General features: G+C 40.2%; 1 protein-coding gene across 3 annotated transcripts; it reads right to left on the reverse strand.

The window, feature by feature from the left end:
- Positions 1-7,776: 7,776 nt before the first annotated feature.
- LOC121519000 (polypeptide N-acetylgalactosaminyltransferase 10-like) lies at positions 7,777-113,332 on the reverse strand. 3 transcript variants are annotated; one of them, XR_005992681.1, is made up of 14 exons: positions 113,135-113,332; positions 80,073-80,175; positions 76,998-77,136; positions 68,692-68,858; positions 37,288-37,473; positions 34,028-34,211; positions 28,423-28,540; positions 22,205-22,312; positions 17,150-17,371; positions 10,947-11,063; positions 9,372-9,521; positions 8,882-9,058; positions 8,256-8,398; positions 7,777-8,163 (listed from the first exon to the last, which is right to left on the reverse strand). XR_005992681.1 is itself a non-coding variant. In XM_041801738.1 (13 exons), exons 1-12 carry the CDS (start codon positions 113,291-113,293, stop codon positions 8,894-8,896), a joined length of 1,818 nt encoding a protein of 605 aa, XP_041657672.1. In that variant the 5' UTR covers positions 113,294-113,332; the 3' UTR covers positions 8,167-8,398; positions 8,882-8,893. The 3 variants fall into 3 exon arrangements, 1 of the variants encoding a protein (XP_041657672.1); XR_005992682.1 differs by having other exon boundaries at positions 8,256-8,403; XM_041801738.1 differs by lacking the exon at positions 7,777-8,163 and having other exon boundaries at positions 8,167-8,398.
- Positions 113,333-144,179: the final 30,847 nt, after the last annotated feature.

The following is a 144,179-nucleotide window of genomic DNA, read 5'->3' on the forward strand; positions in this document are numbered from 1 at the left end:
ACACAACAGGAAATCAATGAAATATCAAAATATTCGTCAGAACCATGACAAACGTGTCAGGCTCACTTTCTTTTAGGTGAAAATACAATTGAAAAGCTCTATGTTGTATTTTGATGAGTAAAGGATGTCATCCTAGTTCTGCTCTGCATGCTTGGTGCTTTGGTGTTTTCTGTCGGACACGGAGGATGGATTCACAGAATTCTGCATGCAGAGTCTGCATCAGCGTTAGTATCTCACTGCTAGTTTGCCATGATATGAATGAATAACTGACTGCTGATTAACCAAGGAATAAATTAGTGAATAACTGCTTGTCAACCAGGGAATAACTTAGCACCACCAGATGGTTAACCAGGAAAAACCTAAGTTGCTCCCAATTAATCAGGGAACTGAGTAAGCATCTGATTGATAACCAGGGAAATAGTGAGCCGGGAACAAAGAAGAACCGTTAGTTCACCATGAAATTAATTTTTAAAAAATCAGTCAGTCTTTGTCTGTTCAGTGCCAATGTATAACCAAAGTTGTCTCAAGACACTTTACAAAGAGGATGGGTCTGGACCATTCTCTCTGATGTGGCCTGTTATTATAAAGACCTACATTAATCACCATGATCTCAGCAGTATCAAGCCTCATTACAGCAGCAAGAAAAACCTTCCCCTTAACGGGCAGGAACCTGGAGCAGAACTAGACACATGCTATCAGCACTCTGCCGAAGCCACGCTGGGGTTAGAAAGAGGAGGGTAGGGGGTGGTGGAGGAGCAGAAGGAGAGAAGAGGGAGATGCAGAAAGCAGAACAAGAGAACCAACAAAACAACAAATGAAAGACAAATTTATGTCTGTCATGGCTATGAATGAATCTCCCATTTAATAGAATATGGCCATAACATCAGTCATGATGGAAGCAGTGTGTGAAGAATTAACAAGAACAACCATGACTGATAGAAAACAGATCAGTGCAGCATTAGCATTGAAGCTAGGACGATGATGATGAAATAGAGAGAAAAACAAGTAGTAAAATGCAGGGAAGTGGAGTTGTTCTTAAATAATAACAAAACTACTAATTATAATAATAATGATGATATGATAATAATAAAATTATGATAATAATGATAATAAATATTATTATTATCATTATTATTATTATTATTATTATTATTATTATTATAACAACAACAACAACAACAACAATAATAATTATTATAATAATTTTGATTTTAGCAATGTTGCAAAGGTGAATGAAGGCGGTCTTGTAATTGGCGAGCCCAACTTTCTGCCAGATAAGGTAGTTGTCCATTTTTTGTTTTTTTCTCTAAAGCAAAGTCCTCCTCCTCACATACAAATCTGTCCATGCCCTGGCTCCTCAATACCTCTCTGATCTCATCCATCCATATACACCATCTGGGAACCTTTGGTCTTCAGACACTGGCCTGTTTTCCATGCCCAAAACCAAACTCTGAACCTATGGAGACAGCCTTCAGCGCTGCAGCCCTCACCCTCTGGAACACTCTGCCTGCAGACATCCATAGCGCTCCATCTTTGGAGGTTTTCAAAAAACATCTCAAGCACCACCTGTTCACCACAGCCTACAGCCATCACTAAACTACCCCATACACTCATCTTATTACCTCCGCTGAGGAGGTTATGTGATCGGCAGGGTTTGTTAGTTAGTTTGTTTGTTAGTTTGTTTGTTAGCAACATAACTCAAAAAGTAATGGACGGATTTTGGTGAAATTTTCAGGAAATGTCAGAAATGGCATAAGGAAGAACTGATTAGATTTTTGGAGTGATCCAGATCACCGTCTGGATCCAGGAATTTTTTTAAAGGATTCTGTACTATTGGGAGATAGGGCCACTGGCGGAGGTCTGCGCTCTCCGAGTGCTTTTCTAGATCCTAATATAGTCTGTCTATCTCTTATGTGTTCTTGTAAAGCATCCTTTGGTTCCTTGGAAGGTACTAGATAAATCCAAGGTATTATTGTCATTATTATTATTATTATTATTATTATTATTATTATTAGTGGTAGTAGTAGTAGTAGTAGTAGTAGTAGTATTAATCGCATGAGCTTCTGAAGGATCTCATGTCTGTGTAGTGTGGCATATGGAGAATTACTTTGTTTTCCTCATGTCTGTGGTCTACCACAATTTTAAAATCAGTTAAGATTTTAAAACCACCTCATGCACAGGGTCAACCTTACCATACAAAGGAGATCCAAAGGTGTAAAGAGCTGTTCTGAGACCTGTTTAGTTTGTTCCCCTGTAACGTCCTCACATCAGAGCTGCTTTTAGCGCCGACTTCATGAGGACAGTTTAATCAAGTCAAAGCTCATTTCCACAACTTTCCTTTTGTGCACTGTTTCATATAAATTAATTTAATTACTTTTAAGCCCCTTTTTAATTAAGTCTTCCCTGATTGAAATCCCCTATTACACACCTAATTGAGTTTTGACTGTTCACCCCGGTAATGAAAGGTCTTAATGTGATGAATGTTTATCACTGACTGCAGGGCAGCAGCAGCGTTCAGCGTTCGTTTATGTTCAACATTACACGATAGCTGCTTGGAACAATTTACTTTCATGGCCTTTGAAAAGAAAACTGAAGTGACCTTTTGGTTAGCAGTCATTAAGATTTATGAGAATTAAGATAGAATTATGAGAATTATATAAATATAATATTATGGAACAAACAAATCACAGAATATGAGTGAGGACTGTTCCAACACTGCAAGATTTCAACAGCTAAAATTAACCCTTTATTTATCAAGTGGATAAACCGTCTCTCTTTAGCTGCATTGGGACTGGAGTGGCCCAGCTGGGGCAGTGATTTAAAGTGCCCCCTTTCTGATCCCTGGTGTTTTTGCATATTTATCACACTCAAATATTTCAGATCATCAACCCAATTTTATATTTTACAAAGACAGTCCAAATAAATAGAAAGTACACTTTCTAAATAATGATTTTATTTATTAAGGAAGAAAAAATCCAAGCCTTTCTGGCCCTAGGTGGAAAAGTAATTGCCCCCTGAACCTAATAACTGGTTGTGCCACCCTTGGCAGCAATAACTGAAATCCAGTGCTATGTGGATCTTGTAATTGTCAGCAAAGCCAAATTATTCACCCATAATTCCGGGGTGTCAAACTCAAGGCCGGGGGGCCAAATCCAGCCTGTGGCACAGTTATACCCGGCCCACCACATCATATCATATTTTTATCATAACTGGCCCACCAGCGGGAGGTCTGCAGATTTCCTCCAGTGTAACAATGTAAACTTAACCTTGATGATTGAAAAGTCCTCGTTAAGTCATAAGAATTAGAAAGAGTCAAGAGTTAAATTTAAGAGTAAATGTATTACATTTAGAAATTTGTGTTTTCATTTCCTATTTTCTAATTTGCATCTCACAATTATGACTTAAATTTATGGTTTTGACTTTTTATATCATATTTTGATCATTTGGATTCATGATTTAAATTCTGTACGACCATTGTCAGAGCTTGGTCCGCATTGCCGGAGGTAAGTCGCACTCATTTCTGGTGCAGGTTGGACTCTGCCAGGGCTGCCCTTTATCACCGGTTCTGTTCATAACTTTCATGGACAGAATTTCTAGGCACAGCCAGGGCATTGAGGGCGTCCGGTTTGGTGGCCTCAGGAATAGGTCTCTGCTTTTTGCGGATGATGTGGTTCTGTTGGCTTCATCAGCCTGTGACCTACAGCTCTCACTGGCCTTCGCAACCGAGTGTGAAGCGGCTGGGATGAGAATCAGCGTCTCCATATCTGAGGCCAAGGTCCTCAGTTGAAAAGGGTGGAATGCCCTCTCCAGGTTGGGAATGAGATCCTGCCCCAAGTTGAGGAGTTCAAATATCTGAGGGTTTTGTTCACGAGTGAGGGAAGAATGGAGCGGGAGATCGACAGGCGAATCCCAGTGGCACCGGCAGTGATACGGTCTCTGCATCGGTCTGTCATGGTGAAGAAAGAGCTGAGTCAAAAGGTGAAGCTCTTGTTTTACCGGTCTATCTATGTTCCTACCCTCACCTATGTTCAAAAGCTGTGGGTAGTGAGTGTAAGAATGAAATCACGGATACAGGCAGCTGAAATTAGTTTCCTCCGCAGGGTGTCTGGGCTCTCCCTTAGAGATAGGGTGAGAAGCTCGGCCTTCCGGGAGAGACTCAGAGTAGAGTTGCTGCTCCTCCATGTTGAGAGGAGCCAGATGAGGTGGCCTGGGCATCTGGTCCAGATGCCTCCTTGACGCCTCCCAGGTGACAAAATGTCATCCAGGAAAAAACAAACTCCGGTCTGAAGAAAGACAAAGGTTTGAGCTGGTTCTGCTTTGGCATCAGTAGTTTGTTTGTCTGACCTAGATGACATTAGAGAGCCAATATCTGCAGACTCATACTGGCAGTATTGGATTTGCCACTCAGGTTGATGACTCACTCTATCAATAAGAAAAAGTGAAAGTGGCAAATGATCTTTGGTCCCCGGCAGCTGCTGTCCTTTGTGGGGAAATGTTGGCCGGCTGTGCAGGTTGCTTCTCCAGACTGAGCCCAGATGATGAGTTTGTTTGACCCCGGCTTTATCACATTTCCAATAAGATGTCTTCTCCCATATACTGTATAGGGGCTGAGTCACAGACCTGAGCGGCCAATCACACAGAGCTGAAGAAGGCTCACTGTTTGCAAAGCACGAGTGAAACACTATATTGCCAAAAGTATTCGCTCACCTGCTTAGATTCGCATATGAACCTAAGTGGCATCCCATTCTTAATTTATAGGGTTTATCATGACGTCGGTCCACCCTTTGTAGCCATAACAGCTTCAGCTCTTCTGGGAAGGCTTTCCACAAGGTTTAGGAGTGTGTATTATGGGAATTTTTGACCATTCTTCCAGAAGCACATTTGTGAGGTCACACACTGATGTTGGATGAGAAGGCCTGGCTCTCAGTCTCCACTCTAATTCATCCCCAAGGTGTTTTATCGGGTTGAGGTCAAGACTGTGCAGGCCAGTCAAGTTAATCTACACCAAACTCTCATCCATGTCTTCATGGACCTTGCTTTGTGCACTGGTGCACAGTCATGTTGGAACAGGAAGGGGCCATCCCCAAAGTGTTCCCACAAAGTTAGGAGCATGGAATTGTCCCAAATCTCTTGGTATGCTGAAGCATTCAGAGTTCCTTTCACTGGAACTAAGAGGCCAAGCCCAGCTCCTGAAAAACAACCACACACTTTAATCCCCCCCTCCACCAAACATTACACTTGACACAATGCAGGCAGACAAGTACTGTTCTCCTGGCAACCGCCAAACCCAGACAGCGCGATCCACCACCAGAGAGAACGCATCTCCACTGCTCTAGAGTCCAGTGGCGGCGTGCTTTACACCACTGCATGTGACGCTTTGCATTGCACTTGGTGATGTATGGCTTGGATGCAGCTGCTCGGCCATGGAAACCCATTCCATGAAGCTGTCTACACACTGTTCTAGAGCTAATCTGAAGGCCACATGATGTTTGGAGGTCTGTAGCGATCGACTCTGCAGAAAGTTTGCGACCTCTGTGCACTATGCGCCTCAGCATCCGCTGACTCCATGGCCTACCACTTCATTGCTGAGTTGCGTTGTTCCCAATTTCTTCCACTTTATTATAATACCACTGACAGTTGACTGTGGAATATTTAGGAGCCAGGAAGTTTCACCACTGGACTTGTTGCACAGGTGGCATCCTATCACAGTACCACGCTGGAATTCACTGAGCTCCTGAGAGCGACCCATTCTTTCACAAAAATTTGTAGAAACAGTCTGCATGCCTAGGTGCTTGATTTTATACATCTGTGGCCATGGAAGTGATTGGAACACCTGATTTCAATTATTTGGATGGGTGACTGAATACTTTTGGCAATATACTGTATTTTAGAAAATATTTCTAATTATTTTTCTTTTTTTTGTTATCATGTGAATGTAGTTGAGCTTCTTTTAATCCCAATTTTATCTTGTACTTCTTTTTGACGACTGAACTTATAAAGTCTTCAAAAACAAGGGTATTAGTGGTTATATCTGCACAAACGTAAGCGAAGCAGATGGCCTAAACCAAATTTTCCACATACTCTGTCAACACAATGATCCACTTTCAAAGCACTATCTGGGGCAAATCATTCTCTTTCTAGTCAACCTTTGCAAATCCACAGCATGCACACTTGTCTGTCACTCATGTAGTCCAGAAGCACCGCTCAGAGCTGCTCAGTGGTCAGTGCTGAATGCATCAATCCGTATTGAGCATATTGACCCCAACAGGAGGACAAATGTGCAAAGCATCTGGTCTGAGTCCCAATAATAAATCTCATCTCTCATTGTTGCACAAGCCACAAGTCATCAGTCGGTCAGGGAATCTCAAGGGTAATAAGACACCAGTGACAACGTTTGTTTTTGAGGTGGAAAATCACACCTCACCCGCAATCTCCACATATGAGGACTGCACCTCTCACTGAAGCGCTACGGGTTTACTCCGATGGAAGGCAAGCGACCTCGCCCACTGGACAGCATTAGGTATACTGTCTCTAAAAGACATGAGGTGATGGCTGTTTGAAAGAAAAAACTAACCTTGCAAAGCAGATGGATACGCCCGTTTCCATGTTTTTCGCTGGCGAATCCATCTTGCAAAGCTCTCGTCTGAACCGTTTGGGCCCGGTTAGAAACTGACAGGACCAATCAGCAAGGAGGGGCAGTACTTTCAGGCGCGGTGGAGTCATGACGCAAACAAGCAGCAGCAAGAGGCCGGTCCCGGTGGAGGAAGAGCTTAGCGTGGATGCCGCTAAAGCGCCAGTTTTATCAGAACTTGACAACATTTCTTCGTTAAAAGAAGAACAAAGACAGCGGTGAGTTGTTTTCTTTTCAAAAATGACGAAAGTCGAGTACTTACATGTCTATAGTGGCCATGTTTTGCGTTATTCCTCGGCAGCTGCGCATGCGCAGCTCGATAGTGGCTACGTCACGTGTTTTGTTGCTCTGATTGGCCCATAGAGATGTGAGACAGAACGTTCATCCAACCACACTCCAAGCTTTTTTCAAAGCCTCTGCCTTTTCCCAAACATTTCCTATTGAAGCTTTCCCAGATTGATGTGTGAAACACATCCATCTGGCGTGTCAGGTTAAGAAAAAACTGTAGCAGGCCCATTCGACCACGCCACAATCCGACATGCGCCAAGCCCCAATGTGCCTGAAGGTGTGAGGGCCCATTTAGTGCTGCTTGCTGCCCTATTTCTTTTTGTACCCAGGTGAGTAAGAGTTTACAGGTCGGCCAATCTGCCCGTTTGTGAATGTTAACTTTTTTGAGTAAAATTCTCATTTCAGACACATTCAGATATCACAGTTCTTGACATTGGAGTCATACTGTTTACTACCACTTAAAGGGTCTATAGAGGAAAATGTCCTCAATTATGTGCTCAAAAAGAACTTTTTAAAAACCTTTAACAGTCTAAGTAAGTCTTATTGCAGCCCACCAAGCGTCTGCTTCCAAATGACTGGAGAACAACGTTGAAGTATGTTGTTTCAAAATGGATATGTGGTGTGCTACCTCTATGCTACAGTAAGATATGACAACATAAGAGCTCTCCACTATGAACGTGATGTCACAGGAACACGGCTGCTGTGGGAATCCACTGTAAGACAGTACATCACCGGTAAAAGAACAAATAAAGGGTATAATGTTTGTTTTTGTACAACTTTATTGCTCTGTATAAAAATATAAATTTGCACTTAGAATACATGATTGTACAAGACTGCTTCGTCACTTACAGGCATTTTCTTGCAGCGTATCTGTGCAGGAATACGTCTTAAGTTTTCAGAGATTTTCCTCCAGCTCTCACAGAGTTACAGCTTACAAAAACAAGAGACCACATATGCTACCAAATGCTCTTTTGGTATATTTTTGCACAAAAGGGGCTGGTATTTCCCAAAGTTGGACATGTATAAGGCATAAGGCAACCATTGAAAAAGGCATGATGAAAGAGGCATTGTAATAGACAATCTATTGAGTCCAGCAGTGTTCGATGGATTCAAACTTGCAATGAAAGACAGGAGCATCTTCACAAAATAAAATCAACTCTTTGGAAACACTTGATGTCCAAAAATCAGTCTTTGTGGGATCTGTTTTCTGCAGGACGATCAGGTTTCACCGTGGCGCTCCCATCCTGTGGAACAACACAAGACAGAAAGTAAATGCCCTACAATTACATATTTCAATCTTCCTTTAAGTGGACTGTAATCAAGTCTTTTCTTTTACCCCTTTCCTCATCACAAGCTCGTGCTGTATGATTGTAATCTGGATGTTGTTGCATGTGGTCCGACTGTCTCTTCAGCTCAGCCAGTGCACAAAGTCCCTGCCGATCCACATTTAATGTTGCTGAGGCAGCTCATTATCTACTTCTGTTCTGGTCAAAAGCAAAAAACAAAAAGATAATGAGATATCTTACAGCTGAAGAATTATTGTTCGAAAAAATTGTATCTTAAGAGTTGACATGAAATGATGTACATTACCTAAAAATATTTTAAACTTTCATTGATTTTAATCAATCATGGCCAAAGGAAATCAGCTTTTTTACCCCAAAAAACTCTTCAGTGTCAAAATGAAATCAGATTTCTTCAAAGTTATTTCAGTGATAAAAATCTGTGAGTGACTGCATACATATGCACTATATCATTACACTATAGTCACGTAAGACACATTCACTGCACTCAGACAATCAACATTTCACAAATCTGTCAAATAGGAATAGTTAAAAAATTCCAAATTATATAAACTATGATTGATTTACAAAATCATTACGCATTATTTAGAGCATTCAAGGGGGTGATTACTTTTAATAGACACTATAGAACAGGGGAGTTATCATAATGTTGGTCATTCACCTTTTAGCAGCCTCAGTTGGCGCCCCGGTTGAAGTGCTCCAGTACGGTTGCGTTGGTTTTCTCAAACAGCCACTGCTGACTCAGAGAGGATGGGTCACACGTGTTCATGAAGACTCGCCGCTCACTCGGGCTACAGTCGATGCAGCTGTTGCTGACGGGGTGATAGAGACTCTTATCCTGGAGGAAAGGAGAGGGAGTGGAGAGGACAGTGGTCAAGGATAGTTGTGTAGTTTAGTGTCCTGAATAGGTAGGTTTCAAACCTCTCCTTGCTGGTTTGTGGTTTATCTCTAAATCAAATTATCAGAAATAAGCAAAACAAGCAGAGTGGACTATTGCAGAGTACTGCAGAGCAATGCAAACACAGATAAATCTAATAAGCTGTCATGGTTGTATAGTGTGATTGCATAAGATATAAACCAGGTGTAAGAAAGAGGACAGGCATTAGTAAGAACCCCCTTTTACCCCAGGCACCTTCCATCATCTCTCGTACCTTTCTGTATCTCCACAGCTGGTTCCCCTTCATGCCGTGACAGTCATACAGGGTGACAGGGCTGCTGTGGGAGACGGCGTCAAAGCAGACTTTCCTTGTGTGCATTGGGTCGCCCACCCGGATGTCCTCCCTCCAACCAAATGTCAGCACCTGCAGGAAGAGATGAGAAACTTTTATTTAAAGGGAGCAATAGTAGAGGTTTTCTTAAGGAAGGTACGTTATCTGTTGGGCAAAAAGATAAACAGTCTAATGTTAAGTTTTAGGCACAACTCTTAACATATTCTGTTCGTCACAGTGGGTTTGCTTTGAATATGAAGTGGGATAATTATATTCATTGGTAGGAAATGACTGGTCAAACTGTCTTCAATGAAAACATATTTTTCTAAAAGATGCTCATGCTTTCCGTCCCTCACTGCAAATGTCAAAATCTGCCTCCCCTCCATTGCATCATGACCCAACCCAGTGTTACTCAACCCAGCTCAACCAAGTGGTGAAAAGTGGCAAAAACAGCTTCAAGTAGCAATAAAAATAAGTTAAAGGTAGCAAAAATTGTCGAAAAGTCGCAAAACTGGGTGAAAAGTGGCAAAAATGGGGAGAAAATTTGAAAAATGGTCAGAATGTAGCAAAAAACGGGTGAGAGGTGACAAAAAAATAAATTACAAGTGGCAAAAACATAGCAAAAAAATTAGTGAAAAGTAACTAAAATGGGCAAAAATCAGTCAACATTGGCAAAAATGGGCAAAAAAAAAAATAGGAAACAAGTGGTATGTAATGGAAAAAGGTAAAATGTGACAAAAACTGGTGAAAAAGGGCAAAAATGGGCAAGAAATTGGCAAAAATTTGTAAAAAAAAAGGAAGCAAGTGGTATTTAATGGGGAAAAGTAGCTTATTTTGATGAAGAGTGGCAAAAAATGGTTAAACAAGGGCAAAAATGGGATAAAAGTGGCAAAAATGGGGAAAGTGTCAAAAAAAGTTGCAAAAATCGGCAAAAAACACAAAAATAGGGGTATTTAATGGCACAAGGTAGCTTAAATGGGCAAAATGTGACAAAAACTGGTGAAAAAGGGCAAAATTGGGCAAAAAATTGGCAAAAAGAAGAGGCAAAAATTTTGGAAAAAAGGAAACAAGTGGTATTTAATGGCACAAGGTAGCTTAAATGGGCAAAAAGTGGCAAAAAAATTGTGAAAAAGGGCAAAAATGGGATAAAAGTGGAAAAAATAGGGAAAAGGCAAAAAGAAGTTGTAAATTGGCTAAAAAATAGCAAAAGAAAGGGGGTGTTTAATGGCAAAAATAGCTTAAATGGGTGGAAAGTGGTCAAATGGCAAAACGTTTCCCCTTTTTAAGGTTTTCTAGGGGAATAATATTTAAGATTAAGACATAAAAGAGCCACAAATACTCACAAAAGAGCCACACGTTGAGAATCACTGATCTAAACATTGACCTCCAGTGCGTGAGCTCACTTACAAAGGTCCTTTCATATGCAGCACATGAAGTGCAGCTTGCTCTTTTCACCATAAAGGAGTACATCTGAGCCTCAGGAGAAATTTTTAAGAGAGTGTAGCGAACGACCCTCACCTGTCCATGACTCCAGCCCACCTCGCCTCGTGGTTTCACGCAGCTCTCCAGGCGGATTGGACTCCCTGACACGAACCGTTTGATCTCCATACACATCCCACTTCCCACGTTTCTTATCTACAAAAAAACACACACACAAAAACACCCAGTATAGTCCTAATGGAGTCACTAAGGCATGGAGTGCTCTTAAAAGAAAACACTAATGCACAATATATCATTTGTGGCTCAAATACAACCTCTGTTTATTGTTAATGTAAACAACCAAAACCATCAGATATAAATTTATCTGTGGCTGGATTTAGAAAAAAAAAACTTAGCACATGAGCTTGCATCAGATCAAAGCAAGTGTTAGCAATCAGCCACTGAGTTATTTTTATTTGATAGAGTCAGGTTTGATTGAAAAGCCATAATTGGATCATTTCAGAGACATCTCACTGGTGATTGTCTCATTCATCACGGGCCAATCACAGCAATAAAACATGTGATTTAGTAGGTACAGTATGCACGGACTTAACGACTTAAAATTAGCTCAGCAGGCAGCCGAAGTTGTTGTTGATTAGTGGTGGAGATTGGAAGTGAATCAAACTCCTGCTCAAGTCTTTTGGGAGAAAAGCAGAGGCTTAGGGGTCATTCTCTTGTTGGTATATGAACCCACGACCAATCAGATTCAGTCCAGAAGGGATTCCATGATGCAGTAAGATGTTGTGGTAGACGTTCTTGTTCATGATACCGTCCATTTTCACTCATTTGCCCATGCCATATCCACAAATGGAACCCCATACCATAATGGAATCTCCACTGTTTCACTGTGGGTGCAATGCATCTGGCATCAAAACGTTCTCCAGCTTTTCTGCAGAAATAAATTCTACCATGCTGACCCAAGAGTTCAAACTTGGACTCGTCCGTTCAGAGTACCTTCTTCCAGTCATCAACAGTCCAGTGTTTGTGCTCCCTGGCAAATCTGAGGTGTTTCTGGATGTTTGCAGGCTTCAATAATGGCTTCTTAGCAGCTATTCTTCCCTTTAAGCCTTGTTCCGTCAGTCGTCTGCTTATGGTCATTCTGGAGACTTTCTCAGACTCTGATCTAGAAGCATTCATCTCTGCCTGAAGATCTGTCTCTAGTACTTCAAATCTTGAGGTGTCTGACATCTGCTTCAGTTAACTTTGGTTTCCTGCCTCTTCCTTGGCACATTTTCCAAGTACCAGTCTCAGCAACTGACTCCAAAGCATAATTGATCACACTGTGAGAACACTTTATGTCTTTCTCTATTTGTCTCAGTGACCATCCAGCATCATGAAGTGCTTTAATGCGGACCACGTTTTACCATTTTGAACAGGAATGAGGAATTTCAAACTGAATTCACCCAAATTTGAGCTGGCTCACTGGACTTCTCTGACAAGTCAGAAATGAATCAAGCATAACATTCAACCACTAAAACTCATTTTTCTCTTCAGGAATGCAAGTAAATAACTATAATTTGACATATTAATCAAGAAATAATTATGTGCTTTACTATTATTTCAGTTTTTTTGTAAATCAGTAAATTTAGAAATTCATGGATAAAAATAATAATTATATTTTAGCATTAAAAATATCATTTTGGTTAAAGAGCTTCTACATATTGGTGTATTAACCATTACAGAAACATAAAAATTATTTTGGTAATTACCAATGCTGTTAATTTAGGGCAGCTGTGGCATAAACCTTACTTTGGGTGGTGGTCTAATAAATTTGTTAAGCAGTGTAAGTGTGTAAAATCATATAAATATAATTTCTACCCATGTAGCTGAACATTTTTGCATATCACCTCTTGGTTACCCGATCTAGTGCAGGACTTCAAACATTGTATTTTTGGTGAGCTAATGTTAAGCACCAGCATTGCATTACATTGTGCTGTGTTGCATTGTGTTGCTTTTGGTTGTATTTGGTTGCATTGCATTGCATTGCTCAACATTGCATGCTTGATTTCTCCATTAGATCCTTTAAATATCAAAAATTATTTAATTCTCTCCCTTCTGGCGCTTTCATTCTGAATAGGGATGAACAACAGTGTGGCCCTTTGTATTGGATCTGGGCATAATTAACATGCAATTGCCTATCCACATGGTAAAGCAGGCTAACAAGCTCTGTGAATGTGAGAAGTGAAAGAAAATCAAGGAAATATTCCTGTTCAACACTCCTGATGCCTTGTCATCCCTCTCTTCCCTTGTTCGTCAACCATCTCAACATGAAAAACAAAAAGTAAAATAGGAGCGGGGCAAAAAATGTTGCACCAAGTCATATTGTGTTGTGCAGTATTGTGTGCTGTCAGGATGCTACAATAGGAATCAGTAAAATCGAGTTTATTTTGTCCCTGATGCTCGCTTGTGTCATGTTAAGAGTTAGTTAGGAGACAGTGTAAACAGATGCATCATAAAGTGCTGCTAAATAAAATAATTGAACTTAATGCAAATGCTAAAAGCATAATTTATTTGTATGACTAGTTGCATGAATGATACAGTACAAAGTAATACAGTTCCTTTGTAAATGTAAATACATTGACTTTTACCTCAGGCTGGAATAAATATGTTAAAAATGAACATTAATATGTGTTATTTATACAAGCTGGGATAATCGACCATGAATGACAACCAGGAACGGGGTAAAAGCTAACTTTAGCATTGATCTGATGGAAAATAGTGGGTTAAAGAACATCTTTTTTTAATATATGGTCCAAAATTGCTCAGGATTTGCAGCATCCACTGTTGTCACTTTCTCTTAAATCAGGGAAAACAATACAGTTCTGAATCTTGATGTTTATTTGACAAATGACCTGGAATTTAACAGAATGACTTGTGTTCCCCACCCTGACTCTCCTTCATATGTCTGTGTAAAAAAATATTTATTCTTACCTGTTTTTTAATTAATCACTATTTTTTCAGAGTATGACTGAACATAAAGCTGTGATCCAGAGTATCCTGGGCTGTCAACGTGCACTCAGCAGTCCAATGTTTTTTTTTCCACTTTGGCCCCTGGGTCTGAGGCAAGAATGACCTGTCAATAGTAGCAGCATGATGGAGGAGGGGGCAGCGACCTGTGTTATTGCAAACCGGTTTCATCATTGTGTTTTTTTTTTTGTCTGTTGTTTCACTGGGAATTTTGCAATCAGTTTCTTTCGCTGATGCACAATCCCACTTGAGTTTCATTTTAAAATGGTAACACTGGTTTTTTTGTTATGAGCCTTGTGATGGTCAGCTTTGTATGGGATGTTTATTTACAGCATAATCACTTTAAAAATTAGGAGCCTCCAAAGGATCGATATGAAAAAAGGTGGATCGCTGTTGATTGAATAGAATAGGCCTCAACTACTCTCTGCTACTGAAACAACTTTCATGAACCATTTAGTAATTGTGTTATATTGATTTTATGTGCAAATCTAATATTGACAACCTACATTCACTAGTGGGAATCCAGGCCTGTACTGCTTTTCACCTTTTTCTTTCTGATAAATTACTCCTGGGATCCTGCATACACAGGTGAAACTTAGACAAAAGGAATACTTCAAACAAGTTATTTTTTTCCTGTGATTTTATCCAAAAAGAGGAACACCCTTATATTCTAGATTCATAAAACCTAACTGAAATATTTCAATATTTTTTTTTGTTTTTATGTTGACGATGACAACGTAAAGCTCACAAATATCAAAATCCATCATCTCATACCATTAAAAAAAAAGAAGGATGTATGATACAGAGATGTTGACCTTGTGAAAAATTCTGTTCATTCATGCATTCAGTACTTGAAACAACCAGGCACGCTCACATTCACACTTACAGCCAAATTAGAGTCACCAATTAACCTAACAAGTGTGTTTTTGGTGGTGGGAGGAAGCCGGAGTACCCGGAGAGAACCCATGCGTGCACACGGGTAGAACATGCAAACTCCGGACCACCAGCAGCAGATGATGGTACCCCAAACCATCACTGACTGTGGAGACTGAAAATACTGGCCTTCAAGCACCTTGGATTCTGTGCCTCTCAGATCTTCTTCCAGACCTTCATTAGCAGTCTTCCTCATGATTATGGTTGTGTGTACTGAACCAGAGTACAAGAATGAAGGCTGAAGAAACCTTTGCAAATTGGACTTTTTAAGTGATATTTTGACCTTTTAAGCAATTATTTTGTATTTTACCTCAAATTTTTTACTTCAAACTTTGACTTCATAATCCCATAGTTTGACCTTATAGACTCACAATTTAAAATCTGAATCCTAATTTCACTTTTAATTTCATGATTATATATATTTTTTTAACATTTTGACCTTTTAAACTCGAGTTTGACTGCTTTCTGATATATTTGCCTTTAAAAAACATTTTTCAATTTCATGTTTTGACCTTTTTGAACTAATAAATTTACTTTTCTCAGATTGTGAGCCTTTAAACTTATCTTTTTAACTTTTTAAATGTCAAAATCATTTATCAGTAATAAGTTTTTTTCATATGTTCTTACTGGTGAAATGAGGTTGAGAGTTTCTGGTTAAAAAGGTGACCCTGTTTGGCCCTCAGGTTGGACCTGAATCCAGAATCCGGCCCCTGCTGTGATTGAGTTTGACACCCCTGGTTTAATTGTTGTTTTCAATAAATTGCTCTCTCAAATGTTTTTTTGTCTCACTTCCACTTCTTCTTCTTGGATTTTGAACTGTTGAAGCTCTAACAGCTCCAACAGTGCAAAAAACAAATTCTTGCAATTTTTCAACTGGTCTTAAAATTTTGAGTGTATAAACACTTTTAAAATGTTTAACCCTTTGTTCGCCAGAGTTTTTTCAAGAAAATATTCAATTTTGATTTCAAAGATTTCAACATTTTAGATTTCAAAAGGCTCTAGCTAAAAATTGGTTAGAGAAAAAGGCATACTGTAAATGAGAAAAATTTTCAGTATGACCCAAAGTTTGTGAAGGGAGTACATTAACTCATCTAATTTGCATATTCTGATTTCACCAGGCGGCCTCCACCGCCATTGGCTGTACGTTTTCTCCCACGGATTCTACTACGTCTGCCCCTTCCTCCGTGTTTATTTAATTCCCGCTACCTCCGTCACTACTCACGGTGTTTTGACCCATAATACCCCCACCATATCCCCTCCTTTGTTGATTACTCCCACCCCAGCCACGGTGAGGCAAAGCATTGGCTTCGGTATGTGCTGTTTGTGAACTGTCATGGCGCACGGACTCTCTGTCGCTGCTCACAGACGCAACGTCAGTCTCACCCACGGTTTCATGTCAGAGGGTGAATATTCCTCTATTCCTCCCAGCATTGTGAGTATTCTCGCTACAATTTGCTCTCTTTCTCTCTGTTATGCTCCGACTACAACAACTACAACTACTACCATGTCCACATCTCCTTGAATGGGTGTGCCTTTAAAACTCTATAAACTCCAAAACTATGAATAGAAACACACCCACAAATGCTGCTGGGATTAAAGTTACTGATGTCCGCCATTTCCTGGTGTAAAGTGGTAACAACATTAGGCACCATATATGCAGCTATAGCCTGTTTAATTCAGCAAAGATGCTATTTGACTTTACAGCTCTTCAGTAGCTACACAGTACTTAAAGTAAGCTTTAAATGATGCGTTCAGTTGATGATTTTGATGTGAATATAGGGAAACTGCCATCAGTCCACATGAAAGGTGGTTGCTGCCTTCTTTTTCATTATATTTCATAACTTCTTTAGTATGTATACCCTTCTTATTTACTTTCTGAACTTTTCTTTCTATTCTTGGATCTTAAGAAGGTAGAGGATCTTCATCAGTCATTATCAAACTTACTTTTCCATGTAGAATAATAATATATTATTATTAACTCTGGGGTATTAAATGTAAGTGCTGGTGGTTGGAGATCATTACACCTTATTCACAACCACCTGTCAGTCAGGTCTGCATAAGACTAAAAAAATACATGGAAATATTAGGTGTGCTCTGCAAATACATATTAGCTTTGTACCAAGTTTAATAAGTAGTGGTGGAATTTTTCAACGTCTAATCCACTCAAGAGTCCTTCAAGTGTGGATTATTATTCCAGTTAAGAACTACTTTAGATGAGGTAATCAGAGAGAGATCATTTTTTTCAGGGCAGTGAATTAAAGAATAAGAATTCATAGCACAGAGGCCTTTGCTACAGTATATTTCCTCCCTTAGTCCAAGCAACACCAAAAACAGATCCTTACCCATCCCCAGGCTGCAGCAGGAGGCTCCACAGGTGGGTAGTGTTTGGGCAGATCCCAGGCCACCTCGCTCATGAACCACTTAAAATTTTTGCAGTTCAGTCGGCTCCTCAGCTCCTTCTGGGCCGTCATGTCTCCTGCAGAGAGGTGGCGATACTCGGGCCGGCGCTGGTAGACGTACTCAGCGTACTCATCCATCCAGACCTCCGCCACACGTTTCAGGTTCTGAAATCAAAATAGAAATGGTGGATGGATTTGAGCTTGTAGAGTGCTTTCTAATCTTCTGACTCAAAGCGAATTCTGCAAATGCAGGTCACTCTTACACATTCACTCCACATCCATACACTGATGTGGAAGGCCACTATAGAGTGTTCCTCAGTATTAACTAATCGCATTTAAACACATTCACATGCAACTGATGCAGCAGTGGGAGCAAATACGGGTTAAGAGTCTTGGTCAAGGGCACATTAACATGTGACTTCAGGAGACTGGGATTGAACTCAAGACCTTTCTGCATAGAGAGGACCGACTCTGCCTACAGAGCCACAGTCACCCAAAATGAAAACTAGAGAGGTTAAAAAAGCATTGACTAAACATTTTAGCTTTCTCTTAAGTCTTAGTTTCAGGTTAGAGCGGCGTCAACCTTGGATCCGCACTGCTCTGACTTCATGGTGGCCATTGTCCAGGCCTTCACCAGTCCCATGCCTCATCTATCTGGATATTCTTTTAGCTGACCCCTCCACAACACACGTAGCCATCCCCAAGGTTTGGACCAGCCAACCAAGTCCTTGGGACCCAGTATGTGGTGAGCTGGGTCAGGCCAGGAAAGTGCACCAGGTGCCTGTAGAAGTGCAGCTGCAGCTTCCATATCAGACAGCCGACCCTTCACCATCCCCACTCTCCTGAGCACATCAGCATTAGACACACGGTCTTGCCAACCATATTAAAAAAACCCACTGAGGAGAAGTTGTCCCACAGGAGTCCAGCTGGTTAATGTCCAGGAGTATAGTGAGACCGGGAGGACCAAGGACTGAAAGACTGACAGTTACAAGGAGCACCACACTGTCTTGCTCAGCAAAACCATCGATCAATGTGCAAGTCCAAGTCTGCAGTTGTGGATCAACTCACCTATCTTCACAGCAGAAAAAATTGATCCTCTGATTGCAAGGTTGAGCACCACTTGGTTGTTAATCCAAGTTAATAGCATTAAAGTTTGACACTCCTGATATAATGTATACAGAATAAGCAAAACTTGGGTCACTCATTCATTTGATATGCAGGAATGTTTCAATGACTGTAATTTCCTTTTTATTTTTCTAAGCAGGAATCCAAACTTTCTATGAGCCTCCTATAGAAAAGCCCACAGTCCCCTGGCACTGGAGATAATCTACTAGAAGCACTGTTATATGAATATAAATATTGACCTCGTCTGCTGTAAGTCGTTTTAAAACTTCTTGCAGAGTTTGCCTGACAGAGGCATCAATTTCTTTTCTTAAAACCAAACATCCAGCAAAACTTAACTTTGCTGCAGCTGGTACTAACTTCCCCCAGTAGAAAGCAATCCAAACTCCAGGCGACCTTTTCTGTTGCTCTGCTTGAATGTAGAACACAAAAGCATTTAAACTGAAATAAAACAATGATTGTGAAACAGCAATGTGAGTTTTGTGCGCAGAAGAGAAAGGTTAACTCAGAGCCATCAGCATTCGCCTGATGTCCCGTTTAAAGACTGTGGGCCGGAATAAAAAAATCTAAACAAAGGCCAGTGCCTCTGAGTTGCATACTGAGCCAACCAGAGCCCAGTTCTTGGCTGCTGCGGTGGAGGCATACATAATGAATGGTGCTCAGCTACAACCCCGATGATTTAGCTCTTTTAGACAATTTCTCATTCAGTGGAGGTACTTTAAAAGAGTATAGAGAACAAAGAAAGTTAAGCTCATTCTTCACAGTAACACCTGCAAAGGCTAGGAGTTGTAGATAGAGGATAGACTGCAAACTGCTGCCTCTCATCAGGTGGTCTTTTGTTAGGGGGAGCTGAGCCGACTGTGAAGTGCTCTCTAATGCATTCAGAGGAGAAAGAAGAGGGCACTTAGTCCAGGGTGTAGGGAACAAAATGCTGCCATTTTATTGGTCTTGCCCCACTTGCACTCTTGCTTTAACAAGATAGAAATTTGCATGTACCTGCCCTTCCATACTCGAGGAGCCCAATTCCCAAAAATCTTGGGACATTATGCAAAATGTGAAAGAAAACAGGACAGTAACTTTCAAATCCTTGTCAAGCTTTGTCCAATTAAATACAGCACAAAGACATGACAGTCAGTCATGTTACTGATTTTTGGAAGTATAAGCACATTCTGGTTTAAATGTCTTCTGCATGTCCCAAAAAATTTGGTACAGAGGCAAGAAAAGGCCAAGGAAGTTGTTGAGTGTTAAAAATAAGCACCTGTAACACTTCACAGGTAAGTTAGTAACATGATTGAATATAAAAGGAGTACACAGGGGGCAAGGCTGAATAATCAACATGGAATTCCCATGCCTCTAAACCATCAGGCAACACTGCATTAAAAAAAACGTGTCATTCAATAGAATAAAAATGTGTTCAAGAATAAGGTGACTGCATAAATATTCTCCTGCTTTAAAGAGACTGACCTAATTCCACAGAGGTCCATAGGCAAGTGGAAGAAAGTTCTTCGGTCTGATGGCACCAAATGCTGCACATCACCACAAACAAACGATCCCCACTGTGAAGCACTGTGGTGGCAGCATCATGCTGTGGGGGTGCTTCTCAGAAGCCGGCCCTGGAAGGCTTGTACAGTTAGAGGGTAAAATAAATTTGGCAAAATATGGTAAAATCCTGGCTGACATTCTTATTCAGTCTGCGAGAGAGCTACAGCTTGGAGGAGATTTATTGTCCAACAAGACAATCACCCAAAGCATACAGCAAAAGCCACACAGAAATAGTTGAATGTTCTGGAATGGTTGGGTCAACGACCAGCCCTCGGTCCAATAGAGAATTTGTGGCTTGACTTGATGAGGGCTGTTCACGCCTCATCCCTGCAACCTGACAGAGCTTAAGCAGTTTTGCAAAGAAGAATGGAGTGAAATTGCAGTGTCCAGATGTGTGAGCCTGACTGACACTGATCCACACAGACCCAGAGCTGTGATTGCAGCCAAAGGTGACTCTACTAAAATTGAAGGGGGTAAATATTTATGCAATCACTTATTTTAAATTACATATTTTTTAACAGAAATGACTTAGTAGAAAGCTGTTTTCACTGTGACAGGTTTTTGGTGATTGGTGCAGCATCAGCTGTTTTGCAGGTGCTGCCTGATCGTTGTGGTGAAGAGGCCGCTAAGCCGAAAGGCAAAGCTCTCAATTTACCGGTCAATCTATGTCCCAACCCTCACCTATGGTCATGAACTCTGGGTAATGACCGAATAAATGAGGAGATCGGCAGGGCTCAGCCTCAGGGATAGGGTGAGGAGCTCAGACATCCAGGAGGATCTTAAAGTAAAGCCCCTGCTCCTTCACATTGCAAGGAGCCAGCTGAGTTGGTTCGGGCAACTGATCAGGATGCCTCCTGGGGGACTTCCTGTGGAGGTCTTCCAGGCACATCCAGATCCTGAGGCAGACCCAGAAAACTGGAGGGATTATATATCCCATCTGGCATAGGTGCGCCTTGGAATCCCTCAGAAGGAACTGGAAAATGTTGAGAAGGAGTGGAACATCTGGGTTGACCTTCTTCGCCTTCTGCAACCGCGACCCGACCACGGATATGCGGAAGTAGATGGATGGATGGATATGCGTACATCTTGTCTTTTAAAGTGAGGGCTCTGATTATTTCATCGACACAATGCCAAGGAGAGCCAAATTCATCGCGCTCACAAGTCAAGGTGCTTGGACCTTGAACTCCACTTCCCTGAGGTGGTACTATCCACATCCCTGAGACCGGACATGGTCATATGGTCACCAGAAGGAAAGAAGATTCTGTTGGTGGAGTTAACGGTACTCTGGGAGGATGGCTGTGAGGAAGAAAGCAAAGTACCAACAGCTTGTTCAGGACTGTCAGGACAAGGGTTGGGTAACTTTGCTGAAGACTGTGGAGGTAGGATGCCAGGGATTCCCAGCACAATCTGTGTGGAACCTCATGACTGAGAGGCCATGAGAGGAAAGCTGCCATTTGTAGGCTGGGGGAAGCAGCAGAGAGAGCCTCCTGCTGGCTCTGGAATAAAAGGGAGGACACAAGTTGGACGCCTGGAGGAGACCTGGCCAGTCACTGCGGACCCGCTAACCAGAGGGTGTTGTGGTTAAGGGTCAAAACACCCCATAAAGGTTGGGGACCACCTGATGACCTCTCTTCCAGGTCCCGGATGTAGACAGGGTCTAGACTAGTCTGTATGCAACCAACACAAGTCTACCATTAAGACTGTATGCTGCATTATCAAGGGAGGGTAAAATATGACAAAAGAAACCCCACACTGTTAAGCAACTTTAGATATACCACTTTCAATCCTTGAGTGGCGTCTTCAGTCCCCAGACGCTCAGAGTATAGTTGGAGGAGAAGGTGATGCAACACAGTGGAAAACATGCCCCTGTCCCGGCTTTTTTGGAAGTTGCTACATGCATTCAGTTTAGAATGTGTATATTATCCAAAGAACAATACATTTCACCAGTTTGAACCTTGATTACGTTATCTTTTTGCTGTATTCAATTGAATTTAGTTTGAAAATATTTAGCAAATCACTGATTCTGTTTTTCATTCACATTTTACACAATGACCCAACTTTTTTGGAATTGGGGTTTGCATAGAAAACAATCTATGCTAACCAGCGCATATTCTTTTCTTCCGATTCTTCCGCCTATTAATCTTCTGCAGTGATTTTGACTTCTGATATCATGTAATCCATTGTCGTGGCTCAGCTGTTGGAGAAGTGATGTGACAGCATTACGCCAACTTAAACCCCTGTATGAGGGAGATGTAGAACACAAAACCCTGTGACTAATCTGCTGTATTGTGTGTATCGTCACGAGCCAAGCAGGCGAATGAGATGAAGGATTACCTTTGCCAAGCTGATCCCACCAGGGACTTTGTAGGGGACGTACTTCCTGTAGATGTGCCCTACCCTGGAGCAAGGGATGTCCTCCATCCGACCACCGCACATCCACACCTGCAGAGAAACACAGGAGGAGGAGAGAACGCTCTTTTATCACACATCCAACTCTACGTTTGAATAGAAAGTTGTGAAAAGTTAAAGAAAGGGGAAGGAGGAATATGCTCAAGCTTGATGAGATGAGTCATCGACAGATGGCTAAGAAGAAGAAAACAGTATGAAGTGCTGTGGTTCTTACAGGCTTTAAATCCCCTGAGACAGAGGAGAGGGAAATGAATCAGACACGATGAAGTTACAGGATAGAAGAGGAAGAACAGGAGACCTCACCTGGCCTGCAGCATTGGAGTCAAGAAGCACAGAGCCCCTGGGTAAAGTCACAGCATTTATCACAGTGCTTAACTTTATTTCTAATGGCAAGACAACTACATGACCCTCCACCATCTCTCTAAAAAGATTAAATGATACAGCAAGATTCCAATATGTTCTAAGCCCCCTAATGGACTTGCTTTGGTCCATGATAACCCACCTTTAAAAGCACTTCTGTGCTGTTTTTATGACTTCCCCTTCCTTATCGCACATAATACAGACATCCAGCAGTCGTTCCTCATTTAAATCCACAAACTATAACGAGCACAAAAGCAGCGATTCACTTTTTTGGCTTCCACTGTTGAAAATAAACCCTGAGAAAGGAAGTGAGGCCACAAAGAGGATGAAGGAGAAAGAAGGACTTAGAGGCAGCGGGCGAGATGGAAAATGGGTTTTGTTTAGGAGACAATGGCGGAATGAAAAGTGGGGAAAAGAAACGCTGGATTTAAACATGAAAACAAACAAGAATGGAGGAAGAGGTTCAAGGTTTAGAGACTTTTTCTCTTTATTGGAATTAAATGGAAAGACAATTTTGCTGCTTGAAGATTAGACACGGAAGGAAGTTGTTTTAAGAACTTAGGCAGACACTTATAAACGTGGAGCACAGGTGTCAAACTCAAGGCCAGGGGGCCAAATCCGGCCTAGGAGATGATCTCATATTTCTGTTATAACTGGCCCATCAGTCTGAGGTCTGCAGATTTCCTCAAGTATAAAAATGTGAACATATCCTTGATGATTTAAGATATCCTTGTGAAGTCACAAAATCAGAAAAAGTAAGGAGCTAAAACATTTAAATAAGAAGTCAGGAGTGTGGGAAAAGAAATCAATTTGTGTTTTAATCTCATATTTTCAATTTAGCATCTAGCATTTAGGACTCAAAATTAGGATTTTGACTTTTTATTTCATACTCTGAGCATTTCAACTCATAATTTTGACTTCTCATAAAATATTTTGACCTTTTAAACCACTTATTTTGTATTTATCTCAAATTTTCAACTCCAAACTTTGACCTCATAATCCAATAGTTTGCGCTTTCAGACTCACAATTGAATAATTTGAATCTTATTTTGACTATTAATTTCATGAATTGAAATTTTATGTCATATTTTGACCTTTAAAACTCATGATTTTGACTTCTTTCTAATATATTTGCCTTTAAAAAACATTATTTTTTAACTTCAATTTTGGCTGTGGGCTGTGTTACTCAACTCTGCTCAAACAAAGAGCAAAATTGTTGAAAATACCCTTGCAAGAGCCACAATCTAAGTCGTGAAAAGTGGCAAAAACAGCTTGAAGTAGCAATGAAAAAAAGTTAAAGGTGGCAAAAATGGTCAAAAAGCAACAAAAATGGGTGAAAATGGGGAGGAAAAGTAGAAAAGGGTCAGAAAGTAGCAAAAATTGGTGACAAGTGACAAAAAAATGAGTGAACAGTGACTGTAATGGGCAAAAGCAGTCAAGAATGGCAAAAATGGGCAAAAAAAAAAGGAAACGTGGTATTTAGTGGCATAAGATAGATGAAATGGTTGAAAAGAGGTGAAAAAGGGCAAAAATGGCATTAAAGTAGCAAAAAGAAGTGGCTAAAATGGGCAAAAACTAGGAAAAAGTTGTATTTAATTAAAAAAGGGTTGCTTAAATGGGTGAAGATAAGGAGAAAAATGTGTGAAAAAGGGCAAAAAAGGGATAACAGTGGTGAAAAATTGGTAAAATGTTGCAAAAACAGTGGCAAAAATGGCAAAAAAGTAGAAAAAAAGTGGTATTCAATGGCACAAGGTAGCTTAAATTGGTGACAAGTGGGAAAAATGGTGAAAAGGGCAAAAAAAATCCCCTTTTTCAAGGAGTTCTGGGGGAATAATATTTAAAATTAATACATAAAGAAGCCACAAATAATCACTGAAGAGCCACATGTGGCTCTGGAGCCACGCGTTGAGATTAAGAGCTGTTGAAAACAAGGGCAGTCACTTGAGCTCTATAGTCCAGGTGTCAACACCAGGCTGAAAACAAAAATAGTCTTAGAGAAACATCCAGTACTAACTTTGGACCATCAAAGAACCCCTATGATTAATACTGCCAGCCTTTGGTTGAGTCATTATTGATGTGGAAGAACCAAACAGAGTTGAAATATTGTATGAACTGAACTGTATGCATGTATGTTTTATTTATCCAGCGACACCGGAGGAGACAATCCAGGTTCTAGTTGCACTTTTAGTCTTGGTTGGATTTTTTTGTCTTCAAGCAACATGTTTTATTCATGCAGCTGGAGTGAATTCTGTTGTTCCATAGTTTTGTTCTTTTGTGTGATCTGAGTCTTTTTGCTGGCGTTGGAGCTTCATCTGCAGCAGACTGGGGAGACCAAGGCTGTGCTGCAGTAAAAATTATGGCAACACAGGGTGTAAGGGCTGGATATGCTTCTCTGGTTTAATAGCCTTTGCAGCGAGTATATTTTCGTTATGGTCTGCATCTTACTGCGCTACCTCCCTCATGTCATCTACTCTGGCTGTGGTGTTCAGCCCCAAACCATTTGGATGCTATAAATGTTTAAAAAGAGAAAACAGTATGCATATACATTACAGTTTATCAGAATCTAGTGTTTTTGCCAAGTAAGACAAGAAATTTGACTTGGTGCTTGGTGCATCATCGTACATAGATGAAGAACAAAGGGGCTTTAGAAAGGGCAGCATAGACTACTTTACCGACTCATATATAAGGAAAAATAAATCTATGCATCTTCAAAATACAATGTACTTGAGGAAAAATAGATGTTGCAGGCACTGATTCTTAAATTGCTGCAAACAAGAAAGTATAAACAACGACCTTTGACAGTCGTTTGACTGGTTTGGCGTCAGTAGATGGTGGAAATTCTGCTGTTGACATTAGGCTTCTTTGCATTTTAGTCAATAATTACATTCAATTTGCATTTTTAGAGCCATAAAAGTCACAGAGAGAAAAACAATAGATGTGTTACATACTTCAGCTTTCTGCCATGGGCATCACCGTATTGTTTACCTGCAATGTGCTCTGGGAGTGGCTGTCGACCAATGGCAAGCTCTACTGCTTTGAGGAATGGCACAAATGAATCAAACTGCAAAAAAGCGCATGGACTTTTTTGTATATATGTGTATTTTTTAAAACTGTTAGTTGCAGAATGTTCATTTTTTCACTATTTTATCCCAGAGAGATGGGAACCAGTGGAGACAGACATGACATGGAGGCTGTAAAATCCATCGGCTTTCCAAGGTTAGGTTTGAACATTATGAGCTTTATTTGGCACATGGAAATCTGGTAGTAAGCAACACCTAAGTCCACCTCATCAACCCTTCCTTTTGTTCGTCCTTGCATTGTTCAGTAGTGATGTCATGAAATCCTGACTCTGAGAGGTGATGAACTTTTGAGGCAACATTTTCCTTTTTTCTGACTCCTACAGTCATGAGTGAAAAAAAACATTATGTAATGAATATTTTAATGTGAGCTTTTATAAAAAGTTTGTTCCCAGCCAACTTTTGCTCTGAATAACTCATTCTTCTGGCTCCATCCATGGAGGTTTAATTATTTTTGCCTCCAGAGCGGCTCTGTATCTGAGAAATGTTTGCATAACAGAAAGTCCGATCTTCCGCTGCGAAATAAAAAGAAGATCCACCGCCAGTTTTATGGCTCGTATTTTCCTCCTGCTCGGCCCGTGAGGTCAGATTGCCTCTCTGCTCTTTGTGCTCGTATGTACTGAGATGATTTCACTGTGGGAGCAGGAATTGTCCAGTGTTCCCATACCAGTGTGGCCAGGATGGAGCTTTTGATTAAGTGTACCAGTGGAAGCCATGATTGTGTTTCACATGCCAGCAGGGTCTGGCTGTCCGTGGGAGCAGCACTGTAAGGATTAGTATGAGAGCTTGTTAATCTTCTCACCTCAGGAGATTGGATGTCTGCGCCGTATCAGCTAATGGGGATCTTAATAAAATGGAAACCAAATTGAATATCGGAGGGCAATAAGGAGACTTAGGAGGCACAGCTAGGCATGTGCTGATAGCAGGATAATCTTTGCCAAAATAATAGCCCTGGCACAAGATATTATCTCAGTAAATTACTGATATAAGCAGAAAAGCTTCAAAAAAGAAATAAATCATGAGAGGTTTTTGAACCCCACTCAATGACAAGGTCACAGCTGTCAGGGTTATCAGTCCCCTGCAGCGTCATATTAATGAAATCTTCACCTATAGCTCAGGGTATTTTAAACAAGTGCAGAGTTGTCTTTTATATTTAGGGTAAAAATTAAATTAAGCTTGAAATCACAGAAGGTCAAGACTGTCCAGACCAAAATGCAACTGTTTGCATCAACTCTGCTGCAAGTGTTTACACCTGAGTGGCTGCATTTTCATGCATGGAGCAAATGGTAAACTTCAATTACTAGTGACCTTTGGCCTCCAAAATCCAATCAGTTCACCCTCAAGTCCTAGAGTAGGTTTGTGCCAAATTTGACTAAAACCACTCAATGCCTGTTTTAGATATGCTGAGGAGACTTGGGGTCACAGCAACTCTGACCTTTAACTCTAAATGTGTTCAGTTCAATCTAAGAGAACATTTGTGTAAAGGTTGAAGAAAATCCCTCAAAGCGTTCTAGAGATAATGCATTCATCAGAATAGAAAAACAAAAAACACAAATTAATACTTACATCACGTTCCACATTATTATACAAATGACATGTTTCTCTTATTTTCCTAAATATTCATGCAAATGACAGTCAGAATATTTTTCAAGTCATCCACCGTTAGAGCATAATTCAAATGTTTTTGAACAGACTTTATAATGTTAACTGTTTTTTTTTTTTTTATAAAAACTTTCAAATGTACTGTTCCACATTATTATGCAAAACAGAGTTTTAAAAGATCTTATAGGTTTTAAAGAACTGAAAATGGTCATTCAGGTCATATTTACTGAAATCAAAGCTATTTCAATCAAAAACATCTTAACAGGCAAAGTTACATGTTAACATAGAAGACATCTGTGGCTGATTCAGAGCACAGACATGTTCATGCAGATAAAGGCATAACGAGGAAGGTTTCTAACAGACAAATACATTGGATTAAGAGAGCAGCTGCTAAAATGCCATTGTAAAACAGCAACCAGGTATTTGAAGCTGCTGGTGCCTCTGGAGTCCCACCAACCTCAAGATGTAGGATCCTCCAGAGGCTTGCAGTCGTGCATAAACCTACTATTCAGCCACCCCTAACAAATGCTCACAAGCTGAAACGGTTGGAGTCATGTTTGGGGCCAGATTCATGAGGATAGAGCTGGTAGGCCCCTTTAGGGTCCCTGAAGGCGTGAAAATGACCTCGGCAAAGTAGAGTTTCTGACTGACCACTTTCTTCCATGTTACAAAAAGAAGAACCGTGCCTTCTGTAGCAAAATGATCTTCATGCATGACAATGCACCAGCTCATGCTGAAAGAATCCCTCTGTGTCATTGGCTGCTATGAGCATAAAAGGAGAGAAACTCATGGTGTGGCCCCCATCCTCCCCTGACCTCAACCCTGTTGAGATCTATGAGGGTGGGAGTTAGTTCACATCAAAACAGCAGCTCTGGGAGGATATTCTGACATCCTACATAGAAATTCGTGCAGAAACTCTCCACCATTATAAAAAAGCAAGGTTCTCAATGACAGAAAATGATAAAATCCTTTGCTTAGGAAGAGATTTAACATCCTAAAGCTCATATTTATACCAGAGTACAGTCTTTAACCAAGATGTAGTGACAGATGGCTTCGATGGAAGTTCATGTAACTGTCTTATTATCCAAAGATTTAACTTTTTACCTTGAAGGAGATCTCGTACTGCTCTCCTCCCCAGATCTCCAGACCTGTGTCGTATCCTCCCAGCTCCCAGAACCACTTCCTGTCCACAGCAAACAGTCCTCCTGCCATAACAGGAGACCTGCAGGACACAAAATACAACACAGACGATCACGACCATTACAGGGGGATCCATCAGCTTATTACTTAGTCACAGAACAATGTTAGAGAAAGCAACAGCAGCAGTATGAATAATTCTTCTTTGTCTACAAGAGAATCCAAATCAGATAACAGCCATATTCTCCTGTGAAGCACTCTCTGAAATATGTCCTTGAATCTTCCTGTATTTGTTGTATAAGAATCTTTTCACAGATCAAATAGAAAATGATAACTGTGCAAATTAAGCCTAGATTTGAAAAAAAAAAAAACATGCAACATGCAACTGCTCCATTGTTGCTTTTGAAAAAGAATATTTAAATGGAAATAAGTTCATCAACTGTCAGAAACATTGAATTGATGACTCTAAATTGCCCGTAGTTGAGAGCGTGCCTGGTTGTCTGTCTCTATATGTCAGCCCTGCCAGTCCAGGGTGTTCCACCTCTCGCCCAATGACAGTTGGGATAGGCTCCTACCGCTGCGACCCTCAATGTGATAAGTGGTATAGAGAATGGAGGGATCGATAAAGTGGCTGTTTAGACTCACCTTAACCACATCTCTAAATTAAGGCAGAACAACAAATCAAAGATTGAAACATAACAGTTTCAGTGTTATTTGATAAATAAAAAACAATAACATTTTAAGTTTAAAACAAGTTTTTGAAAGATTTCTAAAATATTTATGTTTTCTCATTTTTATGACAGGTGGTCTAATAAATTTGTTAAGCGCTGTACCTAAAAATTTTGAAGCAAAGTTTCCCCAGATAAATAAAATTTCCCAAAAATTACAAATACATCTCCTGAATTAACACAAAATGACAATCCTCAAACAAACCTCTGCATATCCCTGGAAAAACAATAAAAGTTTTTCATGCAATTATTTCAAAATTTCAATGCAAAAACACTTCCAATAAGGCTGTCAAAAATATACAAAAATCTTCCAAATTTTTCATGAAAATTCTGGAAATGTTCCAGGATATATCCCCAAAATTCACAATGAAAATTTCTGAAAATTTGATAGCAAATTCTCACAATATTTTAAATGAATAACTTAAACTTCAATGGACAGTACAGACATTTTTCTCAAAAAATTCTAATGGTAGAAATTGCTTTTATGTTGTCAGAGGGCCAGGATGAAATGTCCTCATATGTGCACGCAGGATCTTAGGAGGTTGTGATTCTAATCATGATTTTAAAAATATATAATCCTGACAAAATCAGAGGAGACAGGGTCCCACGCCACCCTGAAATCTTTAGGGGTGCCCAGACTGCAGGTTTAGAACCGCTGATTTAAAACATACATATCCACTTTCTCACTATAAGGAAGCAAAAATATGAGACAAAACTTCTCTAATCTTTCCTGCAGCAAAATCTATTTTAAACATTTTTAAGTCTGATATAATCAATATATACTGTCTCCACTGTTTTCCAGATTTCTGCATTGTTGAAGCGACTATTGTGTGGAATGAACTCCACATATAAGCAGTTGATGGACCTGCTGTAGGGTTTGACTGCGGGTTTTGCATATGCATGTTCTCTGCTGTGACTCTGGGTCTTGGATTGATTCTACTGTAAGTTTTCAGAGCCTACAGGATAAAGAAATTGAAATGACAGGAAGCCAAAGTCAGAACAAGAGCAAGAAAACAATCTACAGAGCCGCAGACAACGAGTCAGAGTTCATGCATTTACCGTGGCTCTATTTCTCTGCAGATAATGAAAATGCTCTGAACGGTGCCGAGCCAATTAACCCACTACAGAGCAATGTGGCTTGTGTCTGCTGTGACAAGCTCTGTGCTGCTGAGTGCACGCCTTGTTAGCTGCTCTATCACTGCTGCACTCGATTTAAGCCGCGGCACACCTGAGGCGGAGGAACTGGGGCAGCAGGTGCAGACACACACAAATATATATTTGATTTCTTTTGAGGAACCCTTCATTCTTCGCCACATGCCTTCCTTTAACCCGATTAATGGAACACTGATCTCAGCAATCAATCAAACACAATTGGATTTTTCTCATCTTTTCCCCCAAAAAGAAACACAACCCTCTTCAGCGCAGAAACACCACAACACACACTAACAGGTTGTCATAGCTACAAGCTTTTTCATCAGGTAAGAAGTCGAAGGCAGGCAGCCAGCAGGTAGTCTGCTCTCGCCAAAGTCGTCCCCGAGGAGGATCAATTAGAGGCAAACAGGGCAGCTCCTGTACAGTCAGCAGAGAGAAACACTCGGGGGCTTCCCACGCCTCCTGAGCAGTGAGCACACGTACCAGTCCCGTGGTGATAGCCGCCGGGTTTCTGCAGTTTTCTTCTGCACAGGTGAAAAGGTTGGAGTGAATCTAGCTGTGACGACAAAAATCCTCTTTATCTTCCTCTAAAATATATTTTTTTTTCAGTGTGTTAAATTGGTTCATCCTCAGGATATCTGTCTCAAGGAAACTGTTGCAGTAACAGATTGGACTGCAACACTTTTATTTCCCCCAAGGGGAAAGTTGGTTCACCACAGAAGTCCACACTCTCTTTACAGGTCATAAAAACTGCACAAAGATATTTGGAAGTATGTTAAAGCCCATAGGTGTCAACCTGAAAGACATGCATTAAGATGCATGTCAAAACTGCTGCCACATTTTAGTGTTTCTGATTGTGAAACAAATTTTAATGTTAGACGAAAATAACATGAGTAAACACAAAATGCAGTTTCGTAAATGTTGATTTCATTTATTAAGGGAAAAAAGCCATCCAAACTTTCCTGGCCCTATGTGAATAGGTCATTACCCCCCGTGTTAAATCATAAATTAGCTGTGATTGGCCACATTATTTTCTCAATACACTATATTGCCAAAAGTATTCACTCACCCATCCAAATAATTGAAATCAGGTGTTCCAATCACTTCCACGGCTGCAGGTGTATGAAATCAAGCACCTAGGCATGCAGACTGTTTCTACAAACATTTGTCAAAGAATGGCTCGCTCTCAGGAGCTCAGTGAATTCCAGCGTGTTACTGTGATAGGATGCCATCTGTGTAACAAGTCCAGTGGTGAAATGTCCTGGCTCCTAAATATTCCAAAGTCAACTGTCAGTGGTTTTATAAAAAAGTGGAAGTGATTGGGAACGACAGCAACTCAGCCACCAAGTGGTAGGCCATGTAAAATGGGTCAGTGGATGCTGAGGCACATAGTGCAAAGAGGTCGCAAACTTTCTGCAGAGTCAATGGCTACAGACCTCCAAACTTCATGTGGCCTTCAGATTAGCTCAAGAACAGTGCGTAGAGAGCTTCATGGAATGGGTTTTCATGGCTGAGCAGCGGCATCCAAGCCATACATCACCAAGTGCAATGCAAAGCGTCAGATGCAGTGGTGTAAAGCACGCCACCACTGAGGACTCTAGAGCAGTGGAGACGCCTTCTTTGGAGTGAAGAATCGCGCTTCTCCATCTGGCAATCTGATGGACGAGACTGGGTTTGGCGGTTGCCAGGAGAACACTACTTGTCTGACTGCATTGTGCTAAGTGTAAAGTTTGGTGGAGGGGGCATTATGGTGTGGGTTTGTTTTTCAAGAGCTGGGCTTGGCCTCTTAGTTCCAGTGAAAGGAACTCTGAATGCTTCAGCATACCAAGAGATTTGGGACAATTACATGCTCCAAACTTTGTGGGAACAGTTTGGGGATGGCCCCTCCCTGTCCCAACATGACTGTGCACCAGTGCACAAAGCAAGGTCCATAAAGACATTTGGTGTGGATGAACTTGACTGGCCTGCACAGAGTCCGGACCTCAACCCGACAGAACACCTTTGGGATGAATTAGAGCGGAGACTGAGGGCCAGGCCTTCTCATCCAACATCAGTGTGTGACCTCACAAATAGGCTTCTGGAAGAATGCTCAAAAATTCCTATAAACACACTCCTAACCTTGTGGAAAGCCTTCCCGGAAGAGTTAAAGCTGTTGTAGCTGCAAAGGGTGGACTGATGTCATATTAAACCCTATGGATTAAGAATGGGATGTCACTTAAGTTCATATGTGGGTCAAGGCAGGTGAGCAAATACTTTTGGCAATATAGTGTAGCTGATTAAATTCTCCATGAAGAGGGCTTTGCCCTCAAGTGACCCTTACTTCAAGTCAGTGTTAAAAATCTTTCAGCAAAGTTCAACAATCTTTCTTTCATATATCAAAATTTCAGCCGATTACATCTGATATTTTGCCTGTGTATTTCTGCATATAGGGACTGTAAATTTTTTCCAAGTATAATAATAAATTGTTGGAGTTTTAGGCTGAACCAACAGACCAATGTCAGTTGAGGTATTTTTCTTTATTTATCCTTATTCTTTAAACTTTAAAGTGTTTTTTAAGGACCAAAGTTTGTTTCCTTGGTCATTCTTAAACCTTAAAGTGTGTCCAAAAGGACTGAAATTTCTTGTCTGTAAAGGATATTTAAATATCAGTATCAGCTAAAATGAATCTATGTCAGCATATCTGATATCGGCAAAAATCCAATATCATGCATCCCTAGTGCAGACTTTAGACTCTGAGGATCTCCAAAAGCTTTGCTCATCCATTGGGTAGTCATGTTTGTGCATCTGCTTGTCATCCTAACTGCTTTGTTAATAACAAAAAACAGATTCCTCAGGGTTAATCAGGCTTGGGCCAGTGATTGGATGGCCTGCAAAAGAATGTGGCCTGATCTAAACTCCTGTGACCAACATATTCCATCCATGTCTGTACGGTTGCTTCATTATGGTTTTAATAGCAGCTTTGACTTTGCCCTAACTTTGCAAATGGAATGGGAATCTGAAAACAGAGAGTGGGGTAAGGCATGCACTAAATTGCGTCAAGATCAGTTTTCAAACTCTCAGGGACTACAACCTTCACGCAAGGGCGTCTGCTCCACCTACCAAGCCAAACTAGCACGACCAGGCTTTTTCTAACCAAATCAGACGGATAAGTTGTAAAAACGCTGTTAGAGCTACTTCTGCTTGTTGGGCGTGTCTGCTCAAGATGGCAACTGATATGTTTTGTAATGAAATATGTTGCAACACTTGGGTTTTGCACTCACTTGCATCACTTCTAGTAGCAGTTGCTGGTTCACAAAAAATATAGTTAGGAGCTTTGCTACAGAGAAAAACAGAAACTTAAATTATTTGGTGGCTCTATCAGGAAAGGTTTTGAATAGATGATCAGGGCCAATCAAAAGTGATGCCTGTATGAGGATTATATGGCCCTATAGACCATGATTCCATGTAGTTTGGCTTGTCCTTTGACAATAATGCCAAGATGGTAATTTTATCAAGATGCATCTATCATCTGTTGGTCTCCATGAAAACACTTGAAATCAATAGAATGAATGGTAATCTTGAGTTTATGGAAAAAGTCCCCTCATAAAAAAGCCTTTGAGCTGTTCAAAGTGCAGATCATTGTTAATACTTGCATCAGCAGTAGAATAGCGATGTAAAAGACGACTCAGTCTCAGAAAAGTGGTGTTACTCACTCAAAGGGTTCACTGGGGTCATCCCTCTGCAGCTCTGGAGGGATGGGGATCCGCTTGTAGTACATTTCCCAGTCAAAGGCTCCTCTCATGGCGTCCCCTGCCTGTGTGTCGTAGCCGAAGTTGTCGTGGTCGATGACATCGATCATTGGACACACAATGGTCTTCCTGTTCTGTGCGATTCGATCTGTGGAACACAAAGGAAGGAAGATGAGTTTGTGCAGTGCACTTTTTAAACAAAAGCATGGTTTTATGCTTCAATTCTTTTTTATTAACAGACTGGAAAGTTGAGAACAACAGTAAAATAACCTCATTAAATAAAGCCTTTTTAAGGGTACAGTAAAGCAGATGCAGATGTTATAACCTGATTCGCTATGATTGGATAGCAGCCAACATATCTCCAAAGGTTTGCATCACTCACTCCAACAATCTGCTCTGTCTTAAAGTCTAATAGATTAAAGAGTCAAATATACTCAGACTCAGAAATGCCTCTAACGTTGCCCTGTTCTGTTCAGTTTGGCCTTTTGTGAAAGAACTGCATGTGCAGAGGATTTGTCTGGCGATAATAATCAGGATATGTGTATCAGGTAAAGCGCAGGGTTTGAGTTTGCATGGGGCAAGGGCAGCATGTACAGCATTCCCTAACTGCAGCAATGAACGCAGGGCATCAGCAATAAAATCTGCTTGATTACATGAATTCCTACATCTTAGCAGGATGTTTTTTGCCCATCAACCCAGTCCTGTTTATCTCTATTTTTCTCCCTTGCATTGAGATGGGCTAAGAACAATGAAAAAGGAAGATGACAAGGGACCAGGAGTGTCTGACAAGAAGATTGTCCTCATTGTTTTTCATTTTCTTATGTACCAAGCTTGCAATATGGCTTTTTAAAAGAAAAAAGACATCAGTGCATCAATGATACCTCTATCCATGACTCATGTAACTTGACACACCAGATGGATTTGTTTCACACATCCATCTGGGAAAGCTTCAATAGGAAACGTTTGAGAAAAGGCAGGGCCTTTGAAAAAACACTCAGAGTGTGATTGGATGAACATTCTGTCTGTTACATCTCTAATGGCCAATAAGAGCAATAAAACACATGATGTCGAGCTGCGCGTGCGCAGCTAATGAAGAATAACGCGAAACATGGCGACTGTAGACATGTAAATACTCAACTTTTGTTGTTTTTGAAAAGAAAACAACTCACTGCTGTTCTTGTTTCTTCTTTTAACAAAGAAATGTTGTCAAGTTCTGATAAAACTGGCGCTTTAGCAGCGTCCACACTAATCTCTTCCTCCATAACTGCACCAGCTCTTGCTGCTGCTTGTTTATGTCACGACACTGCTTCGCCTGAAAGTACTGCCCCTCGTTGCTGATTGGTCCTGTCACTTTCTAACCGGGCCCAAACAGTTCAGATGGGAGCTTTGCAAGATGGATTCGCCATTGAGAAACATGCAAACGGGCGTATCCATCTGCTTTGCAAGGTTATGACTCATTTGGACCTGTGTTAAAACACATTAACCGTCAGGCATCACTTTAATTTACCCTTTAGAGTCATTAAGGACAAAAATGTCCACTTCCAAAAAACTGCTATAAAAATTTAACAAATTAATATTTTTTCTGCTTTTTTTGGATAAAGCTCTTAAACAACTCCAGCTGTGCTTAAACCTATTAAACATTCAATGATTTCTAGAATTTTAACCCTTTAAATGCCAGTTTGATAACTTCAAGTCAATGTTGTTTTTTTTATGAAAAAAAATGCAAAAAATGTGATAGCTTCCTTAAACCAAATGTTGGATGGCTGGGGCATTATTTCTAAATCCAGCTTGGACATGTCAATCATTAGCCGAAATATTGACTGTGATGCATTATTAGTTTTTGTGTAGCATCCAATTTAAAATTTACTATCCTCTCAAGTTACTTTTGGACAAAAACGTCCCAATGACTGGCATTTAAAGGGTTAAAATCCTGATAAATATTAATGTATACTGTTTTTATTACAGTTTTTGGAAGTGGACATTTTTGACCTTAAAGGGATATTTAGGATTTTTGAAGTTGGGTCATATGAGGTGCTTGGCTATAGTAGTGGCATTAGCCTCCAGTGATTTCTGTGTAATTTGATCCTGTTGTTATTACGAGCTCGGAGAGAGCTGGCGCATTGCGTTGTAGTAACCGATGCTTAACCCCGCTACACTGCGACCCACACAGCTGACCAGCAGATGTGTGAACCATAAACAGTGTGCAGAGGCGGAAGGATACAAAATGGCAAAAGCTGCATCGTAAATTAGTGCCTGACACAGAGGGACTTTTTGGGAGAGATGAAGTGCTGTGTACGTTTTCGTGATTCAACATATTTTCTTGGCCCATTTATCCGTAAAACTCGTTAATTTACACGGGCAAAATGTTCCCATCTACAGCCGCTATGCGCCAGCTCTCTTTGAGCTCGTAAAAACAACAGGATCAAATTACACGGAAATCACTGGAGGCTAATGCCACTACTGTAGCCAAGCACCTCATACGACCCAACTTCAAAAATCCTGAAACATCCCTTTAATGATGGCTGTAGCCTTTGAGTTGAGATGCAGTTATTGTGTTAGCTGTGATGGATGCCATCTTTGTATTGAAAAGGTTGGTGAAATTTCATCCCTGCTGAATATTCCACAGTCAACTGCAAGGGATATTATTGGAAAGTGGAAGAGTTAAGGAACAACAGCAACTCTGCCATGATGTGGAAGACCACTAAAATCACAGAGCAAGGGCTGCTAAGGTGCATGGCGAGTAAAGTCGCCAACGCTCTCCTGATTCCATAGCTGAAGAGCTCTAAAATGTAATAAATGACATCCTTTGGGTGGAACAAAAGTCTAGGCACGTTTTCAGCACACAGAATGCACACTGTTCAATCAGATAACTTGCTCAGAAGTAACTGTAGCAGAGCTGACGGTTGAAACACAGTCTTAGGATTGAAGATCGGGACAGGGGTTAAAAATGTTCCTAAGGACCCCCTCTATAACAGAAGTTACTTAACCATTTGTCAAAAGTAAGTAGCAGCCTGGGGCATCCTATTTAAGGGGCCTCTAGCTTGGTGAAAAGAAAATCGATTATCTTCACTTATTATGACTGCTTTAGCTGAATTGGTGAGGGCCTCAAATCCGTCTCTGCCTGATCCTCCAAAAAAAACTCTCTGAGTGCAGACACACAGAAGTGTGTGTTTAGTGTGTGAATGATTGATTCTGGTGAATCAGTGTTTGTCCGTGTCTCTCACCCAGCAGTGGAGGCAGCCAGTTGACATTGGCCTCACAGTGGGAGTCCAGGAAGGTGATGACTTCTCCTTTAGCAGCCGCAGCTCCCAGAAGACGAGTCCTGATCAGACCCTCCCTCTTCTTAGTCCTCAGGATACGAACCTTGGGCATGCGCGTCATGTACTCTTCTAGCGCCACCTTTAGGTGCTCTGTGGAGAGGGAAGAGAGAGAGGAAGAGGTTGAGCTCACCAGTCCAGATTAGTCTCTTTGTTCAGGTTATTTTGTTAAGTTGTAAACTTGGCTGTGCCCTGCAGTTCATCTCAGACTGAGAAGCTAAATCAAGTCCAGTTGACCCCTTCAGACCGAGTTTTTAATTCATCAGACAAAATGACCGGAGCGAAGCTACTCTCATAAAAAAGTTTACACTCTGCTGCAGTGGTTGCTGCAGCACTTTGTGATAAACTGGCCCTCTTTCCGGGTTGCACCTTTCCTCTTCTTGCCTACTGCAAGCTGGCAATTTTGGATATTCTCCAGCCCGCTGCCACTCTGCACCAGATAAGCGGTTTTAAAGAAAATGGATGAATGAATGCTGCAGTGAAGGACAGAGTCAGGAGGATGGGAAACTTTTGAAACTACAAAACTTTCCCTGTATCCCTAATTTCTCTCACAAGCCTCTCTAGTAACAGAAGAATGACTGCTCTTCAGTGGCCTGTGCTAAAATGCAGATGCAGGTAGGGCTGTTGATCAAATGCGTAGGACTAAAAAGCACCATAGAATTGTAGCTTTAGGATCCATAGTTTGGTAAGCAATAGAAAAACTGAAGCGTTGGGGTTTGAGTTACCTGAGACCAGTAGCAGCTCCAAAAATGTTGCATTGTTTGCTCCTATCTTCACCTTGTAAAGGTCTAATTCACAAAGCGCATAGACCAGTGATACTCAACATGTGGCTCTGGAGCCACATGTGGCTCTTCTGTGCTTATTTGTGGCTCTTAAATGTCTTAATTTTAAATATTATTCCCCCAGAAAATCTTACAAGAGGGTAACTGTTCTGCTCTTTTTCACCATTTTTGCTACTTTCATCCCATTTTTGCCCATTTAACCTACCTTTTGCCATTAAATACCACTTGTTCCCACCCTTTTGCCCATTTTTACCACTTTCTTCTAATTTTTGCTAATTTTATCCCATTTTTTTGCCAATTTAAGCTAACTTTTGCCATTAACTACCACTTTTGTTCCACTTTTTGACACATCTTTTGCAAATTTTTGCCCATTTTTTGCCACCTTTCTCCCATGTTTGACCCTGTCCATCATTTTTTCTCCCCATTTTCACCTATTTTAGGTACCTTTTGTACATGTCTTCTTTGTTTGTGCCCATTTTAGCCACTTCTTTTGTGGCAATTTTATACCATTTTTCCCTTTATCACCATTTTTTTGCCACTTTTCAACCAATTAAGCTGCCTTTTAGCATTAAATACTACTTGTTCCCTCTTTTATTGCCTGTTTTTGCCAGTCTTGACTGCTTGTTCCCCATTTTAATCACTTTCTATTCATTTTTTGCCAAGTTTTTGCCACTTTTCTTGCCACCTGTAACTCATTTTTTGTCACTTCTCACCCATTTTTGCTACTTTCTGACCCTTTCTCCACGTTTTCCTCTCCATTTTCACCCCTTTTTCACCAATTTTTGTTGCTTTCTGACCATTTTTGCCTCCTTCAACTTATTGTTATTGTATTTCAAGCTTTTTTTTGCCACTTGTCACCACTTAGATTGTGGCTCTTGCAAAGGTATTTTTCAACAATTTGGCTCTTTGGTTGAGTAGGGTTGAGTAACACTGATGTAGACATTATGACAATCAGAGAGAAACACATACAGCTGTCCTTGGGTTTGTTCTTATTTAGGGTCTTACTGCAGAGAGGAGCTGTTGGTTTTACTCTCATGTTGATGGAGAATGAGAATGAAACAAACACCAAAGAGTTGCTACTGAATATTCCCCTTTTTTACATGCATGCAGACGGTACAGCTGAACCCAGACTGTTGGCTTGGCTGAACAGTTTGTTCCAGTTTCCTCTTTGCATATGCTTTGTGAGCAGACATTGTCTTTTTGAATCCAGAAACCCTTTAAATAGAACCCGTCAAAGTGAAGCAGGCTAAAAGATCTCAAAAAGCAACACATCATGGCGCCATCTAAAGAAATTCAAGAACAGATGAAAAACAGAGTCAATGACATCACTCAGTCTGGAAAGGGTTACAAAGACATTTCTAAGGGTAAACCACAGTGAGAGCCATTATCCACAAATAGAGAAAACTTGAAGCAGTGGTGAACCTTCCCAGGAGTCGCCGGCCCACCAATATGACTCCAAGAGCAAATCAGCGACACATCCTGGAGGTCACAAAAGAATCTGCAGGCCTCACTTGACTCAGTTAAGGTCAGAGGTCATGATTCAACAATAAGAAAGAGTCTGGGCAAAAATGGCATCATGGGAGAATTCTAAGGCCCTGCTGACCAAAAAAGCATCTAAATAGCAACCTAAATCTTGTGGAAAGCCTTCCCAGAAGAGATGAAGCTGTTATAGCGGCAAAGGGTGGACCGACGTCATATTAAACCCTATGGATTAAGAACTGGATGTCATTTAAGTTCATATGCGAGTCAAGGCAGGTGAGCGAATACTTTTGGCAATGTAGTATAAGTGCTCCTATCTAACTGTGTTGACTGGTAGAGCTAATGGTTTTGAATCAACCAGTTATTACAAGGGCTGATTTGCATACCAGGGTGAGTTTTTGCCCAGATGGTTTCATACTGGCTCATTTACTGGGAAACAGAGTTTGGTCTACATCACAGATAAGGCTGCATATAACCCATGCATGAGTTTTGGAGGAAAATGTGTCACTGGATTCAGTTATGCAGATTTTAGCAGGAGCCAAAGCTGCACAATCCTTTTATAACTCAGTCCCTCTGTTACCTTTCTTCTACATTTACATCATCATAGACATTTTTCATTTTTAATCCATGAAAAGTTTTTCCACATACTTGAAAAAATGCATGCTCTTACGCTCTTGCAGAGTACGTGTGACATAAATGGAGCTTTAATTTTGAGGACAATCATTTGCCCTTTGATTTCCTCTGCAATCAAATCACATCCATCACTGCAATCAAGTCAGAGAGCTCTCTGAGCACAGTTTAGCTCCCATTACTCATAAAGGGATGCTGCTGTAATGGTCTATAATGGAGGAAAGGCTTTCACCGCAGATTAGATTTCATTTTTTTGTCTTAATGCTTTTAATACGAGGATTTAAGAGCTATAATTCTCTATAAAATGTTCTGCATCTCTTTGGTCAGAGAATCATTAAATCTAGATGTTTTTACGTCAGATTTCATTCGACCTTGGAAGAAGAACAAGATTCTTTATCAGCAATGCCAAAGCATGCGAAATGAAAGGACATCTCCCTTTGCATTATGTTTTCTGTTTGCCTCTAAGTGTCGTGAAGGAAACGTTTGCTCTGACTCTGATACTCCCACGATGATAGTGAAATCCACCCCATATCGATCAAAGAGAAGGTAAGAGCCTCTCCTCCAGGTTCTTGGAGAGCGTGAGCAAATTGGATTGTCTACACATGAATCTCATTCTTGAGGGTTAAAGCACGAGTCCTCGCAGCTCTGAATAGAAATCATTTCTGAAGCAGTCAAAACATGAAATGTAACTTTGACAGCTTCTTTACAAAAAGCCACAATGCTGCCTGTCGAGAGCCAGAAAGAGAGACAGGGAGAGAAGCTGCGGAGTTGAAAAGTCGACCTTTTAACTTCATCCGCTGGAAACTTTTCTTCGCTTTCATGTCAGCGGCAGATAGAAGGGAGCTGGAGCTGACAGCATAAACAGAACGAGAAAATACTGTCAAAGATTACAGTTTGAATAAAGATGCAGGCGACCTGCAGCAACAGAGAATGATTATATTTCATTTGAGGGAAGAATCAGATAGAGCATCTGAACAATGGGCCTCATTCAGACTCTTCTGAGCAGGAAAATTATTCAGAAAACCCACAGATGGAGTTTCTAGAACAAAGATGTCAAACTTAATAACAGCAGGGGCCGAATTCTGAATTTGGGTCCAACCTGAGGGCCAAACAAGGCCAACATTTAACCATAATCTGTCAACCTCATTTTCACCAGCAATGAATTATGGGGGCATGAGAAATAATGATAGATGATTTTGAAATTTAAAAAAAGTAAAAATGGTAAGTTTAAAGGCTCAAAATATGAGATAAAAATTCAGACTTACTAGCCCAAAGGCATTTAGAGTCAAAATCATGTTATTAAAAGGCAAATATTTAAGAGAGAAATTTAAATCATGATTTTTAAGGATCAAAACATGAGATGAGAAGTTTAAAATATGTGACAAAATGTCAAAATAATAGATTACAGACCCTGTTAAGTGAAATCTAAAGTTTTTGCCTTAACACTCTAGGTATGGTCGCTGTAAACATGTGAAAACACTGAGATCTACATGTGACTGAATCCAGGATTTAGACTGTTAGAGAGTTTTTCATCTCTTTCTTGGCCTGGTTTCATGTGGGCGTGGCCAATATGTGGGCTCATGATGTCATGGCCCCGCTCCTCTAACACTAAAATATAAAATCACAGAGCAGTTCATCTCAGTCCAGTCTGCTGTTAGCTGATGTCATTGCTTTTATTAAAAGTTAACAGTCAATTAAATGCTGTTTTTTGTTCATTGTGAGGTAAATCTATCAGCCACACTGGTCTATGGATCATTTAAAGTTTCATAACAGAGATTTGAGCCAGAAAATGGACTTCGTCTCTTCTTCTAAGGTCAACAAAAGGTCAAGAGGCAGGGTAATAGCATGAGTGCTTTCCTCAATTCAGATTTCAACATTTCCTAAATGTGAGAGGATCACATGTGACCGAAGCCAGATAAAGTTTCTGCAAGTCGGCATTCCGATGGTTGAGAAAAATGGATACAAAGTTGTTTTCTTCAAAATGATCATTTTTTGTTTTTTATCATTTTATGCAAGTAACACAAAAAAGTCACAAAAATATGATATTTAAAAGCGTTCATTTTATGTTTTGAAATGCCCTGTTTTCGGAGTTTCTGCAGGGAGATTTAGGGGAGGGGAAAGCGAAACTGCTGGGTGATAAATGGCCACTGAGCCTGCCATTGTTCCCAGTTTTGCCCATTGAGATGGACAATAACAAACACCGCATGGCTCAAATGCCACCCCTCCCCCGGCACGTAAATACAGCTGTTTCTAGTTATCACCTTTATCGGCAAGCTTCAAGATGCACCCTGCAGCGAAGAAAAGTAGAAGAGACGATGAAGAAGCGGCAAGAATTATCAACAGACTTGGGACAACTTCAGGATCACTCAACAGTGAAAGTTTGATGAAGGCGGGTTTCCTATGGGAATATTTTGATGAGCGTCACCAGTCCGGTTCAGAAGCTTGGTTTGGGTGGACTTTATGTAAATGTGGCCCTGTTGTTCACGCCCATTACCTGGCCTGCCTGAAGGAAAAGTCCTGAAACTTTGAGCCTGGTTCTCTCAAAACAAACAGAAACTAGAAGTTAATCTACACTTTCATACTGTGTTAAAAACTCAAAAATGACCTCGGACAACTTGCAGGAGTTTAAACCAGCTTTGGTCACATATTTCTCCCTAGTAGGCGTGGCTTCAGCTCATTCAACAGACACGCCCACACCATCCTGGATCCAGATTTTACTACCTCGTTTTCATGATGTTGAAGCTTAATTTTAAAACCCCACAGATGTTTTATCTGACTGAAATTTGGCCTAGAGGTTCATAACATAGTGACCCGTCATACAACAAACCTAAACACAGATTTATTTCCACTTTGCAGGGTCTTTAAAGCCATAACTGTGCAATGCAAAATTGAAAATATGAAATGACAACACAAATGAATGTCTTTTTTCACATTTCTTTTTATCTAATTATTTTTACTCTTGTTTTTTCACATTTTTATGACTTAAGGATAATTTATATCTTCAAAGTTAAGTTTACATTTTTATACTGGAGGAAATCCACAGACCTCATATTTTAGGGCCAGTTATAATAAGACAACAATATGATCTCGCGCGCCAGATGTAATTGTACCACGGGCCAGATTGGGCCCCCAGACCTTGAGTTTGACACCCCTGTCCTGGACCAGACTTGAGTGCGAGAAAGGGTTAAATTATCAAATGTCTACATGAACTAATTAAAATGTGTATTTTTTGTTTCATTTCATTTTCAAAAAGGATTTCTCAGCACAATAAATATATTTCTAGTTGTAATGGGTAACTATCATAAGAGATAACAGAGTCTGTAATCTGGCAGTGTCACATTGTCGCTAGATTTGTGATTTTGGACTGTCTGGTGTTAAAAATGCCCTTTTTTTGCAAAATGCATGAGTCTCCTGATCACATCTGATATATAATGTCCACTGTGCTATCTAAGGATGCAGGACAAGTGTTTGACAGAGAATCAAAGCCTCCACACTGCAGTCAGTTCATCAAATCACCCACCTTCACCTTTCTCAGCCCTGTGTACATTTCTGATGTTGTTAAAGCCATCACCTTGTTTTTATCTCTCACCCTTTACTTTTGAATCACCCCATCAAAGAGAGATCACCTCCCTCATCCCTCCATCCTTGACTTTCAGATTTATGTGGCATCCTTTTCTGGATCTCTTACAGCAGTCAAGGTCAGCCATTTGTATTTTGTGTGGCTGTGTTTATTGTGTTGCTCAGTGGCTGACCTACAGGCTGTAAAGTGTGACTTTGCAACAAGGGCAGAAGGTCTCCGTAGGTTGGCATCAAACTGCGAGGAAAAGGCGAGCTGTCCCGCCTGTGTGTTCCTGCAATAAATCAAGCCATTAAAAAGTGACCGTTACGAGGCCGGCTCCGGCTCTTTATAAACGCCTGCCCTGAGCAAAGTGACGCTTACATCATCCGGCTAATGACAGGAAGCCGGGCAAAATTAATCAAGGAACATTCGCCCTGTGTGTGAAGAGAGCTTGTACAGGAAGAGGTTAGGGGGAGAAAGATCAGAGTGTTTAATTATGATTGGATAATTTTCACTGAATAAATTGGAATATGGCTCACACTGTTTACCAAACGCAAGGAGGCAATTAATCACGCTAATGAGAGCGAGCTGGTGTCGGCAAACACATTAGTCTTTATTAGAACGTGAGGCGGAGGAGACTGGAGGGCTGATGACTCCAGGATGTCGGTCCGTTTCACAGCATGAGGCGCAGGCATGTCTGGTGATAAACACCGGTTTGAGTCGACTTGAACTCACCTGCACTTGCAGCATGTTTGTCTGTCTTTCTGTCTGTCTCCCTCCCTGCAGTCCATCACTCATTTATTTCTCCCGTGGACGGAGCAGGAGCGGTCCTGCCCACTTTCATCTGCTCACACGGGGCCAGACTCAAACACGAATTAGCGGTTAGCAGATGAAAGGCGCGGCGGTTGGCCCCGGGCTCTTGTCAAAGTGTCGGCATGCATTTAAAATGTCATTGATAAAATGTACATGTGTTTTGAGCTTATGCTTGTCTCACTTTGATGTTCAGTGACCTGAAACCACACCAGCTGATGGAGAGGTAGTCTGTGAAATCAGCAAACACTGTTACTGCAAAATACCCTTTAAATTGAGCCAGACTCTTGAAAAAAAGGAAGACAAATCTTCCTGTGGGCAAATCTGACTTTTTTTTTTTTCCAATAACCTCCAAACAATCATAAACATCTTAAAGGCCTATGTCTAATGGTTTCAAGTGAAAAATGCAATACCAAGGCTCGATAATCCAGTTTTATGTGTGTAAGATGTACCGCTTCTGTCAGCAGATCTGGAGATCTAAACCCTCAACCCCACTCAGCTCGGACCAGATCAACAGCAATGGAGGGCTACTCTCTTTCTTTACCTTACCTAACCTACCAAATGGTGATCACAGTCCACACAGACCCAGGCTCTAAAATGAGTAAAAAAATAACTAAAATTGGAAAAAAGCACCAAAAAGGTGAGTGAAAATGAGTGAAAAATTACTAAAATTGCCAACAAGCAGCAAAGAGGTGGGCGAAAATGAGTGAAAAATTACTAAAATTGGCAATAAGCAGCAAAAAGGTGGGGGAATATGAGTGAAAATGACTAAAATTGGCAAAAAGCACCAAAAAGGTGGGGGATGTTAAGTGAAAAATGACTTAAACGTGGCAAAAAGCAGCAAGAAGTGGGGAAAATAAGTGAAAAATGACATAAAATGTGGCAAAAAGTGGGGGGAGATGAGTGAAAAATGACTAAAATTGGCAAAAAGCAGCAAAAAGTCAGGGACATTGAGTTAAAGATGACTTAAATGCCCCAAAACAGTAGAAAAGTGAGAAAAGTCTGAGAGCTTTGAAAGAGAACAGGGGAAAAAAGAGCAGGACTAAGGTACCCAGTTCATACAGATGGGAATCAACTGGTTCCATTGGGCACAGATGGTCTAGTTCAGTGTTACTCAACCCTGCTGAACCAAAGAGCCAAATTGTTGCAAAATTCCTTTTCAAGAGTCACAATTTAAGAGGTGAAAAGTGGGTGAAAGTGGCAATACAAATAAGTTAAAGCTGGCAAAATAGGGAAAAAGCTGCAAAAAAAGTGGCCAAAATGAGTGAACACAGGTTAAATAGGCAGAAAATGAAAAAAAAAAAAATACTGGGTGAAAAGTGACAAAAAATGTGGAGACAAAGTGGCTGTAATGTGTGAGACATGACAGAAAAATGACTTACAGGTGGTAATGGTTAAAAAAAAGGGCAAAAATGTGGCAAAAAGCAGTAAAAATGTGAGTAAAATGAGTGAAAAGTAACTAAAATTGGCAAAAACAGCAAAAAGGTGGGGGAAAATGAGTGAAAAGTAACTACAATTTGCAAAAAGCAGCAAAAAAAAAAGGGGGGGGGGGGGATGCAAGAGGAACCTTAAATGGGTAAAAAGTGGCAAGGGGAAAATTTTTTTTGCAAAAGGCAGGATTAAAGTGGCAAAAAGGGTTGGGGGGGCAAAAAATTGCAAATAAGGGCAATGGAAATATACAGACAAAAAATAAAGGTTGAAAATTAAAGCCTACTGTACAAGTGTGGGGAAAAATTACAATGGATAATTCTGACGTCAAAGTTTCCCTTTTTGATTTTTTTTTTCCCCCAGGTAAATAATATTTCAAATTTAGACACAAAAGAGCACATGTGGCTCTAGAACCACGCGCTATCACTGGAACTAGTGGTTTAAGGTGCACCCTGTGCATGCAGTCAGCCTGGGTTGGCACTTCTTGCATGTCTCTCCCAAGCCCTCTTATCCCTGTTTCTGATTCTGTTCACTGTCCTCCCCTGTTAATAAAGGCATAAAAAGCCCAAAATAAATCTTTATATATATATATATATATATATATATACAAATTTTAAGTTGAGTTGTATAAGGTATTAAGTGATAGCATTAGCCTCCAGAGATTTTACTGTGCATTGACCCTTTAAAGACACTGTAAAGTGAAAAAAGATCTTTATTTAGGTTTTGTTGTATGGTAGGTCACTGTGTTATGAACCCCCAGGTCAAATATCAGTCAAATAAAACATCTCTAAGTTGATAAAATTAAGCTTCAAAATCATGAAAAACGAGGCTGTAATATCTACTCCAGGATGGTGTGGGCGGGTCTGTTGAATGAGCTGAAGCCACGCCCACTCAAGAGAATTATGATCCTCTCCAATTCTATATAATGCTACAATCTGAATAGAGCAAAGCACTTACACCATTATTCTGCCTCTTGAGATTTTATTTTTTTACCTTAGAAGAAGAGACAAAGTCTGTCTTCTGGACTTAAATGATCCATAGACCACTGTGGCTGATAGATTTACCTCACAATGAACAAAAAAAACCCAGCATTTAACTGACTGTTAACTTCCAGTAAAGGCAGTGACATCAGCTAACAACAGACTGGACTGAGATGAACTGCTCTGTGATTTTATATTGTAGTGTTAGAGGGGCGGGGTCATTCTCCATCTTTGTGGGCTCATGATGTCACAAGCCCACATATTGGCCCCGCCTACACAAAACCCCCACAGAAAAGAGGTGAAAAACTTTCTCAATGCAAAATTCAGTCACATGTAGATCTAATTGTTTTCATGTTTATAGCAACCATATTCCTACATATCTAGAGTGTAAAGTCACACATTTTGGATTTACAGGGTCTTTAAAAAATGGAGGCTAGTACCACTACTACCACTAGATACCAAAGTATCTTTTACAATAAAAATACCCAACTATCTCTTTAAGCTGACACTTGTAAATCTCGGGGTAACGGTTTCTGGGTAAGGTGAAAACAGAGAAGAAAAAAGTAAAAATCCAGTCCTGTATACATTCATGATTTTTTTGCATCTGTTTTTATTGTGCAGGTTTCAGCTCAGTAGCAGCACCCTTCATATCCTGCATGGTACCCACACAGGGAGGTTGTAGTCGGTCCTGCATGTGTTAAGCTGTGTTAAGCTGCAGGCCCTGTGGGGGCAGACAGCCAGATTGTGTTCTATAAAGGTTTCCTCTGAGCTCTTCTGATGTGAGCTGAACAAATGTGTTGTGCCACCTACCTGGAAAGACTCCAAAATCACAAGTGTGCCAAAAAAGCAAGATGCTGCACCGAAATATTTCTGAATTTTACTGCAGGGATATCAGCCCTGCTAAGTTCTCATGCTCATGTCATAGCTCAAACAAAATAAGGTAACTAAATCTGTATTCTAAATATATCTGAAGCTGCAGATTGATTACATATGCATGAACCAAAACAACAGGATGGGGCCCCATTTCTTGGGAAGAAATGTGTTTACCAACACAATCTAATAAGGCTGGTGTCAAAGACATTTGGGGTTTGACTCGGCCAGTTTGAAATCTAATGGCCAGAGAGATAAACATATGACATAAGACGTTTATAAAGGAAATCACTGATGTACATAAGAGTGTGTTCAGGCTCCCTCTGTCAAACTGGACAAACAGTCCCATCTTGTGACTGGTGATCTCATTAACCAAAATCACATACCTTATGTGAGTTGGACTACAGCTCCTGCTGTCACAGAGCAATAGCTAGCTTAAAGGTGCAGTGTGTAATATTTAGCCTAGTAGCATTTGGCTGAACAAACTTGGAAAAATAAAGCAAAACATTTGTAAGACGGTCTATCTAAATAAGTGTTTAGTCATCCAAATTCAAAAATAGCTATTTTGAAAAAAACAACTCAGAATAAACCTTAATTCATACATAGGGAGGGTCCCCTCAATGGATGCCGCCATCTTGGATTTTTACATTTTTCAGTGGTAACATAGAGGAAAAAAGGAAAAAGGATAAAGAAAGTTATTGTTTTGTATTGTATTGTATTGTATTGTATTGTATTCACATTACAGATACACATTAAAATTCAACTGGTTTCCACAGTTTCAAGCAGAGAAATGCAATCTAGAACCCACTTCTAGATGTTGATATTCAGTTTTACACACTGCACCTTTAAAGTGATCAAGAACACAGCATCAGTCCAACATTTTGCCCACTTCAGTCCTCTCTTGCTACCTTGCAAAGCAGATAGATAAGCCCGTTTCTGCATTTCTCACTGGCGAATCCATCTTGCAAAGCATCTGACCCATTTGGGCCCTGTTAGAAGGTGACAGGACCAATCAGCGTCGAGTGGCAATACTTTTCGGGTGTGGCAGAGTCGTTGCATAAGCAAGCAGCATCAAGAGGCCGATGCAATTATGGCGGAAGACACTAGTGTGGATGCTGCTAAAGTGCCAGTTTCATCAGAATTTGACATTTTTTTGTTAAAAGAAGAACAAAGAACAGCAGTGAGTTGTTTACTTTTCAAGAACAACAAAAGTCGTGTACTGACATGTCAACAGTCACCATGGTTCGCGTTTTGCAGTTCTTTATGGACTTTAATCCTTCGATAGGGGCACAGGCACAGCTCGTTTGTAGCTACGTCATGTGTTTGTTGCTCTGATTGGCCCGTAAAGATGTGTCAGAGTGTTTTTTCAAAGGCTCTGCCCTTTCCCAAGCACTGTCTATGGAAGGTTTACCAGATGGATGTGTGAACAAATCAGTCTAGTTATATGTCGACTAAACCACAGCAGATCCATATCTTAACATTCACTTAGACAACAGGGGACTGTGTTAACAGGTAGAGAATGATAGGTCACCTAAATATTTAAAACTTAACTCTGCATTTAACAGTTGAAATTAATGAATGGCTTTAATAAGCAAATCTTTAATTAGCACATACTAACAAAGGGATATTTTTTTAACTTCAACTTCATATATAACTGGGGCAGAAAAAGTACACCACTATTGTACTAGGGCTGAACGATTTGCAAAAATAATCTTAGATTTTTTTTTCCAATATTGCAGTTAATTATGCAATTCTTAGTAGGCTCCTCAACTTATGCATTTTTCAACAAATTCAAGTTATAAATAATTCTACATCATAACCACTCAGCCAGGAACAGTAACCATACATTTAACTATTTTATTGCAAAATGGATCTACATTTTAACTTGGTGGAGAAGGCTCTGCTCTAAAGACACTCCCTGGGTTAGCCAAGCAGCATGCTTTGATTTTTCAGGGAGTGCATGGAAACTCCCATATGAATAAATACATAAATGACAATGTGCAATGAACACAAAGAAATTATTTTAGAAGCAATTAATCCACAGTAGCATGAATCTGAATATGAGGGTGCAACAGGCTCTAAGCTATAAAGGAGGCAGCTGAGGTGGGGGAGGAGAAGTTAACTGCAGCTGGGGGTATGAACTAATAACAAGCTTCATCAGTATTAGACAGAATGAAGTAGTTATTTCTGCTCATATTGCTCATTTGATAGCCATGGCTTTATTGAAAGGAATTATCATTTTTAAGTCGCTCATTCTGACTAAGGCCGGCCACACACTAGACGATTTTTTTAATCTGAAACGACTGAGAGACCACAGACTTAAGGAAAATTTCCAAAGATTTTTCATCTTTAATCCTCTGAACGCACACACTAGACAACTCAGCCAGACTGTCAGATCACTAGACCACACACCTGCTGACCTGCCTACCTGCCTACGACCTCGTGTGATCACATGACCTCAGAAAAAAGCCACAGATATCTGTCGATACCGTCTTGCTGTCTCTCCACACCAGGCTGTCCTGGCACATGTTACAGGTAAAGCAAAAATCATAAATCAAGGGAAAGACTAGGGATAAAATCATGGCTAAAATTAAGGTACAGTTCTGTTTATGGTTGTGAGCGGTGAATATAATCCAGCTGTGACGCTCATCTGCTCGCTCTTATTGGTTGTTGTGGGTTATCTGCCAGAGGCACTACGACCGAGAATCGTAAATATCAAACACGTTTGATATTTACGATTCGGGATTTTTGACGCTGCAATGCAATTTGAAGCAGTAAAACAATCGTGCTGACACCACACACATGCAGACGACTCAGACAAACAGTCGTTTGTGACGAGGCTCCTCTCAGGATATGCCCCCACGATCGTCGGGGAGTCGAATCTTGCCCCGAATCGGGCTTAAAATCCTGTAGTGTGTGGCCAGCCCAAAACAAAAACACATGAAACTCGAAAAAGAGGATTCTTGTAAAACATTAAAAAAGAATTGACACTTGAATTATCGTATAATGTGCATAAAATCTCTGCCGCTGCAAAAAATAAATGTATTGAACTGCCATTTTGATATATTTCAAGTTAAAGGAATATTGCAACTTCTGTGATTCGTAAATTGGAAATGTGATTTAATCTAATTTGTGATTAATTGCCCAGCCCTACGTTGTACTCCAGAAAAAAAGTAAAGTTGCTCTGGTTAAAATGTACTGAGTACAGATTTCAAAATGTACTCTCAAAGTACAAGTACCCCCAAAAAACTGTTCAAATACAGTAATTTGAGTAGAGGTTTAAGTAACTTTCCACCTCTGTTTACAACTAAACTAATGTCTTTGAATATATCATATGAAGAGCTGTAAAGAGAGGAAAGTGGACATTGGAAATTAAATATTCTCGTACCCAACTCTCCTCTTCCCGACAGACCAGCAAATATTTTATAAATTCAAATTCAGTCTTGTTCCTCCTATTAAAAGCTTTTTAATGATTCTGCAAGCTTTTCACAGGGACTTTTATTGTGGACAAATTGAAAAGAACAAAAAAATCGTCCTAATAGAGATAACCATTACTTCATGTGCAGCGAATGCCAGACCAGACACAAATTGCTAAGTGCCTTTCAATGAAGCTGCACACAACATTTTCAGGGTTATAACTTAATTCAGAGGCCAATAAAAATGTTACCAGAGCTACAGTGTGTGATCTTTACTGTGTCCTCTCACAATAAATGTGCCTCATCCGGTCGTCTCGGCTTCAGAGAGACGTTCGAATCGATCAGCTCCCGCTGATGGCTCAACATCTCTAAATGGCAACACTTAATTAGCTCCTTTTGTCCTCCCTCGTCTGTCTCCCTCTCAACCCCCTCTTCATATCGCTCCCTCGCTCGTCTCCCCGTCACACTCCACTGAGCTCCATTACCTCATTATCTCCCTCCACCCTCAGCCACATGCACAAACAGAAGCACGCAGACATGAATAAAAACATGCTGAACTTCGCTCAGCCTCTCTCTCTCCATGCATCCTCGCCTCCATCGCTGCCTATCACACCAACCGTCCCCTATCTCCTCATCAGCACCACTCCCTCTCGCCACGTCTCCATTATGCAGATGGTTCGGCTTGATAAGAGCGCTCAAAGTCGATCTATACTGCTGACAGCAGCTCTCTCAGGAAGCCAAACCAAGTAAATTATTAATGAAACTGTCGGTGAATTAACAAAGTCTATACAGCACTGTTGGAGTATGGCCATTTATACACATAGAGTGATACCCACAAAACTGCCTAAAGATGAGAATAGACTGTCCAATGTAAAGCACAAACCTGTTTGAAAATAAAGCAAAGGATTCCAGCAGAGAAAATGAGTAAATATGTGTTTATAGCCTTCATTTCTCTGACGTCAAGCTCACAGAACAGAAGTGAACAGATCCTGTGTTCTACATGTCTGGAGATTTGAAAGACCCTGTAAGGTGAAACCAAATTTTTTGTCTTAACACTCTAGATATGTCGGAATATGGTTGCTGCAAACATGTGAAAACACTGAGATCTACATGTGACTGAATCCTGGATTTAGACTGTTAAAAAAATTCTTCACCTCTTTCCTGGCTGGGTTTAATGTGGGCGGTGCCAATATGTGGGCTTATGATGTAATGAGCCCATAGTGGGAAATGACCCCACCCCTCTAACACTACAGTCTAAAATCACAGAGCAGTCTATCTCAGTACAGTCTGTTGTTACCTCTGCCAAGGAGGTTATGTAATCGGCAGGGTTTGTTAGTTAGTTTGTTAGCAACATAACTCAAAAAGTTATGCGTGGATTTTGATGAAATTTTCAGGAAATGTCAGACATGGCATTAGGAAGAACAGATTAGATTTTAGGAGTGATCTGGATCACCGTCTGGATTCAGGAATTTTTTAAAGGATCCTGTTCTATTGGGAGATAGGGCTAATGGCGGAGGTCTGCACTGTAACCTAGAGATGTTTTATCTGACTGAAATTTGGCCTAGGGGATAATAACACAGTGACCTGTCATAAAGCAAACCTAAATAAAGATCTATTTTCACTTTACAGGGTCTTAAACAGATCCTGTCTTTTACATGTCTGGAGATTTGAAAAAATACTGATGCTACGCTTTTTGGATGATTTCTGTGCCCCAAACCTTTAGTGGTTGTTATTCGCTGTATTGTGCAGCAACAATAACTACAAAAATTCTAACTTTAGTCCTTAATGCAATGTACTTATTTTTCCTTTTTCTGTTCTGTTTGAGGTGTTGCCTTATGTTCTTCCTCAAACATTTCCCCAATACCACACCACTGGTGACAAGCCACCAAATCTCTCTCATATCTGACTAGAAATACTTCAAAAGTCACTCAACGTCAAGCAGGTCACTCCTTACTCCACGAGAAGTATTGCAGCTATTTGTTCAGCCGATCCCATCGGGAAGAAGAAAGTAGGAAAGTAATTGAATGATCAATCAGGGAATGGCAGCTCTCCATCACAGAGAAGCTGATGGTGCAGAGTGCTGCTGCGGTTCCACTGACTTAATACAAGCTGTGCTACCGACTGTGATTACATGAATTAAAATCAATGTTATTGACAAACACTAGTGAAGTATTTATATAAAAGCTGAACAGAATAAAAGGGTCTGTGTACTGGCTCTGCAGTCGAGTTCTCCTCTAAATCTGACCATCAATCATAGTCAGAGAGGCTGGACTGCTCGTTTTCTTCCGTTATTATTTCAACTGAAGCAGCTCATGATTGCTGTGGGTCATTGTAGCAATGATTTATAGTCTACTGGGGACAAAATTGAGTGTCTTTAAATAGGCTGCCCATAATTTATGAACAATGGGAGTGGATCTCCATCATATTAGTGCTTGTTTTGATTTGATTACCATAAAACAGAAGGCCAATAATCAGGAAATAGTTTGGAGACAAAAAAAAAAAGGTCAGTTCCACTTATAACGAAGGAGAAATCTGAATTTATACTGCAAAGAGGAGCCACTACATCATTCTCTGGCAGAGACAGAAAGGGTCTTAAAGCCTCTGCATGGTGGGATGATGGTGAGGTGTGCCACTGAAGAAATCAGAGCATGGATATTAAAACAAACAAAAAAGCCCTAAAAAGACAGATATGGATAAAAAGAAGAGGATATAAGCAGGAGGAATGGGAAACTGTTGGACTACAATTGTCAGAGTGTAGAGGTTAAAACTAAGCTTTTATTTTGGTTATTTGTAATTAAATTTAAACAGGTTATTAGGTTGCTTTTCATACACTGTTATTGCACATTTGCACAACTTCACATTGCACTTTGCATCGTCACTATTAACCTGTGGAAAAAGGTGGAAAAAGTCATGGTTATCTAACCACACTGTGTTTGTTTCTGTGCTTATTTGCAAATAAGAGGTGGGACGCTTTTTTGTGCAACTTGTATGGCGCTAACCTTGTGAAGCAGATGGATTTGCCCGTTTCCATGTTTCCTTCTGGCAAATCCATCTTGCAAAGCTCCCATCTGAACCGTTTTGGCCCAGAAAGTGACAGGACCAATCAGCCTCGAGGGGCACTACCTTCGAGTACGGTAAAATCGCGGCATAAGCAAGCAGCAATAAGAGGCCGGTGCAATTATGGTGGAAGAGATTAGCGTGTATGCTGCTAAAGTGACAGTTTTATCAGAACTTGATGACATTTCTTCATTAAAAGATGAACAAGGAACAGCAGAGAGTTGTTTTCTTTTTCAAAAACAAAAGTCTACAGTCGCCATGGTTCATGTTATGCAGTTCTCTACGGGGTTTACTCCTCAGTACATTACATGTTTTGTTGCTCTGATTGGCCCGTAAAAATGTGACAGACAGAACATTCATCCAATCGTCCGCCAAGTGTTTCTCACTCCGAGGAACTCTGCCCTTTCCCAAACACCATCTATGGAAGGTTTACCAGATGGATGCATGAAACAAATCCATCTGGCGTGACAAGTTAGTGTGGCGCCAGAGCAGTGTGACACCAGCTGAGATGCTTCTTATGCTATGCTAGCTCTACCCTGGCAGGGGGACCAAGAGGTGAAAGTTTGTTTCCAGTGAAGAACCAAAGCAAGTCTGCAGTGTTGGGGTATAGTGGATGGGAGTATTGCATTATCAAAACACTTGGCATTATCAGAAACACAAATGCAAACAACTATGACTGGAATCCAAGAACCTGCAAAACCAATTCAAACCAGTGAAAGAAAACTGGAAGTCACTGCAACACAACCACTAGTTTCAGAAGACAAAGCACAGGTTGCTGCAGGCAAATTTCAGAAAGCTTTGTTATTGGTTATAAATAAATAACTGCCTTTGATCAGCACTCAATAGAAAAATTAATTCATTCTAGTAATGGGTCCATTTTATCCACTGGCAGTTTTAGAATATAGACACCATCTCTAGTGTTAAAATCATTTGACAGCACTAAATAATGTATTAGCAACACATTGTAATTTATTTTTGAAAACATGCAATCATTAGCCAACATGAATCAAATGGTAAGAGTGTTAGGCCAGAGATATTAGTTGCTGTTGAACCTTGCATTCACGTATGCGTAATGCTGTGTCAAAAATATTTGCCCCTTTCCGATGTCTTTTATTTTTTTGCACGTTTGTCACATTTAAATGTTTCAGATCATCAAACAAACTTTTATATTAGGCAAAGATGACCTGGGTAAATACAAATGCAGTTTTTAAATGATGAATTAATTTATCAAGGGGAAAAAAGCCATCCAAACCTCTGTGTCCCTGGGTGAAAAAGTAATTCCTCTCCCATGTTAAATCATGAATTAACTGTCATTAACCACATTATTTGGAAAGGCGAGTAAAATCTCACCAGCCACATCCAGGCCTGATTATTTCCAGACCTGCTGAATCCAGAAATCCCTTCAGTAGGCTAAAAGATTTCAAAAAGCAACACATCATGGTGGAATCTGAAGATATTCAAGAACAGATGAGAAACAAAGTCGCTGACATCTATTAGTCTTGAAAGGGTTTAAAGCCTTTTTAAAGGCTTTGGGTCTCCAGCCAACCCTGATAAGAGCCATTATCCACAAATGGAGAGAACTTGGAACAGTGATGAACCTTCTCAGGAGTGTCCGGCCTACAAAAGTGACTCCAAGACCACATCAATGACTCAACCAGGGGGTCACAAAAGAACCCAGAAGAACATCTAAAGACCCAAAGGTTTCACTTGACTCGGCTAAGGTCAGAGTTCATGATTCAACAATAAGAAAGAGACTGTATGGGCAACAACTGCATTCATGGGAGATCTCCAAGGCCAAAACTACTGCTGGCCAAAAACAACACAAAGGCTTGTGTCATAATTGATAAAAGGCATTGTAGAGTATTGTGGACTTGGTTATCAGTTTCTCTTTAAAACTTACAGCCGTTGTTGTCTCTGCTGTTGTTATTTGTCAAAACTCCTCTTCCTCTACGTCTCCTCTACCAGTCTTGTGTAAACTGCATCTCACATCAGTGTTGCATAAATGTTTGATGATGTGCTGCCCCAATGCCTCGAATCCACATCAGGCACACATGACAGCCAGGATCCATCCACATATTTACCTTCTACTCTGACTCCAGCCTAGTGTGCAATAAAGCAGCTTTTATCCAGGAGATTGAATTTGGCCCATGTGGCAAACAAAAACTGCAGGATGTCATGACTTAAACCCCCACGTCATGCTAGAGAGGAGGTAAACAGATGCTTAAGGGTCCTTGGCATCTAAGGATGGAGAGACATTGTGTTGGTATGTAAAGAAAAGACAAAAGAACATTCTAACACATTGAAGAGATACTACAAAGAGTTTTGGTTCTTTCTAGAATACATGTCCTTGCTTCTTAGAAAAATGCTCTTTCAATCAGTTTCTTTAAGAGAAGGCAGCTTTGTTTGCAGCACAAAAAATGGAATTCAAAGTCAGCAACATTCAGTTGATCCACACACTATGATTCTAGCACTGTAGCAATGCATTTATCAGCAGACATGATCAACTTTAGCAGCTTCTTCATCCTAAGGTAGCAGTTTAAGATCCATCCATCCATCCATTTTCTACACTGCTTATCCCATCGGGGGTCACGGGGGGCTGGAGCCTATCCCAGCTGTCATTGGGTACACCCTGAACTGGTCGCCAGTCAAATGGCAGGGCTGACATATCGAGACAGACAACCAGGCACGCTCACATTCACACTTACTGCCAATTTAGAGTCACCAATTAACCTAACGAGCATGTTTTTGGTGGTGGAAGGAACCCGGAGAGAACCCATGCGTGCACGGGGAGAACATGCAAACTCCACACATAAAGGCCCTGACCGAAAAGCGAATCTGTATTCTTGTGAGATTTCGAACAAGGTTGAGGTTTGATGATCTGAGTCCTACTGTAACTGTCCACAGATATGTGAGCTGTGTAGATGTGAACCCAGAAAAACAGCAGATTCAATCAAACATACAAGGCGAGGACACGAAGGAGGCAGCTCTCAGTTCTTCTCTGTTTCTGTGTTACAAGTTACAGATACTTTTCCAGCTCCGTCTGGCCATAAATCCGTGAAATGACTTCGGGCCTCACCAGCAGAATTCATTGCTCACGCTCATCCACCAACACTAAGCTGCCAGACACATATGCAACCATTTACCCAGCATGACCGTCCTTAAACTGACGAGGGGCATTGCTACATTCTCAGGAGCATATAAAGAGATGATGAGGTTATGGTAAGGGACAAAAAAGTGGAGTCATGGTCAGTTATGTGGCGATGTTCATGCTCAGGCATATATTTAATCCAGGCTAACCCTTGGTGTTGTAGCGTGCTGTACTTGGATCTTTATTTTTAAATTTGTGATCTTTGCTGCTGTTTAAATATTGAATATTGATATGAATATTTGATTTTTTGTTGCTTTAGTAAAAATGCATCCTGTTTCAAGATGTTAACCCCATCTTCCTAAAATGGTGCAAGCTATGAAGGTAACATACAGTGCCTATAAAAAGTTTCCACCCCCTTTTATACTGATTTTATAAACCAATCATGATCAATAGAATTTTGCTTTCTTGACAGCTAAACCTTTATGATGTCAAAGTAAAAACAGATCTCTACACAGAAAAGTCAATTCAATTGAAACATGTTAGGTAAAATAAGCGACTGCATAAATAGTCACCCCCTTTAGAGTGACCGACCTTCTCCAACAGAGGTCCAGCCAGTTGGTGCTACAGTCTCAAAACTAGTGAAATGGGGATCACCTGAGGTCAGTGAATGTGTCTGAAGTGATTGTAGTATGTCTGGAAGGTCCAGTCACTGGTTAGTCAGTATTCCTGGCAACCATTACACCATGAAGACAAAAGGACACTCCAAGAAACTCAGAGAAGAGGTTATTGAAAAGTTTAAGACAGGTATCCTTACCCCATCTAATCACGAAACATCCCTCAGAGTTCTGTCAAATCTATCATCGAGATATGGAAGGAATATGACACGTCTGCCTAGATCAGGCCGTCCTCACAAACTGAGTGAGCGTGCAAGAAGGGGACTAGTGAGAGTCCACCAAGACACCTATGACTACTCTGAAGGAGTTCCAAGCTTCAGCAGCTAAAATGGGAGAGTCAAGGCTTTATGGGAGAATGGCAAAGAGACAGACACTGTTAAAGAAAACTGAGGGTGCTTTCACATTAGGGGCCCGGTCCCAGATCCGAGTGCACTTGAGCCCAAAGTCCGGTTTATTTTGGTAGTGTGAATGCAAACAAACTGCACCTGGGCACTGGGCCCGGGCCCACTTGGGGAGGTGGTCTCGGGTGCAATTCAAGTGGACTCTGGCTCGGTTACGATGAGATGTGAATGCAACCCGACTGGATACAGGACAGAGGACCGTATCAGCTTTATGACGTCATCATAAAAACTTAACTTCTTTCCACAGTTTGTTTGGCAGTTTGGTTACGTTTTTGCTCTAGAAAGGGTGGAAATCATTAGAATCCAGTCAATAAACGGTCTGTTGTGACTCACCTTACAGATGAACACAAGTTGGAGTCAGTGAGATGAGATGCAAAGGCAATAAAAGTCTCCTGTCACCTTAAAAACCAGCTTTATCTGTGCAGCGCGAGCCCATTTAATCCTCTGAGCCATGTTGCTGGCATCTTATAAGTGATTTTAAATCATCCATGGCTGCATGATGGACTTTTTGCTGGGTCAAAACAAAAACAATCTTCACTCAGAGCATGACCCCAGTGGTTGCCATGGTAGCTTCTTCTTCTTTCTTCTCCTTGGCAGGGTTGTAAACCAGCTACGTGCATACTGCCACCTGCTGTTTCAGACTGAGTAAATACGCAAGTGTTGCTAGTGTGAAAGCAAGCAAGCAAAGGCAGGTGGAGGGGGAGGAATTGCGCTGCGGCGCAGTTAGGCCTAATGTGAAAGCACCCTAAATCTGGACTAGAGCTCACCAAAGGGCATGTGGGACTCTCCAATGGCCAATTTGAAGAACGTTCTTTGGTCTGATGAGACCAAAATTGAGCTTTTAGGCCATCAGACAAGATGCCAAACACTACACATCACCACAAACACACCATCCCCTCTGTGTAACACAGTGGTGGCAGCATCATGCTATGGGGATGTTTCTTGGCAGTCAGCCCTGGAAGGTTTGTAAGGATATGAGTGTGGCAAAATAAAGCGGTCTGAACTACAGCTTGGAAGAAGACAGATTCAGGACAATGTTCTGAAGCAATCAGCAGAAGCTGCACAGAAGTTCTGGAGAGGCTGAGTCAAAGCCCAGACCTCAATCCAACATATAGTTAGCGACTGGACTTGAAAGGGCTGTTCATGCCAGAGCTAAGTGCAACCTGACAGAGCTTGAGCAGTTTATTAATTAAGAATGGTGTAAAATTTAAGTGTCCAGATGTGTAAGCCTGATTGAGACCTATCCACACAGACTCAGGGCTCAATACATCAGTGAGAAGTGCTCTACAATGTCTTTCTGGACTTTGTAAAACTTGCAATTCAAAACGAGATTGATCCAGAGTCACAGGCCAAATTCAGAGATTGATCAGGATTGAAATAGTTTAACAGCTCTGATTTTAAATGTTTTGGATACAAATATTCTTCCCCTTTTATCATCAGATGGAGGGAACTCTCCGATTGGTCCATTCAGAGACACATGGAGGGTTGGATTAAGACATTTGACATCTTTGAAAGGCCAGTTTAGAAAGGAAGACAGAAGGGATGAAAGAGTGGAGATGGGGAGATATAAAAGAGCCGTTGTCAGCTCTGATAGCAGCACTTGCTCACTGTCTGTAGCTCAGCGTCATGCTTGAGCTGCTGGCTGTAAATCAGAGCTGCTGGCTGGTCAGATGTGGCGACAAAGCAAACAAGGGGAGACGAGCAAAGTGAGGGACAAATGTAGAAAACAAGCCGAATGATGCATGAGGTCATTCTCTCCTGACATGGTCATCAGGACTTCACTAAATACTTACATTTAAAAAAAATATGAGCAAAGATGTGTTATTTGTGCTTATTTTACAGTTATTCCACTGCCTTTAGCCATATTTGAGATAAGTTCTTGGTAATAGTGTGTGGGGGAGAGAAGTAAACACAGAACCAGAGTGTAAATGGTGGAGGTCAGCCCACTCTGACGTGGAGAAATGACTTCAACTGTAACCTGTAATTAAAGAGGAAAGTGTAAAATGCTCGAGGAGCGTAGGTAATGAAAAACTGCATTATCTACTCTGCTGCAAACCTGCAAGGACATGGCTGTGGCAGGGAGAAGCTCTGGTGCAAAATCTGCAATCTGCCGCTGAGTGGAAATTAAGAGAATAAAAAGAAAATGAAGACGTCGCCGCCTGACTCCCCGCTGTTCTTTGACAGCAGGAGGTAATCTCATGAAATCCTTCTCTTTAGTGATAAACAGTTAAAGAAAAGCCAAGAAAATCAGCATTCAAATCTGATTATACCAAATGAGCAAAATGAGACAATCTCAAAATCTCATCAAACTAAAAGAGGATACTTTAGGGAATCTAATCACTGCCAAGGAAAGGAAAAGGCAGAAAGAAGAGAACAGAAGATAAATATAGAGCCAGATTGCTCAACTATGAGTGAACAAAAAAGAGCAACACACTAGTACATTCAGGATAAAGACCAGCTGTAATAAGTACATGATCTGAACTTTGCATAACCTGGTTCATGAATTTCAGAAGAAACAGGATACTCCAAATAAGATTCTTTTTGAATATCAGTGCCGGGAAAGTCTCTGGTATGGTCCAAAACTACAAAACTAAATGTAGGGATTGTGTTTGGCAAGATAAACCAAACTGGTGGTAGACAGAGAATTCATGTGGAAACAAGGGGAACAAATCACTTGCCAAAACAAATAACTGGTCGTTCCCCCCTCGGCAGCAACAACTGGAAGCAAGCATTTGCAGTGAGTCTCACTGTGGAGGAATGTCGGCCCACTGTGTTTGGGATCATGGTCCTGCTCCATAACTTAGGTGTGCTTGAGCTTGAGGTCACGTACTGATGGCCGGACATTCTCCTTTAGGATTTTTTACTAGAGAGCAGAATTTATGATTCCATCAATCACAGCAAGTTGTCCAGGTCCTGAAGCAGCAAATCAGACCATGACACTACCACCATGTTTGACTGCTGGTATGTTGTTCTTTAGATAAAATGCACAACATTCAACTTTTTCTCATCAGTGCACAGAATATTTTCCCAAAAGTCTCATCAAGATGTTCTTAGGGTCAATCCCATTTCTACCCCTTAGCCCACAGGTGTCAAACTCAAGGCTGCCTTGTGATTTATCACTGATCTGGGTTTTCAGACCCATCATTGTGTTTTATATGAGAAACTTGGTTGGTCGTCTTTATACAACAGAAGGATGAAACATTGGTATAGCTTTCTTTATAAGGCTATTTTACATGAATTACCTTCTTATCTTTGTACTTTACTGACTCCAAAAGCTGTCAGTAACTTTAATCTTCGTTCTCATGGACTCACCATGTATGACATTCCTCGCACTCGCTCTGTCTTTGGTCAAAGAGCTTTTAGTGTTAGTGTTAGTTTTTGTTTTTCTTTCTGATATGTTTGCCATTAAAAAAAAATAAAAATTCAACTTCAATTTCATGTTATGACCTTTTTGAACTAACAAATTTACTTTTTTTCAGACTGTGAGCCTTTAAAATCATCTTTTTAACTTTTTAAATGTCAAAATCATTTATCAGTGCTTAGTTTTTTCATATTTTATTAGTGGTGAAATGAGGTTGACAGTTTAAAAAGGTGACCCTGTTAGGCCATCAGGTTAGACCAGAATCTAGAATCTGGCCCCTGCTGTGATTGAGTTTCACACTCCTGCCTTAGCCCTTATCTTAGCCCTCTCATTGGTTTTGTGCATTCACATCAGGTGAATCAAGGGCTAGGGCTACATAGCTCTCGAAATAAAGATTTTTCTGAATCACACTTGAAAGAGGTATGATGAAATTCCCACCATGCATTGCGTTCACTCGTGAAATGGCACAAAGGACTGAGAAGGAGATGCATAAATGTAAAAATATTTTCGGCATTGATTATTAAAAATACAACCGTTGTGATATCCAATCTTTAACTACTAGGAATGGGAGTTTATTGTATTTACGTATGCACATGTGTAAACAAGGCTATTAACTGTATAAATAAATGGGGAAGATCAACACGGAGATCCATAGTATGAATGAGATGGTCAAGGCGTTATTGTCAACTCTGATGACGCAGCAGTTTATCAGCAATGATGAGCAGCAATCCAGTGGTGTCTCATTTCTTACGGGAAGGTGTTCACCCCTACCCCTCACCACTCTTTCTCAAGGGGGAAGAAGAAGGGGTAGACAAAGGGGAAGGGTTAAGGGGTAGAAGTGGAATCAGCCCTAAGTCCAATGTAAGACAAGCCTTTGTGTTCTTTTTGGTCAGCAGTGGTTTTGATCTTGAAACTCTCCCATGATGCCATTTTTGCCCCATGATTTCATGATTGTTGAATCATGAACTCTGACCTGAGTCAAGTGAGGCCTTCAGGTCTTTAGATGTTGTTCTGGGTTCTTTTGTGACCCCCTGGTTGTGTAGTCAATGCACTCTTGGAGTCACTTTTGGTAGAATGGCCACTCCTGGGAAGGTTCACCACTTTTCCAAGTTTTCTCCATTTGTGGATAATGGCTCTCGCCATGTTTGGCATGGCCTTTGAAATGTTTTTGCAACCCTTTCCAGACCGATAAATGTCAGCTATTTTGCTTCTAATCTGTTCTACTTTTTCACAGTATTGTGTGTAACTCGGATGGCTTTTGGAGCAAGACCCAAGTGGATACTTGAGGAACTGCAGTTTTTGTGCTCCAGTGTGGGCTGCCTTGCTCAACACCGCTTAGATACAACACAATCATAAAAACCTCTTTTTAAGGTTATAGCAGGCAGGATATTACAAGTGCATACAGTGAAGGTGAGACGTAGGTCAAGCAGAAAGACAGAAGGTGCTCCAGGTAGCAATCTGTGCACTGTGGAAGATAAAGAACATACATCCTTATTTCTGGATCTCTTCTGGGTACACAGGCCAATAAATCCTGTCAACAGATACAGCTCATGAAGCCAAAACTTTCTTGGCAGGAAAAGCTTTCCACTGGCAAGTCTTAGGGGAACGTACAGAGAAATTTTAGGAAATTCTACATGTAAACTTTATAAGCAGTGCAAAGGCTCAATAAGAAAAGGTCTAAACATCTGCATCTGGACATTTTCTATACATTTTGTCAAGTGGATCAGTTTAAAATATAGCAGGAAGTTACAGTACATCCACAGAGCCACAAAAATGGCTGTAGGCTGCAGACTTTCACTGTTGTTTGTCGCCAGCACACCTCCAACGTGTCATGGAGGTAAACAGATTTATCTAGCTTTCTCACTGTGTCAGCCAGCTCAGCTCTGCTGTTTGCCATGCTGTGAAAACAACCCAGCTCCTATAGAAATACATTGAAGTAAACTCCTGCAGCATTTTCATATAAAAGAGCCACGGGTACGAATACATAGGATGAATGGCTCGGTAAATGAAAGAGCGAGAGGTTACTCTCACAGCCAGTCTTCTCACTGCACCTCCAGGGCTCTTGTTGCTATGATACCTCTTCAACATCACTGCCAACTAGCTAATAGTATTTGTCGTCAGCAGCTTGCTGTGACACAGAAAGAAGGAAACTGACAAAAAGACAGAAACTGAAGAGAACGGGCCTAAACCACAGACTGTTCTTAGAAAGAAAGGCTTTTTTTTAACCTTTTCTACACAGTTTTAAGAAGATTCAACATTCAACTAACTTTTTCAGAAATACTTTAGTTAAAGGTCTAGAAACTGACATGAAATCATTCAGAAATATTTGATGAAAAATCAGCAGAACAAATGTACGAACAGTAGCTCATGCCTGACTTCAGGAATTAAATAACACATAAACGAAGGTGTTTGAACCATCAGGATTCATGAGTTATTAATGGTGTTCATGACATCTTCATAGGTGAGTCTGCAGTCAAAGGGACAAGGAACACAATCAATCAGCTGCTATTCCTGGTGCTGTAATCCTGATTTCTTCAGCATGACTTCACCATGTTTGTGAATCCTCAAATTACACAGAGCCAGGCCCACCCATAGAACTGGCTGGGCCCCTGACAAACCCAGAGAATGGGCCCCTGACAAACCCAGTGAATGGGTCAACACAGAGAATGGATCAAACCCAGAGAATGGTACCTTGAAAAACCCAGAGAATGGGCCCCTGACGAACCCAGAGAGTGGGTCAAACCCAGAGAATGGACCATTGAAAAAGGCAGAGAATAGGTCCAACCCAAAGAATGGGTCCCTGACAAACTTAAAGAATGGTTCAAACCCAGAGAATGGGCCCCTGACAAACTCAGAGAATGGACCCTCCCTAGCTGTGCTTTATTTATGATATTATTGCATGTGTGTTGGATCAGTAGCATTGGTGCATTCATCCTGGCTAACAGTTACTTCATTTTGGAGCTGAAAAGTGTGTTGACTTATCATTAGGTTCAGATGTTAAATATATTTAAAAATGCATCTTTTTAACCTTTTTCAACACCTTTTTTACTCATTGTTGCCACTTCTTTTTTGCAACTTTTAACCAATTTTTGCTCCTTTTAAACCATGCATGTTGCTTTTTGTCCTTGTTTTCCACTTTCTACCAACATTTAATCAGTTTTTGCTGCTTTAAGCAAATTTCTCCACTTTTTGGAACTTTTTGGCCGTGTTACCTTTTGGGTGAATTTAATCTGTAGAGACCCCTGAAAGTCAGCCTGGGTCCGGCCCACTAGAAAACCTTGTGTAAGAGCTAAGGAAGCATGGATAGCATCATTAGAAAGACACAACACAGAGCTTTCAGAGGGAAAAACAAGTGGCTATGATTGTTTAAAAGTTATTTAACTTTGAAAAACACATGACTCTTCTTGTTGTATAAGACAACACCAGGCTCAGAGGGTGAAGGTCAAGACAAAATGTTGCTCATATTTAGATTTTTCATGCAGTTTTACCTCAGTAACAGTCCTTTTGAAATAAAATGATATCTGAGAATTCAACTAATTGGCCCAATAAACAGCGCCTATTAAAATAGTCATTTCTTGCATCCCTCAGAACAGCGGTCACCAGTTCATGTTTGATCTAAAGTCTTAAGTCTGTGGTGCAGAATGTAAACAAAGGCATCTCTTTACCTCTGGAATGACAAGTCAGGGAGAAGAGACAAGAACCTCTGATTTATCTGACTTTCGACAGGAGGAAAGCCATGCACACAGCTTTTATAGTTTACACAGTCAAGAAGTGTAAACTGCATGAAAACAGCAAAGGTCCGGAGACAGAACCCTGTCTGTTTTGGATTGTGTTAAAAATAGTACAGGGCATTAGTATGACTTCAGACTGTGAGGCAGTGAAGAGAGGAGAGGAAACTCAGCATCAGCAGAACTTAGTGGGAGGATTTCTCACTGCATGTCTGCACATGTAATGAGAAGTGCATTTGTCAAAAGGGCTGGGATGCTAATGGTTTACACAGATTGATTTTTATATTCTATGCAAATGAAATATACAGTAATGATGGTTTATTTTGGTAGATAAAGTCAACACTTTCAAGGATTTTCCTTTATTTCACCTCCACTCTCTTCTCCTTATTATGCCAGGGTTCAATGCTAAGGATTGATCGGTTGTATTCTGCACAGGATTATTCTCTCCAACAGTGTATCAGCATCTGATCCACCAGGGACCAGAACTATTGAAGTTCACTTTGTCTGCATGTCTCTTAAGCATTAATTAAAGCTGGACTCATTTCTTATCAAAGGACAATGGCAGTGAGAGCAGACAGCCTGCAGAGGTTAAACCTCCTCCCTGTAGATGTGTAATGTTCTCCCATCCATCCTGAAGACAAACAGAGCCAAGAGCAAGCCCAGGTTCACGCCTGGGTTCATGAAACACAACATCAACATGCAGAGCACAGTGTAAGCAGCAGAGACAGGGTGATGGTTATGGTTCAATTTGATACATATTGACAGGAGTGCCCTAAAAAAAATATTCACCCCTCGGATATTTAGCCTTTTATTGGTTTTATAAACCAATCATTGTAAATCTGATTAGGCATTTTTGATTAAAAAAACCTCTTCAGTATCAAAATGTCTTCACACAGACTTGCACATCTAGGCACTAATTTTACTCCATTCGTCTTTACAAATCTGCTCAAGCTCTGTCAGTTTGCACAGGGTTCAGGTATGAACGTCCCTTTACAAGTCCAGCCATAAATCATAATCTCTATCTACCCTCTACCTTTCCAAGCCTTCCAGGGCAAGCTGCTTAGAAGCATCCCAACGGCATGATGCTGCCACCACTGTGCCTCATAGTGGGGATGGTGTGTTTGTGAAGATACGCAGTGTTTAATATGCCATAGCATGTTGTCTGATGGCCAGAAAGCTCCATTTTGGTCTCATCAGACCAAAAAAATTTTCTCACACTTAATCATGGAGTCTCTTACATGTCCTCTGGTGAACTCTAGTCCAGATTGAATCTGAGTTTCCTTCAACAGTGGCTCTCTCTTTGCCACTCTCCCACAAAGCTTTGACTAGTGAAGAACCTGGGCAACAGTTGTTGTCTGCAGAGTTTCTCCCATCTCGACGTGGTGGCCTCTCTCATTCATCTCCTTCTTGCACGCTTACTCAGCTTGTGAGGAGGACCTGATCCAGGCAGATTTACACATGTGACATATTCCTTCCATTTCTTGATGATAGATTTAACTGAACGCTGGTTCTATGTTCAGTGCCTTGGATTTTTTTTTCAATAACGTTTTCTCTGAGTTGCTTGGAGTGTTCTTTTGTCTTCACAGTGTAATGGTAGCCAGGAATACTAGGTCGCCAGTGACTGGACCCTTCAGACTAAGGTGTCTTTATACTACAATTACCTCAGACACATTCACTGTACTCAGGTGATCCCCATTTCACTAATTGTGAGACTACTAGCAAGTGGCTGGACCTCTTCTACTATGTTTCACCTTTTCTCTGAGTTTCTATGAGTGTTCTTTTGGCTTAATGGTGGCCAGGAATACTGTTGAAATTTAACCTTACATATTTTTATCTAATTGGCATTTCTTTGTAGATTTTTTTTTCACAGTGTAAAATAGATTAAAAATAAAAACTAGACTTGAAATGAACTTTTCTTCACTTTAAAATGTACTGGATTATCGTTGTACTATTGTTCTCTCCGCTCTGTTCAGGAGCAGTGGTGGGAGGGTTCAGTCTCCGAGCCCTGATGGGTGTTAACCTCCAAATGAGTCTGAGGGAGCGGAACATCTCATTACCGCCAAGACGAGAGGTAAACACATCCTTCAACGAGGGACCGTGACAGAGAGCACTAATTAACAAGGAATTAAACACTTTCTTAAGAGGGCCAGTGAAGGGAGAGGAAGAGCGGAAATTACAGGCAGACAGGTACACACTCAAAGTCACACACTCAACCTCACACAAAGACAGACAACAATGGAGAGGAGCTGTTTGCTGGAGAGAGAGAGAGGTACACGCCGCTGTGGAGAAAAATCTGCCCCATAATCACTGAACAAAATGATCAGCTAATGTAAGGGCTTCCCCTGGCTAATGTGAGGCCCTAAGCAGAGTTCTGTACAAGACACTCAACACTTAGGCAAAACAATTTAGGGCACATTCACACCAGAGCTGTTTGGTCCACTTTAGACAAACTCTGGTCTGTTTTCCCGGTTCGTTTGGAGTGGTGTGTAAGCTCACACGAACTCTGGTGCAAGCGGATTCTGGTCTGCGTGAAAAAAGGGGTCTAGGTCTGCTTTGACCACACAAACACTTTCTGCGCTTCATGCAGGAACACTCTAAATCCATAGGCTTTTTCCTACATCAGTGTTTCTGCAAGCCAAAGTTCAGGCTTTGTTTAATCACCTTGGTATTGCAACAAGCAAGACATCGGTTCAACCACACCTTTGGCAGATTACTAGTTGCAGTGGAGAACTACTCTGATATGATACTGAGTCACCATCACCATCACCATCCCAGTGCACAGCTGGCATAGTTGTAGTAATAGTCTATAGTTGTATACATTTCTGCAACACACTTAGACTTGCCTCAAGGCATATCAGTGCTCTTCAGTACACCATTTAGGAACCACTGGTCTGCAAGCATATTGGGTGAGCACTACAATGAGATGAATTTTTCAAGAAAATATGCCAAAGTGCTAAATGAAGTCATGTTTACTCATGTCTGAAGATGAAGGTCCATTGCAAGTGTGTTTTCAGATTAGTGAAATGAGCGTCTGTCCTCTCTCTGTACCTTTGTCACTGAAGTCGTCGACCAGGATGACCTCTGCGATGAGCTGTGGAGGAGTGCGGTTGAGCACGCTGTGAACCGTCCTCAGCAGAGACGACCAGCCCTCGTTGTGGAACGGGATGATGATGCTGGTGTTGGGCAGCTTCTCTGCATACAGCTTCTGTTTACAGCTACAAACAGGAACAAATAACATAGAAATGTAATCGCCACATTTACAACTCTGTCCATTTTTTTCTAAAACATAAGGAACATGTAAAGGACAGCTCAGACTCTGTGATTTTTTTGGGGGTTGTTCACGGCGACACCATGTCAGACTAGGCAATGAAACATCATAGATACAACAATATGGACCTGCTCTCTATCAAACAGAACTCGAGATATGAATGTCCAGTTAACTTCGCCAATACATATACCTTCACTGTCTTTGCACAGAAATCCCCAAAACATTATAAAAGACTAGAATAATGTATCTTTGGTAAAGGATGTTGAAACAAAGATAGGAGCCTCTCATTGGCAGGCTTTGATACATTGTTGGTTATGACACGTTACGAGACTGTTTTTCTTTTCTTATGCTCAAAATCTGGCCTGACGTTTGACGATGAGCTGCAACGATACAGTCGGACCAAGATCTGGCTAAATTTGTGCAATCTGAGCTGCCATAACTCACATCTATTATCCCGACCCCTGACCTCCATTTGCAATCCCTTCCTCAGCAAATATCTCGCCACTGAGGCGATGGATTCAGATATTCAATGGATGTGTTTTAGACTTGAATGCAACAGAAAGGCAGCTGTAGTATTCAGTGACTGCTTGTTACACAGCATTTCAACCCATTCTCTCTACTTTCACACACTGATGGTGAATGCTACTAAAGCTAATCTAACTCACACATTCACACCGAGCTGAAGTGGGAGTAATTTGGGGTTGAGTGTAAAAGCCAGGAACACATCAACATGTGATCCCAGGAGCTGTTTTGGAGGTGACAGGAGACTTTCATTGCCTTTGCACCTCCTTTCACTGACTCCAACTTGTGTTCATCTGTAAGGTGAGTCACAACAGACCAATTACTGACCGGATTCTGATCATTTCCACCCTTTATTGAGGAAAATGTGAACAAACTGCCAAGCTGTGAAAAGAAGTTTAGTTTTTACGATGACGTCATAAAGCTGATACCGTGCTCTGTCCCGTATCTGAGCGCGGTTGCATTCACATCCCATCCAAACCAAGCCAGAGTCCACTTGAATCACACCCAAGACCACCTCCCCAAGCGGGCCTGGGCCCAGTGCCCGGGGGCGGTTCGTTTGCATTCACACTTAGAAAACGAACTGGACTTTGGGCTCAAGTGCACTCGGATTCGGGACTGGGCCCCTAGTGTGAAAGCACCCCGAGACTTGCTCTTCCAACTGCCAACCAGAGAAGTGTGATTCATCACTTGACAGAACACGTTACTACTGCTCTAGAGTCCAGTGGCGGTGCACTTTACACCGTTCTATATGACACATGGCATTGGACTTGAGGATGTGAGGCTTGCATGCAGCTGCTCGGCCATGGAAACCCAGTCCATGAAGCTGCAACCGCAACTTTAACATGACTTTAACGCCAGTAGAAGTTTAGGACTTTTCAGCTATGGATTTAGCAGAACGTTGGGGACTTTTATGCACGTTATCAGCCTTAGCCCCACTCTGTTGGCTGAGTTGCCATTGTTCTTAAACTCTTCCACTTTCTTATAATATCACTTACAGCTGGAATGAAATTTCACAAATCATCTTATTGCAAAGGTGGTACCCATCACAGTGCCACATTCAAAGTCACTGAGGTCTTCAAAACGGCCCATTTAGGATCACAGATGTTTGCAAATGGAGAATGCATGGCTAGGTGCTTGACTTTATACAGGTAACAGGTGTGATTCAAACACTTGAATTCATTATCAGTTGTGGCCTAATACTTTTGTCCATATACTGAATGTCAAGAGAATGGCCCAGACAAATGGCAAAACTTAACCATTATGCCTCCAGCCTTGCCTATCACTGGCTCAGAGAGCTAAATGGAATGATGCAATGATTTTCTGAAATGTCAGTGGGGGATTTGAAAGGGAAAATGAACTTAAGCTGACTAAACAGTGGGCGACACTGCTGAGTTCTATGGCTGCATGCTCCAAGGGATTTTGGTTAGATTTGAGGCTAATACTGTCATTTTTCATAGGAAGGATAGTCTTCGTTCTAACTGGATTTCCATCAAATCCAGACAGAAAGACACAACAACTCTTAATAATTCATCATCCTGCTGCACACTGCAGCATCCGTCTTGCACAGAAATGTTCCCTCTGGACCTGAAACAGCTGTATTTTTATTATTTGCAGCTGTCATTGGCTGCTAAAATGCGCTCTAATGAAAGGTTACAGTGATCATCTTGTACCTGATCATCTCGGAGAGCAGCAGGACCCTTGCAGAGGAACTAATCATGAGCAGCAAGTTATGTTACCTTGCTGTTGGGGAGAGGGAGAATGTGTGTAGTGAGCCGTGTCAGTCGATCAATGTCTTTGCTGAACATCAGCCTGCGTGTTGCACATTCAGATATGAACGATGGGAGACAGGCAGGTAGGGTGATCGACAGGCGGCCGGCTGGTTACTCTTAACAAACCCTGTCCAATTCCACCGGGGATACAGGTGTGTGAGTGTGTTTTTCCTCTGTGTGTGTGCTTCAATTAAATCTCGTCAGCGTGCAGAAATCGAATGTGTCAGTCACAGGTCTGGGACTGGCTGCCTCTGAGGCGCAGACAACATGCCAATCACCAGATGCTGCCTGCGGGGTGTTTGGGTGAAGGCAGACTGGTGAGTGAGCAGCCGCTGGTCAGCGAGGAGAGCAGGTGTGTCCATCTGATTGGTCACAGGAGGATGACAAAAGTGCTTCTGCAATAGGGGCTTCAACACCACTCATTCATTTAACACACATGCATTCTGATCATTTTATTACAAACTACAGAAAAGACACAGTCTTGATGGTGTGACGTTACCTTCCCCTTGTCTTAAATGTAAGACATGACCTGCACTTTCTCCTCCTGCTTTATACTTTAGATGCCTGTAGGCTAAAATATGGAGAACAAATGACTGAGGTACATGGATTCAGTAAGACCTGTAAATTTTAGTTTTGCTTTAAGGTTCCTGACAGCAACATAGAACTTTAAGCAAGAATTTCACCATCAAAAAAGTTTTACCTAGCTTCCGATACCTGCTATCCTGATGTAACATCATGGCAATGATGATGCAGCCCATTAAATAAGTTCAGTCAGGACCACTTTGTCAAGAGACACGCAGGATTTGCAGCTATAAATATTTCTTTATTAGCATTTATCAATTAACACTCATTGCTGTTATTCATATTTGGCGGAGTGGCTGTTTTGGATCCCCCTGCCCTTCCATGAGCCTACGTGAGCATTAAGCAGGAGCAGCAAGCATTTTTGCTCTTCCTGTGCTGATAAGGAAAGCATAAGGCAGGGGCAGAATCAGCAAAAACCCCAGAGCAGAGCAGGCATCAATGACGATGGAACTACACCATTTAAACCGGGTGTACACTGTGCGATTTTACTGCGATTCAGTCACGAATTTTGAGTTGCAAGACTCACTCTGAAGTCAGCTTGTCGATTGTCGTGCTGTGTACAGGGGGGTATGGCTGACCACAGCCAGACTACGACCCCACGACCTGCTCCCGACTGGTCGAGATGGAAGGATTTCTGGCATGTTTGATATTTTGGTCGTACAACTCCAGACACTTCACAGTGAGAGAAAAAACGCGAGCAGAATAAACAACATTGGGGTTCGTTTTCCGTTGTAAACTGTCAGACAACGTCCTAAATTACCATGACAGCAGCTGGAATCATTTTCTGTTGCACCCACACGATAAAGGAAACTAGAATGGCTGTGTGAGGCGGCAGACCCACGCCAAAGTGTTCAAAATTTCGAAGTCTGAGAAAAACCAAACGGGTGCACAGATAATCACCAAAATCTAATCGATTCTTCCCTGTCACTATCCCAGTATTCCCTGAAAGTTTGGTGAAGATCCAACTTTCCATTTTCGAGTTATCTTGAACACATACAAACAAACAAAGATACTAAACCCTTTACATAACCCCCTGCCGATTTCATCGGCGTGGGTAATAAACGAGCAGGAAATATTCCAACCTGCGGACCTGCAGCTGACATAGAGGTGATGCTGTTAGTGTGTGTCAGACAGAGAGAAAGCGGGAGAGGGAGAGAGAGAGAGAGAGAGAGAGAGAAAGCGGGAGAGATAGAGGGGGGAGAGAGAGAGAATATGACTGGAAACACTTCACTCTCAGCGTGTGAGACTTTTTAAAAAGGAAACTCTGCCTGTTTCTGTAACAGTCCCTCCAAACTTCATTCGCACAGTGTGAGCACACAACTCATGCGCAATGGTCGTGCATTGTAAATGATTCAGTCGTACAGTATGAGATGACATTCTGCCACAACTGTCATATGGTTGGCTTGAAATCACAAAGTGTTTACCCGGCTTAAGTCAGAAGCAGAATGAAGGAGGAGCTGGGGTGGAGGAGGGTTGCCACAGCAGCTTGCAGACAGAGTGGCAGAGCATCACAAGTGTAGAGCAGTTTAAATAAGGCAGCATGAGAGCAATAAGCCAACAGTGTTCTGAGAGCAAATCAGCTGGCCATCAGCTGATGAGGGCTTATATGAGATCAGCTGATCTCAGTAATGGTAGCGCTTGACTATGTGGCTTGCACATAGGAACACTATATGCTCCAGGAGAATCATGATAGACCACTGCAGCCAACTGAATGTTCTTCAAACCTTCATTGAGAAAGATAGACTCTTAAGTAAAAATCAGCAAAAAATCCTTAAAATTGAACATTTCAAAATTTCAAGGATTGCACCAATATATTCAATATGTTGTGGTCTTTCCAAAATAACAACCAAGCCACATATAGTGGTGTGATGTCTCACACAGGTGAACAAAGCACAGCTAGTTCATGCTTACACTTCTCTGTAGGTGAGCTAATTATGTCTACAAATAATCCAAATAGACTTTTGTTAGACACAAGTTCAGAAAGCCCCTAGTACTGCAAAGACCCACTCGTGTAGAAACTGGTCATTTCAGGGTCAAAAGAGCAAGAGGAGATGGCACATACACATAAAACTCTCCATAACCATGGATGTGCACAAGTGCCCCCAATCAGGACTAATCTTTAACATGACTGTCCCCTAGTAGCCAATGTGGCTGTGGTTACTGCCAACTGCCATGCTGCCATAATGCTATACAGTATATCACACAGTGATGACTGGATACCTCTTGTAGGAGTCTGGGTTGGCAGCATTTTGATCTAAAAAATAGAGGTGAGGTTGTATGTAGGCTGTGTCAGTGTAAACTCTGGTATTACCATTTGACTGGAGCGATGGGTAACTACATTCAGCACACAGGGAGGATCACCCATATCGCACCACTAATATTAGCAACACAGTCAACCCTTATCACACTGCTTACCTGTTAACACTGTATTCATGTGTTTAAATAAATAGTGCTTAATTTGACTGTTCGCTGTGTGTTTTCTTGGCTTTAGAAAAGTTGACTAAATGGCATTTAAATTCAGATTAACCAGACTTGCTATTAGTCACCTGGGAACAACCTTAAACGGTAAGCGTCTACTCCAAACTGACTAAGAATAACTGCTGCTGAGGTTCCCTTTGTGCATTTCTTGGTTCCAGTTCAGCCTGCCCACCTTTTCAATGGCTCTCGTTCCAGAGGCAAATTTGCAGTTCGAATCCTCTATTGACATTTCTTAAAAATCCTTATATTAACATTTTTGATCCAGGAACCAGGCCAACCAGCACCCTGAATCCTCATGACTAAGAAACATTTGATTCAGCACGAATTCAGAGTTCAAAAACAGAGAAAAAGGGAAAGTAAGAAGACTGTTAAGGAACTGCGTATCCCACAATCCACTGGGAGTCATTTTATTCAATGTTAATATCATTTTTCAAATTTAAAAACCATATATGCCTTCCTTCTCCATTTATCTTCATTGTGATGTTTAGACTTTAAATGCTAAAGTTGTAATATGTCATAGCTGGCATGGTAGACATTTCCATGATTACAGCCGACCCCACCATTGTTCCTTTTACACTCTAGAATTGTGGGAACTGTATTTTTTTGGCTGAGAATGCAAATAAACAATGGATTCCTTAAAATGAGGCTGATGATTTATAAACTCTTGTCTTCTACAGGGGCAGCGAGGTAAGCCTAACTTCTTCATTCTGGCATTGTGGATAATAATAATATCTGTCATGGAGAAAAGGAATGGGATCATTTCCAAGCTTCAATTCAGTAAAATGGAAGGAGACAGAGAAGTCCTAAAAATCAATCCTTTAATTATTATCTTTATGTAAAAAATACAAATTATAATGTAAAAGTAAGTTCACTGAAAACATGTTCAAGTTCCTTTAAAACCTCTTAAGCCCTAGCGGGACCAAATTTGGTCCTGCTCGCCTTGATCCAAACAAACTTGCTCTGTGCAGTCTAGTTTTGCACAAAAATAGTCATGTTACCCATCGAATTAAACAGAAGAAGCTCAGCTACAAGCCCAAATAAACTATTTTACCTACACTACATTAAAACTCAAAAAGAAACCAAATCAATGACCACATATCAAAGTGGCCGTAGTGCTACGTAGCCAGACACTTCCGCCCTCTATGGGATGGTGCCTGCTACTACAGACACAAACATGGTCTCATTTGTAAGCCCAGCCTCTGCTGAAAATTCTAGTCATGTTTGTGCAGTTTCCATTTGTTTCAACAGTTTCTTTTAGTTTTCTTCACTTTATTTTTAGTCATTTTTTGTGCCATTGAAAATAAATCTGCTCCTCTTGGTGTCAAACTGTAGTTCCTTTGTTAGACTTCCTTTGAAAGGGAACAATATGGAGGTCTGGGTGATTTAAGGGGAAAAAAAGAATTCCATGATGCAGTGACCACCTATAATGGCATATGAGTCAAAAAAGTTTAATACCTGAGATTTTTTTAAAAAGGCCAGAGATTGTGGCAAATTGGGCCTAAATGGCACAGGAGGGGATTTTGCCTGGATATTTTTTTTTTTTCTAAAATCCCTCTTATTTTGTCCTGACAACCCTCTAGTGGCATGAAAGTTGAAAGAGATAATGTCAAAATGTGGTGCTTTGGCCTACTGGTGATTTTTGGACTTCAACTGCATTATATCTATGGGATATATATGCTAAAATTGCAAAAAAAAAAAAAAAAAGGTTAGGCAAATATACATTTTTCATTTGCCAACTTGATTCTCTCTGATCCAGTAACATATACACACACATTTACATTCCTGAACAAACTTCACAAGTCTTCATTATTGTATTTTGATCATTCAAATAGACCTTGTAGTTACAGAGTTAAACTCATTTAAAGATGGGCTGTAAATTTTGAGCAGAAGCCTAATAAAGGTCCCTAGAGCTTAACAGGTTAACTCCAAACATCAGCCTGTAGACTGATGCTGATGCAGAGTTAAATAAACCACTGGTTTTGGAAACATAGTGGCAGGAATTGTGTCTATTCTGCCTTTTATCATTTATCCTGGAGTACCATGCTCAGAAATACATAAGGTCGAGAAAGGCCGGCTTTTATAAACTTTGATAAAGGAATCAGTCATCCTGAAGATGCTGGCAGGGAGGAAAGTACTCAAAGCTTCTTTCCACATGAAAGAGAAGGGAAGGTCAAGTGTCAGAGGAAAGGTCTTGTCAAGCAGAAGAAATGCTGTGATTAAGGACCTTTCACAATGCCGGGCTAAGATTGAAAGGGTGTTTATAGGTCACTGGAGTTGACAACTTCAGGGGAGAATTTTCTGAAACTTTTCTGTTATTTTGTTCTTCTGGAAGTAGATGAAAAAAACGGAATCGGACAGATTCTGTGACCTGTTCAACCTGTAACAAGAATATTTGCATGGAGTCTTTAGACTACCGCTGCATGAAGTCCCTATTTTACATCCTTTTCAAAGTACTACATAAAGATAACTAAATGAATTTGAATGGATTCAAGGAGTCGACAAAGCCAATAGAAGTTTCAACTGCTTATACTCTTATTTTTTTCCTTATTCCAGCCTTGATTTTTTACTAGCTTCACCTAAGTGATAAGGCCATGGCTCATAAATGGGTATGACAGAGATAAACTCAAGGTTTTTAGTATTTCTCATGAGATGAAATTTAACAAGCAAGCTACTAATTTCAGTGCTGACTTCACAAAGCACTTTGACTTGGAGGAAAACACACATTAAGGACTCACTTTGAATGCCGGATGTCAGGGAGGGAGCGGTTCAGAGAGATGCGGTCGCTGATGTAGATGTTGAACCCGTTCTCCCTGTAGGCCTGGTCCACCCGGTCCGTCTCTGTCAGAGGGAACGGCTTCCCCTGCTCACCGTTACCTGCATCAAACAAACACACAATGATCATTGAATAAGACAACTTCTGAATAAAGCTAGCACATCATATCAGTGTATCAGGGTATGGAAACGCTCCAGGGAGCAGCTACACCACCGTTAAAACCTCTCTCTACTTTTCAGCATTGATAGTACCTTTCTAGATAAACTGCCCATGCCATAGGCACTAATGCAACCCCAGACCATCAGAGATGCAGGCTTTAGAACTGTGACAGGATAACAAAGTGGATGGTCCTAATCCTCTTTAGTCTACAGGACACAATGTCCATGGGTTCCAAAAAGAATTTCAAATTTTGATTCCTCTGACCACAGAACAGTTTTCCATCTCACCTCAGTCCATTTTCAGTGAGCTTTGGCTCAGAGGAGATGGCGGGTCATGTTCACATATTGCTTCTTCTTTGCATGATACAGCTTTAACTTACGACTGTGTTGACTGGAAGTGTTTCTGAGCCCATGCAGTGATTTTCAGTACAGAAACATGCCTCTCTTTAATGCAGGGACCCCTGAGGGCCTGAAGACCATAAGCATCCAATTCTGAACTTTAGCTTTGTCCCTTGCTCACAGGTATTTCTCAATGTTATCTAAATCTTTAGTGATATTATGGACAGTAGATGGCGGGATATACAAAGCATTTGTAATTTATGTTAAGTAACATTTATTTTTTAAATTGTTCCACAAGTTTTAGATGCAGTTTTTGACAGACTGGTGAACCTCTGCCGATCTTTACTTCTAAGGGACTGCCTCTCAAAATGCTCTTTTATACCCAAACATTTTACTGACCTGTGTCCAATTAAACCTAATTGGTTGTAAAATTCCCCCCCAACTTTTTTCATTCGTACCACTTACTTTTCAAGTTGCCCTGTCCCTACTTTTTTGGATGTTTTGTTGCCATCAAATTCAAAAGAGATTATATTTTTCATGAAATGTTCAAATGTTTCAGTTCCAACATCCAGAATTTTCAGAATGTCAAATGTGAATAAAATATGGTTTATGATTTTTAATAATCATTGCATTCTGTCATTGTTTACATTTTACAAAGCGCCCCAACTTTTTTGGAATTGTCTTTGTATTTTTGCTAATTATAACAATGATTTCTCCAGTATCAACAACTAGGACTCTTAAATATGGTATCTTAAATGAAATGTTCACTTTTCAGTAGGTTGATTAAATAATTGATTAAGCAGCTAATTGCTTCATCTCCACAGAGACGATCAATACTTCTATGTGGATGAAGTTATTGGGTGTACGGTATATTACACAGAGCCCTGATAAATGACATGTACACACAAGCATGAACCTAATTACTCTGTAACAACCCTTGGCCACACTAACATTGTGAATCCAAAGCTCATTTCAGAAGTGCATCAAATTACATCGTGCTGCATGTTTCATTAGGCTCTCATCAACACTCTGCACACAAAGATGCATGCATAGCGGCTGATCTATAGTCAGGGGGAGCAGCAAATTAAAGCTGGCTGCTTTGTTCCATTAGGCAGAAATGATCTGTTTATACTCCTGAAGGTAATAACTGTGGAAAATAACTCCTCACTTTAATGGTTCATTTCAGAGATAAACTCGGCTACTTAATGCAGAGCATTTCTTACATAATAAACCTGATGCAGAGATCACTGGGATTATTCTTCAGGACTTCTTCAGAGAGATCGTAACCTTTAGAAGAGAGCCATAACTGCAATGGACTTTCTGAATTTTGTATCCTAGTTTTATCTTTCTTTAAAGGTGTATTTTTTTGCACTGAAATGTCAATAATAGTTTAAAAAATGTCTTCTCCTATTAACTTTCAAAATTGCAGTAGAACTTCTTATGGTGGCTGTCAAGACAAAGCCATCATGATAGTCATGACTTTTTCACTGTTGCCATGAGAATACAATGATTTGGCCCTTAAACATGTTGGATATGTCACATCTCAATCAAATGTGCCAGATAAATGCCACATGTGGCCAAAAATCAGTGCTATCACAGCATGTATTCTATGTGCTTTTGTTCTTCTGTTGCTGGAAATACAGCAGATGCATCATATCTGTATCATGACACTAGTGTTTAATGTTTTAAAGTCAGGAATATGTCACATTCGCAGCATGTGTTGAGGTGTCAACATCACAGGCATCCGTGCTAAAAAGATGTAATTTAAAAAAAACAGCATATTTATCATGTGTACAGGGATATGAGTTACCAGGTTTCTTTGTGTGTGCATCAACACTTTATCTTAAATATGATCAAAACTTGGTTATAGCTCATTACTGGGACACTCAAGTCTATGTAAAAGTACTCACTCATCAACCAGAGGGCTCACTAGAATTTTTAAAACCTCTCTCAAACCACAAACATAGATGTCGCAGCTCTATACTGAGCTGCTGCATGTATTATAAAACAGCCAGTGGTGTATTTCATTGATATTTTAACAAGAAATTGATGAATTGGAGATACTTGAAGTCTACATAGTCCTATTTTTGCTGTGTTGTTGCAGTGAACACCATTAACAGGCAGAGAAACAGCCTAAACCGCTGTTTTGTCCACCTAATCTTCTTGAGATCCGTTCTTTATCCTGCTCATTTAGCACTTAAGCACCACCTAATATCACATAAAAGCCTGTTAAAGCTCTTACATTTGTAATAAAAAAAGCCAGAGGTATTTTTCCCACTAAAGGCCAGTGGCTGGATCGATACTTATTGTAGAAGATTAACTGTGTTTAATTATGAACTAAGAACTTTACTCGCAGCATTGATTTACACCGCTTCTGAGAATGCACAAATTAGGAGGAGAGGAGAGGAGAGCTAGTGCTGCAGTGTCCGTGTGGGTTTCTGTGTGCATGTTTCTGTGTGGCCTTGTTCTAAATCAGAGCAAATGTTCTTGGAAAACTCGTCCTAACAAAACTGCCGCCTCAGCACAAAGTGTGGACCTACCTGATCGAGCGGCGTCTCTCCTCATCGCCTCGTAGTCGTGCCAGTCTACCCGCCGCACTCCATCTACTCCCACCTGAGCTACTCTCCTCACCTGGTTCAACCCCTGCAGGAGCACACAGACAAAAAGTACAGCTGTTAAGGCGAGGGGAGTGCATTTAAAGAGCATCATTTATACATAAAAGCTGCTTTATACTGGTAAAAACAGAATATTTATAACAGTAAGAGCATTAAAATAGACATCATACAGAAAAATAAATAGATTAGAATATAAAAGGGATTGAAATACGAGGTCCAGAGAGGAAAGAAATATGAAATTAAGTAAAAATAAGAGGATATACTAGAAAACTGGGTAATTGCTTTGTTTGCTTTATACTGCTTTAGTGTTTTACTTTCTTGACACAGATTCAGTGGTGGGTCTCACCTAGTCAACATGGATTATGCAGAATCCATCCTTTTGACATGTTCATGAGGATTTTTGCTCAGCCTGATGTGTGCACAGCCCTAAGGCCTTGCAGAGGTACTAATTCCAAATTCCATTCACAGTGAGTATATTTACATGTTAAGTCGAGATAAGATTAGCCCAATGAGGATATTTAACCAGATTATTGGAGTTTATCATGATCATCATCAAGGCACCATCCATTCATCTGCCACAAATCATGGGTTTCCTTCATTATCTCAGGGAAACCAGTTTTATCATGGGGTTTAACAATATAGATAAGTTAAAACCTTAAGAAAAGACCTAAATGTGATCTTTGTCACTTCAAAAACTTGATAAAAATGTATGGATGTACTCAATATCCACATACTTTTAAAGACTTTTGCTGCATTTTTTCTTCCTGGCACCCTTTCGCTACCCACTGGAGAGAGCTTCACAACCCACTTTTGGGTCCCGACCCACCAGTTGAGAACCACTGCTCTACAAGGTTCAGGTCAGACCAGTTTGCTGGCCCAGTACAGTAAACACAGTAACACCATGGTCAGCAAACCTGTTTCTGGTAGTTTTGACTTCACTGAGGGCAGGTGCCAAGTCCTGCTGGAAAAGGAAATCAGTATCTTCACAAAGCTCTAAAATCTCCTGGTAGACGGCTGACAGCGTTGACTCTGCTACAGCCACTGAGAACAGCCTGCCTGTGTTAATTTTGGCAGCTATTTTTAATTTTAGTCTTAGTTTTAGTCTTTAAATGAAATGCATTTTAGTTTTAGTCACATTTTAGTCATTTCTATCCTTTTTAGTTTCAGTCTACAAAAACTCAAAACATTTTAGTCTAGCTTTAGTCCATAACAAGTCCTCAAGAAACCTTTGCAGATTGGAGTTATCCACAATATTCTTTAAATATTTCTTATTCTTTGAGGTAGTGGATTTTTTTTTTACCTAATTTTCCTTCAAAGAACATGGAAAAAATGTATGATTAATGTCAGCATGCCTGCTGTGATAATGGAGTGTTGTCTGCTGATATTAGAGAGCTGCTGTAACATTTTACTGGAAATACTAAGCAAGGAGAGACTGACAGAGAGATTAAGCAACAAAAATAGATCTGTTAGAGCCCATATTATTATTTTTTATACAGTGGTGCAGCAAAGCACCTTAATAAAAGACGCTGCTCATTTTTGGAGAAATTTGTCGAGAAAAACATATTTTTATCTTCTTCATTCTCCTCCAGGCTGTCAGCCAGAACTGGCACGACAGCTGGGAGTTTACACAAAGGAAAAGAAAATCTGTTTTTTATTGGTATGATGCTTAGAAATGTCACTATCATTAAACACACACAGGCTCTCATAACCATAAGCTATTATTCTCCACTCAGCATTAAAATGCAAAAGCAGACGTTTCTGAAATCCTCTCAGCTTTAGGAATGACTCGGTGACTCGAGATATTATGGGATCACAGCATACTGGTAAAGTAATTAGCTCCAGGGGAGGATGCAATTAGGGAAATAATGTTAACAGAAACGACACGGAGGAGTATTAAGCCGGCTGTTATGTTTGCTGACATTCAAACAAATCAATATGTCAAACAATGGAGCATGTGTCTATGTTTGTGTCTGCAGCAGCCGCTCCAGATTGGTGACTTTAATCACGCATCAGGCCACAATATCAGCGGCGGCCATCATTCTCTCTCAATGGTAGAGAAGAAAAACAGCATCAGATAGTCTTGGTTCTCTCTCTTGCTGTGTCACACGAGGACCTGACAGGAGGCGAGAGTCCGTCCTCGTGTTTCCAAATAAAATGAAGCGACTGTGCCAGCAGATGTAGAGGACCTTGCAGGGAACAAACAGCCAGGGGAATATAACTCCCAGAAAAGCTGTCGTACTCACTCAGCTCTAATCTGCACAAAATGAGAGTGGACATGAAATTAGCCCTGCACTCTGGTGAAAAAGCCATTTCCTTCCCACTACTGAGGCACATTCAATTTTATTCATTTCCTTTCATTTCAACTTATTTAAATCCAGATCAGTTTGAATTAAATGTTATTCTGTGTCGCATAGAGCTCAGGATGAATGTCTCCAGCTACAGTCAATAAAATATAGAAGGAAGTGTAAAGAAAATCAACATAGTCTGGTTTGGTGTAAGTCAAACTTAAATGTTACAATAGACGCAGTCAAGATGATCCATCAGTATGTTACAATATTACACAATCAGTGCAATACAAGCAATAAATTTGGATACAACACCCATAAAAAGTAATCACCCCCTTGGATGTTTGCATTTTTTCTTGATTTTGCAAATCAATCATGGTCAGTATAATTTGGCTTTTTTGACAAAAAAAAGAAAAAAACTCTTCAATGTCAAAGTAAAAACAGATTTCTAAAAAAGTAATGCAGATTAAATAAAAATATGTAATGGAAAATAAGTGACTGCATAAATATTCACCCCTTTAGTCAGTATTTAGTAGAGTCACCTTTGGCTGAAATCACAGCACAGAGTCTGTGTGGATAGGTCTCAAACATAGAACATTAATTCTCTATCTGATTGAGGTCTAGGCTTTGACTCAGCCACTCCAGAACATTCACCTTGTTTGTTGCCTTTAAACCATTTCTGCGTAGCTTTCTCTGTATGCTTCAGGTTGTTGTCTTGTTGGAAAATAAATCTTCTCCCAAGCCATAGTTCTCTTGCCGACTGAAGAGGATTGTCCTCCAGAATTTTCTTATATCATATATAGCTATCATTTTACCCTCTGCCTTTAAAAGCCTTCCAAGCCTGGCTGCTGAGAAGCATCCCCACAGCGTGATGCTGCCACCACGGTGCTCCACAGTTCAGATGATGTGTTTGTGGGGATGTTTTGTGCCCACCAACGTAACGTCTGTGTTTGATTTCAGTCTAGTATTTATTAGTTTTGGCTGCTGGATTGTTATTTTAGTTTAGATTTTATTAGTTTTATTGTTAGTTTTAGTTTTTTTACGGATAGATGTCGGGGCTGAGTGAGCGTCATACATTTTTAAAAACATATTCAAACAGGCTACTCTTCACTAATCATATTATTTACTTAATGATGATGTTTGAGTTTGTTGAGATGGGTTTTTTTTTTTTGCTTCAAAAGAAAGCGATCAGGCTCATAAACCGAGCAGATTATCGAGAACCAACACACAAATTATTTATAAATCTGCAGGTTCTAAAATTTTGTGAACTTGTTGATTTGAGAATAGCCTCACTGATGGACAAGGCATACAATAAGATTGTATCCAGAGGTTGTTTCAGGTTAGAGAGTGTGAGTATGAACTGAGAGGGAGTTGTATGTTCACAAAAACAAAGAGCAGAACTAATGTTAAACTAAGATGTGTTTCAGTATATGGAGTTAGTCTGTGGAATGGATTAGACACAGAAATGAATGTCAAACATATAGGTTTGAAAAATTATTTAAACAAAAGATGATTGTGAAGTACACAACTGTGGTGTGAACATATAATGTGCTTGAGACATAATGTGCTTGGATAGAAAAAGGGTCTATGTATGATGAATAAGTATTTAGTCATGTTTATCTTATTATTTTATATAAACCTAAAGGAAGCTGAGTAAAAGATGAATTTGGGAGCGCAGTTGGTTGAGTGGTTTAAGGCGCTACCCATGTACGCGAGCGGCCCGGGTTCGAATCCGGCCTGTGGCCCTTCATCGCTTGTCTTTCCCCACTCTCTTCCCTGTTTCCGTGTCTATCCACTGTCCTTCCTCTATCAAATAAAGGCATGAAAAAGCCCAAAAATAAATCTTAAAAAAAAAAAAAAAGGTGAATTTCAAAAGGGTAGGCGAAATAAGCGAAGGCTTCAGCCTACACCTTTTTGGTCCTGTTTTGTTATTTGTTTGTTGATATTTTTTTTTGTTTGTTTGTTTGATTGTTTGGTGTTAATGCAGAAATAGAATTAACCCAATGTTCGTTCACTTGTAAATTTTCACTTTATGTGTGCAATTGAGTCTTCATGTTTAAAGTGACCGAACTAAACTTAACTAAACTAAAACTGAGTACAACTCCAGACATAAAACTACCACTGTGAAGTCTTAACCAATCAGATCAGGCAGTTTTACACTCCTGAGACTTGGACGTCTGTGCAACTCAGTAAGGTTGTGTCAAAGACTAAAACTAACAATATTTTATCTCCATTTTTTATTTCATTTTAGTTAGTTTTGTAAGCGCACTATACAGTTTTAGTTAGTTTTCATTTTTTGGTAAATTTTAGTTTAGTTTCAGTTAACTAAAATGATTTTTGAATTTTACTTTAAGTTATCTAGTTAGTTTTAATTAACTATAATAACCTTGTATCTTCCTTTTGACCATGGAGTCTCCCACATGCATTTTGGTGATCTCTAGTCCAGATTTAATCTGAGTTTTCTTCAACAGTAGCTTTTCTTTGTCACTCTCCCATAAAGCTTTGACTGGTGAAGCAGCGCCTTGCCAAGCTGCTTTTACAGATACACCTACAGTACATGACAGTTGAGGCAAAGTAATGGGTTACTTGTATGATTTACTTCAAGTTAAACGTTCTGGAAGCTACAGTCTTTGTTCTGTTTGCAAAGTCCCTCTTGGGATGGGTAGGAAGAGTTTCAAATATGCCACTCCTGCAGCCTGGAATCTGCTACAGCAGACCTTCTGTCTTCTGGAGATGGTCTCTTTTAATCTTTTAAAAGCTAGATTGAAGGCAGAAGAGCTGTAAATGTTTTGGCTAATGATTTCCTGCTCTGTGACTTAGGATTTGTTTTTTTCTGTGACTGTAACTGTTCTGAATCGTTTGAGAAAATAATCTAATTGCAATTTTTTTCATCCACTATTGTGATTCCAGTTTAACATACAATTGCTCTTCAGGTTCCTCATCCTATAAGCCATTCTATATTATAACACACAAAGCTATTTCACCCAGAAATTTATATCCAGCAACCCAAAATCTACAAATAAATGTTCCAAATTTCTAGGAAAATAACTAAGATTTATACAAGTGCCCCCTTCCCCAAAAAATCAAATCAAACATCCCACAAATGTACAAATACATTCTTCAAATTTTAATAAGAACTCTAAAAAAAACAAAGCAACTTTAATGGTAAAGCAATTTTTCATGAAATGACCTAAAGTTCCAAACCTAATTCTCCCCAAAATTTACAACGAAATGTTAAAAATTTCCCTAAAATATCTACAATTTTCTAAACAAATTTCCAAAGAAATTAAAATTAAAATTCCAAAAAATTTCAAAATACATTTCTCAAATTTCCTCAAAATTATATACAAATTTCTTAGCTAATTTTCCTCCAAAATTCAAATTGATCTACCAAAAATGTCTTATTGCAAATATTTTGTCCTATATTGCAATTTTGATATGAGTTGTAATGAAGGGAGTGATGATTTTATGGATTTATTTTGAAGACAAAAATATGCAAAAACAAGAAAAGTAGGAACTTTCATCAGTTATTCTAGAAAATATTGGCACTTGAATGTTTGCGTGATCTGTAGAGCAAAACACCTCTGCTTAAAAAATGCACACTGCCTGGCCAAAAAAAAAGTCGCCACCAAAAAAAGGTCACACACTCTAATATTTCGTTGGACCGCCTTTAGCTTTGATTACAGCACGCATTCGCTGTGGCATTGTTTCAATAAGCTTCTGCAATGTCACAAGATTTATTTCCATCCAGTGTTGCATTAATTTTTCACCAAGATCTTGTATTGATGATGGGAGAGTCTGACCACTGTGCAAAGTCTTCTCCAGCACATCCCAAAGATTCTCAACGGGGTTAAGGTCTGGACTCTGTGGTGGCCAATCCATGTGTGAAAATGATGTCTCATGCTCCCTGAACCGCTCTTTCACAATTTGAGCCTGATGAATCCTGGCATTGTCATCTTGGAATATGCCCGTGCCATTAGGGAAGAAAAAATCCATTGATGGAATAACCTGGTCATTCAGTATATTCAGGTAGTCAGCTGACCTCATTCTTTGGGCACATAATGTTGCTGAACCTAGACCTGACCAACTGCAGCAACCCAAGATCATAGCACTGCCCCCACAGGCTTGTACAGTAGGCACTAGACATGATGGGCGCATCACTTCACCTGCCTCTCTTCTTACCCTGATGCACCCATCACTCTGGAACAGGGTAAATCTGGACTCATCAGACCACATGACCTTCTTGCATTCCTCCAGAGTCTAATCTTTATGCTCCCTAGCAAACTGAAGCCTTTTTTGCATGCCAAAGATTTGACCCTTCTTAAACAGACTAACATCTTTTCCACGACCACAGGATGTGTCTTTCGACATGGTTGTTTAAGAAATGAGAAGTTACTCATTGCATCAGCTGGGGTTAAATAACTTGTTGCCAGCTGAAAGATAATCGCCCATGCAGTAATTATCCAATAGGAGGCTCGTACCTATTTGCTCAGTTAAATCCAGGTGGCGACTTTTTTTTTTTTTTGGCCAGGCAGTGTATAAATGCAACAAATATCACCAAATCAGTGGCAAAGTAGTACGTGAGGGTCAAAAAACAGGACACTGCATTTAACTGTCAAATACAGGACAATACTTTATTTTTAAGGATGGGTGGCAACCCTAACTAACATATAGAGACAGACAACCAGACAGGCTAACACTCACACCTACGTCCAATTTATAGTCACCAGTGAACCTAAGGAGCATGTCTTTGGTGGTGGGAGAATGCTGTAGTACCCAGAGAACCCACAAATGCACAGGGAGAACATGCAAACTCCACACAGAAAGACCCTGACTGGGAAGTGAACCAGGAACCGTCTTGCTGTGAGGCATCAGTGCTGACCCCTGTACCCCTGTGCAGCCTTCAATGAGGTTTTCCTAGTAAATAGATTTAAATAAATAAAAAAATTACAAGCAACAAGTTTACTCAAAGAAACGTGCCGCTCCAGGGACAGAGAAAAGCTGCACCTTTTTCTCTCTTCACTGTTTCTCCTCATATATTTGAGACGGAGCTGCTGTCACAGGGCTGAACCCAGAGTTATTAAAGAAGGAGACAGTAATTTGAAAATAATTAATGACCCAGCAAAGAACACAACAGTGCTGCCTGATTTCAAATGTGTTTGATAATGAAAGACATTGTATTTATCTGTCAGCTTCCTTTTGTAATTAAAAACTGAAGTTAAACTCGTAGAAAGAAAAACACCAACCTCAGTTTCTGTCCAACAACATTCAGCTCTAATCTGCACTGCTGCAGGTCTGCATTGTCTGCTATGAATCACAATGCCAGCCCCCTCTTAAAGCCGGTCTAAGTGGCATTAATATTGTAGAGAAGCAAAACAAAGACCGCCAACACAGCCATCATTATTCTGCTCTTTGTGTCGCTGTTGTGCCTCCCTGCTGTGCGCTCTGCTGCTACCTTCCTAATGTCCATTATCACAGAGACACGGCTTCACACTGCCACAAACAAATTTCTGCTCCAGGCATTTTTCTACTCCATCAATATTCAAGGTGCAGCGTAAACTAGCTAATAGGGCACAACAGGAGCCTGGCCACATGCCATGCAGCCTGTATTTTATCTGTTTTCTCAATCATTGATTACAAAGCACAAAGTCAAATTAGTGACAGGACTCTATGGAAACTCATGTTATCACAGGAAACAGTGAGTTTACAGCACAGAGGGAAATGGAGAGAGAAGTGGCCAAACTCACCTGCATGACTGATCTGTAATTACCTTTCATGTCAGCGTTTAATGGACCGTTCATCGAATGTTTGCTGCCAAAGAGGATCTGTGTGCAGATAAACAGCAGGGTCTCGCTCTGATATCTTTAATGGATTGTTTTTGTGGCTGTGTGTAAAAATAAAAATGAAATATGGTCAGAAGGCAGAAAAAAGGCAATGCAACATGGACAGAGGCAGAGTTGGAGGCCTCCACTGTCCACATCCAGCCGGGGAAAACTGGCCCCCAAACACTGACCATCCAAAATTAGCATAGCAACATGAACTAGGCTAGAGGGGGTCTGTCACGCTGTCTCCACTTGTTGAAAACTGTGCACACCAGACCCTGTGAAGTACTGCATGCCACTGGCAATCAAGGCCACTCATGAGGGGTTTAAAAGGGATAAACTTTCTGGGATCCAGCCCTATGGAGGGGCCCATGGAGCTCAGCAAAAATGTGGCCCACCAGGCTTACGCAATGAAAAACAAGCTTTAAATACCATTTATAAGAGAGTGGAGATGTTCTAAACTTCATGACCTTGTGTAAAGGCCTAAAGCAGGGGTGTCAAACTCAAGGCCCCGGGGCCAAATCCGGGCCGTGGTACAGTTACACCCGGCTCACCAGATCATATCATATTTTTAATACAACCAGCCCACTGGTTTAAGGTCTGCAGATTTCCTCCAGTTTAAAAATGTAAACTTAACAATGATGATCTAAAATATCCCTGTTAAGTTATAAAAATTAGAAAAAGTAAAACATCAAAAATCCATCCATCCATCCATCCATCCATCCATCTTCTTCCACTTATCCCAGATCGGGTCGTGGGGGCAGCAGCCTAAGCAGGGAAGCCTAGACTTCCCTCTCTCCGGCCACTTTGTCCAGCTCTTCCCAGGCCAGCCAAGTGACACAGTCTCTCCAGTGTGTCCTGGGTCTTCCCTGGGGCCTCCTCCCAGTGGGACTTGCCCGGAACACCTCAACAGGGAGGCGTCCAGGAGGCATCCGTACCAGATGCCCGCGCCACCTCATCTGGCTCCTCTCAACACGGAGGAGAAGCGGCTCTACTCCAAGTCTCTCCCGGATGGCCAAGCTTCTCACTTTATCTCTAAAGGAGAGCCCAGACATCCTACGGAGGAAACTCATTTCAGCTGCCTGTATCCGTGATCTTGTTCTTTCGGTCACAACCCACAGCTCATAACCACAGATGAGGGTAGGAACATAGATCGAACAGTAAAAAGTAAAAAAATAAATAAATAAATAAAAAATAGATAAAAAGTCAGGATTGTGGTCAAACCATTTATGTTTTCATTTCGTATTCTTAATTTTGCACCTCAAGCTATGTCAAAAAGTCATGGTTTTGACTTTTCATTTCATATGTTGACCTTTGCAATTCACAATTTTGACTTTTTATCTTATTTTATGACCTTTTAGATCAGGGGTGTCAAACTCAATCACAGCAAGGGCCGAATTCTGGATTTAGGTCTAATCTGAGGGCCGAACAGGGTCAACACAACCTTAAACTGTCAACTGTGTAAGTTTAAAGGCTCACATCTGAGTAATAGTTCAAAAGATCAAAACACGATATTAAAAATAGAAAAATAATGTTTTTAAAGAGCAAATATAGTAGGAGAAAGGCCAAGTTCAAGTACTCCTGGAAAAGGGACCAAAGTTCTCAGACTTAGGGCATTTCCTGATTATTTTACAGCCATAATAACAAAATATGTCCAAATCACCATTTTAGACTCAAAAGGGAAAGGGTTAATCTTTTTAAAAAAAAAAAAGGGAGCGAGTTGAGGTGGTGAGGGCATCTGATCAGAATACCTCCTGGTCGCCTCCCTTTGGAGGTCTCCCAGGCATGTCCAACTGGAAGGAGACCCCTGGCAGACCTAGAAGTCGCTGGAGGGATGAAATATCTCATTTGGCCTGGGAGGGTTTTGGAATCCCTCAGGGGGAGCAAGAAAATGTTTCAGGAGAGGGATGACTGGGTTGACTTTATTACCTGGTGGGTAGCCAGATACATGCCAATATACGTGTGTTGCTCAGCAGCCAAGGTAAGCGTCACTTTGTCACCCATGATGATACACCAAAAGACCTTCTACTGTTTTTAGCCCTCGGGACAGCTGGGCTCATGGCAACCCTAATATCTGCCCACACTGTAACCAAGGCCTTCCTTGCAAATCCCCCTGGTGATTTGCAAGGACATCCACAGCACACCAGGGTTGTGTTGATCCTCCTTCCTGCCCAGCTTACTCACCACATCAACCTCTTACTTGGCCTCCATTTTGGCATGGTCTTTTCCCTTTTTCTAGATGGCTCAGGTACTAGGCTGTGGTATCATTTTAAATATTGTGATCATCTTTGTTTAGTTTTGATGTCCTTTTTTTTTGGGGGGGGGGGGGTTGTTACTGAAACAAAATCCACCATGGATTTAAGGGACATATTTTGCCACATCTAAGCCAAATGAGTTTGCTGTTTATTTATCGTCTCGCCTCCATGTTTTATATCATTGCACCGCTCAATTCTGCATCAGCCTTTTTGTTCCTTACATGCCTTCTTATATTTGACATGCTCTAACCATGCGTGCCACCTCCCCCTGGTTTCTGGAAATGTCTTCCCCGTCGCCCCTGACCAGGCTTGAAAAGGTCTTTACAATGAAAACACAATGAGCAGAAATGCCATCCCAACCTCTGAGGCGTCACCTTTTCCTGCAAAGAGTTACCTGTCCATGCTTTGTGGCGGCGGCTTTATTCTTCAGTGGATGTTTTATTGCACTAGGGAGGAAGGTTTGGTCTTAGAAACAAGTGACAGCAAAGTCAGAGCAAAATGTCACTGACCTATGAGGGCTCACACGTACCTTCACATTTAAAACTTTGCAAAGAAGAAGTCAAACCTGAGAGGAGAGTTTGTCAGGCCGCCATAATGGTCGTCACCATCAGAGTTATTTTTTTTCTTGAAAACATCCTGAATCAATCTGACAGAAGTGTTTCTTTCTGTATCTTATCTTGTTCTAAAGATGTCCAAGCTTTGTTACTGCTGCAAGAAACATTCCCTTGAGGAAAACCAAACTATCAAGTCAACAACTGACAATGTGGAACAAAATTCAGAACTGATCATGGGAGTGATTCTTTGCAGAAATGAACACTGAATCACTGCAAAGTGCAACTGAATTATATTTGATAGAGTGCAGATGTGCAGTATTTGGTGTTTATAGTATAAAATCTAGTGTGGGCTTTATCTCCAGAGAATTTATGAAAACTAAAACCCTTTGGTTGCTCCTTGAAATCTTGACATATTTATCTTGTTATCTTGGTTTAACAAAGCTGGTTTTACTTTGGAAATATGTCAATTTGCTCAGCAGGTAAATACTGCAGTCGTTTATGAGAGGAAGAAAGATATAGTACAAGTGCACAGAAGCACAACTACACAGTGTAAACTCGACACATAAGCCAGTAATGTTGTCCAGTTGTTACATTATAATTTTGTCTAAGTAACTCAGGAGAAGAGCAAAGATATTTTTTCTATCTTATCTTTAAATAAAGAAATGTTATCCATCCATCCATCCATCTTCTTCCGCTTATCTGAGGTAGGGTCACGGGGGCAGCAGCCTAAGCAGGGAAGCCCAGACTTCCCTCTCCCCGGCCATTTCGTCCAGCTCTTCCCGAGGGATCCCAAGGCGTTCCCAAGCCAGCCAAGAGACACAGTCTCTCCAGCATGTCCTGGGTCTTACCCGGGGCCTCCTCCTGGTGGGACCCACCCGGAACACCTCACCAGGGAGCCGTCCAGGAGGCATGTGGACCAGATGCCTGAGCCACCTCATCTGGCTCCTCTTGATGCGGAAGAGCAGCAATTCTACTCTGAGTTCCTCCCGGATGTCCGAGCTTCTCACCTTATCTCTAAGGGAGAGCCCAGACACCCTGTAGAGGAAACTCATTTCGGTCACTACCCACAGCTCTTGACCATAGATGAGGGTAGGAACGTAGATCGACCGGTAAATCCAGAGCTTGGCCTTTCGACTCTGCTCTTTCTTTACCACAACAGACCAATGCAGAGACCGCATCACTGCCAATGCCACATCAATCCGCCTGCCAATCTTCCGCTCCATTCTTACCTCACTGATGAACAAGATCCCAAGATTGTCAGACTCCTCCACTTGGGGCAGGATCTCATTCCCAACCTGGATAGGGAATAAGCGGCTTTTTTTCCACAAATGTTATCCACTTCTGGAAAAAAAAAAAAAAAAATGCTGCTATAGCTATATCTGAGCTAATTTTTTACCAACAGCCATTGTTTATCTAAACTATGTCTGTAGCTACCACCTTGTTCTCCTCACAATTGCTGATTGGTCCATTCAGTCTCAAACCAGGCACAGCTGGATGTAAGTATTACAAGATCCATCTGCCGGATGACAGACTGATGGATCTGAAAGGTCAGAGCAGGCTTGGTTAAGGTCTGAAGTCTTCTTCAGTTCTAATGAACTACCAAGTATTGAGTAGCTCATTTGCAGCGTTGGGCAGCTAATGCACCACCAATAAGGTTTAGTAGTTTAACTACACTCTTCAGTAGCTTTGTTGTTTCCTGAATCTAATAGCTTTTCAGTAGCTTTGCTATTCACCTTATTGAGTAATACAGTAACATCCAAACTAGCTAGATTTTCCTACAATGAAGTGGCAGTGGAGTCCTCTGTCATTCTGGCTTATAAAGATGCTGCACAGTTCAGATGCATGGATCATACTATAGATGATTTTGTCAGTTTTTAACACTTCATCACTTTGTTATCTCTGCTCTGTAAATAATCGTTATTTCCACTTCACTCAGACATTCTGCTATCAATAAGTGTTTTTTAAGGCTAATGTAGGTGAGTGAGGCTGTGAGGCAGCATTCAACAAATTTATTCAAGGAATTTTCAGACATTTTTTTTTTTACAAAATGGCTTTGAATTACCACCTGTAGCTCAGCAGGGATCATTTGAATCCTGATTCAAACTAGCATGACAAAACCTAAATTGAAAATCTTGTTTATGATGTGATGAAGCAAATGTACTAAATATTTGATCCATTAAATATCATCAATTTAGGACAAGGTAAACCAACTCAGCATACAAAATGAGCTTTGACCAAAAATAGAAATATTAATACCAGTTGTAGGATGATGAGGAGAAGTAAAAATGTTTTCGAAAGAAAAATATATATATGTTTTTTGTTCTAAAAGCCAAAGTTCAGACGAGAACTTTCAGGGTCATTTGTCCAGGATGAGACTAACCCTCTCCCAGCTCTACCTCTCTCGCTGTGCTTCGTTATTATTGACAGCTACATGGAGCCGTTTCCAAAGAAACCAAGGCTGCTCTTCCCCACTTCCCATTATCTGACCTTCAGTCAACTTTTCTAACAGAGAGGCTGAAAAATCCTGAGTCCTTCAGGGTTGTAATGGTGAGAGCACTTTTATTTGCCCGTCCAAGAGGTTAGACCAGTGTTACTCAACCCTACTCAACCAAAGAGCCAAATTGCTGAAAGATACATTTGCAAGAGCCACAATCTCAGTGGTGAAAAGTCGCAATTAAAAAAAGTTAAAGGTGGCAAAGCGGTCAAAAAGTGGCAAACACTGGGAGAAAAGTAGTAAGAAAGGGCAGAATGTGTCAAAAATGGGTGGGAAGTGAGCAAAAATTAATTTAAAGGTGGTGAAAAATTGTCAAAAAGTGGCAAATATCAGAAAAAAGCTGGGAAAATGGGTAAAAAGCAGGATAAAAGTGTCAAAAAAAAGTGGCAAAGTAAACTGAAGTAAACCTTTAATGAGCACATACTAAGTGAGCTCAGGCTGCATACAACTACCTGATGAGCAGGAAGTAAACTACAAACATGGTAAGATGATAATTCTGAGCTCAAAATAAAATGATAAACATCAGTAATCAATAGTATCATCAAATCAGCTCACGCAATTTGTGACCAGAGTCAGAACACACCATATGCTCTCTGTTTCTCCAACATCTTCCTCCACACACAGACCTCACAGTCCTTGGGTTTTGCTTAATGAGTGTCCATGTTAATTGGTGACTTTCAGCCTAGTGTGTTTCTAGATGTCATTATAACAGCTGTCAAAACAGAGAGATTCCTTGCAAATGACTTCTTGATTAGTTACCATTAGGGCTGTCAGCATGAATATAAAACAGAAAAATGACTCGTTGTTCTGTTTTCTCCATTTAAACGAAAATAATCAAATAATGGCTCATTTTTCATTTTTTTCCTATTTTTGGTCAAAATGAAAAACAAATGGAATAACAAGAGTTTCTCCCATTTTTTGAGTCTGGTTTCAACCAGGAAATGGATCTGCCAGAAATACACTGACCCTTAGTGCTCCCAACACATGTGTAGTGCTGTTTGAGTCATTTGTCCGCTAAAGTCTCCAAAGTCTGCTCCCTCCTGTTAGTCGTCAAGCTTAAGAAAATGCCTCAAACGTGTTTTTTAAAGAAAAAAGTCAGTGTTATGCTGGGAGGACAAAAGCCTGAGGAGAATAAACAGAAAACCATGTGAGGCTGCAGTTAAAACCACTCATCAGTTGTACTCTGCTGCTTACCCTGAAGCACCGATGTTTGAACACACTCAAACAACAATGACTTAAAGAGCTACAAGGTAAACATCAAATAAACCGAACTATCTGATCATAAGAGCTTGTTTCACTTCCTCAAGGTTGTATAACATACTTTAAGCACCCACTTTTGAACAAAAAGCATCCACATGTGAAGGCTCTGATCAAAGATGAGACATGAACAAAGAGACTTAGAGAACCTTTGGGTCTGTTTGGTGTAGAGGAGAAGCTGCTACAACCAGCCGAGCAGCCAGTCTGATAAGAGCACAGCAACCCATCCACTCTCTGAGGAGGATGACTCAGACCACCTTGGGTCAATACTTCCCTTTTCACTCTCCTCTCCTCCTGTGTTGTGAGAAGGTTAGGCTTTTCTCTTCTTTTTTTCCCTGTCCTGTTCTCTCAGATCAGACAGATCCAACTCAAAACCTCCAGAGACACAATTACCTGTCTTTTCCGTTTCACCTCATCCTTCTGCTCCTCCTCCTTCACCCTGAGCCATTTCATAGACGGGTCAATCTGCCCCCGAGGCTCACAAATCCCTCGCTGCTTCTTCTAAAAACCAGAAACTTCAGAGTGCACTAACTGACCTACTCCAGCTGCAGTTCAGACAGTGAGAGGTCAGCGAGAGGGTTGAAAGTTTCAGGACTGACCATTTACAAGTCAGAGCGATGGCGGGGAAAGCTGTCAGAGAGCTGCCATACAGAAACTACAGACAAGGTGGGGTATCACAGGAAGCAGGACTACCTGGGTAGCCATAAGACTTCCACACCAGCATGCAGCAACATCTCAAAACTGCGTTTTCACTAATGCATAGCTGGACATCTCTTTATTTATTTAAAAGGGACAGAGAATGTTAATGAACATAAGCATTAAAGACAAATGTAAACATGAAAACTGCTCATTTACATCCATAGTCCCTTTGCAGGAAAGACATAAGACTGAACAACAATACTCACAGTTTGCAAACATGCAATAACAAGATTAACATAAAAAATAAAGTGCATGTAAACTAAAGTGCTAGTTCTAACGCAAGGAGTTGTTTTCCACCTGTGTGTTGCAGACACAGGGCAAGCACCATAAGTTATAAAAAGCAGGATCCAATGGCAGTTTTGCAGACATATACAAGTAAATACAACAATCTAGTTCACACCACCCACTCCTGCCTTCAAGACGAGAAGATGCTACATAGAGGGTACACTGACACATATGTATATGTCCCACACATGCAAACAACTGTAAAATCACCTGGTGCAATGCATGCATGTACAGTGCTTAACAAATTTATTAGACCACCCGTCATATTTGTCTCAGAGACCATCCAGCATCATGAAGTGCTTTAATGCGGACTCTTTCATTTTCAGTGAGCTCTCCGCATTTTACCATTTTGAACAGGAATGAGGAATTTCAAATTGAATTCACCCAAATTTGAGTCGGCTCACTGGGCTTCTCTGAGAAGTCAGAAATGAATCAAGCATAACATTCAACCACTAAAACTCATTTTTCTCTTCAGGAATGCGAGTAAATAACTATAATTTGACATATTAATCAAGAAATATTAATGTGCTTTACTATTTTTTCAGTTTTTTTGTAAATCAGTGCATTTGAAAATTCGTGGATAACAATAATAATTATATTTAAGCATTAAAAGTATCATTTGGGTTAAAGAGCTTCTACATATTGGTGTATTAACCATTGAAGAAAGATAAAGAATGATTTTGGTAATTACCAATGCTGTTAATTTAGGGCAGCTGTGGCATAAACCTTACTTTGGGTGGTGGTCTAATAAATTTGTTAAGCACTGCATGTCATAAAGTGTTCTCATATTAGTGTACCAGTTCACCAAAGTAATGCACAACTTTAATCAAGTAAATACTGATGTGGAATTCATTACATTCTAGAAGATACCCCAAAACTGGTGACAGTAAAGCAAAATAACCTATTGTTTATTTTCTCTTGTGCAAAATAAAGGTAGAATTCAGAGGTAGACTACCTAAAACTGATTAAGAAATATCTAATGGCCTTGAGGTTAGGTCAAGCCCCACATACGTGGCTCACCCAGGTTCAAGTCCAGCCTGTAGCTTCCTTACTGAATGTCAGATCCCCTCTCTCTGTTTCTAACTCCATCCTCTGACCTATCCCTGTCAATAAAGGAATTAAAAGCCCAGAGACAAATCTTTTAAAAGAAAATCTGAACTACTGAATATTCATGCATTAGCAAATGAAGCCAAACTACAGTCAAGCTACAGGTGCAACGCTTAGTTATCGCTTCAGGGAAGGAGCATAAAGTATCAGCAGAAGTCTTTCAGGGCCCAGCGGCCCTTTGATGATACAGATGCTGATTGCTGTGAGCGTTCATTCTCCATCCTGTCTGAGCCAGACACATGCTTGAGGCAGAAGACCCCCGGGCACACAGGCTCCTACAGCGTGGCAATCCAAACCCCCAACCCCCCAGAGAAGAGCTGAGTGAGCCCGCTGTTCACTCCATTATCCTCCAAAAGGAGTCATTACCCAGATTCCCGCTGAGAGGGAGAGAGCAGGCTGAGGACCAGAGAGAGGCCAGCTCTCAGGGAGTCTCTGCCTCTGTCAGGGTCTGATTCTCTGCTGAGACATGGAGTGACCGTAATGTGATGCTGTTTATGACATGAACAGGATAAATTTAAATCACAAGATCAGTCCAGATTCAAGAGATGCTCCCATTTATTTTCATAATGATGCCAGAGTGAAAATCAAGCCTTAATGGTAGGGATGCTGTGTATAGACCATGGAGTCTATATGTCTTTAAGTGAACTCTAGTTCAGATTTGATCTGAGTTTTCTGCAGTGGCTTTCTCCTTGTCACTCTCCTATGACGCTTTGACTGGTAAAAACCTAGCCATGTCTGCAGACTCTCTCCCATCTCAGCTGCTGAGGCTTGGAACTCCTCAGAGTAGTCATAGGTGTCTCGGTGGCCTCTCTCACTAGTCTTTTTTTTGCACAGTAACTCAGTTTATGAGGACGGCCTGATCTATGCAGATTTACACATGTGACATATCCTTCCATTTCTTCATGATAGATTTAACTGAACTCTGGGGGATGTTCAGTGTTTAGATGGTGGAAGGATACCTGACTTAAACTTTTCAGTCACCTCTCCTCTGAGTTTCTTGGAGTGTTCTTTTGTCTTCATGGTGTAATGGTAGCCAGGAATACTAATTAACCAGTGACTGAACCTTCCAGACACAGGTGCCTTTATACTACAACACTTGATATAGTGTATAGAAGTGTAAAATATCCAAGGGGATGAACATTATATGCACAGAATCTATTTATCTATTTTAATTTTGTAATACCTCAAAAGGCTAAAAAGTACTGTGATGGCCATAATCAAAATCACTGGATGTCATTGATCATTTTGTACATGCACTCCTGTATATTCCTTGATCTATAAACATTAAATATGGTATAGAATACACTCCTAGCCCTTAATCAAAGTTTCAGACCACAGTGATGTTGCAGTGCAGAATTCACTAAACAACCTAAGATCCAAATCTCAGCACCATAAATGACATCGACTTGATCTTGCCGGATTCATTAATCAAGAAAGTGATAGGAACTGCTTCAGCTTCTCAATATGCACTAAAAAATGTTTTACAATCCCACAGACAAGTAAAGTTTGGCATGTATCTACGGTATATTCAGGCCATATAGAGTAAATTCTCCCCCTCTCTGCTTTGTCTCTCAGCTTTGAATCTCCTTTGTAAATGTGTACAGTAAACAAACACACAACAAGAAGATAGAGAAGAATCCCACTTGTCGAGCTACACACAGAGCAGATACACAGCCAGTTACACACAAACATCTTCAGCTTACAGCAGTGGTGCTATCAGCGTCTAACAGATGACTGGAGAGAGCTCCAACAGCTTAAAGTTATTATTACAACTCTGCAACATGCAAATATCTAAGTTTAAACTCACATTTCTGCTATAAACTCTTTTTCTCTGCAGGAGGACTAAGAGGGAGGGGGCAGATTATGTTCTGTAATTCCTGTCATAAATCTGCTGCAGCCAAGTTTACTTTAAGATGGCTGAAAACCCACCAGTTAAACCAGTTTGAGAATCATACATGGCTGCAAGACAGTGTAAGAACAATGGAAAGAGAGGGATAATAATGAAAAACATAATTAAATAAATCTTTTTAGTTTCACTATGGGCAGTGAAAAGCTGGTTTGCAATAGTTGGTATTTGTTTTAGTTAGTGTCCTTCACACTTTCTATTTGGACATCCAAAATAAATGTTTATATGCACAAGGAAACATTGTTTTGTTTCCTTCATTTTAAGAAATACTTGAGGAAATGGAAATCATGTGACCATTGGGAAAGGTGAACATTTCAAAATAAAAGCCTCCATGTCAAACAAGAGCCATCCATTGTGTTTTACAGTATTATAATAGTATTATCAATCGGTCTATGAATGAGAATAAAAGGTAGTAACATCAAACTCCTTCAACTTGCCCATATATTTACAATTTACATTATTTTTCATACATTGTATATAAGAGCATTTTGGCCTATTATAATACTGCAAAACACAATGGATGGCTCTTGTTTTGACATGGAAGCTTTTATTTTGAAATGTTCACCTTTCCCAATGACCATGACTTCCTTTTCCTCAAGTATTTCATTAAATGAAGAAAAGAGGCTGAATACTGGTGGTCAGAGAACACACTATCTGCTCTTTGTTTTGTCCAACATTTTCCTGATATGCATGAACCTAAACCTTAAAACTTCCTCATACATGGCCACAATGACTGCACCCACGATCTGTCAGCAAATTGTGCTGCAGATCATATTGCTCCCTCTCTAGTAAAACGGCCCTGAAGTGCCACTCTGCTCCACCTCATTAGAGATACGCTGCAGGTCTAGTTTAGCATGCACTTAAAGCAGATTGATCCAAACAGCCGGGAGAACGTGCAAAGTATCTGCTCAACTTTAGAATACAAAATAATGCATGGAGTCCAGATCATAAACGATCACTTTATCAACATTATGTCTCATCCTGCAGAACAAGTAAAAGGTCACCAGGAGGTCAGTTTATCACAGTGCTACAATGGCACCATTGACAAGGAAAAGTTCTGATGTAAAAAGCCACAGAATTTTAAATAAAACCACAGGTTCTTTGTAGCAAACGTTGACCTTTAAACTTCATAATATCCTCACCCATGGCATAAGCTATAAGATAATGGAATTATGTCAAAATGAATGACAGATCAGCCCCAAAAAAGCCAAAATATTCCACTGTTGACAAGCTGGGAACTTGTAGTTCCCCCGATTGCAGCCCTCTCTGTATCAAGCTCATCAGGACTGGGGTTCACCATGGACACACTTTCGGTTTGCAAAGTTGCTTGGCTTCAGTCGAAGCAAAATCGTGGTGCTGCCATAGCACAGCATAGCCAATGTATGTGTCTTACTTTTGGCCCTTTTTTACTGCTTTTTGATCATTTTTGCTACCTGTAACTCTTTTTTCTAGTCATTTTGCCACTTTTTCTCCTCATTCTTGCCATTTTTACCCATTTTTTGCAATTGTATGCCTATTTGCTCCTTTTCATCCATGTTTTGCCACGTCTATGCCACTTTTTAAGCATTTTTCCCACTTTAACTTAGTTTTATTGCCACTTCAACCCCTTTTTGCCACTTTTCACTACTTAGATTGTGGCTCTTGCAAAGGTATTTTTCAAGAATTTGGCTCTTGGTCTGAGCAGGGTTGAGTAACACTGCATCAGCATTTCAAAGGATTCTAACTATGAATATTGAGTTTTATAAGCCCACACAAAGAGAGCTACCCTCACATGATAATTCCTCCCTTGCTCAGGATTTTGACTTACAAAAATGGTAAGATAAAAAACCACGTCTTAGGCCAAAAGATGTCATGGACCCACTGTCACTGGTAATTCACAGCTGCATTGGCACTGCTGGGATCACAGCCTGCACTGGAGCCTGTCCAATCTTGTCCAAATAAGCTCCTTATTATCATGTCTGAGGGAGACGAAGGCAGGGGAATTACCATCCCCAAAAATGTCTGGTGGCCATAAAGTGCTGAGCCATGGTGCTGCACGATTTAAGAGCAGCTTCTCAGCTGGAGGTCAAGATGGCATGGAGGTGCTGCTGTCAGCTTCCTGCTCAAAACACATGCAGTTTCCTTGCATTTTAATTTGAGCTGAGAGGATTTAAATGTATTCATGTCCACAGAAACTCATGCTAGCTACCGCAGTTCTGAGAGGACATGCATGCATACATGTTATTTACATTTTAATGTTAAATCACTGATCTTTGTGAGAGGGTTATGTTTTAAAGCTACAAATCAAACTCAAAGTCATATGACAAGCTGAAGTAGCATCATCCCTGCAGCCATTTCCCCCCTCTCTGCAAAAGTCTCCCCGTCAGCACAATTCAGGACACAGACGGTGACTCATGCTGTTGCTTCAGAGCTTAGCCTCATTCAACATGGGGGAGACTTTAGGACAGATGTGGCCTTCACAGCTTGGCCTAATCCTCCTTTCAGCACCGCTCCATGCTGCACATATTCTGCAGGCTCACTCTGCTCTGCAGGGCCCGAGCTCTGCAGAGGAGGAGAGACAAATCACTTCTTCCTATTACCACAGCGATCGATAGTCAGTATGGTAAGGAGGTGGAAATAAATTGACCTAACACAGAGTCCGTCGGTGCTGCTGAGAGGCAATCGGCTACACAGGTTCATAAATATTAGGGTGGACTGCTAGGAAGGTGATTTCATTTTTGAAAAAGATGGAGGAAGTCAATCATTTTGTTGTTCACTTTTTCAGCTGAAACATTTGATCATTTCCGACAAGACACAACTTGATGTGTTGCAACATGCACAAATTAGTCATTTTCATATATGCATATGGTTGTTTGCAGTGATATGATTCTGACGATGTGCAAATGTCCGATGGAGGGCAGTTAGTAGTCATGGAAAAGTCAGTATTTTAAAGCTCTAAATGGTCCTTCCTACTTCAGTTATCATCAGAAAACTTTTACATACATTAGGTATGATCCCCACCAAAAAGTGGTAAAACTTATTTACCTGCATGAAGCTGATGAGTATCACAAATTACTCAGTCCTGCAGACTTCATGTCTAGCCAGATAAAAGGAGACAAGAGTCTTGAGGAGTCTGGTACAGAGCTAAGAGGCTAGCTGCACCCCTTTCCATTAAATTAAACTCAAATGTCATTCAAAAATACTTCATTTGTCCCCAGGCGGCAATTTGAGGCATTAGGAGGAGCAGCACTTCACAAAAGAGCAGAAACAAGTCAGTAGATAGACAGTACAATATAAAATCCCAATAAAACTATGAAAATATAACAATACATTTGATACTATAATAAATATACAATTAAGAAGTTCTTATATATTCATACAGTATATGTACAGTGCTCAACAAATTTATTAGACCACCCTAACCCTAACCAAAGTAAGGTTTCCAAAAATGTTCACACGAGGGTGAAAAATGTGTTCTAGGCATCTTCTTTCAGTTCAGTGTTTCCTTCATTCCACAATAACCGCAGCCATGTGTGCGCAATTACACATACAAACTGATTGCACCTCCCTTTGAGATGTGTTAATTATAGATGCAGTTTCTATGAGCAAAATTGCTTTCAGGTTTGGTCAATCGCTTTGCGTGCGATAAAATATTTACATTTTCTCCTCCCAGCACATGCACAACTGGATGCATCCGCACTATTTTGCACCTTTGAAAGACACAATCCTTGGCACACACCGTTAGTAAATCAGTTTGTGCTTTTTTTTGCATGTGCAATGAGTTCACACACGTCTTTATACAAACTCATTGCATGTGCAATGAGTTCACACACGTCTTTATACAAACTCATTGCATGTGCAATGAGTTTGCACACGTCTTTATACACGCAAACTTTTAGTAGATCTGGCCCTGAATCCAGTCACTTGTAGGGAGTTTTATTGAGGTAATACGAATGACAGAGCTTTGGCAGCAGGGAGACAAAGATGACATGTAGCAAACTCGTGTCTGGAATGTTGGGAACGGCAAGGAGCGCTCATAGGGAGCGCTGCAGAACTGTGACATCACACTACCAGTGTGGACCAAAATATGGCGGCCACTTGTCTGATCATGGAGGGTTTCTTTTAAAATGTCTTTCTGGGTTCTTTTGGGACCTCCTGGATGAGTCGTCGATGTGCCTTGGAGTCATATTGGTAGGCCGGCTACTCCTGGGTAGATTCACCACAGTTCCAAGTTTTCTCCATTTGTGGATAATAGGTCTTACAGTGATTGGTTGTGCATGTGTGAATAGGACTGATGAATACAACATGTTTTATTTATGTGATTACCCCCCCTCCCTAAGCTACAAATCCATTCATAATCACTTTAATCAAGGTTGTTTTAATCCCTGAAGAGATTTGGAATGGATGAGGTAGGAGGAAGGAAGTGAACAGCAGGTGTGTGCATGCTGCTTGGTGATTTGTGTTTTATTACTTAAAGAAATGAAGAAATTAGCACATTAAAGGACACATTTATGTTTTAAGTAGCTCCAGCTGATTGTCTCTTTTACCTAAGCCTTGATAGCTGTGAGCCGAACAAACTTCAGGTGTCTATGAGAAGTTTGAAGCTTGTTCCTCTGCAGAACACAGCAGCTGTAGTCAAACACTGGTGTCTTTGCCAATATACTTCTGAAGTTTTGGCTGAGCTTCAAAGCTACAAGGAAACAAAGTGGATTTAACTTCAGGTGTGTCTGAGAAGTTTTGGTGATTGTTTGGATGCTTTTTCATACTTCCAAAAAAGACTTCGAACCTGCTGCGGATCTAAAATGACAATTTCTCTCAAGAATAAAAAAAGGATCACAAACTCCTCAAAGCATAATTATTTTTGGTAAACTGTAGCACACATGGATGCAGAGGGAGAAAAGCTAACAAAAACAAGATGAAGGAATGATGTTAGCTTACATTTGATTTGATCTGAAACATCAGCTTGGGAGTTCTTGCCTGAATGAGACTGCAGCTTTTTTTTTTTGTCTTAAATCCACTCTGATTTTATTCTGAAGGTTTAAGCACCGTGTCGTCGACTAGTGAAGCAGACAGAAAGCAACAAGGGGAAAAAAATATCCACTACAAATGTCTCTAACAGGACTTATGTGGGAAGAGGCTGAATGGGATAAGAGTATTGATTTTTATCTACTTCAGTGCAGCCACAACAGCCCAGAGGGAGCATTCAAACACACATCACAGACTTACATTTGTTTTCTTACTTTCCTCATGTATCAATTTTTTGTTTAGAAAGTTTAGAAATCATGCCAGAGGCCATTTTTCAGCTATGTAAGACAGTAATGGAAGGATGAATCAGAAAAATGTTAGGGCCGCCTTTTAATGGACACGTATGCACACGCATGCTACACTCTAAGAACTGGAATGTAAGTTGGTGCAGTTGTCTAATTTCTAAGCAAAATATAATAATTCTTATTTTCAGCTAACCTTGCAAAGCAGATGGATTCGCCTGTTTCCTTGTTTCTCACTGGCAAATCAAATGCAAAGTTCCAGTCTGAACAGTTTGGGCCTGGTTAGAAAGTGACGGGACCAATCAGCATCGAGGGGCAGTAGTTTCAGGCGGGCAGAGTCGTGACGTAAGCAAGCGGCAACAAGAGGCCGGTGCAATTATGGCGGAAGACATTAGCTAATGCTACTATAGCGCCAGTTTTAACAGAACTTGATGACATTTCTTCGTTAAAAGAAAAACAAAGAACAGCAGTGAGTTCCTCTCTATGAAAAAAACGATGAAAGTCGTGCACTGACATGTCTACACTCGCCACGGTTCGCGTTATACAGTTCTCTAGGAAGTTCACTCCTCGGCAGCGGCTCGTCACGTGTTTTGTTGCTCTGATTGGCCCGTAAAGATGTGACAGACAGAACATTCATCCAATCACCCTCCAAGACTCAGTTCTTTCCCAAACACTGTCTATGGGAGATTTTCCAGGTGGATATGTGAATCAAATCCATCTGGTGTGTTAGGTTAATTTTCAGCCACATTTACCTGCAAACTCCACATAAATATCTTGTTTCGAGATATAAAAAGCAAACAAAAATGTCTGAATCAATTATGATTCGTGAAAAAAAAAATCTGCCAAAGCAGCTATCATCGGGAGATGAGGTGTACTGAGCCGATGGGTTGGCCAGATTCCATGTCTATCATCAGGTGGATTTGTCTTGCAAAGCTTCAAGCTGATGTACTTGTTCCCAGTCAGAGCATGACCAGACCAATCAGCATCTTTTAAAGAGAAACAGGAGGTAGCTCCAGATGTGGTTAAGTTGTACTGCAAGCCTGCAAACAATGGCAGTGGGATAGGGCAGGGGTTCTCAATGTTGGGGTCGGGACCCCATTGAGGGTTGCAAGACACTGAGATGGGGTCTCCAGATGCCCGAAAAACTAAGAATATTTTTAAATTACACTGCTGCCACTTTACACAAATTTTGCCAAATTTGAACATATTTTTGCCACTTAAAACCCATGTTTCTTAATTTTTAAACCCTTTCCAACACTTTTTTTCCAGTCCGTTTTTGCCAATTCTAAACCAAATCTTGCCACTCTCTGACTATTGTTGGCTCTGTTGTCCCATTATTGCCACTTTTAACCATCTTTACCACTTTTTATTTCACATTTCACAATTTGATATGCACACTTTTGCCAGTTTAAACAATTTCTTCCAATTTCTGCCTCAGCTAACCCTTTTTTACCAGTTTATATCAATTTTTCATCCAATTTCACTGAATTTCCACCTATTTTTGGCACTTTAACACCATTTCATCCACTTTCTAATCCCCTTTTACCACTTTATATGCCTGTTTTGTCACTTTAACCCATTTTTGCCCTTTTTTGGTTATTCTTGCCACTTTTATCTAATTTTTGGCACTTCTAACCCATTTCTGCTACTTTTAAAATCTAATTTCACCACATTTTCCACTATTTTTTTCATTATAAACCCATTTTAACTATTTTTAATGTATTTTAATTCTGTTTTAATCAAAAGGATTTACATTTTTTAGAGGGCTACTTCCTGCACAAATGAATCAAAAAGATATTTCTTTCTTTGATAAGCATATACCACAGCTGAACTTTACAATGGACCATGATTTTGCTGGCCCCCAGTTTGGCTTGGCCCCAAAAAGCTCTCCAATTTTTCTCCCCTAATGGGCGGCCTTGTCTGCTATTCTTAAATGTGCATGGTTTTGTTCAGCCACTGTCAGGTACAGTGGAGGTCCCCGGTCTCTGGAACCTTTATTTTTATGGGTTATGGGCTGAAAAGGTTGAGAACCACTGGGGTAGGGGAGATAAGCTGCAATGGTGGCAGGTTGATCTGAACTGGGCCACATTTCTTTACTTCAACAAGAGAAAAGAACCATGCTGAAAGCTTTCCTGGTGGGCAAGAGTTTGATTTATAAACTAGCTCCACTAATTGTGAACAACAATAAACTAGGGATGCACCGATTACAATTTTCTGGCCGATCACCGATCTTTAAAAAGCCTGACCTGCCAATTCCGATTTTGGCCGATACTGATTTTTTTTATAACTGACAGCATATACCTTCAATGTTCCAATCTTATTTTATTGAATAATATTGAACAATACCTGTGAAACAATACAAACTTGTTGTTTTAACTGCACATGAGGTAGTTCTCTCAAATATAAATGAAAAGTTTAAAGCATTGCTGTCCAAACTACTAAATTCTATCAGTTCCTTTAATCTTCCATTTTTCACATTCGAGTAGATAGAGGCATATAAAACCAATCTTATCCACCGATCTTATTTACAAGGATCGGCCGATCGCCGATCTCCTAAAATTGAGGAAAATCGGCACTGATACCGATTTTGGCGGATCGATCGGTGCACCCCTACAATAAACGCTGCCTGTCAAGCTCACATCATGCAGATTACTCCATCTGAGGACCCAGAAATACTTGAACTCTTTCACTCGGGACAAAATCTCACTATTGCTCCCACAATAAGGGAGCAAACCACTACTGCCTTTGGGCTTGGAGGTGCTGACCCTCATCCCAGTCACTTTGCACGCCGCTACAAACCACCCTAATGCCCGCTGAAGGTCTCCAACTGAAGAAGCCAACAGAACCATATCATGTGTAAAAAAAAAAAAACAAAAACAAAAAAAAAACAAAAAAAAACAAAAGAGATGTCATTCTAAAGTCACAAAACCAGAAACCCTCCCTCTCCTGACTGCAACTTGAGATCCTGTCCATGAAAATCACAAACACTTTGTGCTGAGAATTCAGACACAACGCTCACTTTGGTTATACAGGGATCTGATGGAGCCCCATATTCCTGCACATGACCCCCTAAATATACCTTATCCTAAGCATTCTTCAAGTCTACAAAACAAATGTAGACTGGATGACCAATCTCCCTCGCTCACTCTAGAGGAACTGCCACCTTATTGTGTTGGAAGGCTTTGTGTGTCCCAAAGAACCTCCAAAGGTAAACTGGTCCTGGGAGAAGGTTCCAGACTAAAAGCATTTCTGCAAACCCCATGAATCTAGAACAGGTAGAAGTCAGAAACTGCCTGGGTCCAGACCTGGAAGAGGAGCTCAACAGCAAGCGTCTGGTGGCTTGGCTCCTCTCCATGGGTCCTGGTTGGGCTCAGCCTGCAGAAACAACATGGAGGCACTTACCTGTGGGCCCATCACCTGCAAGGATAGGTTTGGGGGTCGGATGTACTGTATACCAAGCGGCAAGCAAGGGTGGACACCTTGTCGTACTGACCCCCTGTCTGGGACACAGACTGGTACTTAGCATCCTATTACTGCTCTATTTAATCTGCAAAAACCAGTATACAGAGGCTCCAGTCTTTACTGCACCAGTAGCAGGTTTGAGCCCTGGATGTGGTGCCGTTTGATCACCATATTTTCTCTCTCTTCCACTGTCCAAAGAATAAAAGCCCTGTAAAGCATGCTTGATTGCCTCAGTGGAGAAATGATCTAAACAAATATAGCCGCCTTCCCTTCCCTTGTTGGAAAAAAAGCAATTTAAAGTTACTAAAGGCTTTAGAAAGTCCCCTGAAAACGAGTCTCACAGCAGCAGTGAAAAAAGTAATCTACTTTTCCTTAAAAGAGAAAAAAAAACTTGTAACAAATGAGCCACAAAACAGAGTTACTGAGACTAATTTTTACTAAAGTCAAGAAAAACCTCCACTGTTTCGCTCAGTTCTGAAGCTGGTGAGACAGTCTGAGGGCATTTTGATCAATTTCAATCACAATCTCATCTCCTCTCATCTGTTCAGCTCAAACAAGGAGGAGGAAACTGGGAAATCAATGCTAGCATCAGTGAGAGAAACGTCCTGGTGGGGAGCCCCTGTCTGATCCTGCAGCTGTTTGTCATTTTAGTGATGGTTTGATGAGGACAAAAGCAGCAGTGACTGAATCATGCAAAATAACCTGCTCTTTACAGCTCTACTTTTACTAAAACTGACGAGGGTGTGTTTAATCCTTTTAGAGGTACGGAGAAGTCACAGCTCTTTATCACTTTGAGCTCATTTAAAGTGGAAACGGGGCCGTGTTCATGCTTTGATTGTGGATCTGATCTGGCACTAGGGTGGCTTTCCTTGCAATGCAATCAGTCAGAACTGACACCTAGTAAAACTGGAAGAAATGAAAGCATTCCTCTAAGACTGATTTGAAAAATGATGCATTTGTCTTCCCATTATTTAGTTTCTTACTCATTCTCTTGATTTTTTTCCCCCATCACATTGAAACCTGTCCTATAATGATGCATTTTCTTCTTGTTCCATGATGCTTGGTCTCTTCTCTGCATTTAAAGATGATTTATGCTTTTTATTTGACTATCATACATCTGTGCAATCCACAGTAGGTTCTTTGCAGACGATGTCCTGCAGTAGCGGAGGATTCCTGATGGGAGGCATGTAGTGATTTCTGCATAGACGCCACCACTAAGGCAATTTTTGGGCTTCACAACTTTGCAAAAGATTCAAAGTCCAAAAGTAGAAATATTCCTTAATTTGAAGCTGTTTTCAACAGCTTGAACAACTATTTAAAGAAGTGAAGACTCATTGTTTTTAACCCTTAGAGCTCATAGCTATTTTTTCATTATCATGTCTCATCTGGACTTCTTGTCTTTAAAAGCTTGTTAAACATCAACCCTGTGGTGCACAGTCAAGCTCTATACATCTTTTTTTTTTTTTTCAGGACAACCTGGGCTTTAAGAAAACATCTACCACAGTAATGTCACTTGAATTTTAAAAAGATATAGGACTCTAAAGACAAAAGAAAAAAACAAATCAGAATTTGAAACTCACAGATTCCTATTGATAACACACAGTTAACAATAGTGACTAAGCCTTTTTTGCACAGACTTGTTCCCCCATCTCTTGGTGACAAAAAATTGAAAAAATCAAATTGTATGATGAACTGTTTTCAAAATATCTACATATATACAAAGAAAAAGTCCATGCGCTTTTTTGCAGTTAGATTTATTTGTGCCACTCCTCTGAGCATTAGAAACACAACTGGTCAACAACTCCCACAATGCATTGCATGTCAACAAACATGACACTGCCCACTGAAGAAAGCCAAAGTACATGATTGAAAATGGATTAAAGATAGCTGAAAAGATGTTTATTATCTGATTTAACGCTGTGGATTTAACCTCCAAAGACCCCGAAAACACACCAAAGTTCCGGGCTCAATACAAAGGCATCCTTTAGAGCTATGGAGACATTGATGGTAGCAAACAAACGGCGACATGGTCACCTGTCAGAGGCAAAAAGAGTAACTTTCTATGACTTATGGTTCAAAAGTTATCAACGTTTTTATAAACTGCATCACGTATTGTTGTATACGACAACGCTGTCCTCAGAGACGCCAAGTTCTTGGCTCACTAGAAATTGTTCTGTAAGAGCTATGAATGCATGGAAGATATGATTAGAATGGCACAACGGAGAGCTTTCATAGGAAAAACAATTAAGTGACTATGACTCACGGTTTAAACATTACTAAGTGATTATAAAGGGATGTGCGTGTGTGCAACCCCTAAGGGTAAAGGCTCTGATGATTCAAAGCACTGGACTGTGGCAGCAAAGTGACTGTCACTGAGCTCTATACACTCACCGGTATCTCTGCTAAAGCAAAATGAAATCAATGATAAACACTTTTCTGACACATTCTTCACAATAAAAGTCTGTAAATGTTTTTTTGATGAAGTGCTTTCATTGTGAATGTCCACATCAGGAAATATGGTGCTTTCAGAAGCAGCTTGACACATTTCAGCTGGAGAAACTTTTGTAACTACTAGAAAGGAGTGAGCACGGAGACTTATACAGTCTCCTTCTTCAGTCTTATGCTCAGACTGGAGGGTAGCATGCCGGCACTGGCTAAGGGGGAGAAAGAGCTGGTAGCACTTAAATATGCATCTAAATGTGCTGCACTGATTGACTTAATTTTTATATGCTGATTTGATATGCTGCACAGAGAGGTTATAACTTTTGTTTAGGCCATATCACTCAGCAATGCTGCACATTTTTCTCAAGCCAGCTATACCCAAAAATAACTTTATTATTCTATTTTTATATATATGTGCATACTTCATTGATCCCTAAGAAAGTAAATTTGTGCCGGTAGCAAAAGAAAGAATTATAATAAGGCAATTTAGTAATATCACAATGTGATAATAGAGATGAAATGTAGATAATCTACTGCAACAACAAATTGTTAAAATTGCTATTTAAAGGTACTGGCAAAGAATTTCTTCTAAGATTCATTGTGTCTTGTAATTATTGCATCACTCTCCACAACGCTATTAAACTTCAACATGCAAAAAGGTGATAAATTATACTTTCATTCTTCCTTTTGCTTGATAACTTCTAAAGATTATGAGGAGAAATATTTATCAATGCCTATTTCCCTATGACAGAGATGAGACACTGGCGTCATTAAACTGCATCTTTGTGGTCAAAACTCAAGCAAAACCCAAGTTTGTTTTTTGCTGAGAGATGTGACAGGATAAAAACAATCATGGTGAGCTGTCGGACTTTCAAAATCCATTTCCTCCACTTTGAGGATTTCTTGTATATTCACCACAATTGGAGCAGGAGAGAGAAGACGTGTGCGCTGCTGGTACCGAGGGAGAGGAGCAATTGTAAACAGTAAGATTTGATGAGCTCATGATAGCTTGGCCAAGCTATTCACGCTGAGAGACAATGGTTTGTTTGGTATCATTATATCTAGAGATCTAAAGATGCATTGGTTTAACATCGGTATCAGCCAGTATCAGCAATTAAACACAGACATCAGCCATAGGCAAATACAGTGGACGTTCACGGACGCCAGGAGAAGATGTTAATCTTATCAATTTTACATTTAGCACATCTATGGCTGATTCTGACAAGAGAATTATAATTCTGTAGCAGACCAGCTGGACAAACTCTGATCTGTTTTCATGTGGAAAGACGGGAGAAAATGTTACGGAAAGGATGAAAAACACGATGGCATCAGTATCGACCATCAGATACTTCAAAAACTGATACTGGCATTAGTCCTGCATCTCTATAATATGAATAACCTTCAACAGCTGAGATTTACCTTCACAAAGATGTAACAAAGCTGTTTGATTGGTTAAATCTGTCACTCCTCTGTGATTAGATACAATAACTGTAGTAATGCACTGATAGTATCCTTCACTAAAAGATCAGCAGACTATTCTCATCACTATAATGTTGACGTGCATGTATGTCAGGGAGGAGGAAGGCGCAAAAAAGATCTTTGACACACAGTAAAGTAATATTTATATCGTTTTGTGTGATTCTGTGGTCTTTCAAAGTCATGTTACATTGCCAAGGCCATCAAAATCTAGTTTTTCTTTTATTTTCTAAGGGAAGTATTTATAATTTCATATCATTCTAACAGCTCTGGGTCGCCTGTGCTCTGCATTTTAGAAAAGGAATCAAAAATTAAAAATGAAGAATCCAAATCATCGGATAAAAAAAATAGTCAGTCAAATAATGATTTATGAACATAATAATTACTTGCAGCCCTAATCCAATCCAAACCAAATTTATCTTTAAAAGATATTTCAAAATAACAAAGTTGACCAATATCTGTTACAATAGAAATCAAAGTCAATTATAACACAAGTGTGTATAAGGACAATATGAAAACAGCAAGATGTAGAAAATTTAAATGTTAAGATCAATTAAAAAGTAAATGAAAAGGATGCAAAATCTAGCAATATGCGTGCAAATAGAGCAGCTGGAACAGGAATATCCCTCTGGATCAAAAAAGTATCCAGCTATCTATCACACTGCCACAGTATGAAATTATAATCTTTACCAGTAATCATTAAATCTGAGCATTTATTGACTGAACCGAGTGGCTCTTAACATCAGGCAGGCTTTAAATCATCATGACAAAGATGTGGCGTGAATCTTAATATATAGACTTACTGATGCTTTCAAGTCACTTGAATGACTTCCTGTCAGGCTAGTTAAGAAGACATGCATTGATTTAAAAGTCAAATATTTTTGAATTGTGTACTTTTTAATGTTGAGATGAATTTTGTTGCTTCTTTCTTAGTAGTTCTGTTGTTAGATAGACCAAACAAGCAGTTTGAAGTCAAACCTCTCTTATTTGAATGCCCAAAGAAAGCTGTGTGTCATCATTTTCCCATCAAAAAATCTTAAAATGTTCAATCTTCAGGTGGAAGCATGATAGTTGTTCACTACTGCAGCAGCTCCAGTAAAGAAGCTGGGGTTGCTAAGAAGGTTTTTATAACAATTATCCCCAAATAAAGCAGCTTTAACTGCTTATTATTAAGAAAAAAAAGTGTAAATCTACACAATAAAGGAATATATCTGACTTACTTAGATGAATAACGGGAGAGCAGGAAGCAAACCAACAGCTCAAATAACTTCAGCAGATGATTGTCTAACCTCTTGCCTCTTTTGCCTCTAGATTTTCTTACTGTGCTGCAAAAAAAACGCGTTAATACTCCGATTCTGACCCTAAAAAGCCACTAACAGCTATAAAAAGGCTTTAAATAATGAGCTATGTGGGTTGAAGGGCCGTTTGTAGAACATAAACTGTGTATGGGAGCTGTCCATGGTGCTGAACCGAAGCAGACGGACTAACAGGGCGCTCTCCATGGTCCTGACTCTGCAGCTGTGTAAGACGTTGTTCTCCTCCACTTCGGTTTCTGTCCGTTAAATTCACATTTTTATGCTCTTTGTCTCAGATTTTCAACCTTCTCGGCTTGATATTACAGAAATAAAGACTTCTTAACCAACCACAGGAGTTCAAAACCGCCTACACGGGGACTGTTGTATCCCAGCTGTCCTTACCTGCATGGAGAGGATGCCCCACGGAGCGTCCACCGTGCCTGGCGAGTTGTCGAAGACTCGGTCCCGGTACAAAGACCACAGTCCGACGTTAGGGAGGAAGAGAAGAGCCGCTATGAGCAGCCCTGCGAACTGCAGCAGCCTCTTCTCTTTCCGCCTCATCTCTCCGGGAGAAAACGTGAGGAGCAGCGGCGGTGGAAACTAGCGAGTCCCGGAGCTCTCTGCCTCTCTGAGCGGAGACAACTTTCACTCTGACTGAGGAGAGAGTCTGCGCTCGAGCGCCTTCAAATACCCGAGCTGACGTAACGTCCGGCAGTGACTTTCAAAGTAAAATGTCTTGGATTCACACGTTTTCTTGAAAATTCGTGCACTGATAAGACTGACACATTAAAACTATTTCGCTAAAAATGGTGGAAAATTCAGAATATGTCAGACTTCATAAGATTGTAGACTCTGATTTTAAACATTTGCAGGAACACACAGTCATGGACGAAAGTATTGGCACTCCTGGAATTTTTCCAGAAAATACACAACTTCTCCCAGAAATTGTTGCAATTACAAATGTTTTGTATACATGTGTTTATTGCCTTTATGTGCATTGGAAAAACACAAAAAAATCTGAAGATAAAAGACAAAATTGAGATAATTTTACACAAAACTCAAAAAATGGGCCAGACAAAATTATTGGCACCCTCAACTTAATGTTTGGTTGCACACCCTTGGAAAAAAAATACCTGAAACCAGTCACTGCCTATAACCATCAACAAGCTTCTTACACTTCCCAGCTGGAATTTTGGACCACTCTTCTTTTGCAAACTGCTCCAGGTCTCTCGGATTTGAAGGGTGCCTTCTTGCAACAGCAGTTTTGAGATCTCTCCATAGGTGATCAATGGGATTTAGATCTGGACTCATTGCTGGCCACTTCAGAAATCTCCAGCGCTTTGTCTCCAACCATTTCTTGGTGCTTTTTGAGGTAAGTTTGGGGTCATTGTCCTGCTGGGACACCCATGACCTCTGACCCAGACCCAGCTTTCTGACACTAGACCCTACATTGCGGCCCAAAATTTTTTGAGAGTCTCCAGATTTCATGATTCCTTGCTCACAGTCAAGGCATCCAGTGCCAGAGGCAGCAAAACAACCCCAAAAAATCTTTGAACCTCCACCATGTTTGACTGTAGGTACTGTGTTCTTCTCTTTGAAGGCCTCATTCCAACCTCATTCTCTGTAAATAGTAGAATGATATGCTTTTCCAAAAAGCTCTACCTTAGTCTCATCTGTCCACAAAATGTTCTCCCAGAAGAATTGAGGCTTACTCAGGTACATTTGCAAACTCCAGTCTGGCTTTTTCATGTCTCTTTGTCAGCAGTGGGGTTCTCCTCGGTCTCCTGCCATAGTGCTTCATCTCATTCAGATGACCACGTATGATCCAAGCTGACACTTTGCACCCTGAGTCTGCAGGACAGCCTGAATTTGTGTGGAAGCTGACTGAGGATGTTTATCCACCATTCCAACTATCCTGTGTTGCATTCTTTTGTCAATTTTTCTCTTCCGTCCACATCCAGGGAGATTAGCCACAGCTCCATGGGTTATAAACTTCTTGATTATATTACGCACAGTGGACAAAGGGATTTCAAGATCTCTGGAGATGGTCTTGCAACCTTGAGATTGTTCATTTTCATCATTATTGAATGTTTGGTAGTTTTGAGCAAGTCTGAATTTGTTAAAGAGATTTATAGAAAAAAAAAAGTAGAAAAAAATATTGATATATGCTGATTTAATAGCAGTTTTTTGTACATGTACATTTTTGGCCTCGAAGGTGTCGAGAGGGTACAAAATTCATTGAGAGAGTATGAATGACATTTAAGAGTAGAACATGTTGGATTTCAAAAATTTAACTAGAAAGAAAATTTCCTGTAAAGATTCATGCCACAAGCTGTAAAATTGACAAGATGATCACAAATTGAAAAAAAAAAAACTTGAGAAAAATGGCACAAGCGTTAAAAAAGCAGCTTAAAATTGATTCATTTGCTATTTGTCTCACTAAATTAGCAAACATAAACCTAAGTGCCACACAAAAACAACATATTCTTCCATTCTTTGAATTCTTTGATGTCATAGTGGTTATAATAAGAATATCTGACAATTTGTAAAAATTTGGCCCTTTGGGGTTGACAATAAAATTCATGTGGCCCTTTTGGAAAGCAAAGTTCCTCCCTCAGATGTCTAAATGAAGGCGTAACAGCCAACAAAAATAAAATAGACAGAAACTTTCAGCACTTACTCCTGTTTTTTCTGTTTGTTTCTAAGGTTTGTCAGTCTCAACAGGAAATGCTTCTAAACATATAAGAGCAGGCAGTGACTCTCTCTGCAGAGGCAGAATCAGTCGCTGTGAACTGGCTTTTACCTTAAGTTCTTTTAGATACCAGGTATTTTATACATTCAGAGTGAATGTAGGCCAACACTTCTGCCTTGGTGAATTTCCCTGCTCATTTTTGCAGGAAAATTCATCAGCCTTACTTTCCTCTTATTGAAGAAACTGTGTTATAAAAGCCTATGTATGTTTGCCCTACCTCCCTTTGCTGAAATGAAACACAATAAAATAAAAAAAAAGAAGAATCCAGAATAAATGAAAAGGCCACAATCTGCTATTCTGAAGTATAATCACTCTGGTAAAGGTCTGAAAAATCTAAGATTCTTTCTACACTTAAATCAATCATGCAGAAAGGGTTAAATTCTTTCAGACTTAGATGAAACAATAACACAGCTGCATAACAGAAAATACAGCCGGGCCATAATTGTGACTAAAAGCTTTAAAATATGATCTCAGCTAGTGTCAAAGCAATTCTCAGAATTATGCACACTCTTTACCTACATATGTTCAAGTGTGAGAGGTTTCATTTATAGCATCTGCAGTTTGGAAAATATACACTAGTCCAGGACCTAATCAGGTTTTTGTCACAATTTAAGTGGTATTTTTCCTGTTTGATGTATTAAATCATTAAACCCTAAATGTTTACCAAAATATGTGGGGGTACAAAGTGTCAGAGAGGAAGGTTTCCAAGTTGGAGACCTTAGAATTTCCTCTCTCTTTTTTGCAGATGATGCAATTCTATGAGAGGCATCTGGCTGCAGACCTCTATGGTGGGCTCATCTGTTGCAGACCTCCACTATAGAACGATTTCAACCTTGAGGCAGGAAATGGCATACTAACCCTTGCTGGGTTTTTCCTTAGTGATGGAGTGTTAGTTTAAATCCCCATCCCCCTACCCCAACCCTAACCTTTAGGGTTTGGGTGCATAACCTCAAACAACTGGGGTTTCCTTAGATTCACTGTAATTCCAGCTTGGGAAATGTACACCACTTCCAGCCCACGCCATTGTAGAGGTCTGGACTGTGAGATTGAAAGGTGGATTAGTGCAGAATCAACAGAACTGAAGGCATTGTCCTGGCCTGCCGTGGAGAAGAGGGAGCTAAGACTGGAGGCAAAGCTTTTAATTTACCACTTGATCTTCATTCCACCTTCACCAATAGTCATGAGCTTGGGTAGCGACTGAAAGAATAAATTACAGATATTAGCAGTGGAAAGAAGTTTCCTCCAAAAGGTGGCTGCCTTAGAGATATAGTGAGGAGCTCAGACATCCTGCGGGACTACAGAGTACTCCTTGGCTTCAAAAGGAGCCAGCTGAGGTGGAAAAGTCCAACTAGGAGGAGACCTGGGGCAGACCCAGAGCTCACTGGAGGGATTATACATCCTTTCTGTCCTGGTAATGCCTCAGGATTTCCCAAGAGAAGCAGGAAAACATCACCCTGAAGACGGCTGACGTGCTTAGTCTTCAGCCACTGTGACCCGACCCCAGATAAGTGGAAGAAAATGGATGGATAAAATGTCAGTTGTTTTTTGTCCACTTCATGACACTCACTCTTGCTAAAAGCAAAATGTCTTCTTTAATACTGAAGGTTAATAAAGGATTATCTTGTTATGGCTGACTATTTTAATCAAGCTTGATGCAACTCATGATTTACAAAGAAGATCTGGAGGAAGGGAAGTTTTAGTGGAAAATGTCTTTGGTGAACTTTTCTCTCTGATTTAAGGATCTTTCTCAAGGAAATATTATCCGTATAGCAGTTTAATGAATGTGCACATGTCATGTCCAGCTCTGCCTCCGAGGTTATGTTTCATTTTTGTTGGTCAGTTAGTTATTTCCTGTTTTATTTTTGTGACTTACCTGTCCTCTTGTTTTAGATCCTCCACTTCCTGCCCTCATGTGTTTCCTGCCTGCTTGATTGTCTGCCCCGCCCTGATTGTTTCCAGCTGCATCTCTTTGTCTCCCCTTAGCTTAGCTTTTAGTCTGTCTTCCCTTCCTTCTGTGCCAGTTTCTCTTTGTACCTTGTGTCGAGCATTCCAGCCTTCTTCTCTTGTGTTAGACCTTTTGATATAGACCTTTAGCTAGCTTCCTCTTTTTATGAGTTTGCCTGCGCCCTTTTGGATCTGGTTGCCTAAGATTTTGGACTATATTTTGGATTAAAATTCTGTGAACTATTTACTGTCTTGCACGTGAGTCCTTTTATCTTTGGTTCAGTGGTTGTTACAGCACAACAATATAAAAACAAAGAGTGTTGCGATGCTGAACGTGTATGGTAGGGATACTCTGGCAGTCTGCAGTTTGATTGCTTTACTCTCGCACATGTACACCTCAAACAAATCAGACAAGATGAGGCATTCTGCACAGGAATAAAAACACATCAAAGTCTATCGTATCTTATACAGATAAATGAAATAATAACTTTTCACAGTAATTTTTAAGGTCAGATCATGTGTAATCTGTAGCCCTTGGATCCTACTATGTCCATTTTGAGGACATTCATCATTTTTATCATCATTTTTTTGAGTTGATAGTCACATTTTTATAGATTGAGGCATCAAATTTGGCCAAAGTTTTTATTTTTCTTCATATTTTAAAAAAAAAAAAAAAAGTGTTGCCCATAGAACTTGATTGTCGCGAAATAGCTCCATCCATCCTTGTTTGTCAGAAATAGGACACATAGACTTCCATTAAAAACACGTTTTTTGACTGTGTGTCTATGGCACCAAAACAACTTATGGCAACTGTTTCTATGCAGTCACTCGATCACCAGGGATCTAAATTTCACCATTCCACAGTGATCCAGCAGGTAGTGCCAGCGCATCATTTTAACCCCTTTGGAAACGCACACATGGTTTTTCTTCCATGACCGAAGACATTTGAAGCGCTATTTCATCCACTAAACATCATCAGAATTAAACAAAATGATTCGTGCCACTAGATATAGATGTCTGAGAGTGGGCTACATGTGTAAGGAAAAGTTTGTGTGCTCCTACGTGTGTGCTTGGGTGCAAATCTGCAGCTGTGTTTACAAGCGAACATGCCGTAAGTGGAGTGTTTATAGTTGGAAATGCTACTTCCTAGTTCTGCAGTCTGTGACTAAGAAAGGGGGACATTTGGACAATTTCAACTTTGCCCTCACTTCATAGCAAGTGGATGGACATGCATGAGGATGCACGGGTCCTTTTGATCAGTAGGTAAGAATATATCATATCTGAAATATGCAGTAAATTTATATATGCACGTAATTGGCATATCTGTGGTCACATTTTGTCTAGAGGTGGAAATGCGCGTGTTCGTGATTCATATCCTCATATTTCCTCTGATTTTTTTTATGCCTGTACATAAAATAAACCTAACATGAACAAATGCATTTGCTCACATATGATTTGGTAGAGGAGGAGCCTCGAGAAAAGATGGTGAAACTGGTGTGTTTTTCGCTCTGATAGACTCATCTGTTTAGCATGGACGCTATCTCACTGAATCCAAGTCACAGGCATAGTGTACAATAACTGGAATTTTTTTTTTTTGTGGTCAGGGTTGAAGTTGTTGAAGAGATTTGAAGCAGTGAAAGTTAAAAATAATATTGAAAAATGATTATTTTATTAACACTTATCTGCATGTCTGTTTTCTGGACAAACAAGGAGAGATGGAGCTAAAAATTACAAGGGAGCGAGGGATAGAAACAAGCTAAACTTAATTGCCTCTGCTGTTCTGCGGTCTTCCACAGTTTTTTTTTCATGTCCGACATCTCTCTTCTTGGTTATTTTGGCTATGTGAAAGGTTAAAATTCCACATCCATCTCTGCACATTTGGAGTATCCACTGTCAGATTTGCAGGTCCCAGAAGCTCACTAAAAGCTGCTGAAAGCTCAACGGGCCTCCCTTGCATAATTACTTAGGATTGGACAGTGGATATTTTAGGGAGGGGCTAAACAGTTCAGTTGAACAATAGCTTGACTTAACTGCAAAAGTAAACATGCTGACTGTTATTGATGCTCTTCAAAGTGCATTGTCACTGGGTTCCTCACCTCTTACTCAGCTAACACCACAGATGGTTGACTGTAGTCTCTTTCTGCAGATATTCCTACTGAAAATCATGCAAAAAGAGGAGCTGCAGAAAAGAGATTGTTCTAATTCAAATAACGTAAGGACCAGCTTGCTTTATTTGCAAGTCACTGCCCCTCTGCAGTTCCGCTGAAACAAATACATCAGTTTATGCAGGGGGATTTTATTTTCTCATGGGGCCCCTGTATGTGAGATTTCATCTATTCTCCCTGCTTTACAATGGAATAGAATAAAAATAAAATATGTATTTGTGTATTTTTGCATGCATAGTAAAGATAAAATTGAATGCAGGCTCTACCAAATGAGCTGAACTGGAACCCAAATTGTAAAGTCTTGCTCCTGAAACCAACCACATAGACTGTTTGAGATTTTTGCTCATGACAAAGCATCAATATTTGAAGAACCAGGATGAGATCACATTGGTATTCCAGTTGTTCCACAAAGGACTCTTGATGGAATCTTTCTGTTAATTCTCACCTATGGGAGCAGGTTTCACCTGGCACTTCATCAGAACACAATGATGCTTCAGTAATTGCTTATCAGGGAAGTCACGGCCCAGCCCTCGCCGAACGAGCTCTGCTAATGGCTTTCAGCACACAGGAGTGAATCAGTGCTCGGCCATCAGAGGATATTAATACTGGCGTTTCAACTGCTTTGATGCGCTGTGAATTACCTTGATTTTTTCTCCCTAACCTCTTTCAGATCCTCATTGAGCCTGTGACACGAGCAGGAGCGCTTATAAAGCGTAAATCCCCACCACATTCAGGGGTTGCAGGGTTCATCCATAATTCATGTGGGAAGACGCTGAACAGATTGAATTGTCACAACTCGGGCTGTTATAGATGGAGAGAAGGAGAGAGGAATGAGCTGCTCACTCTCTCTCGGCGTCCACGGCGGAGATAGAAAGAGCAGGATTAGCATGGAGAGACTCCAACACATCCTGGGTTCATGCCCAATCTGTTCAACAATGTGGCTAATCTGCAGTTAACCCACCCTCGTTCTCAGATGAGATAAGGAAGACAGCTGACTGGTGAAGAAATGAGGATTTTTTTTTTGCTCTTGCCATCGTGTGTCAGAGGTTACAGAGACGAGGCAAATCAGCTGCCACTTGACACGATAATGAATCACAGGGCTGTTTGAGGTTAAGAAGAGGGGGTCAGCTCTTTCTTTCATATGTTTGACAGTTAGACTATGCTGCAGAGTTAGACTTTACTTACTTTAAACATCTCATTATCAGTATCTCATTTAAAAGGACTGAATGCACAAAATCTCACCTTTGAACTGAGCACAGCGAGTGAAAGTGTCCTCCACTCAACTGGCCTAGAGTAGGTGACAGAGAAGAAGGAGTTAAGGATGCTCTTTCACAATTCAGGTGTACATTTACAGTTAAGAGAAGCGATACTCAACCCATGGCTCTTGAACCATATATGGCTCTTTTGTGATGATTTGTGGCTCTTTAATGTCCTTATTTGAAATATTTTTCCCTCAGAAAGCCTCAAAAAAAGTCAACTTATACTGCAGAAATTACCAATTGAAAGTTACATTAATCAGTTTGTTTCCAGTTCATATTGTTTTAAATTTATGATTTTGACTTTGATCTCATATTTTGACCTTTGTCCTTATGATTTATGATCACATATTCTGATCATCTTAACTCATCATTTTGACCTCAATCTCATATTTTGACATTTTTTTTCATGATTTTGACTTTAATCTCATATTTTCACCTTTTTATCTCATTTTTTTCATCTTATAAACTTGTGATTTTGACCTTAATCACATACTTTGACCTTTTACACTCATTTAGACTTGAATCTCATATTTTCACCTTTTTATCTCATTTTTTAATCTTTTAAAGTCATGGTTTTGACTTTAATCACATATTTTGACCTTTCTAACTCCCCATTTTGACTTTAATCTCATATTTTGACCTTTTTAACTCATCATTTTGACTTCAATCTCAAATTTTCACCTTTTTATCTCATGTTTTCACCTTTAATCTTATGATTTTGACTTCAGTCTCAGATTTTGAATTTTTAAATCCATGACTTTGACTTTAATCTCATATTTTCACCTTTTTATCTCATTTTTTGCACATTTTAAATGTATGTTTTTGAATTTTATTGCATATTCTGACCTTTTAACTCATAATTTTGACTTAAATTGTCAACCTTAATTTTTTGTTTGTATTCTTCATTGCCTTTTGTTGCAATTTTCCCCTTTTCCACTTTTAATCCATTTTACTGCTTTTTAAACCAGAGTTTGCCTTTTATTTTTGAACTTTTTTAGTTTTTGCCTTTATCCTGCTTTTTGCCATTTGCAAATTTCACCCATTTAAGCTGCCTTTTGCCACTGAATGCCACTTTTTTCCCCCCATTTTTACCACATCTGCCCATTTTAGTCTCTTGCCACTCATTTTTTACAATGTTTTAACCAATTTTTGACCATTTTCTGCCACTTTTTCTTCCCTTTTTTGCCATTTTATACCTTTTTTTTACCCCTTTTCACCCATTTTTTTGCAATTTTTTGACCATTTTCCACTTTAACTTCTTAATATTGCCATTTTAACCCATATTCACCCGTTTTCACCACTTAGATTGTGGCTCTTGCAAAGGTATTTTTCATCAATTTGGCTCTTTGGTTGTGCAGGATTGAGTAACACTGGTTTAGCGTAATGTTATCAGGGCAGCTGTGAATGATTGGAAGAGTCAGGACCTCAGTCTCTGCTGCCATGTGCTGACACATAAATATATTTTTAAACAGGGCAGAAAAAGAGTGAAAGAAATTACCTTCAATTTCAAAGATTGTGGTTGCAACAAAATCATCTTAAAGACCCTGTAAAGAGAAATCTAAACTTTGTGTTTTGACACACTACATATGTTGGAATATGGTTGCTGAAAATGTGAAAACACTGAGATCTACATGTGACTGAATTCTTGATTTGGACTGTTAGAAAGTTTGTCACCTCTTTCCTGGCTGTATTTCATGTGGGCGGGGCAAAAATGGCTTGATGTCAGGAGCCCATAGTGAAGAATGACCCCGCCCCTCTAACACTACAATCTAAAATCACAGAGCAGTTCATCTCAGTCCAGTCTGTTGTTAGCTGATTTTACTGCCTTTATTGAAAGTTAACAGTCAGTTAAATGCTGTTTTTTTTTCACTGTGAGGTAAACTTTCTAAATCTATCAGCCACAGTGGTCTATGGATCATTTAAAGTTTCATAACAGAGATTTGAGCCATTGTTGCAGTGTGCAGGGCCCTTAGAGCACGTGAACAAAAAAAAATGTCTCCAACAGGGCTCAAAAAATACACTTATTTATTGCGCCAGCGTAGTGACGTTTCATGAACCTTTGCTCTTCCTCAGAGCACATGTGCAATCTATGAGTGAGGAGTCTTCCTTTTGAGCAAGAATGACCAAAATACAACAACACTAGAGGAAGATTTATCTGGTCACATCATCAGGACTGACCTGTAAACACAGTTTTCTGCAATAGTGGACGGTGTTAAATCATGAACACAGCCCATTAACCTGTGCCTTTTACACACTCTTTTCTCTCTCCTGCTTAATGTGACAATTAGGTTTGAAGCTGCACTGTGATTAGCTGAACATTATTGCTGGCCCTGTGTTTTCATGGAGACATAATAGGCCAATGTGGGCTTTTATCCTGCAATAGCTGCTTCATCCAAACTATCATCTAACCTTAGTGTAAATGAGAAACTGAGAGTCTCCCTGCAGAGAGCAATTCATTCTGAAAGGCAGCATGAAATGACTGTCATATACAGAACACTGTCTGTTGGGGTTCGATGAGGGTGTTGAGTGATGTCAGTTACTCAAAAACTAATCCAGGTTATGAGTCATCATCTCGTATCACCTCACCGTTCAGCCTGCAAACCTGTCTTTTTGTCAGCTGCTTTGATTGAATATGTGATTTCACACTGCTTGAAAAGGTTATGTTCAAGATGGCAACAGTGGTACGAAGGGTGAAAGCACCAAAAATTAAATGATAAGAGTGGAGGTGATACAAACTCGTCAAAAAACGGATAAATTTATGGGTGATCTGATTAAAACACTTGCATTTTGATGAAATTGTGACAAAATTTTATCATCTTGATTGTTTTTCAGTCATGATTTATCATTAACAGGGTATTAGATGATTGGGAATCAAACATGCATGTGAAATAAAATACAGCAAAAATAAAAGGTAAATTAGTGTTTTGTAGATTATTTCTTTGTTGTAACAATGCTTATGGCAATAACTCTAATACCATTGGAAAGCCTGTTTATTTCCCTTTGAAATGGTGGCCACATTTGTAAGGATTGTGCATTTGTGGGATGAGCAGCAGAGCGGAGTATATGGGGCTTATTGTCATCTGAGGCAATCTCACTGCAGAGAGAAATGAAGATGAGGTTCCACAACCAGTGGCGATCCCAGTGGCTCATGTTTGTGAAATGAATCAACTGTTAAAATGCCATTATGACTTGTTTCTTCAAAATTCAATCATCCAATCCACCAAAGAGCACCAAACAAGAGTCAATGGTAGAATCAGCTGTTTGGCATTGGCAGAGAAGATTTTGAAAATTTTTCCATGGGTGCTACTAACATACTCAGCTCTGCTGCTCATCCCACAAATGCATGTTCCTTACAAATGTGGCACCATTTAAAAGGGGAAATAAACAGGCTTTCCAGTGGTATAAGATTTATTGCCAAGAAGCATTGTTACAACAAAGAAATAATCTACCAAACACCAATGTACCTAATTTTTGTACAAAGTTTATTAGACGATAAGAATGTTGTTATGGTCTGAGTTTATTGTGCATTATTTTTGTTTTGGTCTAGAAAATTTCTGTGGATTTTGTTTTTTCTTTTCCTGTTTTCTCCCTTGCAGTGCAGGCTGTGCAGACTCTTCATCAACTCACCTCTCCTTTAAGACCGGCTCAGCCTCCACTACTCTGTCAGATAATTCCATCTTGTTCAGTAGTGTCAGTCTCTGTTTCTCCAGGTGAAAGTTTTTCTTGTATTTTTGTTACCAAACGATCCATTCTGATCATCTTTTCTTTCGTGGTTTTTCCAGATCGGTGCCTCGCTACCTCATTTTGCTCCAGGTTTCAGGACTGTGGTCAGCCACCTTCCAGCAGCCACAGCCTGTAGGGGAATTCTAGTATTGTGTATTCCTTTTTGTGTCTCTAGAGAGGCAATAAAAGAAACTTTTTGAACTGTTAAAAGTCTCCTGCTTTTCTGGGTTCAGCTAAACACTCAGGCCTTAAATGGTTGTTAAAAAAAAATTAAAAAAAAGTTGCAAATATGGGCAAAAAAAAAAGTGGCAAAGTGGGGTAAAAGTGCCAAAAACAAGAAGCAACACATTGACATAAATTTGTGCAAAATGGCAAAAAAAATGGTTAAAAGTGGCACTAAAACTTGTAAAATGGGCAAAAGGCAGAAAAATGAGTTAAAGTAGCATTAACAGTAAAAACGGCAAAAAAAAAAAAGATTAAAAGTGCATGATAGAAGTGGCAAACATGGGTTGTAATTGTCAAAACCAAGATAAAAGTGTCCAAAAAGAGGGGAAACACACTGCAAAATAGGTTAAAAGTATCAAACTACAAAAGCACTCTGAGAGCGCAGACCTCCGCCATTTGCCCTATCCCCCAATAGTGAAGAATCCTTTAAAAAAACTTCCTGGATCTGTCCCCATGTGCCCCCCACCACGGCATTTGCTGATTACTCCCTCCCTGGTGGGGTGGACACATGGTGAGGCAAAACATTGCCTTCACTACAGGCGGACTGTCATGGCGGAAGCATTGCCTGCCATTGCCAACAGATGCACTGACAGTCTCACCCATGGTCTCACTGGACGACTGGAAGTCATGGCAGAGGGTGAATATTCCTCTATTCCTCCCAGCATTGTGAGTATTCTTGCTACAATTCGCTGTCTTTCTCTCTATTATGCTCCGACTCATCTCCTCGACCGAGCGTGCGTCTTTCAAACTCTATAAACTCCAAAACTTTGAATGGAAACATACCCAAAAATGCTGCTGTGATTGAAGTTACTCATGTCCACCATCTCTTGGTGTAAAGTGGTAACAACAGTAGAAAAGCACTCAGAGAGCGCAGACCTTCACCATTAGCCCTATCTCCCAATAGTACAGAATCCTTTAAAACATTCCTGGATCCAGACATGATCAGATCAGTCCCAAAATCTAATCAGTTCTTCCTTATGCCATTTCTGACATTTCCTGAAAATTTCATCCAAATCCGTCCACAACTTTTTGAGTTATGTTGCTCACAAACAAACAAACAAACAAACCCGATCACATAACCTCCTTGGCGGAGGTATAAAGGCTCCAAAAATAGGAGGAAGTTGTGGTGAAAAGCGGTTAAAAGTAACATTAATAAATAATTCCAACTTCAGAACCCAACAGTAGTTTGAGACTTTTCAGGTCCATTATAACAGAAGTGTTAGCCAGGATGCTAGCACCAATGCTCCAGCACACATTAGTAACATCAATAGCGGGAAGGGTCCATTCACTGTGTTGCCCAGCCAACTCTGTGGGCAGCCGTCAGTCTACGTGCCTTTATCCATTAAGTCACCATGTAAGATGTGCCAAGGAACAATAAACCAGTATCTGATCTGACTAGTCCTATTAGGGGTACATTTCCAGGTGTAGACCAGCTCCAAATGCCATGACATGGGTCATTTAAACTCTGTTCATGTTTGCTTTAATTCTAATACGATGGTGTTTTTTCCAGATCCAGGTTCTCAATTGTGAGGATTGGCTGCTTCCTTCATCTCATATTACCATGAATTTATTTTCTTTGGATTTTAGACAGACGGTTCAAAGAAAACATGACCTTAATGTTTCTAAAGGAGCAATGATTTACATTTTATTCCCTGATTTTCAAAGCATGCCATGAAATAAAGGCTTATCTACTGTATATTCAACAGCATTTAACCCTGAAAACATGTGACTGCTGACAATGTACAACAGTTTACTTGGTTCCATGCATCTGATTTTTAAATCTAATTTTATGGACTTTTATTCGCTTTATTGCATTCATATATTCTTTTATTATAATAAGTGTACAATTCAGTGAGACATTATGTGCATAGCTTTATTTAAAAATGACTTTCTATGCAGGAACACCCTCTGAGTCAGCTGAATGTGCTACAGGTTAATATTTATCTGAAGCCTGGGATTTGTGTGCATCTTCCAGCACATACTGTGAAACTTTAATGAAAGCCAGTGGCTGTATAATACTGTTGGTGGTAAGCACATTCAAGGCCAGGAGAGCATTTACATTTAATCACTAATATAGCCAGTATATAGCTGGAAAACCCTTCCATAATGAAGCTCATATGCTGCTTTGCTTTCTTTCTCCTGGTGATAAAGAGGCAGCAGGAGCACCAGATTCACTATTTATGTGAGAAAGCGCCCTTTCTTAATGCCATGAAAGGTCAAAAAGAGGTAATTCAGCAGAGAAATTACACTTGCACATGGGAAGACAGAGAGAAATATTATCAGACATGGCTCCGCCGTTGAGGTTTAGAGTGGATGTAAAGCACTTTGCTGTTCTCAGTCTATGCTTTCTATGTAATTGCTTTGCTTTTCTGGTTAAATCTGTCACCAAGCAATCTTTCTTTTATGGGGGTGATCACAGGAACGTTTGGAGAGGAAGATTCAACCCAAAGTCAAAACCATAAAAACATCAATGTGCTTTCAGCTGGATGAAACAGCCAATTCTTTTTACAGTGGAAAAAATTAAAATCCTGTATTTGTCAAATTTGGGTCAAAAATGTGATTGCACATATCACAAGTCATTTTTACCCAAAATATTCTGTTAAAACTTGGATTCATAGATAAATGCTGACAGTGTTAACACATGAATCTTGATCACATTAAGGTCCAACATTAGCACATTAAATACATCATGCTTTTTGTCCTTTAAAGCAGGGGTTCTCAACCTTTTCATCCTGCGACCCTCAAAATAAAGGTGCCAGAGACCAGGGACCCCCACAGTACCTGAAGATGGCTGAACAGCCAAGCACATTCAAGAATAATCATGTGGAGACAAGGCCACTCATAAGGGGGAAAAAAGAAAGAGATTTCTGGGGCCCAGCCAAAGTGGGGGCCAGCAAAATCATGGTCCACAGTAAAGTTAAGCTGTGGTATATGCTTATCAAAGAAATAAATATCTTTTTTATTCATTTGTGTGGTAAGTAGCCCGCCTAAAACTGTAAATTATTTAGTTGAAAACAGAATTAAAATATGTTAAAAAAAAAAAAATAGCACAAATGGGTAAATAATGGCAAAAAAAAATAGTGGAAAAGGTGGTGAAATTGGATTTCAAAAGTAGCCAAAATGGGATAGAAGTGCCAAAAATTAGATAAAGGTGGCAAAAATAACAAAAAGAAAGGCAAAATTGGGTTAAAGTTGCAAAAACAAGCATATTGAGTGGTAAAGGGGATTAAAAAGTGGCTGAAATGGTGTTAAAGTGGCAAAAATAGGTGGAAATTTAGTGAAATGGGATGAAAAATAGATATAAACTGGCAAAAAAAAGGGTTAGCTGAGGCAGAAATTGGAAGAAATGGTTTAAACTGGCAAAAATTGGCATATCAAATGTTGAAATGTGGCGTAAAAAGTGGTAAAAGGGGTTAATAGTGGCAATAATGGGACAACAGAGCCAACAGTAGACAGAGAATGGCAAGATTTGGTTTAGAAGTGGCAAAAACAGGCAGAAAAAAGCGGTGGAAAGGGTTTAAAATTGAGAAAAAATGGGTTTTAAGTGGAAAAAAAGTGTTAAATTTTGGCAAAATTGGTGTAGAGTGGCAACAGTGTAATTTAAAAAATATTCTTAGTTTTTTAGGCATCTGGAGACCCTGTCTCAGTGTCTTGCGACCCCAAATGGGGTCCCGACCGCAAGGTTGAGAACCCCTGCTTTAACGCAGTGATTCTAAAATTTTTGAGTTGTGACCTCCAATTCAACATGCACTGGTGTCTGCGACCCCCCAAATCCCCTGCCCCCCCATGGATAAAGAGCTGTCCGTGGTGCTGAAACAATAACGGTGCAATTATACTGAAAAACCAACTGAAAAATTTACTTTGAGTTACTTTTACTCACTGTAGTGACTTCCTGCTCTCAGCGAAGTCAAACACCATCTGTGATATCAAACATTTACCTTCCTCACTGTTCCTTTTCAAAGTTGCTTGCTTTTTTAACCATACCAAGTTCTCTTAAATTGTTAAGCTAATGATGTAACTCCTAATCCACAAGATGTACCTTATTTTCTAGTCAAAAAGGCAGAAAACAGGAAGTAGAATACCCTAAGCATAAAAGTCACATATTATGCAAAATACACTTCAACAAAAATGTGTGCCACTGGCCTGTCCACGATCCCCCCAAAAATCAGACCACCACCCCCCCACCACCACCACCTTCTCCATGTTTTGAAACAAGCCTTTCACAGATTTTCCCCTCATGATGTCATGTGGGAAGTTAGCCCCGCCCCCAGGTTTGGTTGGCCCTCCCCACTTGGAAGAAAATCCTGCCCTCCTCTCCTGATCCTCCTCTCAGCTGGGATCAGCAGAGCCACATCCATTTCCTCAGAGGGGCGGGGTCAGGGGCAAACAGCTCGTTCTGAGCAGGGCTGAAACAGAGGGGTTTTTAGACATGCAAAACTCCAATACTGGAGTGTTTTTTCAGCAACAAACTTCCCAGGCATGTTTGAGGAACTTCTGAGAATAATATAAACGTGTCTTAAAGGGGTAAAATATGTGACCTTTTAAAAGTAAATATGAGAAAGTAAAACATAATAAAAAACAGTGTTGAGAAAATCTTTTCTCTTTACTGGGTTACCTACAGAGATAAAGCATTGACTTTAAATGTGAACTCCTATAAACTGTAAATACTGATGCCTTTACCAGTCATTTTGTACATGCATTCCTGCATATGCCTCAGTGTATAAGAGAGTTAGACATTGTACTTGAAAGAATAAGCAGTCTGAAGCTGTCTCTAAGTCATGACTTCAGACCTCACTGGTGTAGCAGTGCAGCATCCATTCAAATGGAAAATCCAAAAATCAATATCATTATATAAAGTAGTTTCTGAATATACTGTATGCCTCATTGACATATTCTGATCCATTATTCTGACACTGTTTGGTGCATACATTCCCCTATTTTCTCTCCCCATGTATATCCCTTGTCTCTCCTTTGGTGTAAAAGTAAAAAGCCCCATAAAATCAGTGATAACTGTGATTTGAAATAACAAAGCATTTAAAGCCCTATATAAAACACAAGATATGAGGCATAAATTGCTTGGATGAGTATAAATACCAGCCATTATAGCAAGTAAACAATGTGTTTATGGTTTTCGTTGGCAATCTCTGCCTAAATCCCTAAGTTAATCTCATTCCAAGACTTTTGAATTAAATCTGCTCGCTGCATTGGTTGATAGCTACACTTTTCCAATTGCCATTCATGCTTTTTTTTCCATCTCTCCTGAACTAGGGAAATAATCTCAAAACTAATCTAGCTGTCACGTTCTAGTTAGTGATCCTGGAAGATCCCCAGTGTGTCCAAAATCTTGGTCCATGATTACGAACTGAAAGTTGCTGACTGATTGCTTCTGATGTGACAAAGTTGTAAAGTTTTTGTACATTTCTTAAATCTCGCAGTCCACAGAAGACACAAGATAAACAAACTCTTAAATCATGCCCATCTTTGCCCAATGTCTGGATATCACTGGGATTCACAACAGTGTTAGCGGTGTGCAGATGCTGGGGAGAGGCCCTAAAAGGCAGCTTAAATGGAAGTGAAGATTAGTTTGTTTGCATTCATATTGATTCTTGCCACCAGGTAGGAAATAAAAGGAATGGAGGAAATTTAGTACCAAATAGACCTGCATGCTGCAATTATCATTAGAACTTCTCTACATGCATTGAGGTTGATGCATTTTGCAGAGAGTGATTTTCTCCCATGTGTTGACTAGTTTGCCTGGCGTAGAGGCGATCAATATCCCATTACTCAGTCCTGCAGACCTCCTTCTATACGTCAAACCAGATGAAGGGAGACCAAAGTCTGGAGGAGTCTAGAACTAAGCTGTACCCCTTTAACAGCTTTTCTCCCTCATTTTATCATACACATCTTTAATGTTGAAATAGTGTTATAATATTTACCTAATAAACCTTGTGTTTGTGTTAACCCTAAGGAGCTGACTCCTGTTTGATTGCCAGTTTCCTTTCTTTTATTTTCTGTCATTATGTAATGCAAACTTCTACCAGGGATGTTCATGTCAGCAATAAACACCAGCTCCCATTTTGGAGCTAGTTTTCTTCTTCTTTTTTTTTTTTTGTTTTATCAGCCTAAAAGAGCCAAACTGGTACCAGATAAAGAAGTAATTGGGAGCAAAAAGACCAGAGCCAAATTATATCAATCTCTTAAAAGAGGCTTATTCCCCATCACAAAAAGTGAGGTATGGACACCAGCTGTGGAAACACAAGCAAGATTTAATGTGACAAAGTGTGCTGAACCAACCAGACCACTTAGAGGAAACGGACCCCACATGGGCGTTGTCTGACTCAGGTCCTCTTGGCTTTAGATGGAGGATTTTGGTCAATGTCTGACATTATTTCTATGTGAGCTTTTTAAAGTTTTTTCCCCCAATGTCTCCCAATGTTTATGAATCAAAAAAAGCTCAGGACTGCCCCCCCACATCCACATCCATCTGGAAAACCTTCCATAGCTGGTGTTTGGGAAAGGGCAGAGCCTTTAAAAAAAACTCAGAGGGTGATTGGATGAACGTTCTGTCTGTTACATCTTTACCAGACATTCAAATTAACAAAACAGGTGACATTGTAGTCACTACCGAGGAGTAAACTCCATAGAGAACTGCATAACGCAAACCATGGCAACTGTAGACATGTCAGTGCATGACTTCTGTCATTTTTGAAAAGAAAACAACTCACTGCTGTTCTTTGTTCCTCTTTAAATGAAGAAATGTCATCAAGTTCTGATAAAACTGATGCTTTAGCAGCATCCACGCTAATCTCTTCCACCCTAATTACACCGGCCTCTTGACGCTGCTTGCTTACATCATGACTCTTCTGTGCCCGAAAGCACTGCCCCTCAATTGGTCCTGTCACTTTCTATCCGGGCCCAAACGGTTCAGACAGGAGCTTTGCAAGATGGATTTACCAATGAGAAACAAGGAAACAGGCAAATCTATCTGCTTTGCAAGGTTAGCACAGTGGCACAAAACATTGGCATTTTGATAGCGCCTCTCCATGCAGAAATCCCCTCCTGCCCCCCATCTGGAGTTCTCTGCTGTGGTGCGACATCCTCTGCAAACAACACACTGTGTCAAACAATAAATGAATACTGGATTAAAATCAGGTTTGTCTGATTTATGTCTTCATCTGAAGAACTACAAGTCTGCTAGTGTGACTCCATCATAAAACACCTCCTCCCTCTGTTTAATGTGTGTGCCTGCCAAATCAAACATCTTCCATACAAGGATCCTTCTGTGTTGACAATAATGGAGTCTGCTCTCTTTGTGTATAAATTAATTAGGCGCCATCAGTATTCCCTCAGACTCATCGTGTAACTGGCAGAGAAAGAAAGCTTGGGCTGTCTCATTCCCAGAGCTGTTCCTGGACTAGTGCCCTCTGTAAATCTGTCTCCTCTGCTCTAACGCTACTCCCTACATCCCTTACATTACAGCCACTCTTTCTCTATTTGTTTTATTTACCCTGACAGCTTTGGCTTCGCTTTCTCTACAAATAACACTGGCTCTGCCAGGTTGTCATATACAGCATCAATATTTCCCAAAGTAACTTCAGCTGCTGCCTTGACTCCCAGTTGTGGGACAATATAAAGGCCCCATCTTCCCACTTTTCTGTCTGCTGTGCCCATTTGCACAGATCTGTTGCCTCTTATTGCTTCTTTGTTGCTCTCTGATGTGTCAGTGCCGACCCCAGGCAGTATGTAATGTGTTTTTGTCGTACTGTTGTGAAATTGCAGTCCTCAAGCTCTTTGGCAGGCTGTTGTTAGCTTGGATGAATGTTGTAGGAGTCACCTTTTGCTCTTTCTGTCTCCACTGAAGGGCCAAGCAGTCTTCCTGACCTTGTTCACCTCGCATTGACACAGATTTATATGTGTTTTGGATACTAAGTTATATTTATCCTTAAATATAAGGGAATATTTAAATAATAAAAATAAAGTTTTGGTGCTGTGTAAAGTTTAAATTACAACAAAATGCTGTGATTGCCAAATCTCATAAACCCTTAATTTTTTCACAATGAATCTGATGGCATCAGCACATCTCAAAAAAGTAGGGACATGGCCATGTTTGCCATCGCATAGCACCCCCTCTTCTTTTGACAACAGTTCATAAATGTCTGGGAAGTAAGGAGACCAGTTGCTGAACCTTAGGATTCTAGCTGCTCAACAGTCTTGGGTCTTCTTTGCTGAATTTTTCATTTTCTGATGCTCCAAATGGTTTTTACTGATGAAAAGTTTGGACTGCAGGCGGGCCATTTCAGCATCCGGACTCTTCTGCTGTAAAGCCATGCTGTTTTAATGGATGTGGTATGTGGTTTAAAAATGTCAAGGCCTTCCCTGAAAGAGACTTTGTCTGGATAGGAGCATATGTTGCTCTAAGTCCTCACCAGCATTGATAGTTCCTTTCTAGATGTTTAAGCTGCCCCTGCCATAGGCACTGATGCAAACCCATACCATCAGAGATGCAGGCTTTAGAGCTGTGAGCTGATGGCAAGCGGTATGCTCCATCTTCTCTTTTGTCCACAGGACAAGGTATCTGTGGTTTTTAAAAGAGAATTCAGATTTGGATTCATCCGACCACAGAATAGTTTTCCATTTTGCCTCAGTCCATTTTAAATGTAACCTTGCAAAGCAGATGGATTCGCCTGTTTCCGTGTTTCTCACTGGCGAATCCATCTTGCAAAGCTCCCATCTGAACAATTCGGGCCTGGATAGAAAGTGACAGGACCAACCAGCATCGAGGGGCAGGACTTTCGACAGAGTCCCAGTGTACGCAAGCAGCGACAAGAGGCCGGTGCAATTATGGCGGAAGAGATTAGCGTGGATGCTGCTAAAGCGTCAGTTTTTTCAGAAGTTGATGACATTTCTTCATTTAAAGAAGAACAAAGAACAGCAGTGAGTTGTTTTCTTTTCAAAAACGACAAAAGTTGTCTACAGACGCCATGGTTTGCGTTATGAAGTTCTCTATGGAGTTTACTTCTTGGTAGCGGCTACGTCACCTGTTTTGTTGCTCTGTATGTCTGGTAAAGATGTGACAGACAGAGCGTTCATCGAATCACCCTCTGAGTATTTTTTTTTTTTTTTTTGCCAAGGCTCTACCCTTTCTCGAATACCGGCTATGGGAGGTTTCCCAGATGGATGTGTGAAACACATCCATCTGGTATGTCAGGTTATTTTAAATAAGCTTTGGCCCAGACAGGATTGTTGAACCTCTTGCCTCTCTAAAATGTTCCTTTTATACCCAGTCATGCTACTGATCTGTTGCCAATTAACCTCATTGGATGCGAAATGCCCCTACGGCTGTTTTTCATTGCTTTTCCAGCCTTTTATTGCCTTGTCCCGACTTTTATGAAATATGTTGCTCCCATCAAATTCAAAATGAGCTTATATTTGTCATGAAATGTTAAAATGTCTCAGTTCACACATCTGATATATTGTTTATGTTCTATTATGAATATAATATGGGTTTATGGGATTTGCAACTCATTTCTGTTTTTCTTTACTTTTTACATAGCGCCCCAGCTTTTTTGGAATCAGGGTTGTACATCTGTCCAGCCCTGCTCTTCATGATAGGAATTCTGCCTAGTTTGAAAGATGCAGATGATTTGGCTCAGCTCTGTAATAAGAGCAACTGTCAACTTAGCTTCTTAATTTGGCTTTTTTTTTTTACTGATATAAAAAAAAAAAAAAAACTGTCTCTAAGAAGCAACAACAAACTAAATCCTCCTTTTCCTTGCTTATACAGGCACTGCCGTAATTGTTCAGTTGGAGAGAGTCACATGTCACCTGGATAACCAGTTTTAATGTGATATTTACGTCATCTGTCTTTTTTAGTTCAGTGATAAGCATCTCTGCATCCTCCGATGGTTTTTGTAACTCTTTTTCTCATCTTTGAGTGTTTATCCACTTCCAGCCATCCATCTTCATTCCCAACCATCTGAAAAAACACCTCCTGCAAAATATTTCTCCTATCTCTGATCTGCCTTTTGCTTTTCTCCCTCAGCTACTGTTTGTCCTTCTCCTTCCTTTGTTTGTCTCCTTCTGATGCTCCATCAACCAGTCTGAGTGGTGATCATACCCAGTCAGCCAAATAGATTCATTTCCCTGCAATCCAAACACCATCATAAAGCCTCCTGCTCCTCCATAAACACAGCCAGCCTCTCCACTTTTCTTCTCATTTTCTCTGTATTTTCTCCCCTCTGCTGCCTTAATGCCTTCATCAGCCTCTAAACAAACAGCAGCTATAATGAGTTCTGCAGATGAGGATGCCTATGTATCTACTGGAGGACAGTGACTTTCACTGAGATGGAAATCTAAGTATGAAAGATGTTTTCAAGAGTGCTGATCTTCAGAGCTCAAAGTCATTGAAAATGGTTGCCAAACTTTTTTTTATCTGAAGTGTTTTTCTAAATATTTATTCTCCTTTCTTTCTCTAACCCTAAGGCCCGCCCACAGAGCTGGCTGGGCCCCTGAAAACCCAGAGAATGGGCCTTCCCTATTTGTGACTCACTGATGTCATTTCTGATGCTGGAATTTTTATTTTGTGAAACTTGTTTCACCTCTTTTTCCTTTATTATTGTCGTTCCTTATTGCTCAATTTCACCCAGTTTTGGAATGTTTTTCCCTTTCTCCCCCTCTTGCCCCTTTTGGCCACTTTTTCCCATACATGCCATTTGTTGCCCCTTTTGACCAATTATGCCATTTTTAACCAACTTTTGCAACTTCCTTGCACATTTTCATTATTTTTCCCTTTTTTTTTTTTTTTGCCATTTTTTGTCCATTTCTGCAATATCTTTCTGACACTTTTTGCCTCTTTTTAGAGATTTTCTGGCATTTTGTGCATCGTTTTTGCTCTTTATATCCATTTTTGACACTCCTTTTTGCCACTTTCCACCCTTTTGACACTTTATGTCAATTTTTTCCCATATTCAACCAATTTTTCCCTTTTTTCTGCCATCTTTGTATTATAATGTCCACTTTTTGCACATTTTTGCAATCTTTCTGCACTTTTCTCTCCATTTTAACAATTTTCTGAAGTTTCATGCCCATTTTTGCAACTTTTTGCTCTTATTGCCAATTTTTGCATTTCTTTTGCCCTTTTTAGACATTTTTGTCACTTTTTGCACCTATTTGCTCTTCATAACTTATTTTTACCCATTCTTTTGACAATTTTCACCCTTTTTGCCACTTTATGTAAATGTTTTCCCACACTTAACCATTTTTTTCCACTTTTCTGCCATCTTTGTAAGGTGACATCCACTTCTTGTACATTTTTGCCACTTTTTGCACATATCTGACACTGTTTACCCATTTTGCCATGTTTGTTTGTAATATCCACGTTTTGCATTTCCTGGCATTTTTTGCACCTTTTTGCTCATTATCACCCATTATTGCCACTCCTTTAACTCCTTTTCACCCTTTCTTGCCACTTTATGAGATTTTTTCCCCACATTTACCTAATTTTTCCCACTTTTCTGCCATCTTTGTATTGTTAAGTCGACTTTTTGCCCATTTCTACAATATCTTTCTGCCACTTTCTTGCCATTTTACCATTGTCTAGAGTTTCTTGCCCATTTTTGTCACTTTTTGCTCTTAATGCCAATTTTTTCACTTCTTTTGCCACTTATTGGCACTTATTTTCTTGCATTTTATGCACTAATTTGTCCTTAATAATCTATTTTTGACCATTCTTTTGCCAATTTTCACAACTGTTGCCACTAAATTTCAATTTTTTTCCACATTAAACCCATTTTCCCCACTTTTCTGCCATCTTGTTCAGTGATATCCACTTTTTGCAACTTTTTGCAGATTTCTGACACTGTCTTTGCCACATTTTGCCTTGTTGCTCATCTCTGCAATATCTTTCTGCCACTTTTTGCCCATTTTAGTCATTTTCTGGCATTTTTATGCACTTAATTGCTCTAAATAATCTATTTTTGCCCATTCATTTGCCACTTTCACAGGTTTTTGCAGTTTTATGGCAATCCCCCCCCCCCATATCTGCAATATCTTTCTGCAACTTACTGCCTGTTGTAACAATTTTCTGGTGTTTCTTGCCCATTTTTACCACCTACTTTACCACTTTTTACACCTTTATGCCACTTTTCATCTATTTCTCCACTTTTTACCCATTTTGCCAAAGCAAGCCCATTTTTTTTCCACTTCTTGGCCGTTTATGTAATGTTTAGCCACTTGTTGCCCATTTTTGTCACTTTTAACTCATTTTTGCCACTTTTAACACATTTTTTGGTCATTACTTATTATCTTTTTTTTCTTTCGTAAAATAGTTGTTTCAGTTTTTTCTACTAAATATTGTGGCATCAGGCACCTGTGCATGTGATGGCCTTGCCATGAAGTCTAACATTACTTTCCTAATCATTTAGTTCAGTGTGTCCATCCACATTGTTAACACCAACTATTGAATAGGTATTTCTTTTTAAGGAAAGGGGCTGATTGGCTGATTAGTTTTTAGATATATTCTATCTACATACACTAAATCACTGCTTCTATTTCATGGATAACTTGTGTGGAATGAGGGAAAAAAGATGCTTTTAAAGTGGCAATGCCTTCCAACTTCAGGCCATGATGTTCTGAAGCGCCTTGTTGCATCATTCACCCTAAATCTCCAGCACTAAAAATGAAATATCTCCTTCTGCACACTGCTTTGCTTCTGCCTGTTAAGAAAAAACTCCGAGCTTGACAGACCTGCCATGCAGAGTTTAGTGAGCAGTCACTTATCATTCAGGATGTCACCGTAACTGAAGGTGAACTTGAAATTATCATATTCATCATACATCCATAAGTAGCCTGGAATGAACATGTCAGCTAAAATGCAAAAATCATTTCAACTTTATTTTCCTTGAAATGTGCATGTCAACATGACTTTAACCCTGTACATATCTGTGAGGTTTCACCATCAGAAACATGTAAATACCAAGCTGGAAAAAAGGCTGCTAGCTTATAAAGTCTGACTATGAGAGACCAAGGAAACTGAGAGAATAAAAACATAATAAGATCACACTGCAGCACTCAGTTCTTCATCCTATTTTAAGTACCTCATCTTTGTTATTTATTAGACATACTAAGTGCTTTGAACGTCAAAGACAATAGAGTATATTTAGTTTAAGTTTGGATCTTGAATTCATCACAATAAAATAAACAGGACCTTATCTGGGAGTCAGGATGTCTGCAGAGTGAAATGCTGCTACAAGAAGCCACATTTGCACCCATGACTGGGGTAAAACAATTGTAGAAAGGATGTAAAACATTTACTGAAAATAAATATGTTTGCATCAGGCTCAAGGATAGTAGATGAGTGAGAACAAATGGATATGTGTGAGAGAGTGAGTCCTCTTTATGTGACTGGAACTAGTGTTGTGGTCTTGAGACCGGTCTGAAAGTAAAGAGAAAATCCTCTTTAACTGTTCAACCTTGCCATTTTTTATTTTAGTTTTTTTATTGATTTTTATGGTATTGGTCTTTTCTCGGTCTCGGTGCACTCTGGTCTCGGCAAGTCTTGGTTTCGGATAGTGTGGTCTTGAGCACAACACTAATTGGAACATTGGTCACTTCTGTGTCTTTGTTTGGGAGTGTGTGGTCTGTCTCATGTGTGGATCTTTGTCATTTTGGGGTGCAGCGAGTCACTGAAGGAGTGGGGCAGCAGAAGGGGGAAGTGAGCTTCCAGTTGATCCATCATGAACAGCCAGCCTTCACACAATGAGGAGACATTTCTGACAAGAGTGCCACTGGTCCTGCTTGGTCACCAAAATTTAGTATTTGGATCAAAACTGAGGGACTTTATCACATTTCTGAGTGTAAATGTTGGTGACTGTGTTTTTCTTTTAATAGTACATTGCTTTGAGTATTTGTAATGAATCATTTGGTTGATTTGAAATATCGCTGAAGCCTTTTGATTCGGCGCTGAGAGTGAACTCGTCCATCAATTAGAAAACAGGAAGTCACAAGCGTGGAATATCTGGTTCTTTCAAAATACAACACAATGCACAGACTCCTGACCATAAATCATCACTAATTCAACATTACGTCTCATCCTGCAGCGAGAGCAAAGGGTCACCGAGAGCTCAGTGGGTCACAGAGCTACAACGGCGCCATTGATAAGGAAAAGTTCACTTTTGAGGACATTTAGCCAAGGAAATTTACATAAAACCTCAGATCCTGTCAACAAACATTAACCTCTAAATTTCCAATAATATCATGGACTTCTACCGGAACGGATGATGAATCAACTCCAAAAATTAAAATAGTCTGCTGTTGATGTACTATTCCTGTGTAAACCTGCAGTTCTCCTGGGATTTCTGCCTGCTGATCAGGGCTGCGCACCATGGTGCAGTGCTCTAGACACGTTTCCAGTGGGCGAGGATGCGGTTCGGGCAACACCCCAACAGGACCACGGACTGATTGCCTGATCTGTGGTACCAGCATTTCATTCAGTGGGTAAAAGATACAACATGCAGCGCCGCTCCCTTCACTTTCACCCTAATTGGACAACACTTACATGCAGGCATCGCAGTACAAACTGAGAGCAGAAATTAACTTAAAACATCAATCATAGACATCACATATGCTGCATATCCCAGCAAAGCTCAAAAACCTTTAAAGCACTTTTTTCAGAGTTGCTCTCAGGTGGTTAAAGGTCATAGACACATGTTTTTTTCTCTTGATGAGTAAACTGATCTATGATATCAAAGTTTTAAAGGTCAAAATATGCTATATAATTCAAAATCATCAGTTTAAACCATCAAAGTGTGAAAAAAAACATTAATTTTGAGTTTAAAGGTCAAAATAACACTTAAAATCTAAAATTGAGGATTTTAAAGGTCAAGGTATGAGATGAAAGTCAAGTTAAAGAGCTAAAAAGGTCAAAATGTGAGAAAAAAATTAAAATAATGAGTTTAAAAGGTCAAGAAATTACTTAAAAGTTCAAAATTGAGGATCTTAAAGGTCAAAAAATAAGATGAAAAGTCAAGATTGTGAACTGAAAAGGTCAACATATGAAATAAAAAGTCAAAAGCATACCTTAGCATCATAAATGTGAGATGCAAAATTAAGAGTATGAAACGAAAACAGAAATGTATGTTCCCACATTTTTTATTTTTCATCTAATTGTTTTAACTTTTAATTTTTTCTAATTTTTGTGACTTAACAAGGATATTTGAAATCATCAAAGTTAAGTTTACATTTTTATACTGGAGGAAATCTGCAGACCTCAAACCAGTGGGGCAGTAACAGTTTTTCACAGTTGCTAAAACACTAAACTCCATTCTCTGAACCAAATTCTCAGTGGCCTAAACTCATTTTTCGACTCAAACACTCTTTTGGCCCAAACTTAAACACTGTTCAGGTACTTGGACTCAATTTGCAAAACTCATTTGCTCTTTTTTGCAAAACCTTAAACACATTCTCAGTCACTAAACACATTTCACACTGTGATACACTTGTGTTGCAAAATTGTAAACACTGGCAGCAAAATGTGAACACAACTCCAACACAGCTGTCATCTTTTACACACAGCAACTCAAAATTGAACACACATGTTTCTAATGATGTGATCAGACCAACTGGGCAGGATAAAAGTCAGTTCAGAGTGCACAGGTGGCACATGCGCTTCCATCTACAATGGACAGAAACATACAGAGAGGCAGAGGAGTTCCTGTGAGAGGTGGTGGACGAGGAGGAAGGGGACGAGGAAGAGGCCGAGGAAGACCAAGAAAAATCACCACTGATGAAATTCGGGTAACTATTGTACACCATGTCCTTGTTCATGGGATGACAAAGAGAGAAGCAGGACAAAGAGTCCAACCCAATTTGTGCAGATTCTCTGTGGCCAGCATCATCAGGACATCCAGAGAAGAGAACAGGTAATTGTTTCTTGTTGTACAACATTTGACATACAGAATACTATACTGTAAGTACTGTAATGCTCATTACAATACTATTTTTACTGGCTGTATATGTTTGTAAGTGCATTTTCCTCTTTGTAAAATTGAAATACGACTAGATCTATGACCGACAGCCCAACACCAGGGAAAATTTATTGGAGGCAATGGAACAGGCCTGTGATGATATACAGTAACTGTGCAGTCTTGTCAAGGCTGGGTTCGGCACACCAGAGGGTTCTTCCCCCGTTGTCTGGCATGGAGAAAATATTGCCTGTGATCTGGATGAAGTCCTCTGGCCGGACCCTGCACAAAGATAAGGTGTTGGACACTGAATCTCAGTGACTTTCACTATGCAGTAATATGCTTTTAATTTTTGTTTTGTTTTTTTATGTTATGAAAGTGCTGAATGTAGACTTTGACTATGATAACTTTTTGCTCAGTGCATTTACAAATAATAATGTGGATGCTTACTCAGCATCCCCACTAATAAACATTATCTGTTAACTACATGCCCTGGGTGCTGTGTCCTAAATTATTTTATGTAGTGTCTAATGAATTCTCTGTGGTGAATATTTTTACTTGCTGTGTGTATGATCTGAACACACTGTTTAGTTTTGAACACAGGGTAACTGGTTTTGAGGTGATAGTTTGATTGTGATAGAAAAGTCTGGGGTTTTGTGAATGTAGTTTGACTTTTTGATTTGTGTTTAAGGTTTTGAGAAAATGGGTGGAGGTTTCAAGAAATGTGTTTTAGCAATTGTGAAAAACTGTAATATAAAAATAAGATATGATCTGTGGGCCAGGTATAACTGCACCACGGGCCGGATTTGGCCTTGAGTTTGACACCCCTGCTCTAATGTTACTAAGGAATGGGTTAAATGACCTCTTTAACATGCAGAAAAGTGACATTGGTGATTGGAAATTTGGGGTTTTAACAAAGGAGAATGCAATTTAATGTGAACTAATGCAATGAATAAGTAAACTCAAACTTAACCTCTCCTTCATGAATAACTCATTGTAACTGTGTGTACATTTGCCTCGGTAATGGATCGTGATAGTGCAGAGCTTTTAGTGGATAGGAAAAGTGTTATTAAACCTCTAAGTAGAAGAACTCACTGTGAATTCTTTTAAAAGGTCAGATAAAGTCTCTCCATCTCAGAGACTCTGCAGTCTCCAATAAAGTATGTTTAAAACATCAGTGCCTGACTTCAACTACTCAGGAAGTTTTTAACACTTCTCCAACTTTCTTTCAGAAAGTGATTTTTTTTGTTGAACCTTGCAGGATTTTGCTCTCCAGCTGTCAACATTTTTGACAAAACCACTGGGATGATGGGCGGCAGAGCTTTTTAAGTGACGGGCTGTTGTGTTGGTGATAGGAACCCTCACTGGGCGGAGGAAACTGACAGCTAGACTTACACTCAGAGGGGGGAAATAACGCACAAAACAAGTCAAATAAGAAGTAGAATCAGCTGTGTTTTATGCAGATTATCTCTTAAGAGAATAAAAGTCTGTTTGACTTAAAGGATTTACTTTAAAAGCTAAATTCAGTGATACTTCGTGCAACTTTGGTTGATCATCAATGCTTTTTATTTTCCTTCAGATAGGCCTTTACACATTCCCCTAAGTCCTCTCTCCTCTCTAAGTGAAGCGTTGAATGACTTTCACCATATCTGCCATTCTGCAGCTTCTTTTGCATTTAGCTGCACACCCTCGTATGCATGAAACCTCATTAAGTGCAGATATGAACTGCTCTGGCACAGGGAGATGTGGTCAGAATGAATTCACGAATGAGGGATTTCTCCCCCCCAGTCCATCCTTTCTTTCATACATGCTTTTATTTCCCTTGTGTGTTTTTTTTCTACTTATGAAAGCCAAGCGAGGCGATCACTTCTCCTCTGACTGACAGAGAAAGATACACATTTTTATGCTTTAACTGCTTATTCCTGAAGCTTTCATGTGAGAGAGCAGTAAAGGCTGAAAAGATAGTTTATGCATTTCATCATGCAGGCACCAGATTCCTCACAGCTTCAAAAGATATCATCTGTGAAAGCCTTTTCATAATGCTTTCTGTAGAAGTGTGTTTACATAGTGGCAAAAAGGTATTCTTATATTATGTCTGTCTGATAGCACCTGTGTGCAAACCTGTGCATTTTAAAGCAGTTTCTGTCTCCAGTTCTGTCAATTGTGCAGACTTACGAAGGAAACCTGCCCCATTACCCTCACTGGATAAATCTAAGGTGGAAGATGTATGACTTAAACTTTCATGGATCTTTTTATACACAATTTTAATGCCTCAAAGACAGCTTTAGTGCATTTTAGAGAAGCCCTAAGAGGGCCTGCATCCATCCATTTTGTAATACCCTGGTGATGAGTAACTTTTGTTTGTTTTGTTGAGCTCTACTTATTTCCTTTATTACCAAGGAATAATAATGGTGGCTTTCCCTATACAATGAGTTAATATTCCTTTTTACAGATTTGCAAATGTGTGCACGCATTTGAAGAACTGTGCACACATTTGTAGATCTGTGCACACATTTGTAGATCTGTGCGCATATTTGTAGATATGTGTGCACATTTGTAGATCTGTGCAGGCATTTGTAGATCTGTGCATGCATTTGCAGATCTGTGCATGTATTTATAGATCTTTGCATGCATTTGCAGATCTGTGCATGCATTTGTAGATCTGTGCATGCATTTGCAGATCTGTGCACATATTTATAGATCTTTGCATGCATTTGCAGATCTGTGCATGCATTTGTAGATCTGTGCATGTATTTGCAGATCTATGCACGCATTTTTAGATCTGTGCACGCATTTGTAGATCTGCGCACGCATTTGCAGATCTGTCCACACATTTGTAGATCTGTGCACGCATTTGCAATTTTATCTTCACATTTGCAGATTTGTATACAGATCCCTGTCTGTATTTTCAAATAGTTTTTCAACAATAATATCTCCATATGTAGTAAATGTATTGTATGGGTGTACATAGTAGGTGCAGACACTTGGTATCCAAATCTCTCAAAAATGCATCAATAACCTTCAACACTGCATTATCCTAACAGCCCAGGTTGTTGTACCCTTACAGTTTTTTTCGACTGCATAAACACTAAAATCAAAAGTATTACACAATTATTAAAACCTTACTCTCAAGGAGAAAAACATTGGCCCAGATTTGCACCACTATAAGCACAATATCAGCCTCACACCTTTTGCAAAACAATACCCACAGAGATTTGCAAAACACTAAGCACACGTGTATTCATTAGACACAGAAGTATATCATGATGTCACTTCCTTGCAATTCCAAAGCACTGACTGTCAAATTACCACACCTATGAGCCAATTGGTTAAACACAGCCATCAGGTGCGCAAACACAAGATTGCTTAATTGTAGACACACCAATCAGGTTTAAGCTCTTTAAAACTGCAGCAGGTGAG

The sequence above is a fragment of the Cheilinus undulatus genome, linkage group 12 (assembly GCF_018320785.1).
Source record: "Cheilinus undulatus linkage group 12, ASM1832078v1, whole genome shotgun sequence".
In the NCBI taxonomy this organism is placed as follows: Eukaryota; Metazoa; Chordata; class Actinopteri; order Labriformes; family Labridae; genus Cheilinus; species Cheilinus undulatus.

Bases quoted from the DNA above. Each gene is read 5' to 3' on its own strand.
- LOC121519000 (XM_041801738.1), bottom strand. From the start codon at position 113,293: ATGAGGCGGAAAGAGAAGAGGCTGCTGCAGTTCGCAGGGCTGCTCATA. The intron at 28,541-34,027 runs GTGAGTAACACC...TGTGTCCTGCAG, and splicing joins GACCCCAGTGAACCCTTTGA to GTCTCCTGTTATGGCAGGAG. The intron at 9,059-9,371 runs GTACGAGAGATG...CCTTTCCTCCAG, and splicing joins AGCTGTGGAGATACAGAAAG to GATAAGAGTCTCTATCACCC.